Source organism: Ranitomeya imitator, chromosome 5, assembly GCF_032444005.1.
Source record: "Ranitomeya imitator isolate aRanImi1 chromosome 5, aRanImi1.pri, whole genome shotgun sequence".
NCBI lineage: Eukaryota > Metazoa > Chordata > Amphibia > Anura > Dendrobatidae > Ranitomeya > Ranitomeya imitator.
The window spans coordinates 40,030,008-40,174,186 of record NC_091286.1 but is presented as its reverse complement, the minus strand read 5'-3'; the positions used below and the strand labels follow the sequence as shown (position 1 = coordinate 40,174,186).

General features: G+C 44.5%; 2 protein-coding genes and 1 non-coding gene across 7 annotated transcripts; 1 reads left to right on the top strand and 2 right to left on the bottom strand.

Moving 5' to 3' along the window:
* Window positions 1-7,780: 7,780 nt before the first annotated feature.
* Window positions 7,781-7,874, bottom strand: TRNAI-UAU (transfer RNA isoleucine (anticodon UAU)). The gene is made up of 2 exons: window positions 7,837-7,874; window positions 7,781-7,816 (listed from the first exon to the last, which is right to left on the bottom strand). It is a non-coding gene; the product is annotated as a tRNA-Ile (tRNA).
* A 33,489-nt stretch (window positions 7,875-41,363) lies between these two features.
* On the top strand, window positions 41,364-115,029 carry HAAO (3-hydroxyanthranilate 3,4-dioxygenase). The gene is made up of 10 exons (XM_069768600.1): window positions 41,364-41,626; window positions 49,875-49,953; window positions 77,879-77,962; window positions 83,782-83,888; window positions 85,685-85,774; window positions 88,293-88,336; window positions 96,164-96,309; window positions 109,987-110,055; window positions 113,508-113,590; window positions 114,211-115,029. The coding sequence occupies exons 1-10, from the start codon at window positions 41,535-41,537 to the stop codon at window positions 114,287-114,289; spliced, it is 873 nt and encodes a 290-aa protein (XP_069624701.1). The 5' UTR covers window positions 41,364-41,534; the 3' UTR covers window positions 114,290-115,029.
* Window positions 115,030-133,268: 18,239 nt separating this feature from the next.
* Window positions 133,269-143,094, bottom strand: TMEM229B (transmembrane protein 229B). 5 transcript variants are annotated; one of them, XM_069768596.1, is made up of 4 exons: window positions 142,665-142,874; window positions 142,363-142,519; window positions 137,692-137,721; window positions 133,269-134,873 (listed from the first exon to the last, which is right to left on the bottom strand). In XM_069768596.1, the coding sequence occupies exon 4, from the start codon at window positions 134,870-134,872 to the stop codon at window positions 134,372-134,374; it is 501 nt and encodes a 166-aa protein (XP_069624697.1). In that variant the 5' UTR covers window position 134,873; window positions 137,692-137,721; window positions 142,363-142,519; window positions 142,665-142,874; the 3' UTR covers window positions 133,269-134,371. The 5 variants fall into 5 exon arrangements, with proteins under 5 accessions (XP_069624697.1, XP_069624700.1, XP_069624696.1 ...); XM_069768599.1 differs by lacking the exons at window positions 137,692-137,721; window positions 142,363-142,519; window positions 142,665-142,874 and adding an exon at window positions 143,066-143,094; XM_069768595.1 differs by lacking the exons at window positions 137,692-137,721; window positions 142,363-142,519.
* Window positions 143,095-144,179: the final 1,085 nt, after the last annotated feature.

Here is a 144,179-nt window from a genome sequence, read left to right as displayed (position 1 = left end):
CTTCACATCAGCTTTATTTGTGACTTATAGGAACAAATCCTGACATTTGGGCCCACATGACTAATCGATCATGTCATCAAATATTTCCTAGAATCTGTTTCTTCTAAATAACATTACTTTTATTAAGTTACACGCTGACATGTTGCTCGGTGACTTTCTATTTTATTTTAGCCATGTCAGGAACTCCATGAATTACACGTCCCAACATTTGTTTCCCATTATTCTGCCCCAGTCATTAATGTGCATCACACTGTGCGAAGAAATTACAGCCTGCGTCCCATAGAGAGGACAATGCTGCCACCTGCTGGGCACGAGGTAGAATACAGGCAGGCTAAATATATCCTACAAATGTCTGGTCATTTTCCACTTCTCAGATACTTTCAATTAACGCACCCCGTCCACTGACTCCCCAACTCCATCACCTTTCTTATTATTTATAAAAAATAGTCAAAAAGGTAAAAAAAAAAGTTGCGAATTTTTTGCTCAAAAGAGTGTCCGGCTTTTTTTTACTCCCTAAAGCCACATTCACATGATAGATATTTGTTTAGCTTTTTTTAACTTGGTATTTGTAAGCCAAAACCAGGAGAGGAACAATCAGAGAAAAAGTATAATAGAAACACGTCACCACTTCTTTGTTTATCACCCACTCCTGGTTTTGTCTTACAAATACTGATGTAAAATACTGACCAAATACTGAACGTGTGAACATGGCCTAAAAGTGCAGTACTGCCCCCCCTTCCCCCCAATAAATCAATTACTCCTTTTGTGCCTTTATTGTAATATCTAATCAGGTTTATATACAATACTTTAAAGGGTTAAATATCTTGTGACGTAACGTTAGGAGACATCAGACTGGTGGGGGTCTACAAGCAGGAGCCCCCAGTAATATTCAGGTTGAGACACACATTGCTCCATGCATTGTTCCAGAAGGGCCTAATACCGCCAATACGGCCATGGTGCCAGTCTAGTACTTTACTATAAACTGGACACAAACATATTATTGCTCCGTGTAACTTTGAGTAGCCTATGCCGCCATACTGTACCCCCAAATACCTCTGATATCATATGGCGACACACGGAGGGTTTTTCATGCTGTAATATAGAGTCACACTAGAGTATAATAGAACCGTAATACAGCAATTCTGCATGTAACATCAGGAGTAGGGATGGTCGCACCCGTGCAAGTTTGGGTTCTGGTACCAAGTTCGGTTTGGATACCAGTACTGTACCCAAGCTTGAACCTGAACCATTGGAATTAATGGTGATCAGAACATTGGAGCTGGAAAGTCTTTAAAGTTCGGGTTCGCTCATCTCTAATCAGGAGGTTATCTCAGCATCTTCCTTCAGAGGCGCACCGCTCCCCTGCCTGTCGGCTTTCTGCTTTGCTGGGGGGGGGGGGGCTGCGTTCCTGAAGTCTGACAATTTGCACTGTCCTGAACAAACTCCTCCCCGATGCTGCAAACAGAAGCAGCTTTGTCTCTGCAGCATGGAAGAGGTCCGACGGGGGATGAGGATCCATCTATCCGGCCAGCTTCAGAACGCCACGGGCCAGCTGTAAAGTATAGAGTCTGCGAGCAGTGATTGCTCTTTACTTAGGTAACTGGCCACTCTGAGACTGTAGGTTGTCCAGCATGGGCGTAACTGAACTGGGTGTAGGAGTCACAGTCGCATGAAGGCCCTGGAGTCTAGGGCCCCAAAAAGTCCTTGGCCCAAATAAGACGAGTAATACTATTAAAAACAAGGCAAAACTTGGGGGGCCCCACTGTAGGGATTGTATTGGAGCCCACAAGCTTCAAGTTACGCAACTGGTGCCCAGCAGCGAGGTGGACACTATGGAATTAAAAATCCCTCTAACTGGGAATTGGTTAAGAGGTAAATTGCAAAGTTGCTTATTTTGACAAGCACTATGCAATTTTATCCCTTTAAGAACTGGAGGCAACCCCTTTAATTCTATGTGGCATATCTTCAATGGCACTATACCCCGTCAGTGTTAAAGTACTCACAAGTTGGGGGAACCCAGTGTCGAACCAACCATGCCTTGGCGTCTGCTGACTTCTCGACATCAACCATACCAGCACGGTAGACGTCTGGCTGGATTAGTAAAAAAACGGGCTCACGAGCTGAGCCTGCTCCATCCCTGACAGATACCAGTCACTTTGCACAGCAGATATCCACCACTCACAGCTGTGATTGGGGCTCGAACTGATTGACGCAGTTCAATCCCTTAGATGCTTTCAGGAACAGTGACCATAGCATCTAATCGGTGGAATGCGGGAGAGGTGTTGTTGGCACACCTGCAGGATTTACGGCTGCTAGCCAGCCTGAGTACATGTGGGGGTTGCCTTGTGGCTAGGGAATTCCCACATGTAAATCAAGCTGTCTGTCAGCTGTAATTCATCCAGCTGAGGCAAGGAAAACTAAATCTCCGAGCACTAACAAATACTTGGAGACCACCTGAGCAACGAGTACACTCGCTCATCACTACTCAGCACCCAAAGAATAACCTTGGAGAGAACGTGAAACATCACAAAGAGGACGGAGCAGGAACTTGACCACCTGCCACACGCACCGTAAAGACCCTTCTATTCTTGTCAACCGCGGCCACTGCACAACTGCCAATCGGCAAAATACAAAACCGGCCGAAGAACATTCATGTGCGCAGAGCGATCACTGATGGTTCTGTGCTAATGGAATATCATCGTTATCGGCAGCACATCTCCCGCTCACATGTGCTGCCGATAATGATGATTTTAATGCGGACATGAATGATCCAATCACCCAAAGGACGTGTGTTTTACTCATTTGTTGAGTGATTTTCGGCATGTTTATACAATCTGATAATCGGGGATTGAGCGGTCTAAAGCCCATGTTGTCTTAATGGGTCCAAACATTCCTGATGCCGAGAGGAGGAAAGGTGATAAGAAAATGGGGAGAGAACATGACTATACTAAACCTTAGGGACAGGGGTATAACAATCGCGATCGCAGAGGGTCGGTGCAGGAGAGGGTCCCGCTGACGCCAGCGCCTATTTCAGCTGGATGAGCGTCCGAGGACGCACATCCAGTTGAAGTGTATTGTGACGCAGAGACCCGCCGTTCCCTGAACTGTAATTCATGCGGCCGGCCAGCTTATGTCAACATGTCTGTCATAGCGCAGAGCAGTGTCATCATACACCACCCATGGCTGGCACACCGAAGAGGACACTGTGCATCGTGGGAGCGGAGGACGGTAAGAAGGATTGGACAAAGTTATAGGATGGGGAGATATTATACCAGATAGCTGCCCATGATGGGGGACATTATACCAAGTTTGGGGACACTTGTACAGAAAAGGTCCAGGATGGGGGACATTATTACAGAAAGGGGCCAGGACAGGAGCCATCATTACAGAAGGATCTTCATAGGATCTAGAAAGCTACAAGGGCCCATATATCTAACCAACATGAAGGTGGAGGCCCAAGTTCACATTTCGCATCAGGGCCCATGGGTCTCTAGTTACACCACTGTCTAGAGAAGAGCTTGCCTCGATAACTAACTTTACGAAACACCCCCACCGGTCAGTCAGCACCATGCTCATCTGGTTCAGATGCATTTTATTTCCAGAATAAAATGGCATTATAGAACAATCGCACAGGGCGAATTGTTGCCATCGGACAACAGGACTGATAGACTTATCAGATCTACATAAGCCATCTGCAAGCTGCTTCCCCACGTTCACCTACAACTCCCATCACTGTTCTGCCACGCAGGAACATGGAATTTTCTATCTAAATGTAATGCATCTATCAAGAAAAAAAAAGAAGATAAAAGTAATAATAAAGAAATGATCTGTCTAGATCAGACCTGTTCCGGTACGGCTCACAGACCGAGCAGGCTGCACCATGCCCTCGCCTGTATGCCCTCGCCTGTATGCCCTCGCCTGTATGCCCTCGCCTGTATGCCCTCGCCTGTATGCCCTCGCCTGTATGCCCTCGCCTGTCCGCCGTCTCCACTTGTCTCACTGCTCTCTGCAGCCTCAATCACCAATCAGCATGTGAGACTGAGGCAGCAGAACTGATGACGTTATTACATCACGGCTACTGTGCAATCAGTGCATCGGACACCTGAGAAGAGCGTCGGGGAAAGAGAAGCGAGGCGTGCGTGTTTTTTTTTTCATATGGGCATGGAATGTGTGCATGTATATAGAGAGCTATGTGGTGGCTCACACTGTACATAGGAGCCTATGTGGAGGCTCACACAGAATATAGGGGGCTATGTGGAGGCTCACACTGTCTATAGGAGGCTATGTGGAGGCTCACACTGTATATAGGAGGCTATGTGGAGGCTCACACAGTATATAGGGGGCTATGTGGAGGCTCACACAGTATATAAGGGGCTATGTGGAGGCTCACACTGTATATAGGAGGCTATGTGGAGGCTCACACAGTATATAGGGGGCTATGTGGAGGCTCACACAGTAAATAAGGGGCTATGTGGAGGCTCACACAGAATATATGAGGCTTTGTGGGGGGCTCACACTGTATATAGGAGGCTATGTGGAGGTTCACTTTGTATATAGGATGCTATGTGTGGGCTCATACTGTATATGGGAGGCTATGTGTGGGCTCATACTGTATATACTGTAGAAGGCTATGTGGAGGCTCACACAGTATATAGGAGGCTATGTGGAGGTTCACATTGTATATTGAATGCTATGTGTGGGCTCATACTGTATATAGGAGGCTATGTGGAGGCTCACACTGTATATTGGGGGCTATATGGAGGTTCACACTGTATATAAGGGGCTATGTGGAGGCTCACACAGTATATAAGGGGCCATGTGGAGGCTCACACAGTATAAAGGAGCCTATGTGGAGGCTCACACAGAATATAGTGGGCTATGTGGAGGCTCACACTGTATATAGGAGGCTATGTGGAGGCTCACACAGTATATAGGAGGCTATGTGGAGGCTCACACAGTATATAGGGGGCTATGTGGAGGCTCACACAGTATATAGGAGCCTATGTGGAGGCTCACACTGTATATAGGAGGCTATGTGGAGGCTCACACTGTATATAGGGGGCTATGTGGAGGCTCACACTGTATATAGGAGGCTATGTGGAGGCTCACACAGTATATAGGGGGCTATGTGGAGGCTCACACAGTATATAGGGGCTATGTGGAGGCTCACACAGAATATATTATTATTATTATTATTATACATTTTTATAGCGCCATTTATTCCATGGCGCTTTACATGTGAATACGGGGCAAATATAGACAAATACATTAAACATGAGCAGATAACAAGGCACACAAGTACATAAGGAGGGAGGACCCTGCCATGAGGCTTTGTGGGGGGCTCACACTGTATATAGGAGGCTATGTATATAGGAGGCTATGTGGAGGTTCACATTGTATATAGGATGCTATGTGGGGGCTCATACTGTATATAGGAGGCTATGTATGGGCTCATACTGTATATAGGATGCTATATGGGGGTTCATACTGTATATAGGATGCTATGTGTGGGCTCATACTGTATATAGGAGGCTATGTGTGGGCTCATACTGTATATACTGTAGGAGGCTATGTGGAGGCTCACACAGTATATAGGAGGCTATGTGGAGGTTCACATTGTATATTGAATGCTATGTGTGGGCTCATACTGTATATAGGAGGCTATGTGGAGGCTCACACTGTATATTGGGGGCTATATGGAGGTTCACACTGTATATAAGGGGCTATGTGGAGGCTCACACAGTATATAAGGGGCCATGTGGAGGCTCACACAGTATAAAGGAGCCTATGTGGAGGCTCACACAGAATATAGTGGGCTATGTGGAGGCTCACACTGTAAATAGGAGGCTATGTGGAGGCTCACACAGTATATAGGAGGCTATGTGGAGGCTCACACAGTATATAGGGGGCTATGTGGAGGCTCACACAGTATATAGGAGCCTATGTGGAGGCTCACACTGTATATAGGAGGCTATGTGGAGGCTCACACTGTATATAGGGGGCTATGTGGAGGCTCACACTGTATATAGGAGGCTATGTGGAGGCTCACACAGTATATAGGGGGCTATGTGGAGGCTCACACAGTATATAGGGGCTATGTGGAGGCTCACACAGAATATATGAGGCTTTGTGGGGGGCTCACACTGTATATAGGAGGCTATGTATATAGGAGGCTATGTGGAGGTTCACATTGTATATAGGATGCTATGTGGGGGCTCATACTGTATATAGGAGGCTATGTATGGGCTCATACTGTATATAGGATGCTATATGGGGGTTCATACTGTATATAGGATGCTATGTGTGGGCTCATACTGTATATAGGAGGCTATGTGTGGGCTCATACTGTATATACTGTAGGAGGCTATGTGGAGGCTCACACAGTATATAGGAGGCTATGTGGAGGTTCACATTGTATATTGAATGCTATGTGTGGGCTCATACTGTATATAGGAGGCTATGTGGAGGTTCACACTGTATATTGGGGCTATATGGAGGTTCACACTGTATATAAGGGACTATGTGGATGCTCACATTGTATATAGGGGCTACGTGGAGGCTACCACTGTAAAATAGTGGGGTATGAGGAGGCTCACACAGTATATAGGAGGCTATGTGGAGGCTCACACAGTATATAGGAGGCTATGTGGAGGCTCACACTATATATAGTAGGCTATGTGTGCGCTCATACTATATATAGGAGTTTATGTGTGGGCTTACACCGTATAGTGGAGGCTATGTGTAGGCTCCCACTGTATACAGGGGGCTTTGTGGATGATTCCACTGTATATAGGGGCTACATGTAGGCTCACACTGTCTATAGGAGGCTATGTGGATGATTACACTGTATATAGGAGGCTACGTGGTGGCTAACACTGTATATAGGGGGCTATGGAGATGCTCACACTGTATATGGGAGCTCTGCGGCCTAACACTGTATATATGGGGGGCTGTGTGTGGGCTCTTACAGTAGATAGGGGGCTGTGTGGGGGCTCATATGGTATATAGGGGGATTTCAGCATAACTAATTCTGCTCAATATTAAGTGATACAATTAAAATTGTTTTATATTAATATTAATTGTATCACTTAATATTGAGCGGAATTAGTTATGCTGAAATCCCCCTATATACCATATGAGCCCCCACACAGCTCCCTATCTACTGTAAGAGCCCACAATATTAATATTAACATATTAATTAAAATTGCTTTATATTAACATTAATGTTAAGTAATATGTTAATATTAATAATGAGTAGGATTACTTTCAGCCTATTGGTTCGGCCTCCACAATACTCACGGTCTCTCATGTTTCCTCTCCTGAAAATTAATTGTCCAGCCTATGTCTAGATACATAGAAAAAAATGAAATTAAATAAATGCAAATTAAAAAGCAAAATTAATAATAATAAAAAAATAATCTAGATAGAAAAAAATGAAATAAAAAATAAAATATGAAATGGAGATAAAAATAATAATAAGAAAAATCCATCTATCTGTATAGATAAAAAAAACCTAAAGATAATTATAACTAAAAATTATCTATCAACCCATCTATTTATCTGTCTGTCCTTCTATTTATCTGTAAAGATAGAAAAAATAAAGTTATATATATTAAATTAAAAATAATGATAAATAAATCCCTCTACTAGATATATTATCCATACTATCTAATCGCCTATGGAATGATTCCTGCAGAATCTGCCGTGTAATAATCTCCCCTGGTGTCCGTGGATCACACACAGTAATTAGACACAATAATTTATAAATCAGAAAAAGTTCTGCTCCAGGTGAGGCTCGAACTCACAACCTCGGCATTGCTCTGCATTGTACTGCTGTATAAGTACCGCGCGCTAACCGATTGCGCCACTGGAGCTCTGGCTTGTCTGCCTGCAGAACGCTCCATCAGCCTTCTCAGAGGGCGGGCCGATGACGTCACAGGGCACGCCCGCTCTCTGTGCTCTCAGTCCCATGTCCGCCTGCAGCCCCGAGGTTCCCGCAGAAGTCAGTGAGTGCGCGCGGCCGGCCCCGCTCTGTGCGGCTCATACACTGCGGATTTGGCATTGCTGCACTGACCTCTAGCGGCGGGTCGGCATATTGCAATAATAAAATGTCAGCTTTTCGCCCACTGATGACAGCGGCTGTGTGCAGATACAGTGCCAGGCAGGATGCCCGGAACCAGCAAGCCACAAAATAGCCCACAACAGGACGCCAGCTACAAAACGCTACCTGACTAGTCACTCCTCCCCCCATAACACTGTCACAGGAGCCCCCATATCTGTCTCAGTTACAGGAGCCCCCATAACTCTGCCAGATACAGGAGCCCCCATAACACTGCCAGTCTGAGGAGCCCCCTAACACTCATAGTCACAGGAGCCCCCATAACTCTGCCAGATACAGGAGCCCCCATAACTCTGCCAGTCACAGGAGCCCCCATAACACTGTCAGTCACAGGAGCCCCCATAACAGTCTCAGTTACAGGAGCCCCCATAACACTGTCAGTCTGATGAGCCCCCTAACACTCATAGTCACAGGAGCCCCCATAGCAATGCCAGTCACAGGAGCCCCCATAACACTGTCAGTCACAGGAGCCCCCATAACACTGCCAGTCACAGGAGCCCCCATAACACTGTCAGTCACAGGAGCCCCCATAACACTGTCAGTCACAGGAGCCCCCATAACACTGCCAGTCAGAGGAGCCCCCTAACACTGCCAGTCACAGGAGCCCCCATAACACTGCCAGTCAGAGGAGCCCCCTAACACTGCCAGATACAGGAGCCCCCATAACACTGCCAGTCTGAGGAGCCCCCTAACACTCATAGTCACAGGAGCCCCCATAACTCTGCCAGATACAGGAGCCCCCATAACTCTGCCAGTCACAGGAGCCCCCATAACACTGTCAGTCACAGGAGCCCCCATAACAGTCTCAGTTACAGGAGCCCCCATAACACTGTCAGTCTGATGAGCCCCCTAACACTCATAGTCACAGGAGCCCCCATAGCAATGCCAGTCACAGGAGCCCCCATAACACTGTCAGTCACAGGAGCCCCCATAACACTGCCAGTCACAGGAGCCCCCATAACACTGTCAGTCACAGGAGCCCCCATAACACTGTCAGTCACAGGAGCCCCCATAACACTGCCAGTCAGAGGAGCCCCCTAACACTGCCAGTCACAGGAGCCCCCATAACACTGCCAGTCAGAGGAGCCCCCTAACACTCATAGTCACAGGAGCCCCCATAACTCTGCCAGTCACAGGAGCCCCCATAACACTGTCAGTCACAGGAGCCCCCATAACTCTGCCAGATACAGGAGCCCCCATAACACTGCCAGTCTGAGGAGCCCCCTAACACTCATAGTCACAGGAGCCCCCATAACTCTGCCAGATACAGGAGCCCCCATAACTCTGCCAGATACAGGAGCCCCCATAACTCTGCCAGATACAGGAGCCCCCATAACACTGCCAGTCTGAGGAGCCCCCTAACACTCATAGTCACAGGAGCCCCCATAACTCTGCCAGATACAGGAGCCCCCATAACTCTGCCAGATACAGGAGCCCCCATAACTCTGCCAGATACAGGAGCCCCATAACACTGTCAGTCAGAGGAGCCCCCATAACACTCATAGTCACAGGAGCCCCCATAACTCTGCCAGTCACAGGAGCCCCCATAACACTGTCAGTCACAGGAGCCCCCATAACAGTCTCAGTTACAGGAGGCCCCATAACACTGTCAGTCTGATGAGCCCCCTAACACTCATAGTCACAGGAGCCCCCATAGCAATGCCAGTCACAGGAGCCCCCATAACACTGTCAGTCACAGGAGCCCCCATAACACTGTCAGTCACAGGAGCCCCCATAACACTGCCAGTCACAGGAGCCCCCATAACACTGTCAGTCTGATGAGCCCCCTAACACTCATAGTCACAGGAGCCCCCATAGCAATGCCAGTCACAGGAGCCCCCATAACACTGTCAGTCACAGGAGCCCCCATAACACTGTCAGTCACAGGAGCCCCCATAACACTGCCAGTCTAATGAGCCCCCATAACACTGTCAGTCACAGGAGCCCCCATAACACTGCCAGTCTGATGAGCCCCCTAACACTCATAGTCACAGGAGCCCCCATAGCAATGCCAGTCACAGGAGCCCCCATAACACTCAGTCACAGGAGCCCCCATAACACTTAGTCACAGGAGCCCCCATTACACTGTCAGTCACAGGAGCCCCCATAACACTGCCAGTCACAGGAGCCCCCATAACACTGTCAGTCACAGGAGCCCCCATAACAGTCTCAGTTACAGGAGGCCCCATAACACTGTCAGTCTGATGAGCCCCCTAACACTCATAGTCACAGGAGCCCCCATAGCAATGCCAGTCACAGGAGCCCCCATAACACTGTCAGTCACAGGAGCCCCCATAACACTGTCAGTCACAGGAGCCCCCATAACACTGCCAGTCACAGGAGCCCCCATAACACTGTCAGTCTGATGAGCCCCCTAACACTCATAGTCACAGGAGCCCCCATAGCAATGCCAGTCACAGGAGCCCCCATAACACTGTCAGTCACAGGAGCCCCCATAACACTGTCAGTCACAGGAGCCCCCATTACACTGCCAGTCTAATGAGCCCCCATAACACTGTCAGTCACAGGAGCCCCCATAACACTGCCAGTCTGATGAGCCCCCTAACACTCATAGTCACAGGAGCCCCCATAGCAATGCCAGTCACAGGAGCCCCCATAACACTCAGTCACAGGAGCCCCCATAACACTTAGTCACAGGAGCCCCCATTACACTGTCAGTCACAGGAGCCCCCATAACACTGCCAGTAACAGGAGCCCCCATAACACTGTCAGTCACAGGAGCCCCCATAACAGTCTCAGTTACAGGAGCCCCCATAGCACTGCCAGTCACAGGAGCCCCCATAACACTGTCAGTCACAGGAGCCCCCATAACACTGCCAGTCACAGGAGCCCCCATAACACTGTCAGTCACAGGAGCCCGCATAACACTGTCAGTCACAGGAGCCCCCATAACACTGTCAGTTACAGGAGCCCCCATAACACTGCCAGTCACAGGAGCCCCCATAACAGTCTCAGTTACAGGAGCCCCCATAACTCTGCCAAATACCGGAGCCCCATAATACTGCCAGTCAGAGGAGCCCCCTAACAATCATAGTCACAGAAGCCCCCATAACACTGTCAGTCACAGGAGCCCCCATAACACTGTCAGTCACAGGAGCCCCCATAACAGTCTCAGTTACAGGAGCCCCCATAACACTGCCAGTCACAGGGAGCCCCCATAACACTGTCAATCACAGGAGCCCCCATAACTCTGCCAGTCACATGACCCCCTTAATACTGAAACAGGAGGAGTCTCCCCTAACGCTACATACCACACGTCATATGATCTGTCATATTACACGTCAGGTGACCCACAAAATCTAAAATGCCCAGGGCCTTCCTTCGCTACCCTTTATCTGCCCCCGGCCAGATGTGTCTGCCAACTGCTTGTTCCATGCTCCCATGAAAAACGCATGCGCATGCATGTCCAGCAGGGGGTGCTATATGCGCAGGTGGTATATGGATGCCTCCACTACTGAGCTGCAGTGGTTTACAGACTCCATCTGGACACAGCACAGGAAGCAGATAGGGCAGGGAAAGCACAACTTTCACTAGGCTGTGTCATCAGTTTATGATCTGTTCCACCTCCCATTAAGAGAATGTGGGCTGTTTTAGTGCTGCATCCATTTCTCTGCAGGGGCCATTATACAGTGTAAATACTAATGTGGGGGCCATTATACAGTTTGGGGGATACTGTGGAGGCCATGATTCAGTGGGCGGACTCCTCATACATTATACAGACATCTGTGGGGGGTCTTCATAAAGTATGGGAGCTGTTATACAGCATGGGAGCTAATGTGGGGGCCATGATACAGTTTGAGAGATAGTGTGGGAACTACTGTGGAGGTCAGTATATATTGTGAGGGCTTCTGTGGGGCACATAATACTATGTTTTAGGGAAGCAGTGGGATTTCATACTGTATATAGTGGAGTTGTGGGACCATCATACTGTTTATAAGGGAGCTGTGGGACCATCATACTGTATATAGTGGACCTATGGGTCCATCATACTTTATATAGTGGAGCTATGGGTCCATCATACTGTATAGTGGAGCTATGGGTCCATCATACTGTATAGTGGAGCTATGGGTCCATCATACTGTATAATGGAGCTATGGGTCCATCATACTGTATAGTGGAGCTATGGGTCCATCATACTGTATAGTGGAGCTATGGGTCCATCATACTGTATAGTGGAGCTATGGGTCCATCATACTGTATAGTGGAGCTATGGGTCCATCATACTGTATAGTGGAGCTATGGGTCCATCATACTGTATAGTGGAGCTATGGGTCCATCATACTGTATATAGTGGAGCTATGGGTCCATCATACTGTATGTAGTAGAGCTATGGGACCATCACACTGTATATAGTGGAGCTTTGGGACTATCATACTGTATATAGTGGAGCTGTGCGACCATCATACTGTATGTAGTAGAGCTATGGGTCCATCATACTGTATATAGGGGAGTTGTGGGACCATCATACTGTATATAGTGGAGCTATGGGACCATCATACTGAATATAGTGGAGCTATGGGTCCATCATACTGTATAGTGGAGCTATGGGTCCATCATACTGTATAGTGGAGCTATGGGTCCATCATACTGTATAGTGGAGCTATGGGTCCATCATACTGTATAGTGGAGCTATGGGTCCATCATACTGTATATAGTGGAGCTATGGGTCCATCATACTGTATGTAGTAGAGCTATGGGACCATCACACTGTATATAGTGGAGCTTTGGGACTATCATACTGTATATAGTGGAGCTGTGCGACCATCATACTGTATGTAGTAGAGCTATGGGTCCATCACACTGTATATAGGGGAGTTGTGGGACCATCATACTGTATATAGTGGAGCTGTGGGACCATCATACTGAATATAGTGGAACTGTGGGACTATCATACTGAATATAGTGGAGCTGTGGGACCATCACACTGTATATAGTGGAGCTGTGGGACCATCATACTGAATATAGTGGAGCTGTGGGACCATCATACTGAATATAGTGGAGCTATGGGTCCATCACACTGTGTATAGCGGAGCTATGGGTCCATCACACTGTATATAGTGGAGCTGTGGGACCATCATACTGAATATAGTGGAGCTATGGGTCCATCACACTGTGTATAGCGGAGCTATGGGTCCATCACACTGTATATAGTGGAGCTGTGGGACCATCATACTGAATATAGTGGAGCTGTGGGACTATCATACTGAATATAGTGGAGCTATGGGTCCATCACACTGTGTATAGTGGAGCTGTGGGACCATCATACTGAATATAGTGGAGCTGTGGGACCATCATACTGAATATAGTGGAACTGTGGGACTATCATACTGAATATAGTGGAGCTGTGGGACCATCACACTGTATATAGTGGAGCTGTGGGACTATCATACTGAATATAGTGGAGCTGTGGGACCATCATACTGAATATAGTGGAGCTATGGGTCCATCACACTGTGTATAGCGGAGCTATGGGTCCATCACACTGTATATAGTGGAGCTGTGGGACCATCATACTGAATATAGTGGAGCTGTGGGACTATCATACTGAATATAGTGGAGCTGTGGGACTATCATACTGAATATAATATAGAATAGTTTGCGTGTCTGCGGGCCTGGGCTTTGACTTGCAGAACCTTTTCATCAATTGTTTTACGTTGGGCCTGGCGTTCTTTGTCCTCCTCCTCCCATTTAAGGGCTATTTGCTGCTGGTATTCCCCCCAGATAAGGACTTCCACTTTCTCACCCTCTTTTTGTTCTTCCCCTGGGAACCCGATTAAGTCTGTTCCAGGGTTTACCCAGCGGTATACCATTCTCTCAGCATATGCTTTCCCCGGAGGAATGGTGGGTTGGAGCGGAGCCCCCAGGCGGCCCTCTATGCCCAAAGACTGGTCCCAGTCCTGAAGGGTACGAACCCGGCCGGGGCCCACTAGGAGTTCCTCGGCTACCAGGGCAGGGTCGGTGACAGTACCAGCTTGTGTCGGCCCGCCCGGTGTCGGCCGTCTGCTCTGCTGAGATCAGGGGCCGCTGGATAGAACACTGCTCCACCAGCTTCACCTTCAACGCCGCTTTCCATCTGGACACGGTAGTTAACTGCATCCGCAGGAGTTGGTTGGTGAGCTCCTCCACTTCAGCTCCCAGGAACTCTGGGACCTCTGATGACGGCTGGCTGTGGCTTCCATCCTATTTGCTGGGGGAGCCCTCGGCTTCCACCCCATGCTCCGGGTCATTGCCACTCGCCATCTTGTCATCCTGGTCCTTCCTTGTCCCCCAGTCCGGTTCCCGCTCTCTCCTTCGTGGGCAGAGCTTCTTTTTTTTCTTTGTCCCGCCATCCAGGATCATGAGACAGATCTCACTTGCTGACTGACATGTTCTTAGGGTACAGAAATACTTAGATTGGGCAGCCATGACTTTCGTGCCCTGCCCTGGTGCCGCCCATGATGACACACCCCCAGCGCACCGTGTGGCACAGCAATGGCGACAAATTAACAGTTCAACACAGTCTCTGGTGCACAGGAACCAGTTTGCTGGGTCGGTCCATCCTGTTCATGACGCCAAAATGGAGCGCCTGCCAGGGCCATGGGTTACTCGCTACCCGGTCGGCAAAGTTCTTAAAGGGGATGTGTCATGGCAGCGGTGAACTCGGTCCGTGGCCCTGGGCATCTAATAAATTTGAGGGAGATAAAGTGTAGTGGGGAAATTAAGTCTAATATTCGTGACGCCACCTGTGGTACTCGGCCAGGGATGGCAGACGCTGCTTAAAGGGAGCCGCTGGGGCTGACGGTAATGCAGCTTAGATGGTTTCGCTCCCCACAGGTGGAGCGGAGGCCCCAGGGCCACCAGGACAGTCTAAGAGGGGTTGTAGATGTTGAGATGCAGGAAAGAATTGGAGGACACAGGGTTGCAGTCTCTTTACTTTTTACTGGTGAAGTTCAGGTACACAGATTACAGGTGATCTTTGGAATCTGGGCAGCCTGGAAACGGTTCGGAATCCCCCTAGCCAGGTGGGGTTGGAAGCCTTCCTTTCTGTGTTGAATTCTAGGTTATTGATGCATTAGCTTTCCTCAAGTCCCTCTCTCAATCTGTCCTTTTAGGTGGACACTACCCGCATGGCAGGCAGCTTGAGCCTTTTTACAGGTGTCCCTCTCTCGTGGTGACTCCGGGCTTTAATCTGCTGCTGTGCCTTTGTGTGTAGTTTTGGCCAGGAGACCTGCAATCTCCTTCCCTCCGGTTTCTGCTGTGGGGCATACAGTTCCCACACAACCTCGGACCCCGGTGTCCGGTTTCTGGCACTTAATCCTGGGGGTGAGCTTAGTCGCAGCTCCACTCTCAGTTTCTCTCTTCTCATGTGATTCTTGTCCCTTCACTGTCTCACACAGACTGACATCTACCTCCTCCTCCAAGCCAGAACTTATAGGGAAGCTACCCTGAAAGCTCCCCCTTCTGGCCTGGAGTCAGGAAAGTGTTGTATGCAAGTGTTACCTGCTAAGGGGACTTCTTATCACTTCCAGGCATGGCATCACTCTCCCCTGAGAGGCATGCAATGCCACTGTAGCAACCGGATTCCTGGGGTGCCATATTTCTGCTAGAATTCTAAACTTTTTCACAGATAAATAGCAGCAAATGTAAACAAAAAGTGTTGTACTTTAGGGATATGGCCCAACAGGGGTGCAATCTCACAGTAAGATATAGCAATTACTCATTGTTTGAGAACCATTTACAGGATACCAGGCAATAAATATTCATCCCTGACATCTCATATTTTAAATGCCCGACCTAGTGAGAGTCATGGAAACAAATATAGCTTAACTATAATGGGGACATTTGGTTTATATTAAAGTGGCTAAGTGGTTACTACTGTAGCGTTATAGCCCCTGGTATCCAACCCCATCAAGGACAATATCTGCAAGGAGTTTGTATGTCCTCCCCATGTTTGCGTGGGTTTTCTCCCACACTTCAAAGACACACTGATAGGGAATTTAGATTGTGAGTCCCAATGGGGACAGTGATGATGATGTTTGTAAAGCGCTGTAGAATATGATGGCGCTATATAATTAAAGCATAATACATAATAATGTGTCCAGCATTTGTTGGATACCATAATGGAAACTAAATAGATCCCATTGTAGGTAAAGTGATACTTCTGATGGTATTTGCATCCATCATGAGACAAATACAGCTTGCCACAAAACTGTGGTTTTTGGGCAGTATTCCTGTACTAATGGTGGGTCTGACACATTCATGTAGCGATGGGTTGTTCCGGTGCTGTATTCATGTACTACTGATGGCTCTAGTGATGCATTAAAGCAGTGATAATGATATTAAAGTAATGATGTTCTTCAATACATGAATACAGAACCACAATCATCCTCAGTACCTAAATAGAACATCAGTTCCCTCAAAAGTACATGGAAATGGAACCACAACCACTATCATTACATGAATATAGCACCAGAATCATAACCAGTACATAAATAAAGCACCAGTACATCATCAGTACATGACTTCATCACTAGAACCGCCAACAGCAATTGACTACAAGAACCAAGCTTAGTACAGTAATCAATTGTAATGTTAGGTCAGCATCAAACGCATTTGTATGACATGAAACTACAACTTCCAGTATGACATAAAAGGGACTCTGTCAGCACAGAATGACTGTTCAAACCACGTAGAGACACTCAGTGCAACATGGCCAATCATCTAAATGCACCTTCCCATCTACTTGTTTTCCATCTATATCTTCCCTTCTCTGGCTCTATGAAACCAGAGCTGGGAGAGGAGTGGGGGAGGGTGGCGACAAAGGGACAACATGAAGGTGGGAACGTGTATTTAAATACCGTAATTGGCCCCGCCATGATGCACTGTATGTTGGGACTTAGTTTGAACAATCATTCTGTGCTGACAGAGTCCCTTTAACAATTGGGAGTTGTTAACAGTCATAATCAGACTGTGGACCATACATAAACCACAGAACTGATGACATGCAGGCAGTATGACATATAAACATTTACATCCAGGTACCCTATAGGTGACATCTTCTCCGATTAAGTTGTTCTTTCTTTTTGCCTCCATCTTGTCCATATGCCATGATGACTTTTCACAGCCATTCAGAGTTACCTCTTCTCCGATTTTCTGCAGCACATCCCGACACGGTTCCCTTAAAAATAAGAGTGTCATTATAATACCCTCTGCATAAAAATATCTGTCCATTCTGTAGCCTAAATAAGCCTCCTATGGTATATGGCCTCTGTCTGCCTTGAGCTATAACCACCACACTTGTCTGCCATAATCAGCTATATCCGCCACCAGTGGCGTAACTTGACATTCATGGGCCCCGATGCGAAAGCTCCAACGGGGCCCCCAAATATTTTAAATCTTTAATAGCAATAGTCTTTTTCTATAGGCCAAAGGGAATTTTAGAGCCCCCTAGGCTCCAGGGTCCGGGTGCGATTGCAACCTCTGCAGCTGTTGTAGTTATGCCCCTTCCCAACCTGTACTCCTAAACCTAGCCAACCCCTGTACTGTAGGTGATAGCTGGAAATGATGGCCCTGCTCACTCGCACTGCTCCTCCTGTCTCACACAGGCGTGCCTCTTCTGTCGCAGTCACCGCACGGCTCTTATCAGCAGAAGTCTGTCAGGCTGAGAGAGGACCGGGCCTAAGCTCTTGACAGGCATACTCGGACCTCAAGGCTTGACCAGCGCAGGAGGCAGATACTGGCTCTGACCATCATAAGCGGTAATTGGGGATATGTTCCCGGGGAATCCAGACCTTGCCATGCGGTGACCGGTGCCAGGGTGGTACAGACTTCCCACTGAGGCCTGCCATGTTAGTCTCATCGATGTCTTTGGAGCACATCTTCTCCGCTCTCTTTCCTAGCGCCAAATCTCATCCTAGTAGGACGTGCAGGGCTTTTATATCAGGAAAGTCCTTCCTGTATGTCACCTAATCCAGTCCCCCCTGCAAATCGTCCAGCACACTTTGGTTCCACTTGATTTCGGCTGGCCAGCAGATGGCCGTCTCTCCTCATTAATGGCACATCCTGCACGAGTTCACTAGAGGTCTCATGGCTTCTTGTTACAGTAGTATCCCCAATAGCCCCCCATAAAGTATGGTGTCCCGACAGCCCCCATTATAATGTTCTGCACAGTCCCCAGAATAATGTCCCCCACAGACCCCAGTATGATGTTCTTCACATCTCTATTCAGTATGAAGTCCCCACAGCCCAGATATAATGTCCTCCACAGCCTCTCATATAATATATGTAATCACAGACCCTATTCAGTGGCAAAACAATATACGAAAAATAAAAAAGCTTACACTCATCTAATCTAGGTTGCTGTCCAACGTGGCTGCCGTCATCTCTTCCATCTGGCATACCTGCAGCGAGTGCTGTGCGGTGCGATACAGTGATGTCATCGCACCGCACTGCCTGAGGTCTCCTGTGTTGCACCATACTCCAACAGGGCACAGGCCTGAAGTAGCCTGCGGCTTAATGGAATTGCCTGTAGAGCAGAGAGATGACTAGACCTCCTCTGCTCCGTTACGGGCTCTCACATCAAGTGTATTCATGTCTTAAAAACGCAAAGGAAATTGAATGCAGGAAGGAAACGACAGCTGGGGTGCAGGTAGTACTAGTTGTGAGCGGTGTCAGTGAGTCAGGCAGTACTAGTGGTGAGCGGTGTAAGTGAGTCAGGCAGTATTAGTGGTGAGCGGTGTCAGTGAGTCAGGCAGTACTAGTGGTGAGCGGTATCAGTGACTCAGGCAGTACTAGTGGTGAGCGGTGTCAGTGAGTCAGGCAGTACTAGTGGTGAGCCGTGTCAGTGAGTCAGGCAGTACTAATGGTGAGCGGTATCAGTGAGTCAGGCAGTACTAGTGGTGAGCGGTGTCAGTGAGTCACTGACACTGCTTTCTTGTGCCTTCAAGAGGCAAGAGGTAGCTCTCTAGGAGGTACCAAGCTTGCCTACATATCAATTGTATTCATGTCTTAAAAACACGAAGGAAATTGAATGCAGGAAGGGAACGACAGCTGGGGGGCAGGTAGTAAGGTAGTACTTGTGGTGAGCGGTGTCAGTGAGTCAGGCAGTACTAGTGGTGAGCAGTGTCAGTGAGTCAGGCAGTACTAGTGGTGAGCGGTGTCAGTGAGTCACTGACACTGCTTTCTTGTGCCTGCTCTACAACAGGCAAGAGGTAGCTCTCTAGGAGGTACCAAGCTTGCCTAAAAATCATTCTGGCCCTGTGCTGAGGCAAAGGAATAATAGTTAACATACATTTTCAACCTCTTCCTTCTTTCCTATTTTCTTGGATTAGCCGAAATCAAATCCCAAAAAGAATCCAAATTTTTGGGAAAATTTTACCAAAAATAATCCATTTAGAATCGATTTGCTCACTTCTAGTATTGTCATATCCTTGCGATACACCAGAATTTTATAACATGGAGACACCCCGCTGATATTAGGGCATTTTCCATTTCATTTAGAAAGTAATAATAATAACAAACAATCTAATTAATGTATTAGGTATTTATTAAAAAATACGATTGCTATTTTATTGGTATTCAGGTATTTTCCAGCTGGACCCTCATCTTGTCTTGTCACCAACTGGTTATGTAAGTGATCCCGTGGAGCTTGGCGGCCCATGATGCTCCTATCAGGCAATGCTTATTGTTTGCTATTGAAGTTGTGCCGCTGGAGAGAGTGACAGTTCAGTTTTCCAAGCCTCAGGCAGCTGCCGTCTTTGCTGAACTTTCTTCTCCATGAGAACCAAAGTCATTAAAACTTTCCAGTCTGTGGCTAATTGCCCCCTGCCAAGCACAAACATGTCCCCTCCATGTCATACAACTCAACGTATTGTTACAGTTGTTCCAAATACACTTCAAAAGCTGAAATGAAATGATACTGATGGGACAAAAAACACATAGAAGCGTCCCGCATCATAACGGAGGACAGAACTGCTCATGTTGGCGATCACACCGGCAGATTGTCATTCTGTTTCTTAAAACTTCTGCCTATTTAGGCAATGGTGGGTCACCATGTCCCATAAGGTTCCGTGTATATAGTCGATCTATGAGAACAAAACCTATATGACTTTCATAGTGCTCTGTGTGCTGCATTATGGTTCTATATGACTTTCATAGTGCTCTGTGTGCCGCATTATGGTTCTATATGACTTTCATAGTGCTCTGTGTGCTGCATTATGGTTCTATATGACTGTCATAGTGCTCTGTGTGCCGCATTATGGTTCTATATGACTTTCATAGTGCTTTGTGTGCTGCATTATGGTTCTATATGACTTTCATAGTGCTCTGTGTGCCGCATTATGGTTCTATATGACTTTCATAGTGCTCTGTGTGCCGCATTATGGTTCTATATGACTTTCATAGTGCTCTGTGTGCTGCATTATGGTTCTATATGACTTTCATAGTGCTTTGTGTGCTGCATTATGGTTCTATATGACTTTCATAGTGCTCTGTGTGCCGCATTATGGTTCTATATGACTTTCATAGTGCTCTGTGTGCCGCATTATGGTTCTATATGACTTTCATAGTGCTTTGTGTGCTGCATTATGGTTCTATATGACTTTCATAGTGCTCTGTGTGCCGCATTATGGTTCTATATGACTTTCATAGTGCTCTGTGTGCCGCATTATGGTTCTATATGACTTTCATAGTGCTTTGTGTGCTGCATTATGGTTCTATATGACTTTCATAGTGCTCTGTGTGCCGCATTATGGTTCTATATGACTTTCATAGTGCTCTGTGTGCCGCATTATAGTTCTATATGACTTTCATAGTGCTCTGTGTGCCACAATATGGTTCTATATGACTCTCATAGTGCAACGTGCGCCGCGGCAAATTTTATGCCATGCCTCTGACCACACCCATTCATAACTAGTCACACCCATATCCACGACCCAACCACAACCATTTAGCACTGCTGATCACACTGTTTCATAAAGAATAATTATAAAGAAAAAAATATGGCCACACAGTGCTCCATACTCTATAATGGCTGCACATGATGCTCCGTACTGTATAATGGCCACACATGATGCTCAATACTGTATAATGGCCGCACATGATGCTGCATACTGTATAATGACCCCACATGATGCTCCATACTGTATAATGACCGCACATGATGCTCAATACTGTATAATAGCCGCACATGATGCTCCATACTGTATAATGACCACACATGATGCTCCATACTGTATAATGACCGCACATGATGCTCCATACTGTATAATGACCGCACATGATGCTCCATACTGTATAATGACCGCACATGATGCTCCATACTGTATAATGGCCACACATGATGCTCCATACTGTATAATGACCACAAATGATGTTCCAAATTGTATAATGACCGCACATGATGCTCCATACTGTATAATGGCCACACATGATGCTCAATACTGTATAATAGCCGCACATGATGCTCCATACTGTATAATGACCACACATGATGCTCCATACTGTATAATGACCGCACATGATGCTCCATACTGTATAATGACCGCACATGATGCTCCATACTGTATAATGGCCACACATGATGTTCCATACTGTATAATGACCGCACATGATGCTCCATACTGTATAATGACCACACATGATGCTCCATACTGTATAATGGCCGCACATGATGCTCCATACTGTATAATGACCACACATGATGCTCCATACTGTATAATGACCGCACATGATGCTCCATACTGTATAATGACCGCACATGATGCTCCATACTGTATAATGGCCACACATGATGCTCCATACTGTATAATGACTACACATGATGTTCCATACTGTATAATGACCGCACATGATGCTCCATACTGTATAATGGCCACAGATGATGCTCCATACTGTATAATGACCACACATGATGCTCCATACTGTATAATGGCTGCACATGATGCTCCATACTGTATAATGACTGCACATGATGCTCCATACTGTATAATGACCACACATGATGCTCCATACTGTATAATGACCGCACATGATGCTCCATACTGTATAATGACCGCACATGATGCTCCATACTGTATAATGACCACACATGATGTTCCATACTGTATAATGACCGCACATGATGCTCCATACTGTATAATGGCCACAGATGATGCTCCATACTGTATAATGACCACACATGATGCTCCATACTGTATAATGGCTGCACATGATGCTCCATACTGTATGTGCTGCTCAGTTTATTATGATAGACTTTCAGCCATACATGGACATTATGTAGTGCTAATAAGCCTGGTTCTATCATTTGTTATACTTTGCTGCCATCTACTGGCCGTTTGCTATATCACTGTAATATTTGTTATGGAATTCTCCCACAACACCTTTCTGTCTTTAGCTCCTCCTATCTTTTTCCTTCTCTTCCTGTTTTTGTACTCCGTGCCATCTTGGATCCCACATGTGCTGCAGAGCTGGAGAAAGGATTCTCTTATCTCTAACCTGAAGCTTCTATTATCTCTATCTGGTGATTCTGTAACAGCTCTAACCTACAGTCCTCACTCTCACCAAGGTACTGTAAATAAACCTGTTGAACATATCACTGCATCATCCTTCCGGATCACCACGCGCGGCTGATAGAGACTGGTGGCACGGGTTGGCGAGTAACGCTACCTGCCATTGCTTATATAGCGATTTGTGATCACATCCCTCAGACACATCTCATCCACGTATATCGGTGGCAGAATAGTAACAAGAGACCTAAGTCTACAGTGTCTGTGTGCATATGCATTGTCTGCTAGCAAGTCTTAACCGTCCGCCATCTTAGCTAAAACATGTCCACAAAGGGCACCGTGGACCCATCTGCAAGTGAAGCACATCAGGTTCCCGACACCATAGATGCTGCAGGAGCAGGGTCCACACTTACTGCAGTGCAGGACGTACGACCCAAACGTGTAACCAAGCCGACACAAAAGGCCAGAGAGAACTTTGAGACTACTAGAGACGAGTTCCATGATAACCTAGAACATTTATGGGGCAGAGTTGATCACTATTTAGCAGCTCTTCCACGTTACCACAGTGACGCTGCAGGTTTAACCGCCACATTGAAGAGTTTATCTGCCGCCTATGATCGCTACCAGAGACTGTCTGCAAAGCACGTCACATTCCTGAGTAACTGTGACATGGAAGATGCCCCAGCAGAAGTAACTGAAAGGGAAACTCTTCTCCAAGAAAAGACCTCATTAGTACGAGATGCCCAGGATAAAGCAGAACTCCGCATCGCTCACCTCCAAGAGGTTAGGTCGCATCGCACAACATCGACCAAAATCACAGCTCGGTCTTCCAGATCATCTCACTCCAGGAAGTCAACATTGTCCGACAAGCTACTGGAGATCCGTGCAGCTGCAGAGGAAGCTAGAGTAAAAAGCTCCTTTGCTAAAAGGGAGGCTGAAGTGGAAGTGGAAGCTCAAAGAAATGAGATGGAAGCTCAAAGGAAATTAAAAATACTCCAAGCAGAAAGGGAAGAAGCAACAGCCCTTGCTAAACTGAAGGTCCTTGAACAAGCACTGGGACAAGATGATAATCCGGACTGTCTTATTCCAGAAGAAATGGAAGACGCAGCTGATCGAACTTCAGACTACGTGCTAAGACATGTAACATCTGCACCAGCACCACCTCCAGTTTCTAACACGGATGCGCCCGCAAGTCAAGAAATGTCGCCACCTACTGCCGACAAGGTAACTTCCAGCACTAACTCACAATTTAGGCCACAGCCAGCAGAACCTATAGAGACTAAACCGCAGTTTAACCCTTATGCCGCATCATTTCGTCCTGATTTGTCGCAGTCATATAAGCCAGAGAACTTACATTCCCTACGGATACCACAAGTTCATCCTGCAACAATGACCGGGAGATCGGATATGTCTGACTTCGCCAGATACATGATTCGCCGGGAGTTAATAAACATTAGTCTCTCAAAGTTTGATGATCGTGCTGAGAATTATAGAGCCTGGAAATCCACCTTTCAAGCAGTGATCCAAGACCTTAATCTCACCGGCAAGGAACAACTGGATTTGCTTGTTAACTGGTTAGGCCCTGAATCAGCAGAGCGCATAAAGACAATAAGGGCAGTTCATGTGGACTATTCAGATGCAGGTCTTATTGCAGCCTGGGAGAGACTAGAACAAACCTATGGCAGCTCAGAAGCTATAGAATGTGCCTTATTTAAAAGACTGCAAACCTTCCCAAAGATAACTAACAAGGACAATAGAAAACTTCAAGATCTGAGCGACCTGCTAAAGGAAATAGAATTGGCAAAATTAGACCCACGTCTCTCAGGACTGAGCTACCTAGATACTGCTCATGGCGTTAATCCAATAGTGTCCAAGTTGCCACACGGCATGCAGGATAAATGGGCAGACCACGGCTCACGGTATAAAAGGCAGCATGATGTGTCCTTTCCCCCCTTTTCATATTTTTCCAGGTTCATCAGTGACCAAGCTCGGAAGAAGAATGATCCCAGCTTCGACTTCACTGAGCCTACTCCACCAGCATCATCATCATCTACAAGGTATGATAACATTGCCAAACGTAGAGATTCAAGGAACACAGTATCTGTGAGAAAGACTGACGTTCCACTTACTACACCTGCCTTCACTAAGACAAATAATGTTGCTCCTAAAGTCATGGACAATAACCGTATGTGCCCTATCCACAAAAGGCCTCACCCACTTGAAGAATGCCGTGGATTCAGAGCAAGGACTTTGCAGGAGCGTAAAGATACCCTCAAGGAGCTTGGGATATGTTATAAGTGTTGCACCTCCTCAGACCACCTCGCTAAGGACTGTAAGGCCGCCATTAAGTGCACTGAATGCAGCAGTGATAAACACGTCACAGCCATGCATCCCACGCCAGCTCCATACAACTCACAACCTTCTGCAGCATCTAACCCTGCTCAAAAGCATGGCGGGGAGCCACAGGTCCCTGACCCAACTGCAACCGCTGTTTCCTCCTCATGTACTGAGGTATGTGGAGAAGGGACTGATCCTAAATGCTGTGCCAAGGTATGTCTGATTGAGGTCTATCCAGAAGGACAACCCGACAAGGCCTCCAAAATGTATGCCATAATAGATGAGCAAAGTAACCGATCTCTAGCAAGGCCCAAATTCTTTGAGATCTTCAACATAAAGGGACAAACGACTCCATACACCCTCAACACCTGCTCTGATCGTATTGAGACTTCTGGCAGGAGAGCCTCTGGGTACATAGTCTCTTCAATCAAGGGAAACATGCATATACCCTTGCCAACCCTAATTGAATGTGACCAGATACCTGATAACAGGGAGGAGATTCCCACTCCGGAAGCCGCACTTCATCATCGCCACTTGAGGCACCTGACTAATGAAATTCCTCCTCTGGACATGAATGCTGATATTCTAATCCTACTCGGAAGGGACATTCTGAAGGTCCACAAGGTACGCCAACAATGCAACGGCCCAGATGATGCTCCATACGCCCAAAGACTCGACCTAGGCTGGGTAATCGTGGGCGATGTATGTCTGGATAGGAGTCACAAGGCATCCGAAGTCAACGCCTGTAAAACGTATGTGCTCCAAAATGGTCGAGCAACTCACTTTAAGCCATGCCTTCATCACTACGAAGTGAAAGAGAGGTTCTCTGATTGCATCCAGGAGCCTGACATCATTCCCACTCCCTACGGTGATGACTTAGGGAGAACAGTGTTTCACACAACAAAAGATGACAACAAAGTCGCCTTATCCATAGAAGACAAGGAGTTTCTTAAAATCATGGACAGTGGATTCTTCAAAAATGAATCTGACCGCTGGGTTGCTCCCTTACCCTTCAAGGCTTCAAGGACCAGGCTTCCTAACAACAGAGAACAGGCCTTATCTAGATTCATCTCACTGCAGAGAACATTAAGGAACAAGCCTGAAATGAAAGAACATTTCATAGCTTTTATGGACAAGATATTTCGCAATGATCACGCAGAGCCAGCTCCACCATTGCAAGCTGATGAAGAATGCTGGTATCTACCTTCCTTTGGAGTGTATCATCCAAGAAAGCCGAAACAAATTAGGGTGGTGTTCGATTCAAGCGCCAAACATGATGGCGTATCTCTGAATGACGTTCTCCTCACTGGTCCGAACCTGACTAACAACCTGGTTGGAGTGCTCATGAGATTCAGAAAGGAACCGGTCGCCATTACCGCCGACATCGAACAAATGTTCCATTGTTTCATCGTGCAACAAGATCACAGAAATTATCTCCGTTTTCTATGGCACCGAGACAACGACACCAACAAGGAAATGATCGAATACCGCATGAAGGTGCACGTTTTCGGAAACAGTCCTTCTCCTGCAGTCGCTACCTACGGCCTACGTAGGACCGCCTCCGATGGTGCAGCAGAGTTCGGGAAGGATGCCCAACAGTTCGTTGAAAAGGACTTCTACGTGGACGACGGTCTTAAATCCCTGCCCACGGCGGAAGAAGCCACAGATCTGCTCAAATGAACACAAGGTATGCTTTCTAAAGCTCATTTAAGATTGCATAAAATTGCCTCCAATAGTGCTGTTGTCATGAAGGCCTTTCACCCTAATGATCATGCCGCAGAATTTAGGGACTTGAACCTAGGCTCAGACAATCCACCAGTACAGAGAAGTCTAGGCCTGAGGTGGAACTTGCTAAATGACTCCTTCAGCTTTCAGGTTAGTGGTGCAGAAAAACCATTTACTAAGCGTGGGGTTCTGTCAGTGGTGAACAGTCTATATGATCCACTTGGGTTTGTCGCACCCCTGACTATACAAGGCAAGCTCCTGCTGAGACAACTCTCAGAGTACATTAAGGACTGGGATATACCACTCCCTGCAGACAAACAACTAAAGTGGAAGTCATGGAGAGAATCTCTTTGCGCCTTGGATAAGATCCACATACCATGTTGTTACACTCCAGCATCCCTAACTACAAGTCAAAGGAAGGAGATTCATGTATTCGCTGATGCCTCCACTGAAGCTATTGCCGCTGTCACTTACTTGAAGGTTGTAGACTCTAACAATGAAGCCCATGTTGGATTTCTGTTTGGAAAGGCTAAACTGGCTCCTAAACCCGAGCACACCATACCCAGACTCGAGCTCTGTGGGGCTGTACTGGCCATAGAGATTGCAGACTTCATACAGAGTGAACTAGCTATTCATGTGGATGACACAAGATTCTACACAGACAGTAAGGTAGTTCTGGGCTACATATACAACCAGACAAAACGCTTCTACGTCTATGTCAGTAACCGAGTGGAAAGGATCAGGAAATCCTCCAAACCCCAGCAATGGCAGCACGTCCCATCCCATCTTAACCCTGCGGACCTTGCTACTAGACCATTGTCTATTGGTGCCTTCGCAAGCTCTTCTTGGTTGACCGGACCGGAGTTCCTTCACGAACAGTGCAAAGAGACTGCCGTTGAAGACAGCTTCAGCCTTGAGGATCCAGATGTCGACCCAGAGATCCGTCCTGATGTCAGCACCTTCATCACCAAATTCAAGGAGAAGGTTGGCTTGGACTGTCAGCGTTTTGATCGCTTCTCAAGATGGACGAGGCTGGTTCGTGCCATTGCAAGGTTAGTACACATTATACAATGCTATCGCAATAAGGACAGTAACACTGATTGTCATGGTTGGCATATCTGCCATAAGCCTCTCTCTGCAGAAGACATTGCTCTGAGTGAACTCATTGTGATACGCAATGTGCAGCAGAATGTTTTTCACAAGGAACTGGAATCTATGCTGATGGACTCAAATCTTTCAAGACTCACTCACGAGACCTTGACCACTTTCTTAGCAGAAGTCTCTGCTATAGTAAACTCAAGACCTCTTGTACCCATATCTACGGATCCAGAATCTCCTACAATTCTCACTCCGGCAACTCTCCTCACCCAGGAACTTGGAACTGTTCCTAACCCGCCTGAAGACTGTCCGGTAACAAATATCAGAGACGGTGGAAATATGTGCAACATCTGGCTAATTGTTTCTGGAATAGATGGACGAGGGAGTACCTGACACTTCTCCAAAAACGAAGAAAATGGCAACAAGGAAAGCCAAATTTACAAGTAGGAGATATTATCCTCATGAAAGACCAGAAGGAGGAAAGAAACAAATGGCCTATGGGACTTATATCTAAAACCTTTCCAAGTGACGATGGCAAGGTACGCAAGGTAGAAGTGACAGTTACTAAGCAAGGTGACCCCAAAACTTTCATTAGGCCTATATCAGAGATTATTTTACTCATACCGGTTGAGGATTGATTATCCATCCAATCAGTAGGAACTCTTTCAAGGAACTTCAACCTTTGGATTACAAATGGGTTGGAGACAGTTTGGCCTAGCGCGGCTTCTCCAATCCGAAGATGGGTTATCCTTTGGATTACTTCAAGAAATCGTTCTAGACTTTTTATTCAATATGTTATTGTTGCATTGCATGCGTTGTTTTTATCTTACAGGTTGAGGTATCCCTCCATGCACTTCTGGTGAACACTCCCAATTCGAGACTTATGGTATAGTGAAATCCAAGGATTTCAGACGGGGAGTGTGCTGCTCAGTTTATTATGATAGACTTTCAGCCATACATGGACATTATGTAGTGCTAATAAGCCTGGTTCTATCATTTGTTATACTTTGCTGCCATCTACTGGCCGTTTGCTATATCACTGTAATATTTGTTATGGAATTCTCCCACAACACCTTTCTGTCTTTAGCTCCTCCTATCTTTTTCCTTCTCTTCCTGTTTTTGTACTCCGTGCCATCTTGGATCCCACATGTGCTGCAGAGCTGGAGAAAGGATTCTCTTGTTACCTCTAACCTGAAGCTTCTATTATCTCTATCTGGTGATTCTGTAACAGCTCTAACCTACAGTCCTCACACTCACAAAGGTACTGTAAATAAACCTGTTGAACATATCACTGCATCATCCTTCCGGATCACCACGCGCGGCTGATAGAGACTGGTGGCACGGGTTGGCGAGTAACGCTACCTGCCATTGCTTATATAGCGATTTGTGATCACATCCCTCAGACACATCTCATCCACATATATCGGTGGCAGAATACTGTATAATGACTGCACATGATGCTCCATACTGTATAATGACCACACATGATGCTCCATACTGTATAATGACCGCACATGATGCTCCATACTGTATAATGACTGCACATGATGCTCCATACTGTATTATAGCCCCACATGATGCTCCATACTGTATAATGGCCACACATGATGCTCCATACTGTATAATGAACAACTAGAGGACATGGAGTATAACGAACAACACCAATCAATTGAAGAGATATAAAACAGTCATTTTATTAATACATTTAAAATCTATAACACAAGCTCAATCACAGGGCGAAATACAAAGAGGAAAAGATCCAAGGAACCTGCTAGCACAGCAGGCTATCGGGACCGATAATATAACATATGTACAGATAAGTATGGCAAGTCCTAAACCAGAGAGGGGGGGGGGGAAGGAATGATCCGAGTAAATCTAACATCTGGGTTCTATACAAAGACTCCTACAGACGCTGCCATAAACAATAGAATCCCCAAACCCCCTAAAGGTCCCAATGGAGTGCCATCACTCACCCATAATCAGTGATATTCAAGGTCCTCCTGCTGACCCCTTACTGTATAATGACTGCACATGATGTTCCATACTGTATAATGGCCACACATGATGCTCCATACTGTATAATGACTGCACATGATGCTCCATACTGTATAATGGCCACACATGATGCTCCATACTGTATAATGACCGCACATGATGCTCCATACTGTATAATGACCACACATGATGCTCCATACTGTATAATGGCCACACATGATGCTCCATACTGTATAATGACCACACATGATGCTCCATACTGTATAATGACTGCACATGATGCTCCATACTGTATAATGGCCACACATGATGCTCCATACTGTATAATGACCACACATTATGCTCCATACTGTATAATGGCCACACATGATGCTCCATACTGTATAATGACCACACATGATGCTCCATACTGTATAATGACTGCACATGATGCTCCATACTGTATAATGACCGCACATGATGCTCCATACTGTATAATGGCCACACATGATGCTCCATACTGTATAATGACTGCACATGATGCTCCATACTGTATAATGACCACACATGATGCTCCATACTGTATAATGGCCACACATGATGCTCCATACTGTATAATGATCACACATGATGCTCCATACTGTATAATGACTGCACATGATGCTCCATACTGTATAATGACTGCACATGATGCTCCATACTGTATAATGGCCACACATGATGCTTCATACTGTATAATGGCCACACATGATGCTCCATACTGTATAATGGCCACACATGATGCTCCATGCTGTATAATGACTGCACATGATGCTCCATACTGTATAATGGCCACACATGATGCTCCATACTGTATAATGGCCACACAATATGCTCCATACTGTATAATGGCCACACATGATGCTCCATACTATATAATGACCGCACATGATGCTCCATACTGTATAATGACCGCACATGATGCTCCATACTCTGAGGACATATGCATATGCAGTATTACACATATATTAAGTGATACAAAGTATTTATTATGGAGTAGCCGTGGTTTACCCATCCCGTGTTTCTCTCTTGTTGTATATATGCACTGTGGTTTCATCCACTGTTTCACTTGTGGTTTTAAAGAAAAAAGAGAAAGAAATTTTCTAATAAAGGTTGTTTATTTTTATATCTATTTCTGGCCCCTGTATCATCCTCTGTTCTTTCGTCACTTGCATGATGCTCCATACTGTATATTGGCCGCACATGATACTTCGTACCGTATAATGGCCACACATAGCTACTCCTACACACGCGGCTGCGCTCCGTACACTTTGCACACACGGCTCCGCTCAGCACACACGCGCTCCGCTCCATACACCTCGCACACACGTGGCTCCGCTCCGTACACCTCGTACACATTCAGCTCTGCTCCATACACCTCATACACACGGCTCCGCTCCATACACCTGACCTCGTACACACATGGCTCTGCTACATCCACTGTAAACACCTCCTGACCCCACAAAAGGCAGCTTACTTACCTCATCCAGCAGCACCAATGCATGGCAAGTTGGGTATGCAGTATTCAGTGTCAGAACACACACTCCATGGCGGGACATGCAGACGCACCACGCATAGAACTTTTATGCTCAGTAAGCACCTCCATGAGAAGGTATGCAATGTAACACTTGCCTTACGAAGGAAACTCCACCGACTCTTCTTCCCGCTCCATCCTTCCTATCTGCCACTCAGCCCTTCTCCTCTAATTTGTCCACAGAGCTCGGCAAGCAGCTGATTGGTGGATGGGTCTGTCAGTCAAAGAAGTCTCCAGCAATTAATCTCCGGCGGTGCTTTCCCTAACAGAATTCTAAACACAAGAGCGCGCACTGTAATACACAGGTTTGTCTCCAGATGTTCTAGTGACATCACTGAGGGCGGCCATTTTTCCGAAGATAAATACCTACTTAGTTTTTATTAGGCGGCGTTTATAAAATGACATCGGTAATGGAGTCATAAATTCTCCACACCTCCCAACCAGTGCAAGACATACTTGTCCCGGCCGTGACAGCGGGGGAGACTGTCAAAATCGTGACTGTCCCGCTGGATCCTGGACGGTTGGGAGGTATGATTATGGTTCTATTTGACTTTCATAGTGCTCTGTGGGCCGCATTATGGTTCTATATGACTTTCATAATGCTATTCAGCTAAAATGTACAGCGGCTCAGGTGAGCCTCCAGCTCCCTGTGCTGCAATACACACTTCTGGCCGATCAGAGGCCGGCAGCGTGCCTATGACTGAGGATGCATGGCAGTTACAACATACACCATGGCAGCAGACATGCCGAAGTCAGCTGCTAGCTTTGGCGGATGTAGAAGAGGACGCCGTGTAATGTGTGAGCATGGGGGAAGCTTAAAAGTATCATTTTGTCTGTTTTTAATGTATTGGAGAACAGAACAGAGAACATTATATAGGAAATGGAAAGGGATGGGGCACATTTTCAAAGGTAGGGGACCAGGATAGAGCCATTATACCAGAAAAGTGACCAGGATGGGAAACATTATATCAAGAAGGAGGCCAGATTGGAAAACATTATTATTAAAGTGCATTCAAAAATATTTCTGGATTGAACTTATGATCTATAGAGTACTATGTGCTTTGTTTTACACTTCGATGATATATAACTCTCCAAAAAAATTACAAACACTTTCTGAGTTGAATTTGTTATCCATAGAGTAGGGTTGAGCGAAACGGATCGGTCATTTTCAGAAGTGGCCGACTTTTGGCAAAGTCGGGTTTCATGAAACCCGACCCGATCCCTGTGTGGGGTCGCCCATGAGGTCGGCGATCTTCTTATCGGGTATCGGAATTCCGATACCGAGTTCCGATATTTTTGTGATATCGGGAATCGGTATCGGGATCCATATTTATGTGTAAAATAAAGAATAAAAATAAAAAATATTGATATACTCACCCTTGGACGCGCCCTGGTTCTAACCGGCAGTCTCCCCTCCTAAGAATGAGCGAGTGAAGGACCTGCGGTGATGTCGCGGCTTGTGATTGGTCGCGTGAGAGGTCACATGAGCGGTTACGCGACCAATCACAAGCCGCGACGTCATCGAAGGTCCTTCACTTGCTAATTCTTAGGAAGGAAGGCTGCCGGTTAGAACCAGGGCGCGTCCGAGGGTGAGTATATCCCTATTTTAAAGAATAAAAAAAAAAAAATATTGATATACTCACCCTCGGACACGCCCTGGTTCTAATCGGCAGTCTCCCCTCCTAAGAATGAGCGAGTGAAGGACCTGCGGTGACGTCGCGGCTTGTGATTGGTCGCGTGAACGATCACATGAGCGGACACGTGACCAATCACAAGATGCGACGTCATCGAAGGTCCTTCACTTGCTCATTCTTAGGAAGGAAGACTGCCGGCTAGAACCAGGGGGCGTCCGAGGGTGAGTATAGCAATATTTTTTATTTTTATTCTTTATTTTACACATTAATATGGATCCCAGGGCCTGAAGGAGAGTTTCCTCTCCTTCAGACCCTGGGAACCATTAGTATCCGATTGCACTGCATTGGGTTTCGTGTTTCGGCCGACCCCAACCCCGACTTTTCTATATGATCGGCCGATTTCACTTGACCCGACTTTTGAGAGTATTACATGCGTTACGGTGGTATTAGGCTACTTTCACACATCAAGTTTTTTGCATCAGACACAATCCGGCGAATGTTGGAAAAAATGGATCCGGCGCAGACTGTGAAAAACTGATGCGACAGATCCGTTTTTTTCGACGGATCCGACTAGCATATTCAGATAATTGGATAAAAAAAATTTTGGAGCATGCTCAGTTTAAAAAAACAGAATCCGGCGCCGGAATCCGTCATTTTCCGGATCCGGCACCTTCCGGCTCCCATAGGCTTCCATTCTAGCAAACAGCCAGAAGCGCCGGATGCGGCGCTTCCGGCTTTTTCACTGGAGACAAAAAACGTTGCTATGGACGTTTTTTCCAGAAACCGGAAACGGCAGATTTGCCGGATCCGGCGAAAACCAGACGAAACGCAATGTCATTCGGCGCAATCCAGCAATAATATAAGTCTATGGGGAAAAAACGGATCTGGCGGCAACATTCGCCGGATTCGTTTTATTTTTAAATTTAGCCGGATTGAGCCTGACAGCGAAAACCTGATGTGTGAATGTAGCCTTACACTTCAAAAAAATCTTTGCCTGCTGCAGGTGACCAATTATTATTTTTTCATTAAAAATAAAACTTGGTCTCCAGAGACCTAACAATTAGAAAATGCCTAAGGCGTGCGGTAAGAGACAGAGAAGTGAAAGTGATGATGATGGCGCACGCTTATACCGAGGACGTGGGGCTGGTGCGACTACGCCTGTTGCTAGAGCAAAAGGAACACGCCCATCCATGACACATAGCTTCCTGTCCCACTTTCCAGGGAAGCATGGTACACGACTTATGAAGCCACACCAGGGCGAAATGGTGGTCGGTTGGATATCAGATAATGTTTCCAGCATGATTGCCAGCACCACCCAGTCTTCTACACAGTCCAGTCACTCCAGCCAACAGTCTGGATCACTTAAAGGGAACCAGTCAGCAGGATTGTGCACAGTAACCTATAGACAGTATCAGATTGGCCCTGGAATACTGATTAAAATAAAACCTTAGTTGATTAAATCCGTCTTGTGGTTGTTGTTCAATCTATATTTTCAGTTTTGAGTTAATGATATGCTCGAGCTTCATGGCGGCCTGTGGGGGCGGGGGTCTTCATGTGGTGCTTTGCTTAAGTATTCACCAGTGTGACTTTTGACAGGTCACTGATCCTTCACTGACCTGCCCCCTAGTTTACATAATGAATATTATATACTGTATATACAGTGTACATAAAGTCATGGTGCACTTTTGACCAGTACATTTTGGCGCCCTTTCTCTGGCCCTGTTCATGAGGAGAGATAACAAGAACCAATCAAACACAAACTCATTTAAGCTGTTGCTGAGCCCCCAGTCAGAATAACCCCCGATAAACTGAACTCTAATTAATACACTGTAATACACTGATTAATACACTTTTCTATCGTTTGGATGTGTGTAAGGCAACAAATGGAGCCCACATTGAACTGCACTGAATAGGTATGAAACTAGGAGAGTTTTTCTTTTATTTGGAGCAGATTTCACATTTCTATCATTTTTTGCTGCTTTCCAGTGACTGGTCAAAAGTGCACCATGACTTTACTGACACACTGTATATATACATACAGCTCTGGCAAAAATTAAGAGACCACTGCAAAATGTTCAGTTTGTCTGATTTTTCTCTTTATAGGTATATTGTTGAGAAAAAATGTAAATTGTTCATTTATTCTATAAACTTCTGACAACATGTCTCCGAATTTCCAAGCAATAAATTTTGTATTTTTTTTTCTGAAAAGGAGAAATGGTCAAAATTAAAAAAAAAACAGTGCTTTCAGACCTCAAATAATGCAAAGAAAACAAGTTCATAATCATTTAGAAACAACAATACTAATGTGTTAGCTCAGGAAGAGTTCAGAAATCAATATTTTGCGGAATAACCATGATTTTTAATCACAGCTTTCATGCGTCTTGGCATGCTTTCCACCAGTCTTTCACACGGCTTCTGGCGCACAAATGTAAGCAGTTCTTCTCTGTTTGATGGCTTGTGACTATCCATCATCCTCTTCATTACATTCCAGAGGTTTTCATCGGGGTTCAGGTCTGGAGATTGACTGCCCATGCCATATATATATCCTGGAGAAAATAATCCCCTTCTGCAGGCAGGTGCCGGTGGTGTTGCATATATAATGTGTATGTACACTGGGGGACATAAGTATTTGATCCATGACGATAGCTGCTACTACGCAGGCGCCTCTGGCGCCATCTTGGAGGGGGAATTTTTTTTTCAACAAGATGGTGCCACGAGCGCCTGCACAGTAGCAGGTATCGGATCACCTATATCTGCTACTACGCAGGCTCAGCCGGCGACACTTTCAAATGATTATTTTTTTTTTTTATGAATTTCAGGATAACCTCAAACAAATGAATTATATACACAATATATATGCGATCATGCTGCGGCGCAGGCGCCACCGCCGGTGCCTGCCTGCAGCAGGGGATTTTTGTTTTTTTCAAGATATATATACTGAACAGCACAAAAATGTAATGACAAATCTAGTGTTTCTGGTCATTGATTCCGGAAGGAAAAAGTGGTCTATAAAGTCAATAACTAATAGACTAACTAACAAAAGGCTTTCTTGCGGCCTTGTCTTTTGGCGCCAAAATATATTGTGATGCGTGTACATTTACTTAATGCATTGCTGCGGCGTCGCAGTGGGTTTTTAATGTTTCTTACTGCCGGGTCTGCTCCGAACGACACAATCAGGACATGCAGGTGGATGCAGAGCTCTTCCAGCTGGTGCGCAATACCAAGGAAGCTTGTGCTATAACGCTTCCACAGGATGCAGCACCTTTCACTTCACAGGACCCGGGCTCCTTCTGTTCTTTAACAGCTTTTACAGCAAGAATTCTCTATATCCGGACAGGTTCGGATACAGTTTCAGTTCAGTTTCAATCTGCCGCTGCTCTTTGCTCAGTCGGGTGCTGTCACGAGGGGATGCCACCATATTCCTCTCCAACACAGCCTCATACACTACTCATTCCTGCAGGCTCTGCCCAAGATGGCTTCCTCTTCCTGTCTTTCACTTTATAAAACCATCCCTTTCACATCTTAGGCCTCTTTCACATTTTCGTCGGTACGGGCCCGTCGCAATGCATCGGGCCGACGTACCGACGGACGGTGTGAAATTACTGCACGATGTGGGCAGCGGATGCAGTTTTTCAACGCATCCGCTGCCCATTCTGCTGTCCGGGGAGGAGGGGGCGTACGCGACGCACAAAAAAACGTTACATTGAACTTTTTTTGCGCATCGAATCTGCCAAAACATGACGGATCCATCGCGACGTGTGCCCATCTGTCGCGATCCGTCACTAATACAAGTCTATGGGCAAAAAACGCATCCTGCAAGCATATTTGCAGGATCCGTTTTTTGCCCATAACGACGGATTGCGACGGAACTAAAAAAGACGGAAATGTGAAAGAGTCCTTACAGACATATCACAGTCTCTTAACCATGTTCAAACAACAGCGACATCTTGTGGCCAGTTAACAACATTAACTCTAAAGAAACAAATCTATTGACAACAAGTACAATGATTATTCAGGAGTGAGTACAATAACATTTATCTTCAATTATACCACCCTGGTGAGCCGACACACCTCACACATTTGCTGCATCTTTCATCATTGGGCTTCTGTTATCTTTTAGACTGATGTATAAAACGCATGTCTTGGGGCCACACAAATGATGTTCAAATGAGAATTCTGTCTCATCGACTGAACCTTGACCCATCAAAGTCAATAGCAAAATTTACATGAGCAATTTTCCGCAAGGGCTGGTGGTCCTTGGAGAATGTGCTACTTTGGTGCAATTATTGGATGAGTCCTCACTGTTCAAAGTCAATAAATTCATGAAAAAATGGAAAGCACAAAGACACAAAACTGATTTTTTTTGTCCTATGAATATTCATATATACATAATTCAGTGTATGTGCCGAAATACATTACATGGGTACACACGAAGAGGCACTTCCCCCTATTACAGTGCTATTTAAAGTGCCCCCATTAAATGTTACCCGGCCACTAGAGGGAGCTACACAAATTCCAAAGAAACAATGCAAGCATTAGTAAGCCAGTGGCTCTGGGGTCCTTGATTTTTCAAGGATCCCTGGCTGACAAATCTGCACATAAGCTATGTATGGAGGTGGCTTCATCATAGGTAAAGGGAAAAATAATCATTACAAAATTATTCAGGATGATGTGCAATTCTACATGACAGGCACAAGAGGGAGACAAAGAGCAGTTATCATTCATAGTAACGCTTCCATTTCACTGCACTTTTTTTTCATTTCCTGAGATGGAGTTTGGATATTCATCATAGTAATAGAAATATATTCAGTACTGACTCTCCGGGGCCAAGCATGATTGTGCATCATAAAGGAATCCATAGCTGAATTCCTGCAGAAGTGTATAATCAGATCCAAGGTTGCAATATACAGCTCTTATACCATACAAGCAGGGGCAGACTTTTCATTTGTGCAACCTATGCAGCCGCACAGGGGCCCCAAGAGGACCAGGGGCCACGTCTACCCCCAAAGCAGGTGAAATTGTGCTGTAAAATGAGCTATTGGACTCCAAAGGGCCCATATATTGTTCCGGCACAGGAAACCTACATACAGGCATGTGTTCTTTAACCCCTTCATGACCTTGGGATTTTCCGTTTTTCCGTGTTCGTTTTTTGGTCCCCTCCTTCCCAGAGCCATAACATTTTTATTTTTCAGTCAATATGGCCATGTGAGGGCTTATTTTTTTGCAAAACAAGTTGCACTTTTGAACAACATCATTGGTTTTAGCATGTCGTGTACTAGAAAACGGGAAAAAAATTCCAAGTGCGGTAAAATTGCAAAAAAAAGTGCAATCCCACGCTAGCTTCACTAAATGTTAAAACTGACCTGCCGTTATGATTCTCCAGGTGATTACGAGTTCATAGACGCCAAACATGTCTAGGTACTCTTTTATCTAAGTGGTGAAAAAAAATCCCTAAACTTTGCTAAAAAAAAAAAAAACAAATTGCGCCATATTCTGATACCCGAAGCGTCTCCATTTTTCATGATCTGGGGTCGGTTGAAGGCTTATTTTTTGCGTGCCGAGCTGGCATTTTTATTGATACCATTTTGGTGCAGATACGTTCTTTTGATCGCCCGTTATTGCATTTTAATGCAATGTTGCGGCGACCAAAAAACGTAATTCTGGGGTTTCAAATTTTTTTTTCGCTACGCCGTTTAGCAATCAGGTTAATCCTTTTTTTTATTGATAGATCGGGCGATTCTGAGCGCAGCGATACCAAATATGTGTAGGTTTGATTTTTTTTTATTGATTTATTTTGGATGGGGCGAAAGGGGGGTGATTTAAACTTTTATATTTTTTTGTTTTTTTTCACATTTTTGTAACTTTTTTTTTTACTTAGAAGCTGCCACAACGCGATCACCTCTGCTACATAGCAGCGATCATCAGATTGCTGCTATGTAGCTGAATTGCAGGCTTGCTATGAGCGCCGACCACAGGGTGGTGCTCACAGCAGGCCGGGATCAGTAACCATAGAGGTCTCAAGGACCTCTATGGTTACCATTCTGATGCATCGCTGACCCCCGATCATGTGACGGGGTCAGCAATGCGCTCATTTCCGGCCGCCCGGCCGGAAGCGCCGGTTAAATGCCGCTGTCAGAGTTTGATAGCGGCATTTAACTAGTTAATAGCGGCGGGTGAATCGCGATTTCACCCGCCGCTATTGCGGGTACATGTCAGCTGTTCAAAACAGCTGACTTGTCCCGGCTTTGATGCGGGCTCACCGCCGGAGCCCTGCATCAAAGAGGGGGATCTGACCTCGGACGTACTATCCCGTCCGAGGTCAGAAAGGGGTTAAAGGGGACCTGTCACGTTGTACATGCAGTCTGGGAGAAGCTGAGCCGAATCATATACGGGTTTGTTGGAAAAAAAATTCAGCATAAGGCCTCTTTCACACGTCAGTGGCTCCGGTACGTGTAGTGACAGTTTTCTCATGTACCGGAGACACTGACACACGTAGACCTATTCAAATGAATGGGTCTTTGCACATGCCTGCGTGTTTTCACGGACCGTGTCTCCGTGTGCAAAACACGGAGACATGGCCATTTTTCTCCGGCAGCACGGTCCGCAAAGCATCCCGCACACGTGCACACGGAGAACAGTGTGCACTCTTCTCCGTGTGCAGGTACCACCGCAGGAGAAACAGCGCTACAGTTAAGCGCTGTCCCCTGCGTGTGGTGCTGAAGCCGGCATTCATCCCTTCTGTCCTGCTCAGCTGAAAACAGCGCTTGCAGGAGAGAAGGGATGAAAAATCAAGTTTTTTTTGGTTAAAAATAAAGTTTGGGATCACCTCCCGCCTCCCACCACTCCCCATCCCTCGTGCGCCCGCACGCTAGCAGAGAAATACTCACCCAGCTCCCGCGATGCCTCCTCTCAGCGTCGGCAGCTTGTCCTGCGTGAGCGGTCACGTGGTACCGCTCACTACAGTGATGATTATGTGGCTCCATCTCCCATAGGGGACAGCGTGCAGGGGACAGCACTGTCTCTCCTGCACGGTCCGTGTGGTCATCAGGCGGCACACGGCTGCCGCACATGTGCCACACTGATGTGCCACGTGAGCACACGGACATGGATAACTCCGGTACCGATTTCTCCGGTACCAGAATTTTCTGGACGTTTGAGACTGGCCTGAGGTGTGCTTTATTCATTGAAATGTGTAGAGTAGTCCAATGGGCGGTCCAAATAGTGATTGACAGCTATCTCTGCACAGTCAATCCCCCTGACAAAGGATTATCCGAAACGCGCGTCAGGGTGCGCTGTACTTGGAAAGTCGGGCATTAAAGGTATACATCCTCTTTGAATTTATGTACAGTCTTGGTGTGCACGTTGTGTATAGATATAGGAAATATATGTATATATATCATATTACCCTCACTTTGGTTATTTGCACCTTTTTGACTATACTGTCATTATCTGTTTGATTCTTTGTATCATTCATATATTTTTATATTGCACATGCACTTTCGCTTTTTTACACTACACTTAGTGAATATTGATTAATGTCCATTAGGCTGCCGTCACACTATCAGTATTTGGTCAGTATTTTACATCAGTATTTGTAAGCCAAAACCAGGAGTGGAAGAATCAGAGGAAAAGTATAATAGAAACATATGCACCACTTCTGTATTTATCACCCACTCCTGGTTTTGGCTGAGAAATACAGATGTAAAATACTGACCACATACTGCTAGTGTGACGGCAGCCTAACACATATATTGTTGCATTTTTATACATATATCTTTTGTGGGACTGATTATATGTATACACCATTGTCCCATTTTCAGATTGATTTTTGTCTACTACACACATATTAATTATTTTTTTTATATACAGTATATATATATATATATATATATATATATATTTATTTTTATTTTTATGTTTTTGTGAAACTGATTGTATGCACACACCATTGTCCTATTTTTCTGATGGTTGAAGAATATGTTATTAAATTTATATTTTATCTCCCTCTTTTTTGTCCGCTTTTGTGTTATTATTTCCATTTATATTTTGTAATACATATGTATTCTTACATTTTTGTGGTATTCATTACTTCCAAGTACGTGCACATTGTTTGTGCCATTGTCTGCCAATAATATATAATAAAGGCATATTTTATTGTACTTATTTCGTATATATTGTCTTATTATATATCTATATATACATTTTTTTGAACTCCTATATTGTGTTTTTTTTGTTTGTTTTTTTACAGTCAATCACTGAGTAGGACCGCCTACTTGATTTATACATACAAACAACAGGGGTTTCAATGAGTAAAATGCAAATTTTGCTGAAACTTTTCCCACAAAAATGTATATGTACTCTGATCAGCTCCTCCTGCCTGCAGATCAGATCCCATTCTCAGTATGACAGGTTCCCTTTAAATTTTCACCCGCTCTGCACAGCTTTACCTTTGCACTTTTCAACCTTTGCTTGGTAAACATTCAGTAGGTTTAGAATGCACAGTCTGCGTTTCTGCATCAAGGCTTTTATATTCGCCCATCAGCCATTTTCCTACATATGGCGAACCTCTGATGTCAGATAAGGAGATGCCACCGATTAATGTAAAGAGATGGATACAAGAGAACAAGGCGAATTTCTTACCTCCCGTGTGCAACAAACTTATGTAAGTGCAAAGTGTTTATCCCGGTTATTGCTTTCATATGGTGATTGTAAGTGCTGGTTTACCAGACTGACCACAGACAAATGGTTCTCATTTCAAAGATAATATCATAAATAGACAATCTGCAATTCACGTGCTTAAAGAGATAGGCTGCGTTCACACGTTGCTTTTTTTGCTGCGATTTTTTTTCCGCAGGCAAAACCTGCTCTCATGGCTGTAAAGAAGCTGATAACAAAATGCAGGTTTTTTGCCAAGTTTTTTACTGCGTTTTTGCTGTCTCTAATGCATGTCGATAAAGTTTAGTGCCCCACCCAAAAAAAGTACGATTTAACTTCCTTAGATATCTGCACCAAAAACGCAGCAAAAAAATGATTTTTGCTACGGTTTTGCATTTACCCATTGTTTCCTATGGGGAAAAAAAGTTGCAAATATGCAGAAAAAACGCTGAAAGAAAAGACATGTTGCAGTTTCACAAATCAGTCAGAAAAAAAACCAAACAATGTATGTGCAGGAGATTTCTGAAATCTCATAGAACTTTTCTGGTACTTTAAAGCGAAGCTTAAAATTTGAATAAAAAAGCGCAGCAAAAACGCAACATGTGATCATTTGATTTTTTATTTCATACATCAATAGTGCACATGAAAATAAGCAACTTTGTAATATATCTTATCAGAGAAATCTGCTTCTGTCTCTGACAAAATTGATCGGTCATTATGAAAATTCTCAATTGTTAGGTAACATCTGTATTCAGTTAAAGGTACCATCACATTTAGCGACGCGGCAGCGATCTAGACAACGATGCCGATCGCTGCAGCGTCGCTGTGTGGTCGCTGGAGAGCTGTCACACAGACAGCTCTCCAGCGACCGACGATGCAAAGTCCCCGGGTAACCAGGGTAAACATCGGGTTACTAAGCGCAGGGCCGCGCTTAGTAACCCGATGTTTACCCTGGTTACCATTGCTAATGTAAAAAAAACAAACACTACATACTTACATTCGGCTGGCCGTAAAGCACAGCGGTGACGTCACCGCTGTAATCTGCTTTACGGCTGGCCGGCGCTGACAGTGCAGGGAAGCAGAATGCCGAGGGACGCGACAGACACCGGAATGTAAGTATGTAGTGTTTGTTTTTTTACATTTACACTGGTAACCAGGGTAAACATCGGGTTACTAAGCGCGGCCCTGCGCTTAGTAACCCGATGTTTACCCTGGTTACCAGTGAAGACATCACTGAACCGGCGTCACACATGCCGATTCAGCGATGTCTGCGGGAGATCCAGCGACAAAATAAAGTTCTGGCCTTTCTGCTCCGACCAACGATGTCACAGCAGGATCCAGATCGCTGCTGTGTGTCAAACACAATGATATCGCTATCCAGGATGCTGCAACGTCACGGATGGCTAGCGATATCGTTGTGAAGTTGGTCAGTGTGAAGGTACCTTTAGACTTTCCCATCACTGAGATAGCAGATAAGAGCTGATACTTATGAGATTCTATCTAGCTAGGATGAAGAGGTGGATGAAAGAGATCTGACTCTAGGTCCTCCATCCTTCCGTCTACATAGAATTCTATCCATAGCAACAGTCATTTCCTTTCCTAGTAATGGGAAAGTCTTCACTGAATACAGATTTTACCCCCGAATTGAGAATTTTGATAATGGCTGATCAATTTTGGCAGAGAAAGAATCAGATTTCTCTAATACGATATATCACAAATTTGTTTATTTTCATGTGTACCGTTGATTTATGAAATAAAAATTAAAACAATGGTTACTCTTTAAGCATGAAATACCACTCCAAAGTGTCGGCTAATAGGTGTCTCCCTTCTGTGTAACTTGGTGTCTACTGCCTGTTGTCAAGTATAATCAGTCACTGGCAGCTGGGTCATCAAGACAGATGACAGGAAGAGGCAGCAGGTCTTTCTCTCTACAGGAAGTGGAACTTTGTTTCCAAAGGAAGTGATGGCAGGTAGAGATGAGCGAGGACTAAATTACTCGTTACTTGAACCGAGAAATTCCTAATGCGCTGATGCTCGTTTCGAGTATAATGGGAGTCAACAAGAAATCAGACTCTACACGGAGGTCTGCGGGGCAGTGAAAATATTGAAGTAGATTTCCTTTTATAATTCTTGATGCTGTCACACGGCCATCCAATCACAGTAGTGCCACTACCAAGCATGGCTATGGCATTACAGGCAATCCCTCCATGCTTATTGGCTGTATAACAGGCACCAAACAAGTGAGGATTCGCGTTTGAAATCATGTACCAGCTAATGCTCGCAGAGTGCCAAGCACTCATATACTCGAGTGACAGACGTCTGAGTATCACCGAGGATGTTTGCTCATCCCTGGACATAGCTCTTTGTCTCGATAAGAAGTGGGGATGGGTCTTTGTCTCTACAGGAAGTGAGGGAGGATCTTTGTCTCTACAGGAAGTGGAGGGGTCATTGTCTCTACAGGAAGTGGAGGGGTCTTTGTATATAAAGGAAATTGGGGTGGTTCTATGTCTCTGCAGGAAGGGGGGTGAATCTTTTTCTCTACAGAAAGTGCAGGAGGGTCTTTGCCTATACAGGAAGTAGAGGTGGATCTTTGTCACTGCAGAAAGTGAGGGTGGATCTTTGTTTCTCTGCATGGAGTGTAAATAGGTCTTTCTTTGTCTCTACCTGAAGTGGGGATGAGTCTTTGTCTCTAGAGGAAGTGGGGGCATGTCTTTATCTCTACAGGAAGTGTGTATTAATGGACCTTAAATAGGCCTAGGCCCATGATGCCATTGATCCAGGCCATACAACTTGCAAATCCTAACATGCAGCATAACAGGGAAATGGACCCAGGGAAATGAAGTGGAGTCCAAAATACCCGAGATAGGTACATCACTTTAAAAGGTCTCAAAATATTGGCTGACGTCTGTGTCTTCATCACCTTACCTAGTGGAGCCAATCACAATACACCCCTACTTTAAACTGATGAACAATAGTAAATGTAAGGGAAAGTAGCTGACCCACAATTCCATACACAACCCCAAAATAAGAGTGATTTTGTTTAGGGAAAAAGCTGAACTTTTCCTAGTATCACACAACCCCAATTAAAATGTACACTGCTCAAAAAAATAAAGGGAACACTTAAACAACAGAATCTAACTCCAAGTAAATCAAACTTCTGTGAAATCAAACTGTCCACTTAGGAAGCAGCACTGATTGATGATCAATTTCACAAGCTGTTGTGCAAATGGAATAGACAACAGATGGAAATTATTGGCAATTATCATGACACACTCAGTAAAGGAGTGGTTCTGCAGGTGGAGACCACAGACCACATCTCAGTGCCAATGCTTTCTGGCTGATGTTTTGGTCACTTTTGAATATTGGTTGTGCTTTCACACTCGTGGTAGCATGAGACGGACTCTACAACCCACACAAGTGGCTCAGGTAGTGCAGCTCATCCAGGATGGCACATCAATACAAACTGTGGCAAGAAGGTTTGCTGTGTCTGCCAGCGTAGTGTCCAGAGGCTGGAGGCGCTACCAGGAGACAGGCCAGTACATCAAGAGATGTGGAGGGGGCCGTAGGAGGGCAACAACCCAGCAGCAGGACCGCTACCTCAGCCCTTGTGCAAGGAGGAACAGGAGGAGCACTGCCAGAGCACTGTAAAATGACCTCCAGCAGGCCACAGATGTGCATGTGTCTGCACAAATGGTTAAAAACCGACTCCATGAGGATGGTCTGAGTGCCCAACATCCACAGATGTGGGTTGTGCTCACAGCTCAACACTGTGCAGGATGCTTGGCATTTGCTACAGAACACCAGGATTGGCAAATTCACCACTGGTGCCCTGTGATCGTCACAGATGAAAGCAGGTTCACACTGAGCACATGTGACAGACGTGAGTCTGGAGATGCCGTGGAGAGCGATCTGATGCCTGCAACATCATTCAGCATGACCGGTTTGGCAGCGGGTCAGTAATGGTGTGTGGTGGCATGTCTTTAGAGGGCTGCACAACCCTCGATGTGCTCGCCAGAGGTAGCCTGACTGCCATTAGGTGCCAAGAGGAGATCCTCAGACCCCTTGTGAGACCATATGCTGGTGCGGTTGGCCCTGGGTTTCTCCTAATGCAGGACAATGCCAGACCTCATGTGGCTGGAGTGTGTCAGCAGTTCCTGCAAGATGAAGGCATTGAAACTATGGACTGGCCTGCCCGTTCCCCGGACCTGAATCCGATTGAACACATCTGTAACATCATTTTGCACCATCCACAGTCACGTTGCACCACAGACTGTCCAGGAGTTGGCGGATGCTTTAGTCCAGGTCTGGGAGGAGAACCCTCAGGAGACCATCCGCCGCCTTATCGGGAGCATGTAGGGAGGTCATACAGGCACGTGGAGGCCACAAACACTACTGAGCATAATTTCCTTGTTCTGTGGCATTTCTGCTGAAGTTGGATCAGCCTGTAACTTCATTTTCCGCTTTGATTTTGAGCATCATTCCATCTCCAGACCTCCGTGGGATATGAGTTGTGATGTACGTTGATCATTTTTAGGCTTTATTGCTCTCAACACATTCCACTATGTAATGAATAAATATTTACAACTGGAATATTTCATTCAGTGATATCTAGGATGTGGGATTTTAGTGTTCCCTTTATTTTTTTTTGAGCAGTGTATATTTAAGGGGCAGCCAAGGCTTATGATACTGATGAAATTTCATTGGTCATCAAAACAATTGGTGGGGGATCCAACATCCTGGCAAGAGACTTGTATTGAAGTCTATGGCGAGTGAGCCGCGTGTGTGTTGCGACCATTGACAGAAAATCAAACACATACAGAAACATTTACATCACTGTGTTACCATTTCAGGTCGCATGTTGCAATGAGACACCATAGGAAATATTTAGATGCGCTGTGTCAATGCGACACTGCGATCTCAATGTCACCTTATGGCTCGATATTTGCAAATCTGAGTGGAAATATCAAGCTTCCCCTTCCATACACACTCTCATTAGACACTTCAATATAAACGATAGGGTCGAGGTCTGACCTTTATGGATAAAGTACATGTGTTGTTCTCTGAAAAAAAAAACAGGTTGGCTTTAGTCTAAAAAAAAAACAAAACCCAGTGGCCAGTGTGAAAATTGCAAGACTTGTCATTTTTATTTTTTAATATAGTTTGTGATATGAGAAAAAAAATTGCCAAATATTAAAAAGAAAACAAATTTCACATAAAAATCTAATTTAAACAATCTGATGGCACAATCCTGTTAGGATTAACTCAAATAATTCAGCTACATTATTACCACCTGATATATTCTTAATTTATTTTTTCAGTTTCAAACCACTGGGCGAAAACAAAACTTTATGCAATACTAGATGGTGGCCCGATTCTAACACATCGGGTATTCTAGAATATGCATGTCCACGTAGTATATTGCCCAGTCACGTAGGATATTGCCCAGCCACATAGTATATTGCCCAGCTACGTAGTATATTGCCCAGTCATGTAGTATATTGGCCAGCCACGTAGTATATTGCCCAGTCACATAGTATATTGCCCAGCCATGTAGTATATTGCCCAGCCACGTAGTATATTGTATATTGCCCAGCCACGTAGTATATTGCCCAGCCACGTAGTATATTGCCCAGCCATGTAGTATATTGTATATTGCCCAGCCACGTAGTATATTGCACAGCCACATAGTATATTGTATATTGCCCAGCCACGTAGTATATTGCCCAGTGATGTAGTATATTGACCAGCCACGTAGTATATTTCCCAGTTACATAGTATATTGCCAAGTGACGTAGTATACAGCACAGAGCCACGTAGTATATTGCACAGCGACGTAGTATACAGCACAGAGCCACGTAGTATATTGCCCAGCCACGTAGTATATTGCCCAGCTACGTAGTATATTGCCCAGTCATGTAGTATATTGCCCAGCCATGTAGTATATTGCCCAGTGACGTAGTATACAGCACAGAGCCACGTAGTATATTGCCCAGCCACGTAGTATATTGCCCAGTCACGTAGTATATTGCCCAGCCACGTAGTATATTGCCCAGTCATATAGTATATTGGCCAGCCATGTAGTATATTGCCCAGCCACGTAGTATATTGTATATTGCCCAGCCACGTAGTATATTGCCCAGCCACGTAGTATATTGCCCAGCCATGTAGTATATTGTATATTGCCCAGCCACGTAGTATATTGCCCAGCCACATAGTATATTGTATATTGCCCAGCCACGTAGTATATTGCCCAGTGATGTAGTATATTGCCCAGCCACGTAGTATATTTCCCCGTTACATAGTATATTGCCAAGTGATGTAGTATACAGCACAGAGCCACGTAGTATATTGCACAGCGACGTAGTATACAGCACAGAGCCACGTAGTATATTGCCCAGCCACGTAGTATATTGCCCAGCTACGTAGTATATTGCCCAGTCATGTAGTATATTGGCCAGCCATGTAGTATATTGCCCAGTGACGTAGTATACAGCACAGAGCCACGTAGTATATTGCCCAGCCACGTAGTATATTGCCCAGTCACGTAGTATATTGCCCAGCCACGTAGTATATTGCCCAGTCATATAGTATATTGGCCAGCCATGTAGTATATTGCCCAGTCACGTAGAATATTGCCCAGCCACGTAGTATATTGCCCAGTCACATAGTATATTGCCCAGCCATGTAGTATATTGCCCAGCCACATAGTATATTGCCCAGCCACGTAGTATATTGTATATTGCCCAACCACGTAGTATATTGCCCAGCCATGTAGTATATTGCCCAGCCACGTAGTATATTGTATATTGCCCAGCCACGTAGTATATTGCCCAGCCACGTAGTATATTGTATATTGCCCAGCCACGTAGTATATTGCCCAGTGATGTAGTATATTGCCCAGCCACGTAGTATATTTCCCAGTTACATAGTATATTGCCAAGTGACGTAGTATACAGCACAGAGCCACGTAGTATATTGCACAGCGACGTAGTATACAGCACAGAGCCATGTAGTATATTGCCCAGCCACGTAGTATATTGCCCAGTCACGTAGTATATTGCCCAGCCACGTAGTATATTGCCCAGCCACGTAGTATATTGCCCAGTGACGTAGTATATTGCCCAGCCACGTAGTATATTTCCCAGTTACATAGTATATTGCCCAGTGACGTAGTATACAACACAGAGCCACGTAGTATATTGCCCAGCCATGTAGTATATTGCCCAGCTACGTAGTATATTGCCCAGCCACGTATGTCACAGGTTAAAAAATAAAAAATAAACATACTCAGCTTCCGATGGCCCCTTGTAGTTCGGTCACATGACCGTGACTTCATGGCAGGTCCTTCTTGCGCAGGCATGCAGGACATGTGGTGACGTCACGGTCACATGACCGTGACATCATGGCAGGTCCTTCTTGCGCAGGCACGCAGGACCTGTGATGACGTCATGGTCACATGACCGTGACATCATGGCAGGTCCTTCTCCAATACCATCCTTGCCACCGGAACCTGCCGCTTGCATGGAGCGGTCACCGGAGCGTTGCGAAAGGTAAGTATATAATGATTTTTTATTTTTGTTATTATTTTTAACATTAGATGTTTTTACTATTGACGCTGCATAGGCAGCATCAATAGTGAAAACTTGGTCACACAGGGTTAATAGCGGCGGTAACGGAGTGAGTTACCCACGGCATAACGCGGTCCGTTACCGCTGGCATTAACCCTGTGTGAGCGGTGACTGCGGGGAGTATGGAGCGGGCACCGGGCACTGACTGCAGCGGAGTAGGGAGGGACTAATTGGACTGTGGCCATCGCTGATTGGTCGCGGCAGCCATGACAGGCAGCTGGCGAGACCAATCAGCGACTTGGATTCCATGACAGACAGAGGCCGCGACCAATGAATATCCGTGACAGACAGAAGGACAGACAGAAGGACAGACAGAAAGATGGAAGTGACCCTTAGACAATTATATAGTAGATATCTAAGTGTTGACTGGATACTTATTACTGTGCAAGGGAGACCGGACTGTTCTCCTCTCCATTACCTTGTGTGTACTTTATACCTAATGCGCCAATATATCCCATAATGTAATTACGGCATGAACACGATAGAAAGAAATACAACAGCAAAGGAAGTTATCTCTGTGGCCGAACTAACAATTAGCTTGCAGGAAAGCCAAGAGAATTACAAATTAGGATTTGCTTTCGGGGGTCATCGTTTTCAAATTGTAATATTTTATAATTGTTTTTACAGGCACAATAATCAGCTGACAGTAATGTTTGTAGGAGGTCCGAACCAGAGGAAAGATTATCACATCGAAGAGGGGGAAGAGGTAATGCAGTTCCATAGTGACCGGGACAAATATTTCAAATCTCACTTTATGCATCAATAATTCTGGAATGTTTTAACATATCCCAGTGATTCTGAGAATAGTTAATAAATAATATTTACCTCATGTCTACCTCCCATTGATGCCATTTGACAAATGTCCTTTTGTTTTGTTAGAAAGTTTAAAAATGTAGCAACAATTTTTCTTTTATTTTTCAAGTAAATACAAAAATTATTTTTTAAATTATTTTTAGGGACCTATTCAGTTTTGAAAGTACTTTGATGGACCCAAGGATTGGAAAACCCCCCCATAGGGATACCATTTTAAAAACAGCACCCCTCAACATATTCAAAACTGCTGTCTCGCAGTTTGTTAATTCTTCAAGTGCTTTTCAGGAATTAACGCAAAGTGTAATTACAGGAATGAAAAATTATATTTTTTACCACTAAAGTGTTGCTAACTGTACAGGTCACTATAGCTGACTGACTCTATCGTCATTACTTGACCCTGAATTGTCTTAGCAAACATTAGGACCACAGAATGCTGATCAGGTTAAAGAGGGAACCCCCATGCTCTGTTAACTATCTAGATGCAACTGTCACTATTGACAGCAGCATCTAGGGGGTTAAACAGCCATGGTCGAAACCAACACCATTCATGGCTGGTGCAACAGGGTGTCAGCTATTGTATACAGCTGAGAATCAGGGCCGGCACCAGGGTCCTTTCTGTCTGTTGCGACATGTACCGTACTGTACATCTGATGGATGTGCACACTACATATGCAGAGTTGGTGATGGGTGTGTTACACAGCTGGCAAACAAGTTTAATTAAGGTTGAGGCTACATGGCGACTTTGGCTGTGACACCTGTTGAGTTATAAAAGTTCACTAGGTGTCGGCGCAACATTGTAGTGTAATACAAGTGAACAGGAGAAGATGTACCAGATGGACAAAAACATGGTTAAATCCAAGAAAAAACTTTATTAGAAAATATTAAACTACATGATATTAGAATAACCAGGCACACCGACCAACGCGTTTCAGCCTAGAAAGCCTTATTCATGGTATTCAAACCATAAATAATTCTTTCTAAGCTGAAACGTGTTGGTCAGTATGCCGCTGGTTATTCTACCTTCATGTTTTTTAACCCCTTCAAGACCCAGCCTATTTTGACCTTAAAGACCTTGCCGTTTTTTGCAATTCTGACCAGTGTCCCTTTATGAGGTAATAACTCAGGAACGCTTCAACGGATCCTAGCGGTTCTGAGATTGTTTTTTCGTGACATATTGGGCTTCATGTTAGTGGTAAATTTAGGTCAATAAATTCTGCATTTATTTGTGATAAACACGGAAATTTGGCGAAAATTTTGAAAATTTCGCAATTTTCACATTTTGAATTTTTATTCTGTTAAACCAGAGAGATATGTGACACAAAATAGTTAATAAATAACATTTCCCACATGTTTACTTTACATCAGCACAATTTTGGAAACAAAATTTTTTTTTGTTAGGAAGTTATAAGGGTTAAAATTTGACCAGCGATTTGTCATTTTTACAACGAAATTTACAAAACCATTTTTTTTAGGGACCACCTCACATTTGAAGTCAGTTTGAGGGGTCTATATGGCTGAAAATACCCAAAAGTGACACCATTCTAAAAACTGCACCCCTCAAGGTACTCAAAACCACATTCAAGAAGTTTATTAACCCTTCAGGTGCTTCACAGCAGCAGAAGCAACATGGAAGGAAAAAATGAACATTTAACTTTTTAGTCACAAAAATTATCTTTTAGCAACAATTTTTTTATTTTCCCAATGGTAAAAGGAGAAACTGAACCACGAAAGTTGTTGTCCAATTTGTCCTGAGTACGCTGATACCTCATATGTGGGGGTAAACCACTGTTTGGGCGCACGGCAGGGCTTGGAAGGGAAGGAGCGCCATTTGACTTTTTGAATCAAAAATTGGCTCCACTCTTTAGCGGACACCATGTCACGTTTGGAGAGCCCCCGTGTGCCTAAAAATTGGAGCTCCCCCACAAGTGACCCCATTTTGGAAACTAGACGCCCCAAGGAACTTATCTAGATGCATAGTGAGCACTTTGAACCCCCAGGTGCTTCACAAATTGATCCGTAAAAATGAAAAAGTACTTTTTTTTCACAAAAAAATTCTTTTAGCCTCAATTTTTTCATTTTCACATGGGCAACAGGATAAAATGGATCCTAAAATGTGTTGGGCAATTTCTCCTGAGTACACCAATACCTCACATGTGGGGGTAAACCACTGTTTGGGCACATGGTAAGGCTCGGAAGGGAAGGAGCGCCATTTGACTTTTTGAATGAAAAATTATTTCCATCGTTAGCGGACACCATGTCGCGTTTGGATAGCTCCTGTGTGCCTAAACATTGGCGCTCCCCCACAAGTGACCCCATTTTGGAAACTAGACCCCCCAAGGAACTTATTTAGATGCCTAGTGAGCACTTTAAACCCTCAGGTGCTTCACAAATTGATCTGTAAAAATGAAAAAGTACTTTTTTTTCACAAAAAAATTATTTTCGCCTCAATTTTTTCATTTTCACATGGGCAGTAGGATAAAATGGATCATAAAATTTGTTGGGCAATTTCTCCCGAGTACGCCGATACCTCATATGTGGGGGTAAACCACTGTTTGGGCACACGGCAGGGCTCGGAAGGGAAGGCGCGCCATTTGACTTTTTGAATGGAAAATTAGCTCCAATTGTTAGCGGACACCATGTCGCGTTTGGAGAGCCCCCTGTGTGCCTAAACATTGGAGCTCCCCCACAAGTGACCCCATTTTGGAAACTAGACCCCCCAAGGAACTTATCTAGATGCATATTGAGCACTTTAAACCCCCAGGTGCTTCACAGAAGTTTATAACGCAGAGCCATGAAAATAAAAAATAATTTTTCTTTCCTCAAAAATGATTTTTTAGCCTGGAATTTCCTATTTTGCCAAGGATAATGGGAGAAATTGGACCCCAAATATTGTTGTCCAGTTTGTCCTGAGTACGCTGATACCCCATATGTGGGGGTAAACCACTGTTTGGGCGCACGGCAGGGCTCGGAAGGGATGGCACGCCATTTGGCTTTTTAAATGGAAAATTAGCTCCAATCATTAGCGGACACCATGTCACGTTTGGAGAGCCCCTGTGTGCTTAAACATTGGAGATCCCCCAGAAATGACACCATTTTGGAAACTAGACCCCCAAAGGAACTAATCTAGATGTGTGGTGAGGACTTTGAACCCCCAAGTGCTTCACAGAAGTTTATAACGCAGAGCCATGAAAATAAAAAAAAAAATTATTTTCTCAAAAATGATCTTTTAGCCTGCAATTTTTTATTTTCCCAAGGGTAACAGGAGAAATTTGACCCCAAAAGTTGTTGTCCAGTTTCTCCTGAGTACGCTGATACCCCATATGTGGGGGTAAATCACTGTTTGGGCACATGCCGGGGCTCGGAAGTGAAGTAGTGACGTTTTGAAATGCAGACTTTGATGGAATGCTCTGCGGGCGTCACGTTGCGTTTGCAGAGCCCCTGATGTGGCTTAACAGTAGAAACCCCCCACAAGTGACCCCATTTTGGAAACTAGACCCCCAAAGGAACTTATCTAGATGTGTGGTGAGCACTTTGAACCCCCAAGTGCTTCATAGAAGTTTATAATGCAGAGCCGTGAAAATAATAAATACGTTTTCTTTCCTCAAAAATAATTATTTAGCCCAGAATTTTTTAATTTTCCCAAGGGTAACAGGAGAAATTTGACCCCAAAAGTTGTTGTCCAGTTTCTCCTGAGTACGGTGATACCCCATATGTGGGGGTAAACTACTGTTTGGGCACATGCCGGGGCTTGGAATTGAAGTAGTGACGTTTTGAAATGCAGACTTTGATGGAATGCTCTGCGGGCGTCACGTTGCGTTTGCAGAGCCCCTGATGTGCCTAAACAGTAGAAACCCCCCACAAGTGACCCCATTTTGGAAACTAGACCCTGAAAGGAACTTATCTAGATGTGTGTTGAGCACTTTGAACCCCCAAGTGCTTCATAGAAGTTTATAATGCAGAGCCGTGAAAATAATAAATACGTTTTCTTTCCTCAAAAATAATTATTTAGCCCAGAATTTTTTATTTTCCCAAGGGTTACAGGAGAAATTGGACCCCAAAAGTTGTTGTCCAGTTTCTCCTGAGTACGCTGATACCCCATATGTGGGGGTAAACCACTGTTTGGGCACACGTCGGGGCTCAGAAGGGAAGTAGTGACTTTTGAAATGCAGACTTTGATGGAATGGTCTGCGGGTGTCACGTTGCGTTTGCAGAGCCCCTGGTGTGCCTAAACAGTAGAGACCCCCCACAAGTGACCCCATTTTAGAAACTAGACCCCCCAAGGAACTTATCTAGATATGTGGTGAGCACTTTGAACCCCCAAGTGCTTCACAGACGTTTACAACGCAGAGCCGTGAAAATAAAAAATCATTTTTCTTTCCTCAAAAATTATGTTTTAGCAAGCATTTTTTTAGATTCACAAGGGTAACAGGAGAAATTGGACCCCAGTAATTGTTGCGCAGTTTGTCCTGAGTATGCTGGTACCCCATATGTGGGGGTAAACCACTGTTTGGGCACACGTCAGGGCTCGGAAGTGAGGGAGCACCATTTGACTTTTTGAATATGAGATTGGCTGGAATCAATGGTGGCGCCATGTTGCGTTTGGAGACCCCTGATGTGCCTAAACAGTGGTAACCCCTCAATTCTAACTCCAACACTAACCCCAACACACCCCTAACCCTAATCCCAACTGTAGCCATAATCCTAATCACAACCCTAACCCCAACACACCCCTAACCACAACACTAACCCCAACACACCCCTAACCCTAACCACAACCCTAATTCCAACCCTAACCCTAAGGCTATGTGCCCACGTTGCGGATTCGTGTGAGATATTTCCGCACCATTTTTGAAAAATCTGCGGGTAAAAGGCACTGTGTTTTACCTGCGGATTTTCCGCGGATTTCCAGTGTTTTTTGTGCGGATTTCACCTGCGGATTCCTATTGAGGAACAGGTGTAAAACGCTGCGGAATCCGCACAAAGAATTGACATGCTGCGGAAAATACAACGCAGCGTTCCCGCGCGGTATTTTCCGCACCATGGGCACAGCGGATTTGGTTTTTCATATGTTTACATGGTACTGTAAACCTGATGGAACACTGCTGCGAATCCGCAGCCAAATCCGCACCGTGTGCACATAGCCTAATTCTAAAGGTATGTGCACACGCTGCGGATCCGCAGCAGTTTCCCATGAGTGTACAGTTCAATGTAAACCTATGGGAAACAAAAATCGCTGTACACATGCTGCGGAAAAACTGCACGGAAACGCAGCGGTTTACATTCCGCAGCATGTCACTTCTTTGTGCGGATTCCGCAGCGGTTTTACAACTGCTCCAATAGAAAATCGCAATTGTAAAACCGCAGTGAAATGCGCAGAAAAAAACGCGGTAAATCCGCCATAAATCCGCAGCGGTTTAGCACTGCGGATTTATCAAATCCGCAGCGGAAAAATCCGCAGAGGACCAGAATACGTGTGCACATTCCTAACCCTAACCCTAGCCCTAACCCTACCCCTAACCCTAACCCTACCCCTAACCCTACCCCTAACCCTACCCCTAACCCTAACCCTACCCCTACCCCTAGCCCTAACCTTAACCCTAACCCTACCCCTAACCCTAACCCTAACCCTATTCTAACATTAGTGGAAAAAAAAAATTCTTTATTTTTTTATTGTCCCTACCTATGGGGGTGACAAAGGGGGGGGGGGGTCATTTATTATTTTTTTTATTTTGATCACTGAGATAGATTATATCTCAGTGATCAAAATGCACTTTGGAACGAATCTGCCGGCCGGCAGATTCGGCGGGCGCACTGCGCATGCGCCCGCCATTTTGGAAGATGGCGGCGCCCGGGAGAAGACGGACGGGACCACGGCTGGATCGGTAAGTATGATAGGGTGGGGGGGGACCATGGGGGGGGGATCGGAGCACGGGGGGGGGAATCGGAGCGCGGGAGGGGTGGAACGGAGCGCGGGGGGCGTGGAACGGAGCACGGGGGGGCTGGAATGGAGCACGGGGGGGTGGAACGGAGCACGGGGGGGGGTGGATCGGAGTGCAGGGGGGGTGATTGGAGCACGGGGGGGTGATTGGAGCACGGGGGGAGCGGACACGAGCACGGGGGGGAGCGGAGCACTGGACGGAGGGGAGCCGGAGCAGTGTACCGTCCAGATCGGGGGGGTGGGGGGGCGATCGGAGGGGTGGGGTGGGGGCACACTAGTATTTCCAGCCATGGCCGATGATATTTCAGCATCGGCCATGGCTGGATTGTAATATTTCACCCGTTATAATGGGTGAAATATTACAAATCGCTCTGATTGGCAGTTTCACTTTCAACAGCCAATCAGAGCGATCGTAGCCACGCGGGGGTGAAGCCACCCCCCCTGGGCTAAACTACCACTCCCCCTGTCCCTGCAGATCGGGTGAAATGGGAGTTAACCCTTTCACCCGATCTGCAGGGACGCGATCTTTCCATGACGCCGCATAGGCGTCATGGGTCGGAATGGCACCGACTTTCATGACGCCTACGTGGCGTCAAAGGTCGGGAAGGGGTTAATATCTTCTAATAAAGTTTTTTCTAGGATTTTACCACGATTTTATCTCGCTGGAACATCTCCTCCTATTCACTTGTACTCCCACAGATATGAGTGCAGAGTAAGTACAGTGGCTTTTTGGCACAGTACTCCCACAAGCGGGACTGCAGAGCACACACAGAGGCTTTCTGGCACAGCACTCCCACAGGCGTGGGTGCAGAGTACACACAGCGGTATTTTGACATAGTACTCCCACTTATATGGGTGCAGAGTACAACAAGCGGCTTTCTTGCAGAGTGGGCAGTCTAATTCTGTCCCTCACTCCAGCTGCATTCTATCCCTACACTAATCAAAGCAGAGAGCCGGTGGCACTCATGATCCGGCATTTATACAGAGCGGGTCACATGGTGTGCCGGTCAATCACAGCCATGCTAATATGCTGCAGTCTTTCAACAAACTTTATGGCATCTGAACCTGAACAGCAAACCAAACATCCTGTTAAAAATCAATGTTTGGGGTTCGGTACCGGACACTGTACGGACCCCGAACTCTGCAGTTCAGGTTCGCTCATCCCTATGCAGCACGTATCGCAAAAAAAAGGTACCACCCTTGGAAGGCGAAGAGGAAAAATTGAAAGTGAAAAGGGGCAAACTGGAACTCTGTCACCCAAGGGCCCACAGACACCTGGAGCCAGCTTTGAGTACAGTAAGTGGAGGCCATATTTGAAGCTCCTGAGTCCCAATGCAAAATATGCAATTGATCCCCCTTATCTACCATGTATGACACTTGTTTATCATACATGTCGCTGTGACGGTGGCCAGGGCATGGCTCCGCTCCATTGGGGCGATAGGGACTTCTTTCTTAAGGGTTGATGCTGTGTGGCGGTCATTGTTGCTGTGGTTTTGTGCTGGTGGGGCGGCACGGTCTGAAGACACCAGGCCCAGGCCATCTGCCCTGCCTGTGCATTGCCGCTGTGACCGTGGTCGGCACGTTAGGGCGATAGGGACGCACTAAGAGGTTCATCGTGAAGTCGCAGTGGGCTTCATACAGTCTGATCAGTATGTTAAACTAAGAACCTCATGTTCAATTATATATAAATTTTTGCCTGGCGGCTCTAGATCAACGTATGATTTTTGGAGGTTCAGTTCATGCTCTTTTTTTGGTACATAATATATCTGTGACACTACACTTCACTCTTCACCCTGCTCCTTCTGGGCCAGGCTAGGACAGTTCTCCTTCTCTGGGGCGGTCCTCGAGAACCCTTCCCTTCTTCTTCTTTTGTACAGCTACAGTAACAACACAAACCCACAGTCTCACTCACCAGTGGCTCCATTTTTCCAGAAGCCTATTGTACCATCCTACTGGATCATTTTGAAACACGGTCATCTGTAAGCAACTGAAATAAACAGTGAACATAACATACAGTATGCAAAAATAATATGCATGGCATGTACATAAAAGTAATATCAGGGCAGTCCATTTGCTAAAAACAATTTTTCATTTCACCTTACTGATTCAGATGGCTATTGGCTAATAAACAGACTCTCTTCCTAATGGCCAGCCGTTCCCGTACCAATTATTGGCCATTCAAGTCTTATGACATTTATGGCCAGCCTCTTTGATGACTACACCTATGCGCTATGATCCCATGAGACATCGCATGATAGAGAAATGGGGCCCAATTTGAACTTTTGTATGGGACCGACATGTACTCCACTGGCTATGCTACACCAATGTTGGTAGCCACCAGAAGCAATTGTTCTCAACAAAACACCTTCTCATCCAACATTGGCCACTTCTTCCATATGCTCTGTCTACACCTTTACCAGCAGAGGACACATAGGGAACGCTATAGACCTTTCTTGTTTCAGTGGATTAGATTAAAGTTGAATGTTCTACAAGAGTTTATTGGTTTACCTGGAATGAAACTCCAGGCTATGCATTAGGTTAAAAGTTTTAATAGCTATCTGACTGTGAGAGGGTTAATATTAAAAATCTTGGTTCAGTTAAAATCGAGCTAAAATTGCAAAAGTGCACGGTCACCAAAAAACAATTTGTCTCAAAACAGAACGCGCTGAAGCAGAGATGATGAACATTGTCGCTGGCTGTTTATAATGAGCTAATTTAATGACACATTACTTGTATTTAGGTGAACGCCGCTTCCGAGAAAATTCATTAATTACCGAAATGCATCAAACTATCAAGTAATAAATATGAAATGGAAACCTTTGACTTATTTTGTCTGCTCTAGATAATTATTCATTCACATAGCAGCAGACACTATATTACATATTTCACAGACCAATATCCCAGCATGGGACATAATGAAAATGTACGGTGTTCCCCAAAGTCCCCAACATGGGGTTGACTATGACTATTGACTTATAGAACGTCTTCTGCATAAAAAAGAGACGGTAGTAGTTTTACAAAGGTGAATGTCTCCAACATCGTTTCAACTCTCGCCAAAAACACTTACGGTTTTTGTGTGTGCCCACAGTTATATCACAAGCTATTACTACCCATCAGTGCATCACTAAATACCAACCACAACGCCACATCATAGTCAGCTACAATTCCATCAAATCAGTGACCACACAAAAAAAAATTCTCCACCTTCTCCTTTCTGATAGTCCGTGAAAATCGGACCACGGATCAAATCTGGAAATGTCTCTGCGGATTTTCTGCCGACCATATAGACTATCACAGGTATGAGCCCTATTCGTGAAAACCACAGATAGCACTCATGCGTGAAAATCAGACTTCTGAATTATACTTTAGGCTAAGTTCACATGTCCAGTGATCAAAGGTGGGAAAAGGATCCAGTGAGCAAAAAAATGGATCCCTTTCAAATTGAATAAATACAGATGGCTATTTAATGAATCCGTTTATCCTTGACTTCAATGAAAAAAAAAAAACACCCCGATACAATCCATTTTTTTAGCGAGGCAAAAAATGCTGTCTCTCCACAAATTTTTTTATATTCCTAAGATAACTGATCGCGGCTGAATCCGTTTCAAAACGATGATTACTGGACATGTGAACTCGGCCTTAGGCTACGTTCACATTTGCGTTGTTGTGTGTTGCGTCGGCGATGCAACGCACAACGCATGCAAAACGCATGCAAAAACGCATGTTTTTGTGACGCATGCGTCCATTTTTGGCATGCTTTTGGACGCAAAAAAATGCAACTTGCTGCGTCCTCTGCGCCCTGACGCTTGTGCCAAAAATGACGAATGCGTCACAAAACGCCTGACAACGCATGTCCATGCGCCCCCATGTTAAATATAGGGGCGCATGACGCATGCGTCGCCGCGGCTGCGCACGACGCACCGATAACGTGAACGTAGCCGATGCAACAGGTTAACTTGGGCAGACTCAGATCACCAGTTTAAGCGCCAGTGGGCTTGCACTTTCTACATATATTTAGGCTTCAAAAATAAAAAACAACGAAGCATAGGGGAGATAATCAAAAGATGCCGTGTCCGACTTACGACTATTATACCAGGCTAATGCTAACACCTTCTTGTCAGATACAAGCTATACAAAATCAACCCCCAATAAGGTGGTAATCATAGCAAAACAATCAGAAATGAGTCACAGTAGGTCGGTGTGTTGGTGGAAAACCCAGACGCAAGTTTCTCCTCGCTTGATTATGGGAAAAAGTGGCTGAACCTGTATCCTGCTGATTCTTCTAATATCAGTGTTCCCCCACAGCCAGTGAGTGATGGTATTAATTTATATTAGTTTCTCCTATCAACTTAGTTACCTGCTTTATATGGTCTGGAATATCCAGAAAAAAATTCATAATTCCATGATCATCTGATCACCTATGTCAGATATGAGTCGCCCACCAGGGCAGCGGGGTACGCGGTACTAGGTCCAGTACTTAAAGGGGATGTCACGGTGGCTGCGACCCGGTGCGTAGCCCTGGGCGCCCAATTTAAGGGGAATGTCATTTAGGTCTTTTATGAATAAAGTTTATTGTTTGTGACGCCACCTGTGGTGTTCTGTGGTGTTCTGTCAGTGGGGACTAACTCTGCTTAAAGGGGTCCTCTGTGGTGATGGTATGCAGCAAGATGGTGACGCTTCCCACAGGTGAAGCAGGGTCCCCAGGGCTTCCCAGGTGTAGGGCACCGATGGCATGGTGGATGGTATGGCAAAGAACGAGGACACAGGTTTGCAGTCTTTACCTGGTTTACTGATGATAGCAGTCCTCAGTCCAGGGTACCAAGTGCAGGATAGCTGTGATTCGGCCGGCTTGGAGGCAATAGAGCAGGGGTCGGGAACCTATGGCTCGCGAGCCAGATATGGCTCTTTTGATGGCCGTATCTGGCTCGCAGACAGGGGGCCCGGGGCCGGCAAGTCAGACGCCCCTGGTCACCGCACTATGTCCGCCTCCTGCTCCCGCACACTTCCGTCACTTACTTCTATCTATAGATAAGCAGCAGTGCGCAGGCTCAGTGACGCTGCAGAGCGGCTCCTCCCATCCATAGCAGGGGGTGGCTCTCTGTATCCGCCGCCACGCCCCTGACATGCCCACTACACAAGCATCGCGTGCGGATGCTTTCTTCAGTTCCCATGTTTCCGGCGGTGCCCGGAAGCGGCAGCACCTGTTTCCATAGTGACCCGCGGCCGTCCTAGCCATGTCCTGTCATGCACTGCGGCTCCGACTCTGCCGCCTGTCCCCGGCCCTCAGGGGCCCCCGCAGGAGCCTTCATTATGTCCAGGGCCAGAACCCCGACCCCTAAACCAAGGAGTACTTCTACTACATCGACCACCAGGGACAGGTACGGGGGCACAGTGCAGCAGGAGCTCGGGCCCCTGGGGCCCATAGCTGTGATCGGCTGCAGCGTGATTTCTCCTCTTTATTTTACAGCCCGCACAGTGGTATGTATATACCGCACAGCCCGCACAGTGGTCTATCCATCCGGCTGTGCTGTATAGACCACTGTGCGGGCTGTGCTGGATAGACCACTGTGCGGGCTGTGCTGTATAGACCACTGTGCGGGCTGTGCTGGATATACCGCTGTGCGGCCTGTGCTGTATAGACCACTGTGCGGGCTGTGCTGTATAGACCACTGTGCACCCGACTAACCCGTGACGAAAAGAAGACAGCTCTTCTAGAGGTCTACTAAAGTTCTATAGCACAAGGACCAAAAGAAACCTGGAGTTGGCCCTGCTTGCAGACAAATCCACAAATTAAAGAAATAATGACTCAGAGCCTTCTTTTCACCCCACAGTACTGCCCTTTATTGAAGAAGATGGCTAAAAGAAAGAAGGATGAGGAGTATCGTACTTTTCAGCAGGAGTGGACAGACGAATTTGCCTTTGTGGAGAGAGCAGGTTCACCAGTTTGTCTTATATGCAATGATAAAATTGCATCCATGAAGCGGTCAAATATAAAGCGCCACTTTGACACACGCCATGCTTCATTTGCATCGAAATATCCTGCAGGGGACAGCAGGAAGAAAGCCTGTCAAGAGCTGCTGTGCAAAGTGCAAGCTAGTCAGCAGCAACTTCGAGTTTGGACCCAACAAGGTGACTTAAATTCGGCTAGCTTTGTTGGTGCTTTGGCAATTGTCAGAAACGGAAAACCATTCACAGATGGGGAGTATGCCAAAACATTTATGCTTGATGTTGCCAATGAACTTTTTGATGATTTTCCGGATAAAGCCAAGATTATCAAACGGATAAAAGACATGCCTCTGTCAGCAAGAACAGTTCATGACCGTGCCATCATGATGGCAAATCAGATTGAGGCATCCCAAGTGAAGGACATAAATACAGCTCTTTTCTTTTCTCTTGCTTTGGATGAATCAACTGACGTAAGCCATATATCTCAGTTCAGCATCATTGCAAGGTATGCTGTCGGTGACACGTTACATGAGGAAAGTCTTGCTGTTTTGCCTCTGAAAGGGACAACAAGAGGGGATGATTTGTTCAAGTCATTCACTGAGTTCACTAAAGAAAAAAATCTACCAATGCATAAACTTATTTCAGTGTGTACTGATGGTGCTCCAAGCATGGTAGGAAAAAACAAAGGATTTGTAGCGCTTCTTCGTGAACATGAAAAAAGACCTATCCTTAGTTTTCACTGCATCCTACATCAGGAGGCACTTTGTGCTCAGATGTTTGGTGAGCAGCTTGGTGAGGTGATGTCACTTGTCATTCAGGTGGTCAACTTTATTGTTGCCCGTGCTTTAAATGATCGCCAGTTTAAAACACTCCTGGATGAAGTTGGGAATAATTATCCTGGTCTGCTTCTGCACAGCAACGTGCGCTGGCTGTCAAGAGGGAAGGTGCTCAGCCGTTTCGCAGCTTGTCTGAGTGAAATACGAACTTTTCTTGAAATGAAAAACGTTGACCATCCTGAGTTGTCCAACACTGAGTGGCTCCTGAAGTTCTTCTATCTTGTAGATATGACTGAACATCTGAACCAGCTCAATGTGAAAATGCAAGGCGTTGGTAATACAGTTTTATCGCTTCAACAAGCTGTGTTTGCATTTGAAAATAAGCTGGAACTGTTTATCGCAGACATTGAAACAGGTCGTTTAATACACTTTGAAAAACTGGGAGAGTTTAAAGATGCATGCACAGCAAATGACCCTGCACAACATCTTGATATTCAGCAGCTAGCAGGCTTTACATCCAATCTCCTGCAATCATTCAAAGCGCGCTTTGGAGAATTTCGTGAGCACACTCGTCTTTTTAAGTTCATCACTCATCCACATGAGTGTGCACTGGACAGCACTGACCTGAGTTATATCCCTGGTGTCTCCATCAGAGATTTTGAGCTACAAGCTGCTGACCTGAAGGCTTCAGACATGTGGGTGAATAAGTTTAAATCACTTAATGAAGATTTGGAAAAACTTGCACGACAGCAAGCAGAGTTGGCAAGCAAACACAAGTGGAGAGAAATGAAACAACTCCAACATGCAGACCAGCTGATTGTCAAAACTTGGAATGCACTTCCTGTCACATACCAAACACTGCAGCGTGTGGGTATTGCTGTACTGACAATGTTTGGCTCTACCTATGCATGCGAGCAGTCTTTCTCACATCTAAAGCACATCAAGACTAACATACGTTCACGTTTAACGGATGGAAGTCTCAACGCCTGCATGAAGCTAAACCTCACCACGTATGAACCAGATTACAAAGCCATCAGCAAATCCATGCAGCACCAGAAGTCACATTAATGGTAGGAAGTATTCTATTCATCGTTGGTTAGCAACAGCATTAAAACGTTATTATGTTATAAAAAAAAAAAGAGTTCGGAGATTTGTTGTTCTTTAAAATTAAATACAAGTCAATGTGTGCACTTTATGTACAGTGAGACTATTTAATAAAGTTCAATTATTTATTACGCTGGGTGTGCCTGCTTGTATGTACCACTTTAAGTAGTAAATGCTTTAGTTCCCTATGGGTCTGAGCCTCTCTTTTTTGTTCATTTTCTGTAAGACCAACACTTTTAAAAGGGCCACTGACAGATACAATTGCTCCAGCGGTCACTTAGTACACAAAGGAGTGTTCCTCACTGCTGCACTAAGCCACCGCTGGACCTAAACAATAATTCGCTGTAAAATAATAAAATAGACAATTGACATAACTGACAATGCGTTGTGTGACATGTCCAACATTCCAGCTTCTTTCTTCTGTGAATGCCTCAAAGCTGGCATTCTCTCAACATCAGGTGGGAAGAATGCCAGCTTCCAGTCATGCGCAGGAAAAAGAAGAAGCCAGACTGCTGGACTGATGTCATGCATCGCAAGCTCACAATGTAAGTTATTTATTTAATTTTTTACTGCTAATTACCATTGTTTCAGTCCAGTTGTGGCTTTATACAGCAGGGAGGAGCATTCCTTGCTGTACTAAGTGAACATTGGAGCGATTGATCTGTCAATGGCCCTTTAAACATATTGTACGGCTCTCGCGGAATTATATTTCAAAATATGTGGCGTTTACGGCTCTCTTAGCCAAAAAGGTTCCTGACCCCTGCAATAGAGGATCCCTCTCTCAGATGAGGTCCGTAAGCCTTTCCAACTTGCACTACTTTGGTGAGCGAGGTCCCTGCCCCTTGAAGCTTGGTTGCAATGTCCCCTCTCTCCTGTTCTAAGACAGATGTCTGTATGATAGGCAGTGCGAGACGGTTTATAGGGTCTCTATCATGACACAGGCTCTCAGGTTACTGCTTCACCTCAGACTTTATGCCGGCAATTGACATACAAATAAAAAAGAAGTCTAGCACTCATCTTCAGCAAACGTGGAATAGATTTATTTGTAGCACTTGAAACGTTTCAGTCCAAAGGGACTTTCATCAGTCACGTGCTAATGATAGCCAGTAGGGCTGTGTTCATGGGAAAAGAAACAGTACCCAATCAATGTACAAAGACGCCGCCACTCTATAGGGCACAAAGGATAGGAGTAATATAACTTAGGCAGAGTGCTAATATGGTGGGGCGATGACCACCTATAAAGTAAAACACAGCCCTACTGGCTATCATTAGCACGTGACTGAAACGTTTCAAGTGCTACAAATAAATCTATTCCACGTTTGCTGAAGATGAGTGCTAGACTTCTTTTTTATTTGTATTGATGGTCTGGGAACCTAGTCTATGTACCATATAGTGACTGTGCACACGGTGTTTTCACTTAGGCAATTGACATACAGTCCTATGACCTCCGGTTCTGTCGCGCGTCCTGGAGAACTATACGACCTTGGGCTCCCGGTACCCGATTTCTGCGCTCTGGCTCTGAGGGTGTCCTTCTGCTGTTCTCCTGCTGAGCATCTTCCTCCTCTGTGCTCCTTTCCTCTAAGCTCCTCCACTATTCAACTCCATCAAATTTTCACTCTTTCTAGGGGTCGCAGCTCCCACGTGGCTGCTCGACCCCTCTGTCTGTTCCAGACGTCCTTCTCCTCTCACTCTCTCCTCTAGACTCCCCTAACTCCTCCTCCAGACCAGGTAGCCTATAGCTCAGGGAAGCTGCCCTGAATCCGGGTCCTGAGCTCCTCCTTCTGGCCTGGATTCAGATTGTGTTGAATGTGAGTGCCTTACCTGGTAAACAGAATCCTCCTTGCCTCAAAGCGTGATATCACCCTCCCCGAAAGGAAGGCAACATCACTGTAACAACCGGTTACCTGGGGTGTTACCCTCCCCCCCCCGTTAACCGTTAACTTCAGTACTCCCGGACTGGGAAAAGGAAACAGAAACAACAAGTTACAATAAGACATGCAAAAACATTTTTGGAATGCGTAAGAACAGGTATAACAAATTAATATTAACTTTGACCTCCCTTTATGGGTGGAATTAATATTCAAACGTTGCAAACATATTTAGATCAATACATTAGCTTTCAAAAATATATAACAGTACTATCACAGACTATGCAGTGAAATTACCCTCTAAGGGTATACTATCTTCACAATTAGAGTGCTCAACTTTTCTCATAACCATCGACTACCTTTACAGATATACTACATCAAATTTACTTAGTTCAAAAGTGCAATACTTTAACTGGTTAAAAGTGCAAAGTTTAATCTACAAAACTCTCTAGCATATCAAAATTAATTCTAACTTTCTAACTTTACTCACTACTGGGGTAGTGCAATTGTTTCATCCAAATTAATATTCAAGTTTACCAATAACATTCTTGAACAGCAGCAACGACGCGAGGGACCCGATATCAACCCCCAAAGTAGGCATTGGGGGGCTACAAGGCGTGAATCCAGACCTGGTGTTCTGCCAAGCCAACAGGTTTTTCTTCAGGTCTCTATGTAAACAGATCAAAAAATAAGGCAACTTTGGAACAGTCCCTTTAAGAGTTCCACGTAAAACCAGTAGGAAGCACCTAAGGAGGTGCCAACTATTTACAACACAGTTTGTGAATCATTCACTGTCCATGATTCTATTGTCTTTTAATGATCAACTAAACTTTCAAAACAGAAATCTGATCGGGTTTAATGAAACGTTCCAAATAGAACAGCAAGGGTAGAACCCAACAGGGCTAATTTAACTTTTTGCAGTCATATTAAAATTTTGAAAAATGTCTATTTCCTTTGCCATGGTAACTGGGAAGGATTACTGCTCCCTGACCGGGAATATTCTGGATCGTATCTTTCCATGGGTACTGCACACCAGAGCCTGCTGGCTGGTTCCACCACTGGTGTCTGAGTGGATTGATCACATTTAGAAGTTGGCCTGGCCTGCTGCATTTGCAGGGACTGAGAGTGGCACACGTCTTTTGCAATCAAATGCATACCACCCCTTTTCACCAATGTGGCGGGTGTAGGTTACACGGTCACCAGCGTTTAAATCCCTGTCAGGGTGTCCTTCTATTAGATGAGACTCCACATCCCTCCAGTTGATGAAGATCTCGTTGATCATGCCAGCTTCTTTAATAAAGCCTCTCTGCTTATTGAAGACAACTATCTCTCCCTGCCGCAGTGGTCCTCTTTCTGCCCGTGGGATCTTACGCATGTGGGCCTTCCCTGCCAGATTTCTGTCTTCAAACGCTGCTTCACTGGCCAGGGATTTCTGTCTCTCCCTCTCCTCCCAATGCCTGTAGTGCTCCCACCAGGTAATCATGGTGATCTCCCCCTGGAGTGCGATCAGGTCCTCCTCTGCGGGTCCCCCTGTAAATACCATGGGCTCTGGAGAGCTAGCCTGGGGTCCACTGACTGGGATTAGAGGAGCTGTCATCTGCCTCAGGCTGCTGGCGTCCCGCGGTAGCCATTGACATGTCTGTCCAGGAGGTGGTGCTGGCGGGATCGGGAAGGGGCCTAGCAAGGTGTCGTCAGGCACAGGGGTTGGTGTAGAGCTGGAGGCCGGGATACCCTCGCGGTGCGGTGGCGTGTCATCGAGGGCCTTGTAACCCTAGTTGGGTGTGTACAGCGGTGGAGGTGAGTTGGGGATGTCTGTCGGGCCTTCCGCCTTCGGGGTTGTCAGGGTCATGCCCCTTACCTCTGCTTCCAGAGCGCCGGAACTCCTCTTTGGCTCCGGACTGGTCAGAGTAGTTAGCGGTCGTCCTGCAAGACTTCCGATTAAGGCCTCACTCCGATTAAGGCCTCACTCGGGTCAGTTCCTCCACTTCTCTCCGCAGGAAGTCCGGGTTCATCGTCGGTAATGGGTGCAGTTCTTGCAGGTCCCGGCCGGGAGAGTCCTCTTGCTCCATCCCATGCTCCGGTGTCCGCTCACCTCCCTCCGCTATGTTGATCTCCGGTTCTGCCTCCTCGGTGTTATTTCCCATGGTTTTGCTGTACCATGCCCGTCTTCGTGGTTGGTTCCTTTTCTTCTCTCCACCATCCCAGATCAGGAGGCGGACCTCTAGTTGGTGGGCATATTTCTCTCACATAGTAATACTGATGAGGGGCGGCCATGGTTTTCGCGCCGTTCCTCCATGTGCCACCTGTTATGAACAGGTAATTCAGAACCACAATGGACCTTGAAGTTCAGAGCATACCAAGTGACCTGACATTTACCAAAAACATATGACGAGCTCTGAGACGTGGAAACTCTGCTGACCGCAATCCCTAATCCTATCACACCACACTAGAGGTAGCCGTGGATTGCGCCTAAGGCTCCCTATGCAACTCGGCACAGCCTGAGAAACTAACTAGCCCTGAAGATAGAAAAATAAGCCTACCTTGCCTCAGAGAAATTCCCCAAAGGAAAAGGCAGCCCCCCACATATAATGACTGTGAGTAAAGATGAAATACAAACACAGAGATGAAATAGATTTAGCAAAGTGAGGCCCGACTTACTGAATAGACCGAGGATAGGAAAGATAGCTTTGCGGTCAACACAAAAACCTACAAACAACCACGTAGAGGGGCAAAAAGACCCTCCGCACCGACTAATGGTACGGATGTGCTCCCTCTGCGTCTCAGAGCTTCCAGCAAGCAAGAAAAACCAATATAGCAAGCTGGACAGAAAATATAGCAAACAAAAATAACATAAGCAGAACTTAGCTTATGCAGGATAGACAGGCCACAGGAACGATCCAGGAGGAAGCAAGACCAATACTAGAACAGTGACTGGAGGCCAGGATCAAAGCACCAGGTGGAGTTAAATAGAGCAGCACCTAACGACTTAACCTCATCACCTGAGGAAGGAAACTCAGAAGCCGCAGTACCACTCTCATCCACCAAAGGAAGCTTATAGACAGAACCAGCCGTAGTACCACTCACGACCACAGGAGGGAGCTTGGCCACAGAATTCACAACAGTACCCCCCCCCCTTGAGGAGGGGTCACCGAACCCTCACCAGAGCCCCCAGGCTGACCAGGATGAGCCACATGAAAGGCACGAACCAGATCGGCAGCATGGACATCAGAGGCAAAGACCCAGGAATTATCTTCCTGACCATAACCCTTCCACTTAACCAAATACTGGAGTTTCCGTCTCGAAACACGAGAATCCAAAATCTTCTCCACAATATACTCCAATTCCCCTTCAACCAAAACCGGAGCAGGAGGATCAATAGATGGAACCACAGGTGCCACGTATCTCCGCAACAATGACCTATGGAACACGTTATGGATGGAAAAAGAAGCTGGAAGAGTCAAACGAAAAGACACAGGATTAAGAACCTCAGAAATCCTATATGGACCAATGAAACGAGGCTTAAATTTAGGAGAGGAAACCTTCATAGGAATATAACGAGATGACAACCAAACCAAATCCCCAACACGAAGTCGGGGACCCACACAGCGCCTGCGGTTAGCGAAACGTTGAGCCTTCTCCTGGGACAAAGTCAGATTGTCCACTACATGAGTCCAAATCTGCTGCAACCTATCCACCACAGTATCCACACCAGGACAGTCCGAAGACTCAACCTGCCCTGAAGAGAAACGAGGGTGGAACCCAGAATTGCAGAAAAACGGCGAAACCAAAGTAGCCGAGCTGGCCCAATTATTAAGGGCGAACTCAGCCAAAGGCAAAAAGGACACCCAATCATCCTGATCAGCAGAAACAAAACATCTCAGATATGTCTCCAAGCTCTGATTGGTTCGTTCAGTCTGGCCATTTGTCTGAGGATGGAAAGCCGAGGAAAAAGACAAATCAATGCCCATCCTAGCACAAAAGGCTCGCCAAAACCTCGAAACAAACTGGGAACCTCTGTCAGAAACGATGTTCTCTGGAATGCCATGTAAACGAACCACATGCTGGAAAAACAGCGGTACCAAATCAGAGGAGGAAGGCAATTTAGACAAGGGCACCAAATGGACCATCTTAGAGAAGCGATCACAAACCACCCAAATGACCGACATTCTTTGAGAGACGGGGAGATCCGAAACAAAATCCATAGAGATATGTGTCCAAGGCCTCTTCGGGACCGGCAAGGGCAAAAGCAACCCACTGGCACGAGAACAGCAGGGCTTAGCCCGAGCACAAATCCCACAGGACTGCACAAAAGAACGCACATCCCGCGACAGAGATGGCCACCAAAAAGATCTAGCCACCAAATCTCTAGTACCAAAGATTCCAGGATGACCAGCCAACACCGAACAATGAACCTCAGAGATAACTTTATTCGTCCACCTATCAGGGACAAACAGTTTCTCCGCTGGGCAACGGTCAGGTCTATTAGCCTGAAATTTTTGCAGCACCCGCCGCAAATCAGGGGAGATGGCAGACAAAATTACCCCCTCTTTGAGAACACCCGCCGGCTCAGACAAACCCGGAGAATCGGGCACAAAACTCCTAGACAGGGCATCCGCCTTCACATTTTTAGAGCCCGGAAGGTACGAAACCACAAAGTCAAAACGGGAGAAAAACAGCGACCAACGAGCCTGTCTAGGATTCAACCGTTTGGCAGACTCGAGATAAGTCAAGTTTTTGTGATCAGTCAAGACCACCACGCGATGCTTAGCTCCTTCAAGCCAATGACGCCACTCCTCGAATGCTCACTTCATGGCTAGCAACTCTCGATTGCCAACATCATAATTTCGCTCAGCAGGCGAAAATTTCCTGGAAAAAAAGGCGCATGGTTTCATCACCGAGCAATCAGAACTTCTCTGCGACAAAACAGCCCCTGCTCCAATCTCGGAAGCATCAACCTCGACCTGGAACAGAAGCGAAACATCTGGTTGGCACAACACAGGGGCAGAAGAAAAACGACGCTTCAACTCCTGAAAAGCTTCCACAGCAGCAGAAGACCAATTGACCACATCAGCACCTTTCTTGGTTAAATCAGTCAACGGTTTAGCAATGCTAGAAAAATTAGCGATGAAGCGACGATAAAAATTAGCAAAGCCCAGGAACTTCTGCAGACTCTTCAGAGATGTAGGCTGAGTCCAATCATAAATGGCCTGAACTTTAACAGGGTCCATCTCGATGGTAGAAGGAGAAAAAATGAACCCCAAAAATGAAATCTTCTGAACACCAAAGAGACACTTTGACCCCTTCACAAACAAAGAATTAGCATGCTGGACCTGGAACACCATTCTGACCTGCTTCACATGAGACTCCCAATCATCCGAGAAGACCAAAATATCATCCAAGTATACAATCAGGAATTTATCCAGGTACTCTCGGAAGATATCATGCATAAAGGACTGAAACACTGATGGAGCATTAGAAAGTCCGAATGGCATAACCAGGTACTCAAAATGGCCTTCGGGGCGTATTAAATGCTGTTTTCCATTCATCGCCCCGTTTAATACGCACAAGATTATAAGCACCACGAAGATCTATCTTGGTGAACCCACTAGCCCCCTTAATCCGAGAAAACAAATCAGACAACAGCGGCAAGGGGTACAGAAATTTGACCATAATTTTATTTAGAAGGCGGTAATCAATACAAGGTCTCAGTGAACCATCCTTCTTGGCCACAAAAAAGAACCCTGCTCCCAATGGCGACGATGACGGGCGAATATGACCCTTCTCCAAAGACTCCTTCACGTAACTCCGCATAGCAGCGTGCTCAGGTACAGATAAATTAAACAGTCGACCCTTAGGAAACTTACTACCAGGAATCAAATCGATAGCACAATCACAATCCCTATGCGGAGGTAGGGCATTGGACTTGGGCTCATCGAATACATCCCGGTAATCAGACAAGAACTCTGGGACCTCAGAAGGGGTGGCTGATGAGATAGACAGAGATGGAACATCACCATGTACCCCCTGACAACCCCAGCTGGACATAGACATTGATTTCCAATCTAATACTGGGTTATGGACTTGTAGCCATGGCAACCCCAACACGACCACATCATGCAGATTATGCAACACCAGAAAGCGAATATCCTCCTGGTGCGCAGGAGCCATGCACATGGTCAGCTGGGTCCAATACTGAGGCTTATTCTTGTCCAAAGGCGTAGCATCAATTCCTCTCAATGGAATAGGACACTGCAAGGGCTCCAAGACAAACCCACAGCGCCTAGCAAACTCCAAGTCCATCAAACTCAGGGCAGCGCCTGAATCCACAAATGCCATGACAGAATAGGAAGACAAAGAGCAGATCAAAGTAACGGACAAAAGAAATTTCAACTGTACCGTACCAATGGTGGCAGACCTAGCGAACCGCTTAGTGCGCTTAGGACAATCGGAGATAGCATGAGTGGAATCACCACAGTAGAAACACAGCCCATTCTGACGTCTGTGTTCTTGCCTTTCAGCTCTGGTTAAAGTCCTATCGCACTGCATAGGTTTATGCTCAGATAATACCGCCAAATGGTGCACAGATTTACGCTCGCGCAAGCGTCGACCGATCTGAATGGCCAAAGACATAGACTCATTCAGACCAGCAGGCATAGGAAATCCCACCATGACATCCTTAAGGGCTTCAGAGAGACCCTTTCTGAAAATAGTTGCCAGCGCACATTCATTCCATTGAGTGAGCACGGACCACTTTCTAAACTTCTGACAATAAATCTCTATCTCATCCTGACCCTGACACAGAGCCAGCAAATTTTTCTCTGCCTGATCCACTGAATTAGGTTCGTCGTATAGCAATCCGAGCGCCAGAAAAAATGCATCAATATTACATAATGCAGGATCTCCTGGCGCAAGGGAAAATGCCCAGTCTTGAGGGTCGCCACGTAATAAAGAAATAATAATTTTAACTTGTTGAACTGGGTCACCAGAGGAGCGAGGTTTCAAAGCCAGAAATAGTTTACAATTATTTTTAAAATTCAAAAACTTAGCTCTATCTCCAAAAAATAACTCAGGAATAGGAATTTTAGGTTCTAACATAGGATTCTGAACCACTAAATCTTGAATGTTCTGTACTCTTATAGTGAGATTATCCATCAAAGAGGACAGACCCTGAATGTCCATGTCCACACCTGTGTTCTGAACCACCCTGATGTATAGGGGAAAAGAAAGACAGAACACAGTGCAAAGAAAAAAAAATGGTCTCAGAACTTCTCTTTTCCCTCTATTGAGAAGCATTAGTACTTTTGACCTCCAGTACTGTTATGAACATGTAATTCAGAACCACAATGGACCTTGAAGTTCAGAGCATACCAAGTGACCTGACATTTACCAAAAACATATGACGAGCTCTGAGACGTGGAAACTCTGCTGACCGCAATCCCTAATCCTATCACACCACACTAGAGGTAGCCGTGGATTGCGCCTAACGCTCCCTATGCAACTCGGCACAGCCTGAGAAACTAACTAGCCCTGAAGATAGAAAAATAAGCCTACCTTGCCTCAGAGAAATTCCCCAAAGGAAAAGGCAGCCCCCCACATATAATGACTGTGAGTAAAGATGAAATACAAACACAGAGATGAAATAGATTTAGCAAAGTGAGGCCCGACTTACTGAATAGACCGAGGATAGGAAAGATAGCTTTGCGGTCAACACAAAAACCTACAAACAACCACGTAGAGGGGCAAAAAGACCCTCCGCACCGACTAACGGTACGGAGGTGCTCCCTCTGCGTCTCAGAGCTTCCAGCAAGCAAGAAAAACCAATATAGCAAGCTGGACAGAAAATATAGCAAACAAAAATAACATAAGCAGAACTTAGCTTATGCAGGATAGACAGGCCACAGGAACGATCCAGGAGGAAGCAAGACCAATACTAGAACATTGACTGGAGGCCAGGATCAAAGCACCAGGTGGAGTTAAATAGAGCAGCACCTAACGACTTAACCTCATCACCTGAGGAAGGAAACTCAGAAGCCGCAGTACCACTCTCATCCACCAAAGGAAGCTTATAGACAGAGCCAGCCGCAGTACCACTCACGACCACAGGAGGGAGCTTGGCCACAGAATTCACAACAGCCACCCATGACAACGCGCCCATTTCCTCCTGCACACCACTTGGTTCTAGAATGGCGACGGTTTTGGCGCAATTTACAGTTCAATAGTCACACAGTTAAGCACAGTCTCCAAGGCGCACATGTCCCACTTCCATTGATTGGTCCATCCTGTTCGTCATGCCAACTTGAGTCGCCCACCAGGGCATCGGGGTACTCGGTACCGGGTCCAGTACTTAAAGGGGATCTCACGGTGGCTGCAACCCGGTCCGTGGCCCTGGGTGCCCAATTAAAGGGGAATGTCTTTTAGGGGTTTTATGAATAAAGTTTATTGTTCGTGACGCCACCTGCGGTGTTCGGTCAGTGGGGACGACACTGCTTAAAGTGGTTCTCTGGGGTGATGGTATGCAGCAAGATGGTGACGCTTCCCACAGGTGAAGCGGGGTCCCCAGGGCTTCCCAGGTGTAGGGCACTGATGGTGTGGTGGATAGTATGGCAAAGAACAAGGACACAGGTTTGCAGTCTTTACCTGGTTTACTGATGATAGCAGTCCTCAGTCCAGGGCACCAAGTACAGGGTAGCTGTGGTCCGGCCGGCTTGGAGGCAATAGGGGATCCCTCTCCCAGGTGAGGACCGTAAGCCTTTCCTACTTGCGCTACTTTAGTTGGCGAGGTCCCTGCCGCTTGAAGCTTGGTTGCAAAGTCCCCTCTCTCCTGTCCTAAGACAGATATCTGTATGATAGGCAGTGCGATCCGGTTTTTAGGGTCTCTATCATGACCCAGGCTCTCAGGTTACTGCTTCATCTCAGACTTGATGCGGGCAATTGACATACAGTCCTATGCCCTCCGGTTCTGTAGCTCTTCCTGGAGAACAAGATGACCTCGGGCTCCCAGTACCCGGTTTCTGCACTCTGGCTCTGAGGGTGTCCTTCCGCTGTTCCCCTGCTGAGCCTCTTCCTTCTCTGTGCTCCTTTCTTCTAATCTCCTCCACTATTCAACTCCTCCAAATTCTCACTCTTTCCAGGAGTTGCAGCTCCCACGTGGCTGCTCGACCCCTCTGTCTGTTCCAGACATCCTTCTCCTCTTAGGCTACTTTCACACTATCGTCGGTACGGGTCCGTCGCTATGCGTCAGGCCGACGTACCGACGCACGTTGTTAAATTTATGCACGACGTGGGCAGCGGATGCAGTTTTTCAACGCACCCGCTTCCCATTCTGAAGTCCGGGGAGGAGGGGGCGGAGTTTCGGCCTCGCATGCGCAGTAGAAAATGGCGGATGCGACAGACAAAAAAACATTCAATTGAATGTTTTTTCATGCTGACGGTCCGCCAAAACACGACGGATCTGTTGCACGATGGACGCGACGTGTGGCCATCCATCGAGATCCGTCGCTAATACAAGCCTATGGGCAAAAAAATGCATCCTGCGGGCACATTTGCAGGATCCGTTTTTTGCCCAAAACGACGGATTGCGATGGATTAAAAAAAAACGCTAGTGTGAAAGTAGCCTTACTCTCTCCTCTAGACTCCCCTAACGCCTCCTCCAGACCAGCAAGCCTATAGCTCAGGGAAGCTGCCCTGAATCCGGGTTCTGAGCTCCCCTTTCTGGCCTGGATTCAGATTGTGTTGAATTTCAGTGCCTTACCTGGTAAAGAGAATCCTCCTTGCCTCCAACCCTCCCCGAAAGGAAGGCAACATCACTGTAACAACCGGTTACCTGGGGTGTTACAGATACTTTTCACAGGTCCCTCACCTCTGCAGGGATATTAATGTATGTACTTGTGATGTCCTTCCAGTCAGAAGACCTAATTATACAATCAAATAAGGCAGGCTCTGCATCAGTAAAGAAAAACAGATCCAGTTGCAATCCTTTTTCTTGGGCGTGCTCGTAGATTATGTTTATATTGCCCCAGCTGCATGATTTGCGGCTGTTAGACAACCTGAACACATTCAGGGATTGCCTGTTTGCAAGGGAATCCCCACATGTATTCAGGCTGTCAAACAGTTGCAAATCATGCAGCTGCGGGGACACAAACATAATATAGGAGCACGCCAAAAATACTAGAACACCCGAGCACCGGAAATCTCGAGTAATGAGCACACTCGTTCATCACTAGTCCAAATGCCGTTCTGAGCTGGATTCATGTACTGGTTCATATGGTTCTGTAGATTGGTAGCTATGATGCATGATAGGCGTTCCCATGTTGTCGTAAGGCAGGTTATTGGGTGGTAGTCGGATGGAACTGTTCTTTCGTGAGGAACTTTCATGATCAGCATGTTCTTCCTTGTGTTAGCCAAGCTGGGTGGTGGCCTGCTTCTAGCAGTTGGTTCATCTGCTTTGCCATGCGTTCATGTACCGCTGTTAATTTCTTTAGCCAGTAGATGTGAATCATATCTGAGCCAGGTGTTGTCCAGCTCTTCATGTTCTTGACCCGCTGTTGGATGTCTACTTCTGTAATGATGACTGGTTCTTGCTCTAGGTGGTTGCTGTGTTTCATTTTCAGATCTTGCAGCCACATTGCACTGGTGTTGTGCATTTTTTCCTTCTCCAATATGTTCCTCCAGACCCTCGTCTGATTGGAGCTGAGGCTGAGCATGCACACCTTTTCTCCATTCATTCTCTATGAGACTACAGAGATAGCTGGGCACCGTTTTCAGACATCTTTTGCAGACCCATAGATAATGTATAGATTAATGGTATGCCTGCCAGGCCTCTATTTCAATCAGATGCAGCTCTGCAGGGTGCCTTCATCAGGATCACAATTGGACCTCTAGCAATAAGTAATATTATCTACTATTCTATTGATAGGAAATAGGCCAGATTTAAATGAAATTTATCTGATCCTTCTTTTCATTGATGTTATAGACATGACATTATTGAGTGATATCATAAGAATTAGCAGAAGAAACTGACGATTATTTAACCCTCCGTCACATACAATATTCGGACTAACGAGTTCACATACAATGTGCCTGTCAGGCGCCTGCTGGAAAAATACCTATAATATCTAATGTTTGCAATTTCAGTGCTCTAAAAGTGATCAGTGACCTTCATAGGGATGTAATAAAAGAGACTACACATAATCAGTTGCAAAAAAAACATTTACTTAACATAAAACTAATAACTATGAAATACAAACTTTTCACAACTCCCGCCAAATAGTCCCCAGTTCGACTCTCTCAAAAAAATGTACAAAGAAAATTTTTGAACACAAACTTAATTTTAAAGTACCTTAAGTACTATTAAAAACATATTCAATCAGAAGTAGATGCTGAGGTTTCCCCAGAAAAGTCACACTTGCAGAGCAAATAGCAAGAATTACACACCATTTTTGCATGTGTCAGGCAAATTGCTTTATGACATTTGAGACATTCATAATTTGAAAACCTAATATGATCCAACTTCTTCATCCTCACCACTGTCACCATCTTCCTCTGTTTCAGAATCCAGGACACATTCTTCCACCTCATCATGAGAATCAATCTCACTTTCCTCTCCTAAATCCTCATTCAGTGTGAGGTCTCTATCATCTAACAGCATGTTTGTTACTTCCTCAACATCAAGTTGTTTGGATAAATTGTACATTTTCCTCTCCATTTCAGCAGATAATCTGAAGCAAGAGAAGGAATATGTTAGGGAACTACTGTATATGCCTGAGCAGCACACTTTCTTTTATAAAATCTCCCTTATTTCTATGAAATATCCTCACATTTTGTGCTACACATTCATAAAACAAGCTAAATAAACTATTGTGATGAATAAAAACATAAAATACCAACCTCACTGAATGTGACGTATTCACATACAATGAGCCTGAGAGATCTGTGCAGCTATATCCTCTCCCCTGAAGCTCTGAAATCCAACTGTGATATCAGGTTTCACAGACCTTCAAGAGACAGGAGACTACCTGGAGGGAGGGGGTTTCCTCACAATCTGGTGAGGAAGGAGAAATGAAAGTAAAAGAGAAGCGCCTGTCAGATCAGTTGTATGTGACGGAGGGTTAATCTCTATGGAAAGGTGAAGAAGTTCGCCAATGGCTCATGATAATGACACAACTTGCTAATTTTGTTGTTTTACAGTTATTTTACCAGTTGGAAGGTGATATGTGTCTGAAGATAATCGAAAATGGAAAACATAAGGATATTTACATTAAAGAAGGGGAGGTAAGGATATCCATTAGTGCTAGATTGTAGCCCTGAATGTATCACCTTTGGAGTCTCTTACGGTTGTTAAAGGGGTCGTCGGACACTAATTTTGATCTTCATCCTAGCAATAACAATACAATTTGTTAATGTAGATCTTCATCCTAAATAGCTATCTGTTTATTGAAATAATGTGATAGCTTTTCTAGCATGAATAAGTTAAAAAGTCCTTATCTTTTGATGACATTCTATTTGAGAATCCTCAGTACATGCTAAAATGTGACGTCATCTGGGGGCATAGGCTGCGGTCCCTGCCACAGCCTCTGGTCCCACCCTGAACCAAAGTATCATCAGTGACATCTGTTTCAGGGTCTGGGCTAGTCCCTGCTCTACTGAGTATGCCATCAGTTGTCAGTTTTGACGTTTGCTCGGTAGAAGCATCCTTCTTTTCATGTGATAGTCCTCTCAGTACACAATGACGGTGCGCTCCCTAGCGGGCTTTAATGGGAAGTGATGAGCTAGCAACAAAGTGCACTGTTAGTGCAATTTGTAAGAAAAGAACGCCGAAATCAGAGAGAGCTGGGACCAGCACTGACCTCGAAACTGACTTCACTTTCAGGGGTGGGGCTCGTACCTGCTTGTCGCATAATTTCCTTACAATGAAAGCTAGCGAAAGTCACTTGTCATGAGAGCCGGTGAGGAAGTGCACTGTCACTGTGCATTATGAAGAATAGTGCACAGTAAGAAGGACGCTTGTACTGAATATATGTCGGAATTGACAATCAATGCATGCTCAGTACAGCAGGGACTAGCCCAGAAGCCGGAAAGGAACATCACTGATGACATTTCATTTCAGTATGGGAACGAGGCTGTTGCAGCGACCAAAGCCTCTGACCCTGGAGATGGACCGTTTAAGTATCCCAGCATACACTACCGATTCTTAAACAGAATGTAATCAAAACAGAAGTCAGCAAAAAAAATACAAAGAACAGCAGGGACTTTTTAATTAAAGCATATTAGGAAGGCTACTAAATTATTACAATAAGCAGCGCCCCAGAGACCTGGTTATTGCAGTAATGTCGCTCTGCCACTAAGGGGAGTGATGGTACGTCTGATGGCACTAAAGGAGTTCACCTGACCAGGTATCACAAGCACACATTACACTTCACACTCCGGCCACCAGGGGGAGCAAAAGGTTCTATTTATTAGGCCACTCTTCACACTTTGGGAAAACTGGGGGTTGGATAGGAAGTTAGTCAGAAGCTGGCTGGGTTTTGTCCGTGGCAGGGGGTGTTGCGAGGAAGATTCAGAGGGGTCCCTGTCAGGCGTGGGAACCTGGCAGTGACTTAGCGACAAGGATAGATTGTTACAGATCCACGCATGCACTACCTTGCGGCGGCATCTAAAGAAAGGACACGAAGCGAAGTATATTGTGGAAAAGTGAGAAACGAGATCAAAGCACAAAGGAGAACCAGTAGGAGTCGTGCCCCGAGATCGGCAACATCCTACTGAGGCGCGTAGCCGGTGGCCAGAACGCCGAGGAAATAACTGACTCCAAGCATTACTTCAAACAGAGGCAGGACAGTTGATTATAGGTTGGCTGTCTACCTTACATCACCTAAGGAGACATAGGGGGCAAGCGTGGAGAGGGGCATCTCTAGGGTGCCAGAATAGCTCCGAGCCTTCCCGTCAAACGGGTGCGTCCTAGCCATAACAAACTGGGGGACGAAGCAGAACATCAGAATAGAAACAACAGTTGTGAGGACTATCAGTGTTATGAAAGGTAATTCAGTACCACAATGGACATAGAGGTCAGCGCACATACAGTGACCTGGCAATAACCCAAAAAACAAGAACGAGCTCTGAGACGTGGGAACTCTGTTGACCGCAATCCCTCATCCTCTCCAACCACACTAAAGGCAGCCGTGGATTGCGCCTAACGCTCCCTATGCAACTGGGCACGGCCTGAGAAACTAGCTAGCCTGAAGATAGAAAATAAGCCTACCTTGCCTCAGAGAAATACCCCAAAGGAAAAGGCAGCCCCCACATATAATGACTGTGAGTTAAGATGAAAAGACAAACGTAGAGATGAAATAGATTTAGCAAAGTGAGGCCCAACTTTCTGAACAGAGCGAGGATAGGAAAGGTAACTTTGCGGTCAACACAAAACCCTACAAAAACCACGCAAAGGGGGCAAAAAGACCCTCCGCACCGAACTAACGGCACAGAGGTACACCCTCTGCGTCCCAGAGCTTCCAGCAAGCAGTAAAAAACAAATTGACAAGCTGGACAGAAAAAAACAGCAAACAAATAGCAAAGAGGAACTTAGCTATGCAGAGCAGCAGGCCACAGGAACGATCCAGGAAGAAACAGGTCCAATACTAGAACATTGACTGGAGGCCAGGATCAAAGCACTAAGTGGAGTTAAATAGAGCAGCACCTAACGACTTCACCACATTACCTGAGGAAGGAAACTCAGAAGCCGCAGTACCACTCTCCTCCACCAACGGAAGCTCACAGAGAGAACCAGCCGAAGTACCACTTGTGACCACAGGAGGGAGCTCTGCCACAGAATTCACAACATATCAGGAATGCTCAGCAGGGAAGGACTACAACACACAGGCGCTAGTTGGTAGGCACTGATTTCCACCTGCAAAGGGAACTCTGGATGTGCCTTCGGACCGGCCTGTCTCAGCCAGCCCTGTTAGCAGTGCTCTGGATTGAGGATCCTGAAGTCACCAGTAAAGAGGTAAAGAGAAGCAGCGTCGGTCGCCCTGACCGAACACCACAGGTGGCGTCACGAACCCTTGACAAACTTACATCACCCTTTTATTGGACGCCCCTTAGCAGGGTCACGGACCAGGTCCCGCCACCGTGACAACCCCAGAACTGAGACAGAGATGACCGGTACCGAGTAACCTGTGGCCCTGTGTCTGGGGGCGCTCCACAAACAATAATTAAGCAGGTATTATGTTTCTTTTAGTGAGAGCAGCAACATTTTGCTTCTTTGCATTTTATGTCACAACGTGGTTTATACAATGGAAATTCCTTCCCTTTCATCAAGAGTAAAGGCAATTAAGATTAAATAGCTCTTTAATTCTGCCTGGTTACAATAGATTTCCCCAGGTAAAATGTTGCTGTTTATGCACTCTGCAGTGACTTTGAAGCTACTTTTAGACTGACTTGTCGCTTAGAATTGCAATTTTTTTTTAAAGTGAACTTGGCTTCCATGAAGGAGATATTTAACAATGGGTTGAATATATTTATTTCAGACAGTGTCCTCTATAGTGATTTCTTCTTCGGTCTAAGGGTACCGTCACACTATACGATTTACCTACGATCACGACCAGCGATATGACCTGGCCGTGATCGTAGGTAAATCGTAGTGTGGTCGCTGGGGAGCTGTCACACAGACAGCTCTCCAGCGACCAACGATGCCGAGGTCCCTGGGTAACCAGGGTAAACATCGGGTAACTAAGCGCAGGACCGCGCTTAGTTACCCGATGTTTACCCTGGTTACAAGCGTTAAACTAAAAAAAAACAAACAGCACATACTTACATTCTGGTGTCCGTCAGGTCCCTTGCAGTCTGCTTCCCGCACTCAGTGACTGCCGGCCGTAAAGTGAAAGTGAAAGCACAGCCGCTGTGCTCTGCTTTCACTTTACGGCCGGCAGTCACAGTGCGGGAAGCAGACGGCAAGGGACCTGACGGACACCAGAATGTAAGTATGTACTGTTTTTTTTTTTTTAGTTTAACGCTTGTAACCAGGGTAAACATCGGGTAACTAAGCACGGTCCTGCGCTTAGTTACCCGATGTTTACCCTGGTTACAAGCGAACGCATCGCTGGATCGCATCGCTAGATCGCTAGATCGGTGTCACACACACTGATCTAGCGATGACAGCGGGAGATCCAGCGATGAAAGAAAGTTCTAAACGATCTGCTACGACGTACGATTCTCAGCAGGATCCCTGATCACTGCTGCGTGTCAGACACAGCGATATCGTAACGATATCGCTGGAACGTCACGAATCGTACCGTCGTAGCGATCGAAATGTTATAGTGTGACGGTACCCTAAGTCATCTTGCTATCTAGCTAGTCTTTGGGTCTTTCCTGATTAGTAATTCTTTTTCAGCCCACTATGTACAAGTGCCAGCCAAAAGTTATTCCAAATCATATTTATCTCCACCTGTGACTGTCAGCTATTGTGAATGGTTATTCCAAATCATATTTATCTCCACCTGTGACTGTCAGCTATTGTGAATGGTAAATCCTGTCTCAGGCTTTAACTGTAATCGTGCCTGTGATGATAATGAAGTGACAGCTGAGAAGTGATCTTTACAGAAGAGGAAGTGTCAGTCTAACGCTAGACCAGAGTAAAAACTGCAAGTTTTCATGATTTTTAAAGCGTACCTGTCAGCAGACTTTTGATAAGTAAACTACAAGCATTGTCATGTTGATGTTGCTACACTGATTAAAATTATACCTGAGATGAAGAAATCTGTCTTGTGGTTCTTGTGTAATTAGTGTTAGAAGTTTTCAGTTAATAATATGCCCGTGATCTGGGACGGGACTGTAGGCAGACCTTGCATTAGAGAATGGTCAACAGCACAACAGATACAGAGATGCACGTCCTAGTCCCACTGGACCCAATGGAGAGATACATACCACAAAAAAGAAGTGAAGGACAGCATCCAATCCAGGTGAAATATCAAAAATTCTTTATTGTGCCAGATGCGTCTGGCACAATAAAGAATTTTTGATATTTCACCTGGATTGGATGCTGTCCTTCACTTCTTTTTTGGGGACTGTAGGCAGAGTCTTATCTTCCTGCTCTAAGCCAGAGAAACCAAGGAAAGACCCGACTCCACGCCGCCTCCAAAGTACAAACATGTTCCTCATCATAGAGACAGACTGCCTGTTGCAGGTCTTTCATTGGTTTCTTTGGCTTAGAGCAGGAAGATAAGACTCTGCCTACAGTCCCACCCCGGAGCACGGGTATCTCATAAACTGAAAACTTGTAGCGCTGATTACACAAGAACCACAAGACGGATTTCTTGACCCCAGGTATCACTTTAATCAGTATAACAGCGCCAACATGACAATGCCTGTAGTTTACTTAGCAAAATCCTGCTGACAGGTTCACTTTAAATGTAAATAGTAATATGGACATTAGTATTAGAAAATTGACAACAATATAAAAAACGTTTGAAAAAAACCCTCCTGATTTAAATAATAGATTATTTTCTGATGTCACTTTTGCTTTTGGACACATTCAAATCTTAGGGAATCCCCATATGGTTTTTCTTGCAGATTAAACAGAACACAGAACTTCTCTCATTGTTTGGTTAAAGATCCTGACATGGGATGCTCTCTGCAGGGTTAATTGTAAATGGAGCGAATGAATGATTAAAGGGGTTTACATTTTTTCATTTACTTATTTTTTTCTAAATGCATGTATTTGGGGCATAACATAATTTTTGTGTTTGATTTTCATTAAAAATGTTGGACCATTTTCTTTCTATAGCCTGTGTGTTGCTTCCTGCAGAATGAGTTATGTGGAAATTTGTCAGTAAGCTCGTTCTGATGATGTGATGGGAGAGTTCGTAACTCTTTTATCTGTGTTTTCTGAGCACATCTGAGCTGATTCACAGTGACCATAATCAAAGTTGAATGTGCAGAGAAAACAAAGAACCTCTAAAAACTAAATGGTGCAACATTTTTAACGTTACCAAATTGTACAAAATGATTTTCAGCTCCAAATACTTGAATTTATTCTGCCTAAATCCGTCTATATTTGTGTGAATCATCTCCAATAATAAGAGTTACTATGTGGACAGATGTTTCTGCTTCCTGCTCGGATTCCGCATTCTCCGCAAAGATTCGCGAACACGGTGGGGCTTGTCTTTGAGAGGAAGAGATCACATCAAGAGAAAGATGGTTTAAGGTATATTTTATTCTTGCCACCATATTAATAAATCCATGAATAGCACATTCACAGGGTGGGAACAGAATATATACATCATTGCTTACTGATGGGAAGCACATAAACAACATACATGCTCTGTCCAGAGAATTGGTGATGTACGGTTGCTGGGGAGTCATCTTCTGGGATGCCCAGAAATCCCAAAAATGCATTTCGTTAGGTCCATTTTGTGAACGGATCATTATTGCGCATGTGCTCCATTGATTATTACTGGACTAGTAGTCGCTCTTTAACATCTCATTCAGGGGACGTTGGGAACGGGGCTCTCAGAGATCAGTCACGTAGGTCCAGATTTCTCATTTTCATTTTTATATGTTATTTTCTTTTCTTTCTCTTTTGTTATTCCTTGCTGAGGGTTTTTTTTTGCACCAACTTCTTCAAAATGGCGGTTCATGAATTTTTCGCAAAGTCGAAAATTGTCTTTTTTTCGGACTTGAACTGATTTTGTAACTGTTAACGCAGAGTCACACATTTTGCAAAATTGCACAAAAATCTGCTGGAAAAATAGCAAGCTCAAAAGCTCATCAAGGGACAGGGAATGGGTACAAAAAGATTCAAAGGCAATGATGAATCGGGGCTCAGGTGTTCAACTTAGCTTGTGTTTTTGCAGAATAAGAACAGAAATTCATAGAACACAAAGTGGGAATGAGAAGTACCATTTTTTGTCAGTGTTGCATGATGTTGGATAAATTTGACAAATATAGTTTGTCTCTATTAATGCCCCTTTCCCGGAGTGAGAACTGCAATTTTTTGTGCCTATTGAAAAATGTTACAACTCATAACATTATGGCCGAATAATTAACCATGGCCACTTTTCCGACCACTTTTTTTTAAAAGTGAGGAGAGCAACATAAACACAGCAAAAGACAGAAATGTCTGCCAAAAAAAGTCAAATTTGCTAAATTCTTTAATAAATTTCCCCAAAGTCTCTGACGGAGACATAGTATGACGTTGAGTCACTTCTTACGGACAAGCCATGAGGCAGTGAGGTCAAGGAGTCCGAAATCAAAACCAAGAGAGTGTGTCAGAGACAAAGGGATAAGACAAACAAATAGTCAGGAGCAAGTTCATGGTCAGGAACCGAGGGTCAGAGAACGTCAAGGCAAAGGGGCAATCCAAGCAAATGATCAAAGAGGCTAAATCTGAGATCTAGCAACAAAGGACATACACCACTGTGCAAAAACTCTGACTGGCAATAGTCCAAGCATAGCCAGCCAGCAAAATAGCCAGGCAAACACCCTGAAAGGTCGACGCCTAAAGGATTTCCTGCAGGCCCGACCTAATTGGCTGCAGGGAAATCCCGTACATAACACTGATAGCCCAGCATGCCTCTTCATGCTATAGGATGGCCAAGCTGTCACTCACAATGCGGACAGTCCAGCACGCCCCTACAATCCAGAGGACTGCAGAGCTGTCACTCACTGCAGTGAGTAGTGGGATCATGACACATAGCACTTCATTGGTTCCTTAGTGGGAACTCGAATAAAGTAAAATAGGAACAGCCGCCAGGTGGTCTCTCTCTCACTTTCACTTGATATAAATGCTACTCTACAGAGGGGGTGGAAAGGAAATCATCCCTTTTCCCTCAATAGTCAGCCAAAGATACACCTGAGTCATCATCCAGCACAAGGACCGTTCTTGGGAATTGGCGTTGTCCACCGGCTTTGCAGCGTTCTCTCCACATTAGGTTCTCTAATTATGTTTTTCCTGTTTGGCAGTTTCTCACATCCACTAATAATCCCATTTTCTTTCGAAAGGTATTACGTGGAGAACTCTACTGAAGTTCTATTCGAAAAGTGGTTTCACTGTAAAGATCTTGGAGTAGAAATTGCACCAATAATTAAGGAGTAAGTCTGTCATCCACTTTATATACTTTGTGTTATGTGGCCGGCATGTTGTTTCCTTATATGTTTAGGTGACAGTAATTTTAAGTATGTGAAAGTTGGTAGAAATAGAGTTTATCAATGCAACAGAGCAGACTATTTTTCAGTTGCGGACATGTCATTGGTGACACGGGGGTCCAATAGGTAAGGAGGCCACATCCAAAGCAGCAATCAGCTTCTGTTATAGACAAAACTATTGGACTGCAGGGGGCCCATACACTGTTTCTGTCTTATACCATAATTTCAAGAAAAAGGCTGTGTTTATATATCCAGTATTTCTGGTTTTGGGTACACAAAAACTAGAAAAAAATACAGTAATGCAGTAAGCGATCCATTCATTTGATTTGAAATGTCCTAAAATGTCTCCAGTTTAATTGCAATTCATGTACGTTCGGATTTTAGCTGGATTAAATACACAGGGGCTGATTCACCAGAAAAAATGCTACTAAGCTGCAGATATGGGGTTAATCTACAGGTTAATAGCGTTATTAACCTGTTTGGCCCCCACACTTAGCCGAACGCTGCGGGAGAAAATAAACTTTATTCTCCCCAGCAGCGTTTCAGTTTCAGTCACGGGGGCATCACCGACCATGGTTCGGTCACCGCTCGGAGAATACACAGCGACGGCTGTAACCTCGACTGATACTGTCCCTGCTGTCAGTCACTCCTGGGGGCCTTTTAAACCGCTTGTGCTATACCAGTCTCGCTGGAGTAGAAGGAGAAGCCCTGCTATGTGCAGCACAAGCGATCGGAAGATCGCAGCTTCAAGTCTCCTAAGTAGCCTACTGAAGCAAGCATAAAGATAGAAAAAAAAGTGTTTTTAAAAATATTAAAAAATGCTAAAACTCTAAAAGTTCAAATCACCCTGCATCGCCGAGTTCAGAAACGCCCAATCTATCAAACTATTAAAAAATTAATCCGATCGGTAAATGACGTAACGAGAACAAAAAGCAAAACGCCAAAATTATATTTTGTTTTGGTTGCTGTGACATTGCAATTAAAATGCAATAACGGGCGATCAAAAGATTATATCTACCCCAAAATAGTATCCGCGAAAAGACCAGCTCAGTGCACAAAAAATATTCCATAATTAAACCCAGATCATGAAAAATGGAGGTGCTACAAGTGTGGGAATATGGCGCCATTTTTTTTTTTACAAAGGTTGGATTTTTTTTTTCACTACTTAAATAAAAAAAGAACCTATACATGTTTGAAATCTGCAAACTCATAATGACCCGGAGAATCATATTGGCAGGTCAGTTTTAGCATTTAGTGAACAGAGTAAAAAAAAAACAAACAATTGTGGAATTGCACTTTTTTGGGGGGAATTTTACCACACTTGGAATTTTTTTTCCTGTTTTCCAATACATTATAGGTTAAAATAAATGGTGTTCTTCAAAAGTACAACTCATCCCACAAAAAAACAAGCCATATTGATGGAAAAAGTTATGGCTCTTGGAAGAAGGGGAGCAAAAATCGGAAGTGAAAAAAACAGAAAATCCCGAGGTCACGAAGGGGTTAAAGCTCAATTGCAAAAAATATTTTTAGCTGAAAATATATGAATTTAGTGTAAAAAAATGACCTCAAAGGCATCCATATACTTTAAAGATTTATTTAACGATGGTAATAATCATAACTGATTCCTTTTATATGACGCTAACTTTGCTCAGCAGATATAGGATTTGGCCCCTTGACATCATTATATTATTTTTTGTGGTTTTCCTATTTTTTAGTTTGTATTTCAGCCATATTAAAGGATCCAGCTTTCACACACCCGAAATACGCAATCTACGGAGCCAAACATTAGTTTTAAAAGGACTTTTTTTTATGTCATGTCGTTCTGACTTACAAATCTATTTAATAGTGGTCTGGTGCGCAGTGATCAAGAGTACGGACCACAGCCAGTTAGACCCCACTAATGATGACAATTTTGGTACCTACCCCTTAAATCATTTATTTTTACATAAATATTATCTCTGTGGCTTTTATTGTAATATTTCCCTTTTAGGCTAGGTTCCCATTGCGTTAATGGGAATGCCCTAATGGACAGCGTTGCACGGCGAAATTAACGCCGTGCAACGCGTCCGTTAGCGTGCCCATTCACGGCAATGGGAACGCGCAGCACTAGCGCGTGCCATGTTCGGCACGCGCTAGCGACGCGCCGGTGTTTTGTGGCGCGCCGCGGGCGCTGCTTGCAGCGTCCGAGGCGCGCCCGCAGTCCGTTCCCCGCTCTCGCAGATCGGGGATCTGCGAGAGCGGGGACGTTACCGCGACCCCGGAACGCGGCCCTGGTAAAAACATTGCGTTAGCGCAATCTGCTAGCGCTAGCGCTAAACGGTCACACATTTTACAACTTTCTTTAAAGAAACTATTGTCAAGACAATTGTGTTTTACAGTATATAAAAGTCTGCTCCCGATATGACTAAAGAAATAATGTAATTGTTATACACATAATAATCTCCTTCATTGTTCCACATTTCAGATTTTTCAACTCAAAACAATATAAAACAGGAAAACCTGACCCAGGTAATGGAGATTATTAAACCTCTAAAAGTTATAGTACATGTTATGAGAGCTGGATATTTATCTTGTTCATGCCAATTTGCTTTGCATTTCACCGTTTTATTAAGAATGAAAACTCACCAAGAAAATGCGCAGCATGCCATGATGATGGATTCCATGGGTACATATTTTGCACAGCACTTAGCTGATACTAAAATGTGCTGTAGATTTGCCACTTGTTAAATCTGGAAGTGGAAATTCCACAGTATATCTGCCTGTGTGAACAGAGGGAAGATCGAGCAATAAAAAGAAAACCCTGGTGCTTAAACTCAGATCCCTAACTTATCATCTCAGAGATCTGTAGTTACTCAATCTAATCCCAAAGAGGCAGTTCCCCCACCCCTGAATTATCTAAGATCCACCCATGAAGTTCTTAAAAAGTTACTTATTTCTCCTTCCTTTCTCCTTCCTTCCTTATTTCCTTTCTTTCTTCTTTCCTTCCATTCCTTCCTTCTTCCTCTCTCATATTTCCTCCCCTCTCTCTCTACCTCTCTCCCGCTATTTATTTTGTTTTCTCTTTCTCTCTCGCTTTCTTTTTTTCCTCTCTTTCTTTCCTTACTTCCATCCTTCTTTCCTTCCTTCCTTCCTTTCTTCCTTCTTCCGTTCCTTCCTCCCATCCTTTCTTCCCATCCTTCCTTCCCTACTTTCCTTCTTTTCCTCCCTTCCTTCCTTTCTTTCCTTCCTTCCTTTCTTTCCTTCCTTCCTTTTTCCCTTCCTTCCCATTGTTCCCTTCCTTATTTTCCTTCCTTCCTTTTTTCCCTTCCTTCCTCCCATCCTCTCTTCCTCCCATCCTTCCTTCTTGTCCACTAATCGGACAACATCTTCTCAATTACTATATTCCTCAACTGAATATAAAAACAGCCTGTAGCCCCCTCCGGTGCCGGTGACATTCCAGCCTCATTGGCACTTGCTCTCCCGAGGCTCATGTTACCTTGTTACGTCACGTGAGCCCTGGAGCCAATCAGTGGTTGCTAATTAGCAGCTTCACCCTCACTTCTTTTGGATGTAACTTCTATCTAGAGGTAGTCGGAGAGCAGCAGCAGTTCTTCATATGCACTTTTTAAATTCCATCCTAGAGAAATCAGCAAAATAGCAAAAAGCAGAAAGCGTAGAATGTCAGCAAAAGGTTAAAAAAAGAAAAATAACACCTCACTGCTCACCTGTCCTGCTGCTCCCGCACCCTACCGTCCTTTCCTTCACATCTCTTCTTTTCACCTTTACTTGTGGGCATTTTAACTCACTTTTCAAAGGAAACCTATCAAATTGTTTACATCTTTCAAAGTCAAGTTCAGCAACTACTTGGCCAGTCCATGCCTTCATTAGTGAGAAATCAGCATTTTAATTGATAGGCAAATGCAGCTATAGGACTATGGTAGATCTGAAGCCTCTGTCACTCCAGTTCTATTCTTGGCCCAACAATGTCTGCTTCTGCTTGGCTGTCTCCCCTTTTGCGTGAAGTCACATAACATAGAAGCTGGCAGGCAACCTGAAGAAGGCGGCGCCGGATGTGGAATAGAGCTGGAGTGACAGAGGCTACAAATCGTTTTTCAGCCTTACTTGCGTATCAATGCAAACTTTTTTTCACAGTGACAGAGGAATGGACCTGTCAAGTATAGATATTGCTGGACTTGTCTTTGAAAGAGCTACATGTGCATATAAATAGTTTGGGGGTGAAATCTTGCTGACAAATTCCCTTTAAGGGCGAAAACAGTAGACCAGTTTCGTATGTTAGTGTAAGGTGCTCAGAGCGATAGTCATGGTTGAGGGGCTGCTTCTTCCAGTTCATCTGTGCTTTGTTTGTAGTTTGTAGTACAGAACACTCACGTTTCGGCCGCAGGCATCTGCTGTCTCCATGGTTTCGGATCCAGCAACAGCCGCACACAAATCAGTCAAAGTTCCATAGATGACATCATGCAGTATTGGGCACAATCTTCCTTTCCGTTTAAGTCCATAGTATACTTCTTCACTTGTTCATCCTGGACTATCCCTCTGCTTACTTCCTCCTTCAACCCCTGGGATTTCCCATCCGGCCCCGCAGTACTCATGAGATTCATTATGTTCCTCTCACAAGATTCCACTTCCATCTTCCACACTACGGACGGTTTGTCGGCCCTCTTCATAGCCAATGACTCAAACCCGAGGCTCTGGACGGTAATAGAATGTCCGTAAGGAACTTCCAATGATCCCATACCACCAGAACAATTGGATCTTCTCATGCCATTGCCCACTACCATTGAACTTCACCTTTCTTCTCTGTCTAATACTGAACACAATCTCTTTCTGATCGAATCAGGAAATGTTTCCCCTTTTTATCTAATCTTTTCCCCTTCCATGATGGGCTGGTTCCAAACATATTAACTGTATCATAACTCACACACTATATCCTGCTACCAATATGCCAACCTCTACATATCTCCTTTCCTAATCTACCCAATACAATACTTCATGTCCTCAATCTAGCTCTATTCTTCCTCTATGCCCTACACATTCTCACATTGTACATTATTTACATTACATCACAATAAAATTGTACTTGTTTTTATTAAGTATACCCCTTCTCACATGTAAAGCGCCATGGAATAAATGGCACTATAAAAATAATAAATAATAATAATAAAAATAACTGCATACAGTAGTGCCTATCAGATTCTATGCATTTTACATTTTATATGTCAAAATAAAAATATAATAAAACCACAGGTCAGAACACACGTTACCATTGTTGTCTTGAGTCCCAGTCACACTCTAACATTAGATCCCCTTAAGTGAACAGTAATTGAGAATATCAAGAATATCATACTATAATGAACAAGCTACTTCTAAACTGAAGACAGGCGGTATATCTTAGATTTAACACATGGACATGGGGTTTTCTTGGCTTAATAATTAAGGCATAAAATTATATTATGTCAGTAAATCAATGCAACATTAACAGGGAAGAATATAATGACTTCACTGTATTCAAACAAGCCACACTCGCTTTTAAATCTGCTCTCACCTCTGCTAAACAGGCCTACTTCACAACCCTCGTATCTTCCCTATCCTACAACCCCAAACAGTTATTCAAAACCTTTAACTCCCTCCTCCGCCCCCACTGCCACCTCCAACCTCCCTCATCTCTGCTGAGGACTTTGCCACACACTTTAAAAATAAGATCAACCAGACAAGGCAAGTCTTCATTGTTCAACCACCACAACCCCTTTGTATACCAGACCAATGCCCAAACCCCATAACCTCTCTATCCAACATCACTGAAGGGGGGCTTAATTGTCTCCTCTCCAAATCGCACCTCACCACCTGTGCGCTCGACCCCATCCCATCCCACCTTCTCCCCAACCTCACCACCACACTTATCCCATCCCTAACCCACCTCTTAAACCTATCACTAACTGTCACTAACTTCTGGCACCTTTCCTTCTGCTTTCAAACATGCCACAATCACGCCTATCCTTAAAAAGCCAACCCTCGATCGAACTGCTAGTCCAGCTATCGCACAATATCGCTGCTCCCATTTGCTTCCAAACTCCTGGAGCAGCACGTTCACACTGAACTTTCCTCCCACCTCTCATCTGACTTGCTCTTTGACAATCTACAGTCTGGTTTCCGCCCCCATCACTCAACTGAGACAGCCCTGACCAAAATCACTAACGACCTACTTACCGCCAAAGCTACTGGACAATACTCTGTACTCCTCCTTCTAGACCTGTCCTCTGCTTTCGACACAGTTGAACACTGCCTCCTACTACAGATCCTCTCCTCCTTTGGCATCAAAGACCTCGCCCTATCCTGGATCGCCTCGTACCTTTCCAACCGCACATTCGGCGTCTCCCACTCCCACACTACCTCCTGATCCCACCCTCTCTCTGTTGGAGTCCCCCAAGGCTCTTTTCTAGGACCCCTACTCTTCTCAATCTATACACTTGGCTTGGGACAACTCATAAAGTCTCATGGATTCCAGTACCACCGCTATGCTGATGACACTCAGATCTACCTTTCTGGTCCAGACGTCACCGCTCTGCTGTCCAGAATCCCAGAGTGTCTACCAGCCATATCCTCCTTCTTCTCTTCTCGCTTCCTCAAACTCAATGTGGACAAATCTGAACTTATCATCTTTCCTCCATCTCATAGATCTTCCTTACCTGACCTATCTATCGCAATCAATGACATCATGGTTTTCCCCGTAACGGAAGTCCACTGCCTCGGAGTAGCCTTCGTTTCTGCCCTGTCCTTCAAACCGCACATCCAAGCTCTTTCCACCTCCTGTCGCCTCCAGCTCAAAAATATCTCCAGAATCTGTCCTTTCCTCAACCGTCAGTCTACTAAAATGCTTGTGCATGCCCTCATCATCTCCCGCCTTGACTACTGCAACATCCTTTTCTGCGGCCTCCCTGCTAACACCCTTGCACCTCTCCAGTCCATCCTTAACTCTGCTGCTCGACTAATTCATCTCTCTCTTCGCAACTCCTCCACTTACCCCCTCTGCAAATCTCTTCACTGGCTCCCATTCCCTCAGTGTATCCAGTTCAAATTACTAATACTGACCTACAAAGCCATCCATAACCTGTCTCCTCCATATATCTCTGAACTAATCTCCCGATATCTTCCCTCACATAATCTCCGATCCTCCCAAGACCTCTTTCTCTCCTCCACACTTATTCGCTCCTCATGCAATCGCCTCCAAGACTTCTCATGAATATCCCCCATCCTCTGGAATTCTTTGCCCCAACACGTCCGACTATCAACCACATTCGGATCCTTCAGAAAACCCATCTCTTCAGGAAAGCCTACAGCCTGCACTGACCCCACTGCCTCCTCATCACTACCGGAGCTACCGCCTCACCAACACCGGAGCTCCTGCAACCCTCAACCTACTGTCTCCTTCCCCACCATCCTGTAGAATGTAAGCCCGCAAGGGCAGGGTCCTCGCCCCTCTGTATCAGTCCGTCATTGTTAGTTTGTTTACTGTAAGTGATATCTGCAACTTGTATGTAACCCATTGTCATGTACAACACCATGGAATCAATGGTGCTATATAAATAATAATAATAATAAATAAATAATAATAATGATATAAGAAATTTTTGTGATCAGAGAATGCATTATTAATCTCACTTCTGCGGATTAATGACTACTATAAAGCAATGGCCTACCTGCCGCAGGACTTTCTATCATGTCATGCTCCATGGAAGCTTGTACATTCATACATGCCGAATGTGCCTTTAGATTTATAAAAAGAAATCTTAGTCCCATGTTTCTTATGCTTTTTTGCTTAGGTAGTGTGGATTTGTTAATAAAAAAAAGTTTTTCTATTTGTATTTAGTGCAGTAAAGTTCCCTGTAATATGAATTATTGTGTTATGATGCAGGGTAGCAGTTACAGACAATGACAACATTAAATATTATTCTCGAAACCCAAAATAATGGAATACGGTAGGATATTCCATCACGTTGTAGTTTGTGGGATCTGACTGCAGGGATCCCACACTGACTTAGAGATTGATCTGGTTTAGAATAAGCTATTCATTGGTATGAATGAGCAATAATAAGAAATATAAGGAAGGGGCAGATATTTTTACATAGTATTCTAGTTGCATAAGAAACTAGATTTCATGTTTACTGAAGTCCATCTGGAAAATGTTGGTTTAAATATACATTTTTACATGAGTATAGACTAATGAGCGAGCATTAAAATATTTGAGTGATCGTTACTTGAATCGAGCAGGTCAGACACTAGGATGGGCTCTACTCAAGTAACAAGTGTAATGGAAGTCAATGGGAAACTCAAGCATATTTCCCGAATACACTAACAGGAAGGCTATAGTGGGGGCAGAAAAATCGCTGAAATGGATGGAAACAGTGCACAAATTCAATGGAAACATCATGGGGAAGATGCCTGGTAGCATCTCGGACTCCCAGGACACTGATGGGAACTAAATAAATACATAATTTTAGAAAAGACAAGAGGTCTCCCCATTTTTGATAAGCAGCCAAGGTAAAGCAGACAGCTGGAGGCTGATATTATCAGACTGTAAAGGTCCATGGATGTTGGCCCCTTCCCAACCTAAGCATACCCACCCGCAGCCTCCCCAGAATTGGTGCATCATCATAGATGCGCCAATGCTAGCACCTTGCTCGGCTTTTACTCAATTGCCCTGATGCACTGGGAATCGGGGTAATACTTTTCGGGGTTTATGTCAGCTGTGAATTGTCAGCTGACATTAAGCCCAGGGTTAGTAATGTAGAGGCATCTATCAGACTCCCCCATTACCAACCCGGTAATAGAAAAATAAAAACATACACACAGAAAAGATAGTTTTATTTAAAAAAAGACTTCCCCACATAATCCCTCATTTACCAATCAATTTAAAAAAAATGTTCCCATGAAGCTCCTCCATCATAGTCCACGTTCCTCGTTGTCTCCGGCATTTGTGATTAGCAGAAAGTACAGGCGTCGATTAGTGAGGACAACTCTCATTAGAGCCGCTGGCTCTCACTGAGTGCTGCATTGAGTTAGCTGCTCTGAAGGTCGTTGTCATCACTACCTGCCGCCTGTTAATAGCAGTACTTTACTGCTATTCACAGATGCTTGAGCCGAATGCGAGGATCGTGGACTACATCGATGAAGCTTTGTGGGAAGAATCTTAATAATGAATTGGTGAATGAGGGATAGTGTGAAAAAACTATTTTTTCCCTTATGTGTGTGGGGTTTTTTTTGTTAATGGGCTTGATGCAAGCTGATATTACACATCTAACTTTAACCCCCCCTCCCCCCCCCAAATTACCCTGATTGCCACCATACAAGGGCAATCGGGAAGAGCCCAGCAAAGCGCCAATTCTGGGGAGACTGCGGGCTGGTATTTTTAAGCTAGGAAGGGGCCAATATCCATGGACCTTCCCAGCATGATAATATCAGCCCCCAGCTGTCAGCTTTACCTTGACTCGTTATGAAAAAATAGGGGGGACCCCACATAATTTTTTTTTAAAATTAATTATTTAATAGGTCAAAAAAAGGTGAAAAACACCCTTTAGTGCCACATGAAAGGCACTAAATGGTGCAACTTTATAATATTTAGGAGGGGGTGCGGACATTAATCTAAGTTCTCCCTCCTATAACAAATTTCCCTGAACTGCTTCCAGAGGACAGTGTGCCGAGCGTTGCGTCACCTGGTCTTCTAATTGACCTGATGACTGGGTGCGGCCAGCCAATCACAATAATGCGAGTAGCCAACATGGCTAGCAATCCCTGCATGTTTATTGGTTGTCTAACAGCTGCAAAACATGCTGGCCAGGGACTGGAGCATGGTGCTCGAGCACCCACAATTCTCAATCGAGTAACGAGCGTGCCCAAGCATCCCAATGTTCTTTCGAGCATCGAGCAGTGGTAAGCATGTTCGGTCTTCACTATTACAGACCTCTTTGGGGGCATTTTTTTTTAGACTTTATGTATATTTGGCTTAGAATTGCTAATAGGGTTAAATTATAGTATTAAGACATTTGTCTTCTACAGCCTCTATGATTCATGGTACAAAGCAGATTGCAGAAAAAATTAAAGGTGGTGTTCCACTGGAGAGGTGATAACTTTCTGGGGGTCTCTGCACTGCTATTTTTGGCAATCCCAAAGGCTTTGCAATTGTTTATTAGCCACAATTACTTGCATTTAAAAAAAATGCCCCGAAAGGTGATTATATCTTGTAGTTTTTGAAGAACGCTGAGTCAATTTTTAATGACCATCAAATTGGTATAATTTAATTTTTTTCTAGCACTAACGTCTCGTTGTTTTGTTTCCTTGCAGACCAAGTACCAGAAAAAATTCCATTCGAGCTGAATACTGAAAAAGTGATGGAACCATTTTCCTTTCAGAGCTGGTTGTATACACACTGTTTGGGAACAGAGAAGAAAAAATATGCACAATTGTTTGAAGATCGTTATGAGACTAAGGTATGAGATCAAGTATTGGTGGAAAAAATGAAAGCTCAACTCATTATAATACAGATGACCGCACATATTTATTATATGAGTTAACTGTTTGGGGAAGCCAGACAACCTTTCTGTCCCCATAGAGCACCATGTTTTTGGCAGCTCATGCAAGGCTTACATAGGGTGATGTTAAATTAACATTGCTCAATTTTACACCATCATAAATGATCTGATCATCTAAGGAGCCAGTGTTTCGATTGTCAGGAGCTTGGCAGTATGCTGACACAGCCCTATAGTTGAGAATGAGCATTCTCATAAACGCTTGTTTGCTGACTTGTGGACCATGCGAAGGCGCCTTAATTAGAGATGAGCAACCGGTGAATGTTCTGATTCGCCTGGTTCAACGAGCATACAGTAAAAACTTCATTTCGTTTCTGAACTTGACCTTGATCTTGTCCGCAGACTCAAATCCAATAGAAGTCAATGGGGACCCGAACTTTGGTGCTTCAAAATGGCTGTAAAATGATCATGGTCAGGGATATGGGGCTGCAAAAAGAAGCAAAATGGGGCTAAGAGAAGGACAATTGCCCTGCAAACAAATGTGGATAGGGAAATGACTTAAAATAACATAGAATGAAAAAAAAGAAAAAATAATAATCTTCAACCAGGAGGCAGAGGTCCAAGTAAAGGAGGTGGACGTGGCCGTGTAGGTCGAAGAGGCAGGGGAGGAGCTATCCAACACTTTTTAGTGGGTTTTTTTTTGTTTGTGTCAGGGAACAGACTTGAAGGAATATAGAATTAAAATAAATAAAATATAACAAAGTAGAACCATGAGGCAGAGATCATAGTGGTGTAGGAGGTTTAGGTGTAGGTGTAGGTGGAAGAGGCGTAGGAAGAGGAAGTAGCCAATATTAGTTTTGTGGAGTTTTATTAGTTTTGTGGGGGGTACTCTGAAAACAGGCAGTATAATAATCTGCTGGCCATTGTCTCTCTGTGTACAGGCCGTGTAATACTATGCACTTTTTTTAGTTGAAATCAATGAGGATTGCATCAAATAGGGGATGTGGCCATGTTGCTGCCTGTGGTGGTGTAGCCACTGCAGGGAGATAGAGGATGTGATCGATCTGTACCTTCTACCTGGGCTGTGGAGTCGGAGTTGGTGTTCATTTTGGTGGAGTCGGTATAATATGGATCGACTCCGACTCCTAAAATATATAATAAATTGGCTACAGTAGTTCAGTGCAGGATTAGTTCTGTTCCTGATCTAAGAATCTCAGCTTTTAGTTGAGATGAATCTGTGCTGCACTTTATGTACATGCTCAGTAGTGACTGACCGGGGCTGTGGAGTCAGGAGTCAGGGAAATTGAGAAGTCGGAGGTTTGGCTTATTGACTCCACAGCCCTGCCTGCTACACACCCAAAAGAAACACCTTCCTCTGGTGCACGTAGGCGTCAGGACAGCTGCCGAGTACATTCATTTTTTACACACACTACCTGCAAAAAAAGCTGCAGAGTAACATAGTAACATAGTAACATAGTTAGTAAGGCCGAAAAAAGACATTTGTCCATCCAGTTCAGCCTATATTCCATCATAATAAATACCCAGATCTACGTCCTTCTACAGAACCTAATAATTGTATGATACAATATTGTTCTGCTCCAGGAAGACATCCAGGCCTCTCTTGAACCCCTCGACTGAGTTCGCCATCACCACCTCCTCAGGCAAGCAATTCCAGATTCTCACTGCCCTAACAGTAAAGAATCCTCTTCTATGTTGGTGGAAAAACCTTCTCTCCTCCAGACGCAAAGAATGCCCCCTTGTGCACCTTCTTTGGTATAAACAGATCCTCAGCGAGATATTTGTATTGTCCCCTTATATACTTATACATGGTTATTAGATCGCCCCTCAGTCGTCTTTTTTCTAGACTAAATAATCCTAATTTCGCTAATCTATCTGGGTATTGTAGTTCTCCCATCCCCTTTATTAATTTTGTTGCCCTCCTTTGTACTCTCTCTAGTTCCATTATATCCTTCCTGAGCACCGGTGCCCAAAACTGGACACAGTACTCCATGTGCGGTCTAACTAGGGATTTGTACAGAGGCAGTATAATGCTCTCATCATGTGTATCCAGACCTCTTTTAATGCACCCCATGATCCTGTTTGCCTTGGCAGCTGCTGCCTGGCACTGGCTGCTCCAGGTAAGTTTATCATTAACTAGGATCCCCAAGTCCTTCTCCCTGTCAGATTTACCCAGTGGTTTCCCGTTCAGTGTGTAATGGTGATATTGATTCCCTCTTCCCATGTGTATAACCTTACATTTATCATTGTTAAACCTCATCTGCCACCTTTCAGCCCAAGTTTCCAACTTATCCAGATCCATCTGTAGCAGAATACTATCTTCTCTTGTATTAACTGCTTTACATAGTTTTGTATCATCTGCAAATATCGATATTTTACTGTGTAAACCTTCTACCAGATCATTAATGAATATGTTGAAGAGAACAGGTCCCAATACTGACCCCTGCGGTACCCCACTGGTCACAGCGACCCAGTTAGAGACTATACCATTTATAACCACCCTCTGCTTTCTATCACTAAGCCAGTTACTAACCCATTTACACACATTTTCCCCCAGACCAAGCATTCTCATTTTGTGTACCAACCTCTTGTGCGGCACGGTATCAAACGCTTTGGAAAAATCGAGATATACCACGTCCAATGACTCACCGTGGTCCAGTCTATAGCTTACCTCTTCATAAAAACGGATTAGATTGGTTTGACAGGAGCGATTTCTCATAAACCCATGCTGATATGGAGTTAAACAGTTATTCTCATTGAGATAATCCAGAATAACATCCCTCAGAAACCCTTCAAATATTTTACCAACAATAGAGGTTAGACTTACTGGCCTATAATTTCCAGGTTCACTTTTAGAGCCCTTTTTGAGTACACTTATTTTTTTATACATACTACTAATATAGACACAGCAGTACAGAAAAATTGTTGGTTTTGTCTATATATGGCAACGAGATGGCTGATTACAATAGTAACAGTACTCCCACAGGTGAGGGGGTGCAGAGTACAGATATTATTATTATTATTATACATTTTTATAGCGCCATTTATTCCATGGCGCTTTACATGTGAATACGGGGCAGATATAGACAAATACATTAAACATGAGCAGATAACAAGGCACACGAGTACATAAGGAGGGAGGACCCTGCCCGCGAGGGCTCACAGTCTGCAGGGGGTGGGTGAGGATACACTAGGAGAGGGTAGGGCAGGTTGCGCGGCTGTTCAGTAGGTTGAGGATCACTGCAGGCTGTAGGCTAGTCGGAAGAGGTGGGTCTTCAGGTTCTTTTTGAAGGTTTCTATGTTAGGCGAGAGTCTGATGTGTTGGGGTAGAGAGTTCCAGAGTATGGGGGAAGCACGGGAGAAGTCTTGGATGCGGTTATGGGAAGAAGAGATGAGAGGGGAGTAGAGAAGGAGGTCTTGGGAGGATCGGAGGTCGCGTGTAGGTAGGTACCGGGAGACCATGTCACAGATGTATGGAGGAGACAGGTTGTGGCTTTAAGGACAGTACTCCCACAGGTGAAGGGTGCAGAGTATGCACAGCAGCTTTAAAGGGAACCTGTCACCTGAATTTGGCGGGACCAGTTTTGGGTCATATGGGCGGGGTTTTCGGGTGTTTGATTCACCCTTTCCTTACCCGCTGGCTGCATGCTGGCTGCAATATTGGATTGAAGTTCATTCTCTGTCCTCCATAGTACACGCCTGCACAAGGCAAGATTGCTTTGTGCAGGCGTGTACTATGGAGGACAGAGAATGAGCTTCAATCCAATATTGCAGCCAGCATGCAGCTAGCGGGTAAGGAAAGGGTGAATCAAACACCTGAAAACTCCGCCCATATGATCCAAAACCGGTCCCGCCAAATTCAGGTGACAGAGTCTCTTTAAGGACAGTACTCCCACAGGTGAGGGGGTGCAGAGTACAGATAGCAGCTTTAAGGACAGTACTCCCACAGGTGAGGGGGTGCAGAGTATACACAGCGGCTTTAAGGACAGTACTCCCACAGATAAGAGGGTGCAGAGTACAGACAGCGGCTTTAAGGACAGTACTCCCACAGGTGAGGGGTGCAGAGTATACACAGCGGCTTTAAGGACAGTACTCCCACAGGTGAGGGGGTGCAGAGTATACACAGCGGCTTTAAGGACAGTACTCCCACAGGTGAGGGGTGCAGAGTATACACAGCGGCTTTAAGGACAGTACTCCCACAGGTGAGGGGGTGCAGAGTATACACAGCGGCTTTAAGGACAGTACTCCCACAGATAAGAGGGTGCAGAGTACAGACAGCGGCTTTAAGGACAGTACTCCCACAGGTGAGGGGTGCAGAGTATACACAGCGGCTTTAAGGACAGTACTCCCACAGGTGAGGGGGTGCAGAGTATACACAGCGGCTTTAAGGACAGTACTCCCACAGGTGAGGGAGTGCAGAGTACACACAGCAGCTTAAAGGACAGTACTCCCATAGATATGGGTGCAGAGTGCATGTAGTGGCTTAAAGGACAGTACTCCCACAGATATGGGTGCAGAGTACACACACAGTGGCTTAAAGGACAGTAGTCCCACAGACAGAGGGGTGCATAGTACACACAGCAGCTTAAAGGACAGTAGTCCCAAAGGCAGGGAGATCCAGAGTACACACAGTGGCTTAAAAGACAGACTCCCAAAAGCAAGGGTGTAATAGAGTGCAGGGTAGCCTATGTCACCACGGAACAGACAGACCAACTGTTGAGGGGGGTTTATTAACAGGGACGATAGTCTCCTCACAGGGAGAAAACAGTAGAATACAAACTGCAGAAATAATGGTGCAAAATATATGGAAAGCAGTATAACAGAAGTAAACGGAAGTTCTTGGGAAAAACACTTATCAGTCTGATGAGGACTTGCTTGTAGGGTCGTCTTCTCCAACATAGGCGCCGGGAAACAGCGGCACTTGTCGTCCCTCTGTTATCCGTGAGCTGTGTAGTCTCTGGGAACCCGCAACCTGGGGTTTGAGGGGCTACTGTGGTGAGTAGAGGGGATGCTAGGCAAATGGGGTCCCCTGTGCTCTGAGTATTCTGCCTCAACAGTGTAGCCTATCTCAGGAGAACAATGCTCAGTCTATTATTGGGTCTCCCAACAGGAATCAGGGGCTCTGCACTAATGCCGTGGGTGCTAGGGGCCACTGTCTCTGCACAGGTCACTGTCTTTGCACGGGTCAATGTCTTTGCGCGAGCGTCCCCTGCCGAAGCCACCGTTGTGTGGCGATACGTGTTGGGCATCCTCTTTCTTAGTGCCTGGTCTTGCTAGTATTGGGTTATTATACCTAACGTTCTGGGGTTATGGTGAATGCTGTTGTATTGAGTGCATGAACCTGGTCTAAGTACACAGGTATATGTTAACATCATGACTCTGTCTTTTGTTTATTTGTATATTTAAAGTGCTCGGGGACCATTGGTTGTTATGTTCTGTGCACATTATATGGTTAAAACAAATGTGGGTGCACAGTCTAACATCTTTCTCTTGTGCATTTAAGCACTTTATTGGTATGACTTGACACACCTGTCCCACACTCTATATCATTTGATTGTTTTGTCAGGAACCTAGTTGCTGTACTAGAGACTACAAGGTCTTTTGCCCACAGAGTCTGTTGTGTATATATCTAGCATATAACTGTTTTCTATTCCAGTATTTACATCTACATGCACTTGCGGCCATATTTGCAAGGCTTATTTATATTTGGGACTTAGCCATTCTTTGCTATTTTTTGCACATTATGATTATGCTGTCCATAGAGAAGCCTAGTATATTTCAATTACCTTCCCCATTTGTCTAGCACAGGTGCTTGGCTTATTATAGGCTTAGTGTATTCAAATTGTTTTAAATGTTTTTATATGTTTATGTCCTGTGTTATACTGTAATAAAGCTGTGTTTCTTGGTCCAATCATTGCTGTTTGGTGATCCCCAGTTTGTATGGCCTATTCTGTGTCTTGTTTCTCTTTGCACGACCGTCAGGGTGCACCTCTCCAGTCACAGCAGAGTCCGCACGGACTCACGGACTCACAAGATGCAGTCTTTCTGGACAATCTTCCTGTCTCAGTCCTCCGACCGGGAGCTCCCTCTCTCCTCCCCGGAGCGCATCTGCGTGCTGTTCTGTCCGCTGTATCCGCTGCTCTCTCTGCTGCACACGCTGCTCTCTGCTGTGCACGCTGCTCTAGCCGTGGAAAGCACGCCTCTTTTCTCTCTCAGCCCAGCTTCCTTCCTGTCCCGGCCTCTAAGTCTGCCCCCAGGGAAACCTGCTGCACAGCTAAGTGGATCCAGGCATGGAGCAGAGAAGGTAACCCCCTTACAAGGGGGTGCAGAATACACGCAGTGGCTTAAAAGAGAGTGCTCCCACAGACAGGGCGGTGCAGAATACACAGTGGCTTAAAGGATAGCACTCCCACAGGCAGGCGGTGCAGAATACACACACTGGCTTATAGCACAGTACTCCCACAGGCAGGGGGTGCAGAATACACACACTGGCTTACAGGATGGTACTCCCACAGGCAGGGGTGCAGAATACACACAGTGTCTTAGAGGACAGTACTCCCACAGGTAGAGGGTACAGAATGCACACAGCTGCTTACAGGACTGTATGCCCACGGGGGCGTACAGAGTACACATACAGTAGCTGCTTACAGGAGAGTACTCCCACAGGCAGGGGGTGTAGAATACACACAGTGGATTAAAAGACAGTGCTTCCACAGACAGGTGTGTGCAGAATACACACATTGGCTTACAGTACAGTACTCCCACAGGCAGGGGGTGCAGAATACACACAGTGGCTTACAGGACAGTACTCCCACAGGCGGAGGGTGCAAAGTACACACAGCTGCATGCAGGACAGTACTCCCACAGATATGGGTGCAGAATACATGCAGTGGCTTAATGAACAGTACTCCCACAGGCAGGGGGGTGCAGAGTACACACAGCGGCTTAAAGGACAGTGGTCCCCCAAGCAGGGGGGTCCAGAGTACACACAGTGACTTAAAATACAGTACTCCCACAGGCAGGGGGTGCAGAATAGACACACTGACTTACAGGACAGTACTCCCACAGGCAGGGGATGCAGAATACACACAGTGGCTTACAGGACAGTACTCCCACAGGCAGGAGGTGCAGAACACACACAGTGGCTTACAGGACAGTACTTCCACAGGCAGGGGGTGCAGAATACACACAGTGGCTTACAGAACAGTGCTCCCACAGGCAGAGGGTGCAGAACACACACAGTGGCTTACAGGACAGTACTTCCACAGGCAGGGGGTGCAGAATACACACAGTGGCTTACAGAACAGTGCTCCCACAGGCAGAGGGTGCAGAATACACACAGCTGCTTACAGGACAATATGCCAACAGGGAGGTGCAGAGTACACACAGTGGTTTAAAGAACAGTATTCTCACAGATGGGTTTTCAGAGTACACAAAGAGGCTTTTAGCACAGTATCAGCACAGTACTACCACAGATATGGAGTGCAGAGTAGACACATTTTTATTTTTGAAGAGTACGCAGTCACTATCTGCCTTTCACTCCAGCTGCGTCCTATCCCTACACCAATGACAGCATAACGGCGGCGGCATTCGTGATCCGGTCTTTTGTACAGGTCAGCTCACGTGCTGTGCCGGCCAATCACAGCCATGCCAATACATCGCATAGCTTTGATAGCACCGGAAGTGCCCGGAGTCTAAAAGCTTGTTGATTGGCTGCGCTGCAGTCTTTCAACAAGCTTTATTAGACTGGCAAACCCTGAGTTCGGGGTTCGGTACCAGAAACTAGGTGTCCAATATGAAACTTGAACTTTCCGGGTTCGCTCATGCTAAGACTCAATACATTAATCCCTTCTCGACCTGTGGCGCCACGTAGGCGTCATGAAAGTCCGTGCCAATCCGACCTGTGACGCCTATGTGGCGTCATGGAGGGATCGCGTCCCTGCAGATCGGGTGAAAGGGTTAACTCCAATTTCAACCGACCTGCAGGGACAGGAGGAGTGGCACTTGAGCCCAGGGAGGGTGGCTTTGGCTTTGCCCCCACATAGCTACGATCGCTCTGATTGGCTGTTGAAAGTGAAACAGCAAATCAGAGCGATTTGTAATATTTCACCTATGAAACTTGGTGAAATATTACAATCCAGCCATAGCTGATGCTGTAATATCATCGACCATGGCTGGAGACCGTGATCTGCCCCCTCCACTGACTGACAGTGGTGATCTGCCGCTGCGGTCAGTCTTTCCTCCCCTCTGTTCTGTGCTCCGCTGCCCTCCTCTCCCCTCCTCTCCCCTCCGACTGCCCTCGGCCTCCCCTCTGCGCCCCCCGCTGTCCGATCCCACCCATACTTAACAAGTCCTGGTGTCCCTACCGGTGTCCGTCCGTCTTCAGTGATGGGCACCGCCATTTTCCAAAATGGTGGGCACATGCGCAGTGCGCCCGCCGAATCTGCCGGCTGGCAGATTCAGTCCAGGTACATTATGATCACTGTGATAGGTTATATCACAGTGATCAAAATAAAAAAAAATAGTTAGTAAAGCCCCCCGTATCACCCCCATAGGTAGGGAAAATAATGAAATAAATAAAATATATTTATCTTTATTTTTCCACTAGGTTTAGGGTTAGAACTAGGGTTAGGGTTAGGGTTAGGGCTTTGGTTAGGGTTAGGGATAGGGTTAGGGCTGGGGTTAGGGCTAGGGTTAGGGCTAGGGTTAGGGCTGGGGTTAGGGTTGCAATTAGGGTCGGAATAAGGGTTAGGGTTGCCGTTAAGGTTAGAATTAAGCTATGTGCACACGGTGCGGATTTGGCTGCGGGTCCGAAGCGTATTGGCCGCTGCAGATTCGTAGCAGTTTTCCATCACGTTTTCAGTACCATGTAAACCTATGGAAAACCAAATCCGCTGTGCCCATGGTGTGGAAAATACCGCGTTGAAATGCTGCGTTGTATTTTCCGCAGCATGTCAATTCTTTGTGTGGAATCCGCAGCGTTTTACACCTGTTCCTCAATAGGAATCCGCAGGTGAAATCCGCACAAAAAACACTGGAAATCCGCGGTAAATCTGTTAGTAAAATGCAGTGCATTTTACCTGGGGATTGTTCAAAAACGGTGCGGAAAAATCCACACATGAATCCGCAACGTGGGCACATATCCTTAGGGTTAGGTCTGGAACTAGAGTTAGGGTTGGAATTAGGGTTAGGGTTGGAATTAGGGTTAAGATTAGTGTTAGGGGTGTTTTGAGGTTAGGGTTAGGCTTGTGGTTAGGGTTATGGTTAAGGTTGGGATTAGGGTTGGTTGTGTGTTGGGGTTAGGGTTGTGGTTAAGGTTGGGATTAAGGTTAGGGGTGTGTTGGGGGTTAGGGTTGTGGTTAGGGGTGTGTTGGAGTTAGGGTTGTGATTACGGTTATGGTTAGAGTTGGGATTAGGGTAGGGGTGTGTTGGGGTTATAGTCGGAGTTAGAATTGAGGGATTTCCACTGTTTAGGCACATCAGGGGGTCTCCAATCACGACATGGCGCCACCATTGATTCCAGCCAATCTTGCATTCAAAAAGTCAAATGGTGCTCCCTCCCTTCCGAGCCCCGACGTGCGCCCAAACAGTGGTTTACCCAAACATATGGGGCATAAGCATACTGAGGAAAAATTGTACAACAACGTTGGGGTCTAATTTCTCCTGTTACCCTTGGAAAAATAAAAAAATGGGGGCTAAAAAATTATTTCTGTGGGAAAAAAAAGATTTTTTATTTTCACGGCTCTGCGTTATAAAATTCAGTGAAGCACTTGGGGGTTCAAAGTGCTCACCACACATCTAGATAAGTTCCTTGGGGGGTCTAGTTTCCAAAATGGAGTCACTTGTGGTGGGTTTCTACTGTTTAGGTACATCAGGGACTCTGAAAACGCAACATGATGCCAGCAGACCATTCCATCAAGGTCTGCATTTTAAAACGTCACTACTTCCTTTCCGAGCCCCAACGTGTGCCCAAACAGAGGTTTACCCCCACATATGGGGTATCAGCATACTCAGGACAAACTGGACAACAACTATTGTGGTTTAGTTTCTCCTGTTACCCTTGCGAAAATAAAAAATTGCGAGCTAAAATATCATTTTTGAGGAAAAAAAATGATTTTTTATTTTCACGGCTCTGCGTTATAAACTTCTGTAAAGCACTTGGGGGTTCAAAGTGCTCACCACACATCTAGATAAGTTCCTTGGGGGCTCTAGTTTCCAAAATGGGGTCCATTGTGGGGGGTGTCTACTGTTTAGGCACATCAGGTGCTCTGCAAATGCAACGTGACGCCCGCAGACCATTCCATCAAAGTCTGCATTCCACAACATCACTACTTCCCTTCCGAGCTCTGCCATGTGCCCAAATAATTGTTTACCCCCACATATGGGGTATCAGCGTACTCAGGACAAATTGGACAACAACTTTTGAGACCAATTTCTCCTGTTACCTTTGTGAAAATAACAAAATTGCGGGTTAAAAAATAATTTTTGAGGAAAGAAAAATTAATTAATTTTTATTTTCACGGCTCTGCATTCTGTGAACTTCTGTGAAGCACCTGGGGGTTGAAAGTGCTCATCACTTCCAAAATGGTGTCACTTGTGGGGGAGTTCAAATGTTTAGGCGCACAGGGGCTCTCCAAATGCGACATGGTGATCGCTAACGATTGGAGCTAGTTTTTCATTCAAAAAGTCAAATGGCGCTCCTTTCCTTCAGAGCCCTGCCGTGTGCCCAAACAGTGGTTTACCCCTATATGTGAGGTAACGATGTACTAAGGAGAAATTACGCAACACATTTTAAGATCAATTTTTGCCTGTAGCACATGAGAAAATGAAACAATTGAGGCTAAAATAATTTTTTTGTGAAAACAGTACTTTTTCATTTTTACAGATCAATTTGTGAAGCACCTGGGGGTTGAAAGTGCTCACTATTCATCTAGATAAGTTCCTTGAGGGGTCTAGTTTCCAAAATGGGGTCACTTGTGGGGGAACTCCAATGTTTAGGCACACAGGGGCTCACCAAACACGACATGGTATCCGCTAACGATTGGAGCTAATTTTTCATTCAAAAAGTCAAATGACGGTCCTTCCCTTTCGAGCCTTGCCGTGTGCCCAAACAGTGGTTTACCCCCACATATGAGGTATCGGTGTACTCAGGAGATATCGCCCAAAAATTTTATGGTGTCGGCTGAAGATTGGAGCCAATTTTTCATTAAAAAAGTCAAATGGCACTCCTTCCCTTCCGAGCCCTGTCGTGCGCCCAAACAGTGATTTCCCCCCCCCCACATATGGGGTATTGGCATACTCAGGACAAATTGTTCAACAACTTTCGGGGTCCAGTTTCTCCTTTTACCCTTGGGAAAATAAAAAAAATTGTTGCTAAAAGTTTATTTTTGTGACTAAAAAGTTAAATGTTCATTTTTTCCTTTCTTGTTGCTTCTGCTGCTGTGAAACACCTGAAGGGTTAATAAACTTCTTGAATGTGGTTTTGAGAATCTTGAGGGGTGCAGTTTTTATATTGGTGTTACTTTTGGGTATTTTCAGCCACATAGACCCCTCAAACTGACTTCAAATGTGAGGTGGTCCCCAAAAAAAAGGTTTTGTAAATTTTGTTGTAAAAATGAGAAATCGCTGGTCAAATTTTAACCCTCATAACTTCCTAGCAAAAAAAAATTTTGTTTCCAAAATTATGCTGATGTAAAGTAGACATGTGGGAAATGTTATTTATTAACTATTTTGTGTCACATAACTCTCTGGTTTAAAAGAATAAAAATTCAAAATATGAAAATTGCGAAATTTTCAAAATTTTTGGCCAAATTTCCGTTTTTTTCACAAATAAACGCAAAAATGATCGACCTAAATTTACCATTAACGTGAGGCTCAATATGTCTCGAAAAAACAGTCTCAGAATTGCTAGGATCCGTTGAAGCGTTCTTGAGTTATTACCTCATAAAGGGACACTGGTCAGAATTGCAAAAAATGGCCAGGTCAAAATAGGCAGGGTCATGAAGGGGTTAAATACAGCATGACTGTTCTTAGTCATTGCACTGGAGCATGGATGTCTGGTAACAGGGTATTCATTTTTATGATAAGAATATAAAAATGTATTCCTTCCTTATTTAAGAGGATTATTTAAAGGCAGACAAGCTTCAGCTGGTGCTACCGTGCTGTGTTTGCCACTAGGGATTGGAGAGCCACTGCCTAAGGCGGGCAGCACAAGGCAATAGGAAAAATTATGTTTTTCCAATTTTATCAACTTTCTACACTGCCTTCAACTTGTCTTGCAGCTAATTTAGGTGACTGAGCTGTGCTCACAACATCGGCATTGAGAGAGCAATGGAGGGACCCTAAAATCTGCAGTAAATAAGCAGATTGATTGAGCATCAGTCCGCAGCAGGGTTGGACTGGACCACCAGAGAACCGGAGAATCCTCCAGTGGGCCCTGGCTTCACCTTCAGGAGAGTTCATAGTGAAAACCTTGCACCTGCTAAGGTGCTCTTCAGCGGGGGAGAAAGATGGACCCTTAGAATCAAATCCTCCGGTGGAGCCAATGTTCATCAGTCTGACAATGGTCTGCAGGGGCTTTGACGCAGACTGGAAGGCTGCACTGCTGAGGAATTTCATTGTTCCACTGACCAGTGATTTATCCTGTAAGGGTGAGGTCACGGGAACAGAGACCACCACCACACTGGGACACATTCACAATTTGTACTGTAAATTACAAATTCAACTCAAGGCAATGTTATCTTCTGTGGGACTAAAACATTCATCATGACCCATCTGGCTAAAAGTAATAGTTTTAAAAGAGGTGGTAGCCAAATAGTTAAACAGACTGTGAGATTTAAAGGTACAAGCTATTCTTTGGGTTGCACTCTGGTACAGAGGTTTCCTATTGGCCTTGCTTTTTGGACCCCTCACTTCACTTTCCTCCTACCAGTAGCTTAAGCTGACCGAACACATTAAATAACTGTTGGATGAACGTTCAGTCATACGCGGCTATGACTTCCAACTTCCTCATACAAACCAACATTTGGCTGAGCTTACTTGGCTTTTCAACAGGGAGAGAAGAGAAAACATAAGGATCGAACATTGAAATTCAAATGGCCTAATCGTTCTCTTCCCTGACATCGTCAGCGAGGGGAGATTGGAGAAGGCCCCAAATACATTAGACTATGAGCCGATCCGGCCAATATCGGGAAGTTCAGATGACTTTGTCTAGTGTGTATGTGCATATGGGGACCTTTTGGGTCACTGCAGTTTTTGTGTACTTTGTAGCTGCAGCATGTCCACGCAACCTTAGTCTTAATATCTAGGGCCAATCTAGGGCTTCTAGATTGTAAGTTTGCGAGCATGGTCCTCACTCCTGTAATTGCTGGACTATATGTTACTTTGGGATGTCTTTATTGTTTGTACATGGCCCCGCTTTATTGTAAAGGGCAGTGGAATATATTGGCACTATATAAGTAAAATTATCATTATATATTAAGAGGTCAACTGTAGTAACAGTTTTGACCCCACCTTAGATAAATAAGGAGTCTTGGGTGGAAAGGAGACCTTTATTGCCTACACCCAGACCATCCTCAGTCATCCCTCTCATAAAAAGTAAGTTTTTCCTTTTCATTTCAGGCTTCAGTGTACGGCGCAGGAGAAACCGCAGAGAACACGTTACATACAAATACCTGGATATGGCAACTGGTGTGTCCAAAAATATATTTATTGTATTACTTGGAAGAGGTTTACTATGAAGCATTTTTATGACATATAATCTAATTATTATCTACTGTCGACAGTCCAAGGCAAAAAATGGATGGAAAAATGTCGGAAAGCTAATTTTAAAAAAATTGACTTTTTTTTTCAATTTTTTCCCCCATTTTTCTTAAAAGGGCTGTTTTGGCACAAACATTGATAACATACTTCTAGGATATGCCATCAGTGACTGGTAGGTGGAGGTCTGATCAATACTATCTTTATAGTGAATGGTTTTCTATTCACTATGATGGTCTGACCTTAGAGTTCCTCAAAAAAAAACAACTGAGCGGCATGGAGCCAAGTAATGCTTCCATTTTGGGGCAGCAATCGTCAAAAGTTAAAGCAGAGCTGCTCCCATTGATTGAACATTAATGGCATTTCCTGGCAGTATGCCATCACAGTATACGGCCAGACAGCCCTTTAAGATTGCGGTAGTGCAAGTATTTTTATGTCACTTTATTTTATTTATTTTTAAATTTCAAGATATGTTTATCAGGTGAACTTACAAAAACGTTCATCAGTCTTATGAATAATGCTTTACTGTAAATGATGGCCAGTAGGGTCCTGCCCTATGTTTTTTAAGAAACAACATGTTTTTAATTGAGTGCAATTTAAAAAATGGTGATTCAAATTCAAAGGATAAGATGGCAATAAGTAAATAATTTTGCACTCTCTTACTATCATGCAGTGGGGCATATCCAAAATGGATAAATTTTGCAGCAAAGTCCTCTGTACGTTAAAGAGTAACTATTTTTTTTTTTCTTACATTTATGTTACCCTTCATACATTGCAAAGTTATAAATGTTTGAAATATACTTCATTACTTTTTTGTTTCCTTCTGCTCTCCCAATCTTCAACAGTGCTGTTTCAATGTCCAGTTTATGCTCCTTTAGAAGCTGCTTTCAACTGCTGATCTGTGCGCTCTATTAACCCCTTACAGACATATGACGTATCGGTACATCATAAGCTGGCTCCTTGATATTGATGCAGGCTTGCAAGCTGTGCCCGCATCTTTTCCTTCACACGAAAGCTTATTTAATCAGCCATCATCTGTCTCTAACAGATACAGGTAAATCGGAGCTTCACCTGGTCCTGTTAACTTGTGAAATCCCATTGTCAATCTCTGGCAGCAGAATTTAACACTAGCTGACAGGGGTGCGCATCCTTCCACACTCCCATTGGCTGGCCTGTGCTGTGATCGTGGGCACCAATGGGTTATCATTATCATGAGGGTCTGCTGAAGACCTCCGTGCCTGTCATTATGATCCTCCTGTGAAAGTCAGCTTGTGGCCGGCGTTCATAGGAAATCGTGATTTTTGCTATACATAGCAGCACTGATACCCTACTATGTATAGCACAAACGAAAAAAACAAAAAAAAAACACAAAAGTTTAAATTACCCCCCTTTTGCCCAATTAAAACTAAAACAATTTTTTTTAAAAAGTTCTCCTGTGTCTGATCTCTCACAATATAAAATAAATGAAAGCGATCGGAAAATGGCATAATGAAAAAAATGGCTGCAACATGGGAATAAAATTGTCACGCTGAGTGAAGGATAAGTAAGTGCACAACAACGGGAAGAGGGACGAGGGAGTCCAAACATTAGGGAAGAAGGGAGTGGAGACCCCTAGACAGATCTAAAATCACCCTGTCTGCCCTAAATGTCCCTACATAGGTTCTGCACCTATCGCCGAGCAGGAACCTAATCCTTGCCTGACCCTAGCAATAGACCCTACATAGGGAGGGGATGGGGTGTGCACTAGTCAGTCCCCACTAAAACTAATGACAGAGAGGGAAGACGGATTGGGCGAAAACACTTAGCTTGAGAAGACAACCAAGATGTCGTGCCAGTAATTCTCCAAGGGTCCTCAGGGAAAGACACTAACCAACTGCTAGAACTTCCACCAAGACTGAGGCAAGTATGAGCTATCACCCGCACCATGCTGCAGCAATTGAATGTATTTAAATCTTCAGCACAGTTGTGTGATTAGCAGCAGAAGGTGGAGGTAACTATTGGGTCCTAGAGGGAGAAGGCTATCCCTCCGTAACAGAGATGCAAGAATAAAGAAGCTAAACGCAAAGACCTTCTATAGCCGGATCCAGGATAACAGTCTGTTACACCTGACACACCCGTGACAAAAATGCAATAAGAGGCAATCAAAACATTGTATCTACCCCCAAATGGTATCAGTAAAAATGTCAGCTCAGGGCACCGAAATAAGTCATCACACAGCCTCAGATGCCGAAAAATAGAGACATTCTGGGTCTTGGGAAATGGCAACAAAAGCAACATTTTTTTTTCTGTTGCAAATTTTAGAATTTATTTTTTGTCACTTAAATGAAAAAAAAAACATATATATATTTGGTATCTGCGCACTCATACTGACCTGGAGAACCATATTGCCTGATCAGTTTGAGCATATAGTGAACATGGTAAATAAACAATCCCAAAAACGAATATGAAATTGCACATTTTTGGCAATTTGAACGCAATTCGAATTTGTGTCCTATTTTCCAGTGCACTGATTGTTTAATTATAGTTTATGATGAATCTCTGCTGAGCAGCAGCTCAAAGCAGCCTCTAAAGGAGCATGAACTGGGCATTGAGGCAGCACTGCTGCATACTGCTTGGAAGAGAAAGAAACAAAATAAGATAAGGAAGTATAATAACCTGGAGGTTAAATTAAAAAAAAAAGTTAATGTTGTGGTTGTTTGCCTGGTTCCTTAGTATCGTATTATGTTATGGAACTCGAACTCCATAATATGTAAATGCTATATTGAAAAAAATCCTATAATTTTTGGTAGAATCCATATTTTATATCTCAAAGTAGCTATATGGAGCTAAGGAAATAAATCTATAAGGGCTCATTTAGCTGTATGATTTTCACGGATAGTACTTGCACCTGTGATAGTCTATGCGGTCAATCACCTTACTTAGAGAGGCGTGTCGAAAAATTACAGAGGCGTGTGGTTTTTGATCAAAATCAGCAGTACAAGTCAATGGGTTCGTGAAAAAAAATCTCACCGATTTTTACAGACTGTCAGAATGAAGAAGGTGGGGAATTTTTTTTTTTTTAATTTCTCCACGTACGAGAAAATCGGATGACACTCGGAACACACTCTGATCGATTCTCTCATACGTGGAAAAATCTGAGTGAGGCTTTATATTGAGTTTTTGATAAGGACTTTCCGATCCGTCAGCTCCTCTATGGGGGGAATATACTGGAACAGCACAACTTATTTCTCCCACATACACCCCCAGTCGTGTTGTATTAGGACCGGGCGGCGGCACAATGACTTGGAACCAGTCCGTCAAAGCAAAACTGTGTATTCTAAACAGCGTAATAATAAACCGTAATATAGTTTATAGTGACATTTTCTTATGGCAACACATTGCAGGAAGGCTCCTCTGCGGTAGCGGCTGGTGACAACGTTCTGACGTTAGAGACTGGAGACAGCCTGCTCGTGCCGGAACAGTCTGCGTAAGTTAAGAGATAAAACCTTCATGCCGTACAATATGCAGAGCTGTACGGTTTAACCCATGGTATTCAGACCCTTTTGGAATGACAAATTTTAATACTGAATGTAATTTTTTTTTTTTTTTAATTTAGACTTCGATTAAATATTGATTTTTTTTTTGCATGATTTTTTTGGCCACAGGTTGGGGATTTGTGTAAAAAAAAAAAATCAGAAGAATCTTCATTTTAATTTTTATTTAATACATTTAAAATAAACAATAATAATATATCTTATTAGAAAAATTTGCTTCTTTCTCTTTCTGCATTTATCTTTCACTCTCAAGAGATGGGTAAAATGTGTATTCGTCGCTGAGATAGGAGATGACGGTTGGTGCGTTTACCATGCTACGGAGGGGGATATGCTAGAGAAAGACACTGACATTCTGCTGAAAGTTCTCCTGAATGTCCATGGAAGTTTATGAGCACCAATTGTCAGGCAAAAATCTATCCGGTGGATTGTTGATGAGTGATTTAGACTGAAATAAATAGTGACTACAATACGTACTGGAATATCCTGGACTTATTGAATACGTGTGTGTTGTTTTCTGGGCTGTAACAGTTTCTTACTATTTTACTTGGAACAGGTTTTCCTGGAGGAGACATGACGGCTGTGTCGCCTTCTGCATTCGCATGGAACCGGCTCAAAGGAAAGCAAATAATTAATCACTTGATCAGAGCATTTTCCGAAGCGAGCAGCTGCGTTTTTTATCATGACACAATTGCCACTAAAACACGTTCATGAATAAATTTGATATCGGATACGTTGTCCTTTAGAGGAGTGTCGAAATGAAAGGAACACGATCCAGCTTTATGCAAAATCCTTTATGTCAGAGGCCGGTAATTAGACTAATAATTTATATATATGTAATAAACTGAAATACTAATATAAAGGGAAATGTCAGTGTATTCATCTGTCTGAAAACTATTTGATGTGGTTTCCCATTTTGCGCAATTCTTTTTTGTTGGAGCGCTTTGGGTGATAGGACAGGATTTTTTAGCACTGTGATTTTAACTTAATATGACTTTGTTGCTTTTTTATTTGAGGAATTTTTTTTTTAATTAATTGTTCATCTGCATATGTAATCACCTCTATAGAAGCGGGTTTTCTCAGTTTTGGCGCAATGGTTGGCACGGTGGCGCAGTGATTAGCACTGCAGCCTTGCAGCGCTGGAGTCCTGGGTTCAAATCCCACTAAGGACAACATCTGCAAAGAGTTTGTATGTTCTCTCCGTGTTTGCGTGGGTTTCCTCCGGGTTCTTCGGTTTCCTCCCACATTCAAAAAGACATGCTGATAGGGAATTTAGATTGTGAGCCCCATCGGGGACAGAGATGATAAGGTTTGCAAACTGTAAAGCGCTGCGGAATATGTTAGCGCTATATAAAAATAAAGATTATTATTATTAGTTTTGCTGGTTAACGCATGGCCAAGGAGCAATGATCTTAGAGAAGCAATTGCGGCTACCCATCAATATGGAAAAGAAGTTTTAAGGCCATTTCCAAAAAATCGGAGTCCAACTTTCTAAAGTGATAAAGAATATCTATAAGTGCCACACATTTAAGACAGGAGGGGATGTCCACTCCCAGCTAATTAACCCTAAAGTCAGACCATGCAATGCTTAGAGAAATTGCAAGAAAACCAAGAACTACAGCTCAGACTCTAAAGGCCTCAGTTACATTTTCAAGGTCGTGATAATACAAACTGAACAAGAATGACTTGGTTGGAAGGGTTTTGTCATGTCCCACGATTTGAGAATCACACAGTATTGAATTGCCTTTGCATTGTTGCTGTTGCACTGCTATGCAATCAGGTTTGCCTTTTAGAAGTTTGCCCTGTCTCTCATTCTGTAGCCCAGCTCTGATTTCAGTCACCCCTCCCTTCTTCCTCCTGTGTCACTGTTTGACAACCAGATTCGTTTGAGGTTGATCCCTATACATTTCTACTTTATCTTTTTACCTACTGCTACTGTAACGACTACAGCTGCTGCTGTTACTATTGGGCATAATACAAGAATTCAGACTGAAAATAAAGAATTCAGATTGAAAATAAATTTCTTCTGGAATCTTCATACACGCCTCTGCAGTAGAGTTAAAACTATCTGATGAAATCTCTTTGTGTGAGTACAGGTACATAGAGATATCCATAGATTTGGTGTACCGAGAGCCTCACATTCACAGCCTAGTTATGGAGTCAGAATACGCTTGATTGGGGAAAGCCTCTTTTTTTAAGTTGCAGAGTTGTGAAGTTTGCAAAGTTGCATATGACCACTACTGGAGCAATGTCTCTTGGACAGACAGGACCAAAGTAGAGATGTTTGGTCATAATGTCGTGCGTCATGTTTGGCAAAAAAAACAAACACAACAGACACCTCATTCGAACTGTCAAGCAAGGTGGTGAAGGGGTGATGATTGGGGTGGTTTTGTGCACATGACTTGGGCACCTTACAGTCATTGAGTCGAACATGAACTCTTCTGTATAATAAAAGCAATATAGAGACAAATGTGAGGCCATCTATCGAAAAGCTAGAACTTGACCGGAACTGGGTCACGTAACAGGACAATGATCCCAAGAACATCAGTAAATCTTCACTAGAACAGCTGAAAAACGAAAGAATCAAATTATTGCAATGGCCAAGTCTCAGTCCAGACCTCCACCCAATTGAAATGTTTTGGCATAAGAGAGCTGTTAATAAATTATGCCCACAAACATTAATGAACTAAAGTAACTTTATAAAAAAGAGCTGGCCAAAATTCCACCAGAATAATGTGAGAGACTGATACAATTATACAGACAACCACTAGTCCAATTTATTGCTCATAAAGGTGGTTCTACAAGCTGTTGATTTATGGGGTGTACTCAATTTTTCAAACACTACGTACTTATGCATTTTGGCCTAGTTGCTGTTTTAATTCCCTAATGCAAAAGACCAGATGATTTTTATTACTGTATTTCTTGATACAGGTGCATTCAGTTCTTCAATACAAAAAGTGAAACTCGTATATTATATAGTCATTGCAGAGGGATCAATTTCAAGTGTTTATTTCTATTAATGTTGATGATTATGGCTTGCAGCCAATGAAAACCCAAAAGTCATTATCTCAGTAAATTAGAATACTTTATAACATCAGCTTAAAAAAATGATTTTAACATCCAAAATGTTGACCTAGTGAAATGTATGTTCAGTAAATGCACTCAATACTTGGTTGGGGCTCCTTTTGCATCAATTACTGCATCACTGCAGCGTGACACGGAGGCGATCAGTCTGTGGCACTGCTGAGGGGTTATGGAAGCCCAGGTTGCTTTGATAGCAGCCTTCAGCTTGTCTGCATTGCTGGGTCTTGTGTCTCTCATCTTCCTCTTGACAATACTCCATAGATTCTCTATGGGGTTAAGGTCAGGCGAGTTTGCTACCAATCAAGCACAGTGATACTGTTGTTTGTAAACCAGGTATTGGTACTTTTGACAGTGTGGACAGGTGCCAAGTCCTGCTGGAGAATGAAATTTCCATCTCCAAAAAGCTTGTCGGCAGAGGGAAACGTGAAGTGCTCTAAAATTTCCCGGTAGACGGCTGCGCTGACTTTGTTCTTGATAAAACACAGTGGACCTACACCAACATCGGGACATACATTAATTTTAAGAAGGGGTTGTCATAGTAATAGTGGACAACCCCTTTAACCCTTTCATAACATTCACCGTATTAGTACAGCGCATGTCGTGTCTCCCCCTTTGATGTGGGCTCCGGCGCTAAGCCTACATCTTTCCTGGCGCATGTCAGCTGTTTTGAACAGCTAACATGTGCCTTTAACAGCCGCGGGTGGAATCGTGATCCACCCATGGTTGTCAATCTGCTAAATTCCGCTGTCAATATCTGACAGCGGCACTTCATGCGCGCTTCCGGCAAGCGTGCCGGAAATCCCGACCATCGGTGACCCCATCAGGTGATCGCGGGTCACCGATGGGTTGGCATGACAACAGAGATCTACAGCAGACCTCTATAGTAAGTCAACAATTCTGCTACATAGGACCAATCTAATCACACCTCTATGCAGCTGAGCCGATCAGGTTATGGCAGCTTCTAGTCTCCCATGGAGGCTACTGAAGCATACAAAAAGTAAAAAAAAAAAAAAAAATAAGTTTTTATTAAAAATTAAAAAAAAATAACAAAAATCTAAAAGTTCAAAATGAAATAATAATAAAAAAATCAAACATACACATATTTGGTATCACCGCATTCAGAATTGTCCGATCTATGAAGCTATAGTGAACAAAAAAGTCAAGACGCCAGAATTACTTCCTTTGGTCGCCGCAACATTGCATTAAAATGTAATAATGGGCGATCAAAAGATCGTATCTACACCAAAATGGTATCATTAAAAACGTCAGCTGGGCACGCAAAAAGTATGCCCTCGCACAACCCAAGATCACAAAAAATAGAGATGCTACAGGTATAGGAAAATGGAACAATTTTTTTTTTACTTATTATTAGGTGAGGGGTAGACTACGGTTAAGACTAAGGAGCGCTCTATTTCGACTACGGGGGCAATCACATAAATAGTGTGTCTGTGTTATGTACAATCAGTACTCGAGCCTTTTTTTTAAATCTTAAGCCATATGGTATTATTTAGTAAGTGAAGAGAAAATGAGATGTTTATAGCTAAAGAAAATAACTTTTTGTTGAGGTTTAAGGATTTTCTAAGAATTCTCCACCTGCTCATACAGATGTACCACAGAAATGTGCATGAAAACAATCAGATGGCAGCGCTCAATTTAGTCAGGATGTTCAGATGTTTTTTTGAAGAGCTTATAATTAGTGTAATGTCTACACACAGATACAGAACTACTATTTTTACTGATAATGTTTAAAGGTATCTGTATAAAAATTACCAATTTACCAGAAACTATACAGTCTGGGTCTGTGGTGGCCTCTCATTCCAATCCCCCTCCGCTTGGTAGGTAACCAGTAGATCGCACTGGTAGATGCCCTTACAACGCTCTGAGGTCTCCGAGGACTGTATTCAACTCTTTTCTGGCTGTTTTACAATCACAGACTTGGGGTTCATTCATACGTCAGTTTTTCCAGGTATGAGTGCTATCCGTTTTTTTCAAGAGAAGCTGCAGTATTTTACGTATGATAATCTGGATCGCCCCCACGTAAGGGCAATGGGGTACTCGGTACCGGGTCCTTCAGTTCCCTCAGCTGGGAAGTCATGGTGGCCCGACCCGGACCGTGGCCCTATGAGGTGCCCCCAATAAAAAGGGTAGAGTTTGTAGATAACGGTAGTGTTCGTGACGCCACCTGTGGTATTCGGTCAGGGTGACCGACGCTGCTTAGGGGTCCGCTGGGGTGATGGAATGGCAGCTAGATGGTATACCTTCCCACAGGTGAAGTATTTCCCCAGGGCTTCCCAGAAGTGTAGATGTTGATGGTAGATGGTGCAAGGTGCGGTGAATAACGAGGACACAATGGGTGCAGTCTCTTTACCTTTACTGAAGGCTTCAGCATCCACAGTCCAGAGTGCCGGATAACAGGGTAGGCAGGGTCCGGCCGGTCTGATGGCAATTCCAGAGTCCCCTGATCCAGGTGGAAATCAGTAGCCTTCCCCTTGCGCACAGTAACGTAGTAGGTCCCTACTTGCATTAGCTACCATAGGGTCCTCACTCTTGTTACTTCTCTCTCTGTCTCACAGATGGATAGGACATAACCCGTATGACGGTGGTGGCCTGAGGCTATTTTATAGGGACCCTAGAGACGCCCCTCCTCCGCGTTGCCACCTTGTCTGCTTAGGTTCTTAGGTCGGACAGCCAACTTGGAATCGACTGCCCTGCCGGTCTCTGAAGTAAAGCGTAGAGTCTATTACTCCCTCGGTGTTCCGGCCACCGGATCTGCGCTCAGAGGGAGGCAGCCTGCTTCTAGCTGGTCTCCCTCTGTTGTTTCACTCCTGTTGCTACGACTTCTGTGCTCACTCACTATGGCACACTTCCTTTCTTGTCCTTTCTTAGGAGACTGCCGCATGGGTTGCAGGCGCAGCTCCGTGTCTTTCTGTCCTTTTCCTGGGCCAAGCACAGTCTGCTCCTCTCCTCTCCTCCTCCTGGCTCCAACTCCTTCTGCCTCTGCCTCTGCCAAGTGTGAGGAGTGGCTTAATAGATAGAACCTTTTGCTCCCCCTGGTGGCCGGCGTGTGAAGTGTGTGTGTGGCTGTGATACCTGGCAGGGTGAACTCCTTTGGTGCCATCAAACGTAACATCACTCCCCCTGGTGGAAGAACGACATTACTGCAACGACCAGGACTCTAGGGCGCTGCACTCCCCATAACCCCCACCCACACCCCAGTTAATTCCAGCACTCCCGGGCTGGGAAAAGAACACAACAATTACAGGTAGCAAAAGACATTTTTGGACTGCTTTAAAAAAATAAATTAACAGTGCTTCCCTTTAGGGAAGGTGAGAACACTTGAACGTTGCAAACATGAACATATTTACATTGTGCGTATTACCCTTTAAGGCAAAAGTAGAAAAATAACAATTACTAACTTACTATGGCATACAATTACCCATACAGGTATTCTATCTACTAAGTGCAAGTACCCTCTAAGGGTATACTATCATTAACCCTTACTGTCAATTTAACATTTTCTTTATTCTTCTTCTTCATATGCAGGACTATCTGTCTACCCCTACGGGCCTACTGCATCTGTCTTCCAACTTTCTAGTACGTCATTAAACATTCTATCACTATCTAGCTACATACTACCAGCTATGTAAACATTATTAAGGTGCAACAACCGAACATTCCCTTTAAGAGAGAAACTAGTCTTTTCTGAGGTAGTGCAAACAATCAACAAGTTAGTAATAAACTTTAAGACCATAGAAACTTTCACGTCGTCATCAGGAACAGTTTCTTCGCAAAGTCTTCTTGCTTGTAAAACCAGAAGAGAGCACCTTTAAGAAGGTGCAAACTATTTACACGGGACAGTTCGGGAACCATTCACCATCCATGATTCCAATGTTCCTTTAAAACCATAAAACTGGAAACAACAGGGATCCCGGGTAAACGAAAGGATCCCTTTAAAAGTTAACCCTGGCCGGGTTTGGAAGCAAAAAAAGAATGTTTTTTAAACTATGTACAGTTTTTCAGTGCTCCGAGGTTTATTGGAGTTCTGGAGGTAGTACCGGTGGGGGTAGCCCTGTTAGATACTGGCGGCTACCACCGGGTACTACATAGAGTGCGTCTTCACTCCGGATTGGGGTCTGTGTGCTCACTGTTCTCCTGGCCACGGAGGTCTGCGTACACTTTGAGCACATGGTGACCGGGGCAGGGGTCACCTGTTCGGGTGTGGAGTAGTAGGGTGATGAGACGATGATTTCGGGTTTGTATTTGCGGACATGCAGGGCATACCACCCCTTCTCACCCCAATGCCGCGTGTACCTGACACGATCACCGAGGTACAGATCCCGGCCTGGGTGCCCTTCAATGAGGTGGGACTCCACATCGTGCCGATTCACAAAGATTTCAAGGGCGAGGCCACGCTCTTTTATGAAGCCCCAACCCCCCTGCATAAGGAAGGTCACCACGATCCCATAGTACTGGGGGCCCCAATCCTCCTCGGACATCTGCCAGGCCTTTGCTTTGGCCTGCAGGTCCTTCTCACGGTCAGCCTGATGTTGGAGCTCCTTCTTTCTAGCCCACTCTTCCTCCTGCTGACGCAGCCGCTGTCGGTATTCCTCATGAGCGATCTCTGCCAGACTCTTCTCCTCTGACTGGTCCCCCCCCAGGGAACCCGATTAGGTTGGTGGTGGCGCGGGTCCACTTAAAGGTCATCACCTCTCCCTGAATGTCCACTTGCTGCCTGAAGGGCTGCAGCGGAACGTCCGAGGTCTTCATAGTCTCCCATGGCCTCTCCCACTCTAAGCGACTACACACCCGGCCGGGTGGTGGTGGTGAGGGTGAATCTATGTCCACTAGAAGGGATCCCTCGGCTACCGGGGCAGGGTTGGTGTCGTTACCTGCCTCCGTGGCGTCTCCGGTGCCGATCTCCTGTGCCGCAGGCTGGGGCTCGGACGGTTGTCTGCATGGTTGCTTCTCAGGGCCGGTGGTTGCACGCTGGTACAGGTTCCGGAGCTGTCGACACAGCTCGTCGACTTCCGCTCCCAGAACCTCCTGGTTTGTGTGTCCTGGCAGGGTTCCACTCGGCTCCCATTGGCTGGAGCAGCGACGGGTGTTCTCCCCCTCTTCCAGACTGCCTCCGCTCGCCATGATGCCAGCCTGGTTCTGCCGAATCGCATCCAGCGGTTCTTGTTCCTCCTCCTCCGGAGGGCAGATCTTTCCTCGTCCTCCACCATCCCAGACTAGGAGGTGGATCTTCTTCGTTGACGGGCATATTTCCGGACATAGTAATATCTGTGAGGGGCTGGCTTGACTTTTGCGCTGTTCTTCCAGGCTACGCCCACGATGACACGCGCCACTCCTCCAGCACGCCACATGGTGCTGCAATGGCGGCGTTTTGGCGGGAAACAGCGCTACACAGTCTTTAAACAATTCACAGTTCCAATACGATTCTGACACAGTTCTTAGGCGCACATGACCCAATTTTTCAGGCTTGAGTAGATCCTGTTTGTGACGCCAAGAATTTGGATCGCCCCCATGTAAGGGCAATGGGGTACTCGGTACCGGGTCCTTCAGTTCCCTCAGCTGGGATGTCACGGTGGCCCGACCCGGACCGTGGCCCTATGAGGGGCGCCCAATAAAAAGGGTAGAGTTTGTAGATAACGGTAGTGTTCGTGACACCACCTGTGGTATTCAGTCAGGGTGACCGACGCTGCTTAGGGGTCCGCTGGGGTGATGGAATGGCAGCTAGATGGTATACCTTCCCACAGGTGAAGTATTTCCCCAGGGCTTACCAGAAGTGTAGATGTTGATGGTAGATGGTGCAAGGTGCGGTGAATAACGAGGACACAATGGGTTCAGTCTCTTTACCTTTACTGAAGGCTTCAGCATTCACAGTCCAGAGTGCCGGATAACAGGGTAGGCAGGGTCCAGCCAGTCTGATGGCAATTCCAGAGTCCCCTGATCCAGGTGGAAATCAGTAGCCTACCCCTTGCACACAGTAACGTAGTAGGTCCCCACTTGCATTAGCTACCATAGGGTCCTCACTCTTGTTACTTCTCTCTCTGTCCCCCCAGATGGATAGGACATAACCTGTATGACGGTGGTGGCCTGAGGCTAATTTTTAGGGACCCTAGAGACGCCCCTCCTCCGCGTTGCCACCTTGTCTGCTTAGGTTCTTAGGTCGGACAGCCAACTTGGAATCGACTGCCCTGCCGGTCTCTGAAGTAAAGCGTAGAGTCTATTACTCCCTCGGTGTTCCGGCCACCGGATCTACGATCAGGGGAGGCAGCCTGCATCTAGCTGGTCTCCCTCTGTTGTTTCACTCCTGTTGCTACGACTTCTGTGCTCACTCACTACGGCACACTTCCTTTCTTGTCCTTTCTTAGGAGACTGCCGCATGGGTTGCAGGCGCAGCTCCGTGTCTTTCTGTCCTTTTCCTGGGCCGAGCCCAGTCTGCTCCTCTCCTCTCCTCCTCCTGGCTCCAACTCCTTCTGCCTCTGCCTCTCAACTCCCTCACTTCCTAACCAACCCCCAGTTTTACTCAAGTGTGAGGAGTGGCCTAATAGATAGAACCTTTTGCTCCCCCTGGTGGCCGGCGTGTGAAGTGTGTGTGTGGCTGTGATACCTGGCAGGGTGAACTCCTTTGGTGCCATCAGATGTAACATCGCTCCCCCTGGTGGAAGAACAACATTACTGCAACGACCAGGACTCTGAGGCGCTGCAAATCTATGGGGCTAAAATATAAAAAAATATAAAAAATGTTATACACTGGCGCTTATTCACCTGAAAGGACAAAACGGGGGCCACAAAAGCCGCAGGTGGGAAAAACAGGTTCTGTGCAGGATTAACGGTAAATAATATTTTGAAACCACGGCGCTAGACCGATCATAAATTATTGTGGTTAATATCAGCACTTGGTGATATTGTGCAGTACTTATATTGTAGCTGTTTTTGTAGAGTATGCCCAGGGGCCCTCTGTGAGTAAAGAATTACCTCTGGCTGCAGCTGCTTGCTGAAAAGTAGAATGTACAAGGTGTAAAATAGATATACTAATTTGGCCTGCAGAATGAATTGCCAGGGGTATTGGTAAAAATACACTTACTCTTTTTGAAACTGTGTAAACTGCACATGAAGCGATCCTATGTGGGATTAGTGTTTAATTTCCATGGTGTGGTGAACCAATGCTAATAGACAAATATAATAAAGTAAAAATCCTAGCGGTTAATTAAAGCATTCGGTTAATCTTAACCACAACTATCCCAAAAAAAGGCATAAATAGATGTCAATTGACACTCATCACATCCCACTCAGGTGAGCAAATGCAGGGAAAACAGCAGATTAATCCAATAAGTGCGGTATTGATTGTATCGCTAGATGAGCCCAGCGGTTTGTGATCAGAATTGGTACTAGAGACCGAGGTTCCTGGGCGATAGCATCCCAGTGAGTAGCGGAAAGGCACCAGCGCCTCGCATGCCCCGGCCGGAAGCAACGCTGAGGACGCGGCGTGAAGATGGGGGCGGAGCTAGTATGACATCACAAATATCAGGGACGGGTGCGCGAGAGAGACAAGCTGCCAACGCGTTTCGAGGGGTGGCTCCCCTCTTCGTCAGGGCTATGTCTCTAATGGGAACACCCACCCTTTAATAGCCTCATGTTCACTCACTGTTCAATCAAACACAGGAACCACTAATTAGTAATTCGCGATCTGCAAGTAGGGCTGAGGCTGCCAAGTCTTGATTGTTTATAGTTGATGTAAATTGAAGTGCGGACCACAATATAACGCCACTGGCTCGGGATGGTGTATATACTTAACAAATTAATTGATAGTAATGATTAAGCTTTAAATCTCAATATGCTGCTCTTGATGTCTTGGGAAAGTTGTAGATTCATGATATGAACTCACTTGATTAAACCAATTTACTTTCCTCTGCATTTGTTAAATGATTGAATTAAAAGCCTTACAAGGATCGATTGTTGGATGTATTTGGATTAAAATTAGAAAATTTATTGAAACATAAAAACATCTTTTATCAGTACATAAATTAAAACACGTTTCACCTTGATGATGGATTAAAAATGCATATTACATAAATATCCCTATAGCCCCATAATGTGAAAGTAGAAAGATGGGGGTATGCGGGAGACAAAAGTGTGAATTTAAAAAAAAAAATCTTAAAAAATATATTTTATATTAAAAAAGATATTTTATATAAAAAAATAGATAAATGAAAAGCCCTCTTGGGGGAAATGTGTAAGAAATTTTATGCGTTTCTCCAATTTTTTTCAAAAAATAAGAAATCCCATTTATTTATGGGAAAATTAAATTAAAAACATATACTATATATGCTCTTTTGCGCGTTTTCTTTCTCTTTACACCCAATGACCGTTTTAGATATGGGAATTTATGTGTTCATAGTCACTGCTTTCCACTAGTGCCCTAATACCCATGCTTTCCCTTGTAGATTAATTTAGGCAATGAAACTAGCGAGGGAAGGGACGGCTAAAAAGCGTACAATTCTATCTCTTGATTTAGGCCACTCGGGGCTAGACTGTCCAAGGTAAATATCCACCTGGACTCCTCCCTGTATATTGCCTTTAAAAAATCACCTCCTCGGGTATTATGCTGAACCACCTGGATGCCCCAAAAAGAGACTCCACGACAAGAACAGTTTTGTGTGTCCAAGAAATCATGGGACAGTGGGTGTCCCTTAAATCCCTTACTTATAGTATCAAGGTGCTCCTTGATCCAGTCCATTAGTAACATAGTAACATAGTAACATAGTTAGTAAGGCCGAAAAAAGACATTTGTCCATCCAGTTCAGCCTATATTCCATCATAATAAATACCCAGATCTACGTCCTTCTACAGAACCTAATTGTATGATACAATATTGTTCTGCTCCAGGAAGACATCCAGGCCTCTCTTGAACCCCTCGACTGAGTTCGCCATCACCACCTCCTCAGGCAAGCAATTCCAGATTCTCCCTGCCCTAACAGTAAAGAATCCTCTTCTATGTTGGTGGAAAAACCTTCTCTCCTCCAGACGCAAAGAATGCCCCCTTGTGCCCGTCACCTTCCTTGGTATAAACAGATCCTCAGCGAGATATTTGTATTGTCCCCTTATATACTTATACATGGTTATTAGATCGCCCCTCAGTCGTCTTTTTTCTAGACTAAATAATCCTAATTTCGCTAATCTATCTGGGTATTGTAGTTCTCCCATCCCCTTTATTAATTTTGTTGCCCTCCTTTGTACTCTCTCTAGTTCCATTATATCCTTCCTGAGCACCGGTGCCCAAAACTGGACACAGTACTCCATGTGCGGTCTAACTAGGGATTTGTACAGAGGCAGTATAATGCTCTCATCATGTGTATCCAGACCTCTTTTAATGCACCCCATGATCCTGTTTGCCTTGGCAGCTGCTGCCTGGCACTGGCTGCTCCAGGTAAGTTTATCATTAACTAGGATCCCCAAGTCCTTCTCCCTGTCAGATTTACCCAGTGGTTTCCCATTCAGTGTGTAATGGTGATATTGATTCCTTCTTCCCATGTGTATAACCTTACATTTATCATTGTTAAACCTCATCTGCCACCTTTCAGCCCAAGTTTCCAACTTATCCAGATCCATCTGTAGCAGAATACTATCTTCTCTTGTATTAACTGCTTTACATAGTTTTGTATCATCTGCAAATATCGATATTTTACTGTGTAAACCTTCTACCAGATCATTAATGAATATGTTGAAGAGAACAGGTCCCAATACCGACCCCTGCGGTACCCCACTGGTCACAGCGACCCAGTTAGAGACTATACCATTTATAACCACCCTCTGCTTTATATCACTAAGCCAGTTACTAACCCATTTACACACATTTTCCCCCAGACCAAGCATTCTCATTTTGTGTACCAACCTCTTGTGCGGCACGGTATCAAACGCTTTGGAAAAATCGAGATATACCACGTCCAATGACTCACCGTGGTCCAGCCTATAGCTTACCTCTTCATAAAAACTGATTAGATTGGTTTGACAGGAGCGATTTCTCATAAACCCATGCTGATATGGAGTTAAACAGTTATTCTCATTGAGATAATCCAGAATAACATCCCTCAGAAACCCTTCAAATATTTTACCAACAATAGAGGTTAGACTTACTGGCCTATAATTTCCAGGTTCACTTTTTAGAGCCCTTTTTGAATATTGGCACCACATTTGCTATGCGCCAATCCTGCGGAACAGACCCTGTCGCTATAGAGTCCCTAAAAATAAGAAATAATGGTTTATCTATTACATTACTTAGTTCTCTTAGTACTCGTGGGTGTATGCCATCTGGACCCGGAGATTTATCTATTTTAATCTTATTTAGCCGATTTCGCACCTCTTCTTGGGTTAGATTGGTGACCCTTAATATAGGGTTTTCATTGTTTCTTGGGATTTCACCTAGCATTTCATTTTCCACCGTGAATACCGTGGAGAAGAAGGTGTTTAATATGTTAGCTTTTTCCTCGTCATCTACAACCATTCTTTCCTCACTATTTTTTAAGGGGCCTACATTTTCAGTTTTTATTCTTTTACTATTGATATAGTTGAAGAACAGTTTGGGATTAGTTTTACTCTCCTTAGCAATGTGCTTCTCTGTTTCCTTTTTGGCAGCTGTAATTAGTTTTTTAGATAAAGTATTTTTCTCCCTATAGTTTTTTAGAGCTTCAATGGTGCCATCCTGCTTTAGTAGTGCAAATGCTTTCTTTGTACTGTTAATTGCCTGTCTTACTTCTTTGTTTAGCCACATTGGGTTTTTCCTATTTCTAGTCCTTTTATTCCCACAAGGTATAAACCGCTTACACTGCCTATTTAAGATGTTCTTAAACATTTCCCATTTATTATCTGTATTCTTATTTCTGAGGATATTGTCCCAGTCTACCAGATTAAGGGCATCTCTAAGCTGGTCAAACTTTGCCTTCCTAAAGTTCAGTGTTTTTGTGACTCCCTGACAAGTCCCCCTAGTGAAAGACAGGTGAAACTGTACTATATTGTGGTCGTTATTTCCTAGATGCCCAACCACCTGCAGATTTGTTATTCTGTCAGGTCTATTAGATAGTATTAGGTCTAAAAGTGCTGCTCCTCTGGTTGGATTCTGCACCAATTGTGAAAGATAATTTTTCTTGGTTATTAGCAGAAACCTGTTGCCTTTATGGGTTTCACAGGTTTCTGTTTCCCAGTTAATATCCGGGTAGTTAAAGTCCCCCATAACCAGGACCTCATTATGGGTTGCAGCTTCATCTATCTGCTTTAGAAGTAGACTTTCCATGGTTTCTGTTATATTTGGGGGTTTGTAACAGACCCCAATGAGAATTTTGTTACCATTTTTCCCTCCATGAATTTCGACCCATATGGACTCGACATCCTCATTTCCTTCGCTAATATCCTCCCTTAAAGTGGACTTTAGACAAGACTTTACATAGAGACAAACCCCTCCTCCTCTCCGATTTTTAGGATCCTTTCTAAACAGACTGTAACCCTGTAAGTTAACTGCCCAGTCATAACTTTCATCTAACCATGTCTCGGTTATTCCCACTATGTCAAAGTTACCTGTAGATATTTCTGCTTCTAGTTCTTCCATCTTGTTTGTCAGGCTTCTGGCGTTTGCGAGCATGCAGTTTAGAGGATTTTGTTTTGTTCCAATCTCCTCGCTGTGGATTGTTTTAGAAATGTTCTTACCTCCCTTCTGAGTATGTTTTCCTGGATCTTCTTTGTTCAAGTCTAATGTTTTTCTTCCCATCCCCTCTTCTTCTAGTTTAACGCCCTCCTGATTAGTGTAGCGAGTCTTCTGGCGAATGTGTGTTTCCCAGGTTTGTTGAGGTGTAGTCTGTCTCTGGCGAGGAGTCCATCGTACAAGTAATTCACACCGTGGTCCAGGAATCCGAATCCTTGTTGTCTGCACCATCGTCTTAGCCAGTTGTTTGCATCAAGGATCCTGTTCCATCTCCTGGTGCCATGCCCGTCTACTGGAAGGATAGAAGAAAAAACTACCTGTGCATCCAGTTCCTTTACTTTCTTCCCCAACTCTTCAAAGTCTTTGCAGATTGTCGGTAGGTCCTTCCTTGCCGTGTCATTGGTGCCAACATGTATCAGAAGAAATGGGTGGACGTCCTTGGAGCTGAAGAGCTTTGGTATCCTATCGGTCACATCCTTGATCATCGCACCTGGAAGGCAGCATACTTCTCTTGCAGTTTTGTCCGGTCTGCAGATGGCTGCTTCTGTGCCTCTCAGTAGTGAGTCTCACACCACCACCACTCTTCGTTGCTTCTTGGCTGTACTTTTTGCTGTCACTTTTTGCTGTGTGCCCTTTTCTTTTTTGCTTGCTGGTATTGCTTCATCCTTAGGTGTGCCATCTTCATCCTCTACAAAGATTTGATATCGGTTCTTCAGTTGTGTGGTTGGTGATTTCTCCATGGTCTGCTTGCTTCTTTTGGTCACATGCTTCCACTCATCTGCTTTTGGAGGTTCTCTGACACTTTTTTCACCTTCTGTGACCAGTAGAGATGCTTCTGTTCTGTCTAGAAAGTCTTCATTCTCTTTGATGAGTTTCAAAGTTGCTATTCTTTCTTCCAGACCCCGCACCTTTTCTTCTAAAAGGGCCACTAGTCTACACTTCTGACAGGTGAAATTTGATTCTTCTTCTGGTCGATCTGTGAACATGTAGCACATGCTGCAGCTCACCATGTAGGTTGTCACATCTGCCATGTTGCTCCTAGATCCTGCTGACTTGCTGTGTGTTTTCCTTCTTGTGTAATCTACTCAGCCAAGCTCTCTTGCAATAATGTCCTACAGGCGGTTTGGTGATGCTTTCCAAGCAGCGTCTTTTCATGCGACCAACGTAGATCTTGTCGCAAGGACATTCTAGTACATAAATGACTTCTGTAGTTTCACAGGTGATATAGTCCTTAGTATAGTACTAATTTGTTTTGTTAGCGTCCTTGAAGCTGGTGCGGATCTCTTTTGTAGCTGAAGTTCGTATACAGCATGAACATTTCCCACATGGCATGAAGCCTGATATTTGTGCTTTAGGACCAGTTAAATATGTTTCTTTTTTGTCTACCTTATTCTTAGGAATTACTGGTTTAGTGGTAGGTGCCAGTAAAAGACCTAAATTTTGGGCTTTTGTGTAAACGAACTTTGGATGTGTAGGTAACAAATCTCCAATACACTTGTCTCCCTGTAGTATGGGCCAGTGTTTATGGATAATTTTAAAAAAAAAATGTATAATCTGAATGGAATTGGGTTACTATTGGTAATTGCTTATTTGTTCCTGAATAGTGGGGGGATTATAGGTACTTTTGGTTTTATGAATCAAGAGTTCTCTCGGCATAGTTTCCACCTCTTGTATTGTTAGGTTAACGGTGGATGAATTATAGCCTTTCTCTTTAAATTGTGCCAACAAACAATCGCTTTCCTTGCAATAGTCCTCAATATCTGTACAATTTCTCCTAATTCTCAAGAATTGGCTTTTCGGAATGTTTGATAACCAGACTGGCAGATGACAGCTATTGATGTGGATATAGCTGTTAGAATCCACTTGTTTATGGAAGCCTTTTGTTATTAATTTATTCTGTTCCACGCAAATTGTTAAATCCAAAAAATTTACACTGGTGTAGCTATGAGTTGGCGTGAACTCCAGGCCATAATTATTGGAGTTAAGTAATGAACGATTGTAGGTCTATTAATGGACCGTCCCAAATAAAAAGGATATCATCTATGAAACGGTGCCATATTTTAAGGCTCTTCTGAAGATGATTATCTTTATAGATATAGTCTAGTTCCCACCTCCCTACATATAAATTTGCAAAACTTGGCGCAAAGCGAGTACCCATTCCGGTTCCGCGCGTTTGCAAGTAGTATTGTTTCTCGTACATAAAGTAGTTGTGTTTTAAAATAAAATCAATACTTTCAACGATGAATTGGATCTGTATGTTATTATAGGTTCCCAGGCTGTTAAGGAAAAATTCTGCTGATTGACACCCTTTCTGCGGGTCAATAACAGTATAGAGAGACTTAATGTCCAAGGTTCCTAGAAAAAAGTTATTATTCCATTCTATTGATTCTAGGATCTATAAAGTGTGGGTAGTGTCTTTCAAATATGTACGTAGGTAGTAATGGCATGCATTTCTGTAAATGGGTGTCCACATATCGGGATAGGTTAGCCGTTAGGCAATTTATCCCTGATATGATGGGCCTGCCTGGGGGATTCTCGATATTCTTATGGATTTTTGGAATATGATAAAAAATGGCTGTGGAAGGGCAGTCAAAAGATCATATCTACACCAAAATAGAATCATTAAAAACGTCAGCTCGGCACGCAAAAATTATGCCCTCGCGCAACCCAAGATCACAAAAAATGGAGACGCTACAGGTATAGGAAAATGGAACAATTTTTTTTTACTTATTATTAGTTGAGGGGTAGACTACGGTGAAGACTAAGGAGCGCTCTATTTCGACTACGGGGGCAATCACATTAATAGTGTGTCTGTGTTATGTACAATCAGTACTCGAGCCTTTTTTTTAATCTTAAGCCATATGGTATTATTTAGTAAGTGAAGAGAAAATGAGATGTTTAGAGCTGAAGAAAATAACTTTTTGTTGAGGTTTAAGGATTTTCTAAGAATTCTCCACCTGCTCATACAGATGTACCACAGAAATGTGCATGAAAACAATCAGATGGCAGCGCTCAATTTAGTCAGGATGTTCAGATGTTTTTTTTTGAAGAGCTTATAATTAGTGTAATGTCTACACACAGATACAGAACTACTATTTTTACTGCTAATGGTTAAAGGTATCTGTATAAAAATTACCAATTTACCAGAAACTATACAGTCTGGGTCTGTGGTGGCCTCTCATTCCAATCCCCCTCCGCTTGGTAGGTAACCAGTAGATCGCACTGGTAGATGCCCTTACAATGCTCTGAGGTCTCCGAGGACTGTATTCAACTCGTTTCTGGTTGTTTTACAATCACAGACTTGGGGTTCATTCACACGTCAGTTTTTCCACGTATGAGTGCTCTCCGTTTTTTTCAAGAGAAGCTGCAGTATTTTACGTATGATAATCTATGGGGCTGTTCACATGTCTGTGATTTTTTGCAGATTGAATGGTCTGTGAAAAATTGCAGAGACATGCCAGATATTGATCCCAGTGTCTGATCAAACTTGGCAATGCATATTTATGCGTCAGCGAAAAAATCAGCCAGCACTCGGACGCCATGTGCGTTCACTAACTGATAGATAAGAGAAGGTGAAGAACCAGTGAAAAAAATGATGAAAGTTTGACCAAACACCGATGCCTCTCTAATGAAAATCACTGATGAAACTCAGTCATAGGCCACGTTCACCCCTTCAGTATTTGTTCAGTATTTTACCTCAGTATTTGTTAGCCAAAACCAGGAGTGGAACCATCAGAGGAAAAGTATAATAGAAACATATGCACCACTTCTGTATTTATCACCCACTCCTGGTTTTGGCTTACAATTACTGAGGTAAAAAACTCACCAAATACTGAATGTGTGAACGTGGCCTTATCATCACTTCCAGCTCTCCTTGTTTTTCTTTGCGCTTAAAGGGAACATGTCATTTTTAGCATCTAAACTGAGCACCAGTGCAAGGTGCATCACTAGCACTTTTTTTTCATTAAAAACGGTGCTGTAATCATGTGCAAAACGCACTTTATACAGTCAGATCATTCCTGCTCATTTTTCATGCAATATGATTGATGTTCAGGGTTGCGCCGACGTCTCTCGAATCCACTGTAAAATCCCGCTTTTGCACAGAGTGTAGTGTGGATCGCGCTTCCATAGTGTGGAGTGGACAGCCATGCTTGTACAGTGTGTATCGTGGAACCGTGCTTGTGCAGTGTTGAGCGGGGGACCTGCATTTCCTAGACACTGCACGAGTGTGCCTGCCTGCTCGACATTGCGCAAGCGTGGCTCCACACTGCGCAAGTGCAAGATTTTACAGTGCAATCGAGTGATGTCGGCGCAATGGTATTGCATCATGGATAAGTATCTTCTTATATTTCTAAGCATTGAGGACATCAAAAACTGAGTAAGAATTGGGGGCTGTAGAATTAGTGGTTGGCGAAGGAAACTTAGTGCAGCAGATGAAAGACACATCATGCTTATTTCCTTTCAAAATCGAAAGATATCGGAGGCATGCGCCGAAGGGGCTATATAGACTATAATGGTGATTGCAGAGCGAGTGTGCTCTCTCCCGCTCATCATTTTTGGTTGTCACTAAATAATGCCAGATTTGCACATTGATTGCATTTAGCTGATAAACTCCATCACATGATACTACAAAATGGAGAAAAAGGAGTAATAATTCAAAGCAACTTAAGGCCAGGTGCCCACGATCCGGAAGTAGCAGCGCTTTTTTACGCTGAGCATGTTCGCTGTGTTCAAAGCGCTCGCTGTCATCTATTAAACACAGGTGACTCCTCATATGATCACTGAACCATGCGGAATCACCGTGTCCATTACATTCTATGGGAGAAATTTGTTTCGCGTCTCTGCAACAGAAATTGACATGCTGTGGTCTGGAAAGACGCGCCGCATGTCCATCTCTGCAGATGATCTGCAGGCATCCGTAAACGCATAGTGGACATGGAATTTCTTGAAATCCCATCCACTATGCTGTAAGATCTGGATGATGCTGGTTTGACGCTGCGTAAGTACGCAAAGTCCAACCCACAGCAAAACTGGATCATGGGCACGCACCCTAACAAACTTTTATTTAATTGAATTAAAACACAATTATTGATGTTCTCAGACTTATCACTTGTGAAACAGTGAGGACGGGCTGAACTATGCTACGTCTCAGTACAATACATGTTTCAGTCATACAGAGAATCACATAATATTAAGTGGCTGCACCTAGTAACATCTACAACCACGCAACAGGTGCAGGCCTGTGTATATACATATAGAGTTATACTGTGTAATAGTACCTACAGATGCACATCTGACTCATTTTTCTCCTTTTTGTGGCATCATTTTTGGGAGTATACGCCTACATGTAGGCGGACACTCAGATGCAGACCACTATGTCTGAGTGTCCACTTCCTGTAGGCGTACACTCCCGAAAATGTAGAAAGACAGAACTCTTGTTGCGCACCATGCACACACTGTTTTTTTTTGTTCTAAACATTTCTTTAAGAAACATATACCATGTTCAGTAAATATAAAACTATATCACAATAATCTCAAAGAAAAAAATTATTGACTATTGTTAAGGCACTACATTCATTTTTTAAAGATTTGCAACATAAGACATAATGCCGGACTCGTAGCTTCGTAGTTTACATAGGGTACAACAAGGCAATTCTTCACGAGATGTTAATAGAAAATTGTACACAATTCTTTGCAACAGTTCTGAAAATAGCTGGACAAGCGTGAGCTACATTTTCCAGAACTTTTATGGAAGTGAAGAGATTGTCACCTATGTACAGCACCCCTTCTCCTTTCACGGGCCCTCGTACTGAAGATAGGTTCTGGACTCATAAGTCGCATCTTTCAGGCATAGTGTGTGGACATGCCATCAATATTGGAGAAGAGTATCTCATTCTAAGGCTTTTACATGTTATTTTATGTAAACAAAAAGTTATTGGTCTTTGCATTTTTTCTGGCAATTCTTGAGGAATTTTAGTCTAAGTGTATTTTTGATCACCACTTGTTCGGCTATTATGCAGCCAAAATACCAAGGTATTGCATACTCCATAGTAATGAGCCCCATAAAGTTTCCACTGAAATGAGAGTAATCCCAAGGACAGGAATTAAATAACTTTAGTAGAAAACCAGTGGAGAACTCCCAGGCATATGTCCAGAGAGTGTATAGGAGACATCTAATAAGAAGATGACATTTTCCATCCAGATAGAGTGACATTTTCTCTATGACGAATATTGCAGTTCCATATATAAAAATCGCCCAAATACTGCTGACACCGATCAGTTTCCAGCTGGAGGTGGCAGCCAAATCCCAGGTTGCTGTAAACAATATTTCACATAAAAGTCCATGGATTGCATATATGTACCAACGCCAGAGTCCACTGAGATGTGCGGATTTCTGCTTCTGGACTGTCATTGTTTTGGTGGAAAATGACATCCTGAGAAACCAAAAAAATAATCAAAATATTAAAGATCATGACATAAAATACGCAAGGTGTCCTACTCGCGCTTTCAGTTGTAGAATCTAAAACAAGGGTTAAGGGTTATTACAATCTATAAACATTATCGCCTATCCATGGGGCCCAAGACCGAGGTTCTGAAATGTCCCTTCTGAATGAAGTAGCTGCCAGGCATGAGCAACATCACTCCATTCATTCTTTATGGGACTGATAAAGATAGACAAAGGCTGAACTTGGCCATATCTCACAGTCGTATAGAGATAGAATGGAGCAATAGGATAAACAAGTAATCACCTATTCTAAGAATAAGTAATGTTACTCACTTGTCCCGTCCCGGATTTGTGCTTTGCTTCCCTTACAGTGGTCCGCTGAACTCTGTCATACTCTACGTCAGGTTTTGCTGATGGCCCAGTGTGATCCCATATGATCATCTGCCTGGACCTATAAAAGGCCTACCAAGACACACAACTGTGGCTTGGTATTAAGACTTTTAGTATTCTGGAATTCTGTATGTTTGCAACCTTCAGGACTGCTGTTACCTGTTCCCGGTTTCCTGTCTGCCTGCGGTCTCCAGTACATCTGCTACCTGCCAACCGATCTTTTGTTTTCCAGCAACCTCTAGGACCACTGCTAACTGTACTGGTCTCCTGTCCGCCTGCGGTCTCCAGTACATCTGTTACCTGCTAACCAATCTTTTTTTTTCCGGCGGTGTCCAGGACCACTGCTAACTGTACTTGGCTTCCTGTCCACCTGTGATCTCCAGAAGATCTGCTACCTGCTAACCGATCTCTTGTTTTCTGGCGGTCTCCAGCAGGACCACTGCTAACTGTTCTTGGTCTCCTGTCCACGTGCGGTCTCCAGAACATCTGCTACCTGTTCCTGGTCTCCTGTCCAATTTGCGTTGTCCAGTACCTCTACTACCTGTTTCCCACGTGCCTCACCTGTCTGCTGCACTGATGCCTGTGTGTCATGTGCCCACCCAGACCTTGGGCTTGGAGGATCCACCTCATTAGGTGAGCCTAGCAAACAATTTCTAGTTAGTAAGGAGTGAACATGCTGGGATAAGGTATTATCCGAATATGCTCGGGTGCTAACCGAGTGTCTTCAGCGTGCTCAAATACTATTCTTGAGCCCTGGTTGCTGAATGTCTTGCGGCTATTCAACAGCCACAACACATGCTGGGATTGCCTAACAAACATTCAATCCCTGCGTGTGTTGCGGCTGTCAAACAGCCGCAGGACATGCAGCTGCAGATAGTCAAACATACTTTTCGAGCACTCTGAAGACACTCGGTTAGCACATGAGCAAGCTCGGAGAACACCTTACCCCAGCACGCTCGCTCATCACTATTGGTGGTATATTGCTAGGATATGCAGTGAATGTTTATTTGACAGAGGCCTGATTGCTGCACCTCTTCTTTCCAGTGATTGCTAGGAAGCAGTAGCAACAGAGCTTGAAGGCATTGCTCCATTTAGACTCCCGTCTCTGCTGCCACAAAGATAACCATCTATATATATAATTGTCTAAGGGTTTTTCCGTCTGTCTGTCTGTCTGTCTGTCTGTCTGTCCTGGAAATCCCGGCTCTCTGATTGGTCGAGGCCGCCAGGCCTCGACCAATCAGTGACGGGCACAGCATCGACGTAGAAATCCCGCGTCTCTGATTGGTCGAGGCCGCTAGGCCTCGACCAATCAGCGACGAGCACAGCGACGATGATGTCATAAAGGACGTAGACATCCCGCGTCTCTGATTGGTCGAGGCCACCAGGCCTCGACCAATCAGCAACGGGCACAGCGACGATGATGTCATAATGGTTGCCATGGCGACGATGATGTCATAAAGGTTGCCTCGACCAATCAGCGACGGGCACAGTCTGCCGCGAATTCTGGAATCATCATTGTCCATATACTACGGGGACATGCATATTCTAGAATACCCGATGCGTTCGGGCCACAATCTAGTTTATTATAATGTCCTTCCCACGTGTCCTCCGTAGAAAGCCAAGCAGGGCCAACAGAAGATAAGTGACATGGCTGTTTGCCACCTCATTTTAGCAATAGTTGGGTGTCCTATTCTTATTCCACCAATGTCCACCTTGTGTGAACCCCAATCAGGAGTTAAAGGAGTCCTCTCCTCCAACATATTGACCTTCTATTACCATTTTTCAAAGTGCAATTTCTTACTGCACAATTTAAACACATCTCGAAATGCTAGGAAAACTCTTGACAGTATGCAATACACATCTCCTGACAGAGTATCACAAAATCACTATTTTATTTTCAAAATTGGTTACACTGCATAAGTCATCTTAGGATATGTCGAGCCAATGGGAAAAGTTAGGAATGACACATCTATCATGAAGTACATACAGTCGTATCTGTGGTCAGCAGAGTATAGAGCAAAAAACAACTGAGAAGATTGATACAGTTTTGCGGGAGAAAATTCAGGAAATTTTGTAGCTTCTTCATTGACATCTCTACTGTTTCAATGCTTAGGAGTCCAGTAGGAGGTCTTATTTATTGATTTACAGCCAACCCTGATATGATATCGTTAGCTAATTTTCAGTTACTGAGTAGGACGGCCCACTGGACTCCTAGGAATGGAAAGAGCTGGGATTTGCATAAATAAAATTAATTCTTCTCTATTTAGCTCCTCCTCTATAAAATATTGTCCATATGAAATGCATGTACCGTGGGACAGGTTCCCTATAAATGAAGAAAGGCTGCAATACCAGACACAGTCCGTAGGCAGAGGTAGCGCCGTTTCTGCTTTTTTCTTACAGTTCCATTTTTCACATACCTGACCTCACAGTATTCTGCATATTTTAATCTGCAACACAGAAATTGGCAGCACATGATGTTACTCAATTATTGATTTGTAGACATTGATCTGTAGACATTGAACGAGATAAGATAGGATGGGAAGTGTCACGACCAAGCACAATGTTAAATGATAGCGTCAAGGGCCAAAAGTCAAATTAATATTTTACTAGAGCTCAAATACTGGGGTTACTGTACATGACTGTCCCATCACACCAACTGAAAAAAGGGACCGAGATAATGGAAACCGCAGCAGACTGGCAGCACGGCAGGTTTTAATTTATTGATGTAAAGTGTAATTAAATCTATAAACTTTATTCACCAAAGATAAAGAACGAGAATGGCTCATTGATGTGAAAAGTATTTGCCCCCTTTACCTATAGTGTATTTGTGACGCTAAACAGATTTTGATGTTTCTGACAGCTACATAAGGTCACCAGGGGATGTGGAGCTGTACAAAGCTATTCTAATAATCTAATGTCATCAGTAAGTACACCCTTGGAAAAGTCCACAATTATGTGCCAATTAATTATATCTAAGATGGAACAAAATTTACAAATCTTGTCTTTAGTAAAAGGAATATTGCAAACATTTAGTAATGATGACCTATCCTTAGAATAGATCATCAATATCAGATGGGTGAGCTTCTGCCTCATGTCACCCCCCAGCGATCAGCTGATTGAAGGGACCGCAGAACGAATGGGAACAGCTCCGTACATTGAGTAGTGGCCATGAATGGTACTGCTGGTTTCTCACACGCAAGTATAAAAATATAAAACTTTACTATTTTTTTAACATTACATCTTAATTGTTCATAAATTTGGTAAGGATACTGTACATTACGCAGATAGTAAATATATATGATAACAAGAGATGAGCTAATCTAATGAAATTCGAATTCGCCAACTGTGCTGAATTATCCATAAGATTTAGGTTTGCTGCAAGAGAGAGAGAGGACCCCGCTGATCATAAAACCTTACACTCTACTGTAGAGAGAGAGGACCCCGCTGATCATAAAACCTTACACTCTACTGTAGAGAGAGAGGACCCCGCTGATCATAAAACCTTACACTCTATTGTAGAGAGAGAGGACCCCGCTGATCATAAAACCTTACACTCTACTGTAGAGAGAGAGGACCCCGCTGATCATAAAACCTTACACTCTATTGTAGAGAGAGAGGACCCCGCTGATCATAAAACCTTACACTCTACTGTAGAGAGAGAGGACCCCACTGATCACAAAACCTTACACTCTACTGTAGAGAGCGAGGACCTCGCTGATCATAAAACCTTACACTCTACTGTAGAGAGAGAGGACCCCGCTGATCATAAAACCTTACACTCTACTGTAGAGAGAGAGGACCCCGCTGATCATAAAACCTTACACTCTACTGTTGAGAGAGAGGACCCCGCTGATCATAAAACCTTACACTCTACTGTAGAGAGAGAGGACCCCACTGATCATAAAACCTTACACTCTACTTTAGAGAGAGAGGACCCCGCTGATCATAAAACCTTACACTGTACAGTAGAGAGAGAGGACCCCGCTGATCATAAAACGTTACACTGTACAGGAGACAGAGAGGACCCCGTTGATCATAAAACCTTACACTCTACAGTAGAGAGAGAGGACCCCGCTGATCATAAAACCTTACACTCTACAGTAGAGAGAGGACCCTGCTGATCATAAAACCTTACACTCTACTGTAGAGAGAGAGGACCCCACTGATCACAAAACCTTACACTCTACTGTAGAGAGCGAGGACCTCGCTGATCATAAAACCTTACAATCTACTGTAGAGAGAGGACCCCGCTGATCATAAAACCTTACACTCTACTCTAGAGAGAGAGGACCCCGCTGATCATAAAATCATACACTCTACAGTAGAAAAAGAGAACCCCGCTGATCATAAAACCTTACACTGTACAGGAGACAGAGAGGACCCCGCTGATCATAAAACCTTACACTGTATAGGAGACAGAGAGGACCCCACTGATCATAAAACCTTACACTCTACAGTAGAGAGAGAGGACCCCACTGATCATAAAACGTTACACTGTACAGGAGACAGAGAGGACCCCGTTGATCATAAAACCTTACACTCTACAGTAGAGAGAGAGGACCCCGCTGATCATAAAACCTTACACTCTACAGTAGAGAGAGGACCCAGCTGATCATAAAACCTTACACTCTACTGTAGAGAGAGAGGACCCCGCTGATCACAAAACCTTACACTCTACTGTAGAGAGCGAGGACCTCGCTGATCATAAAACCTTACAATCTACTGTAGAGAGAGGACCCCGCTGATCATAAAACCTTACACTCTACTCTAGAGAGAGAGGACCCCGCTGATCATAAAATCATACACTCTACAGTAGAAAAAGAGAACCCCGCTGATCATAAAACCTTACACTGTACAGGAGACAGAGAGGACCCCGCTGATCATAAAACCTTACACTGTATAGGAGACAGAGAGGACCCCACTGATCATAAAACCTTACACTGTACAGGAGACAGAGAGGACCCCGCTAACCATAAGGGTCTACACTCTACAACAGTGTTCCCCAACTCCGGTCCTCAAGAGCCACCAACAGCTCATGTTTTCAGGATTTCCTTAATATTGCCCAGGTGATAATTGCATTACCTGGAAAGGCAAGAATTCCATCACCTTTGCAATAAACATTGGCTCTTGAGGACTGGAGTTGGGGAACACTGCTCTACAAGATAGAGAGAAAGAGAGAGCCACACTGACCATAAGAGCTTACACTCTACAGGAGAGAGAGAGAGAGAGAGAACCCCGCTGACCATAAGGGTCTACCCTCTGCAAGACAGAAAGAAAGAGAGGACCACACTGACCATAAGAGCTTACACTGTACAGTAGAGAGATGAACTCACTGATCACAAGGGTTTACACCCTGCAGGAGAGAAAGAGAGGACCACACTGACCATAAGAGCTTAAAATATACAGGAGATAGAGAGGACCTTGATGATCATAAGAGCTTACACCTTACAAGTGAGAGACAAGGGACCCTACTGATTACAGGAGCTAACACTCTACAGGAAAGAGAGAGAAAGGACTCCCCTGACCATTAGAGGTTATACTCTACAGAAGAGAGAGGATTTCCCTTACCAAAAGATCCTACACTGTATAGGAGAGAGAGGACCCCACTGACTATAAGGGTTTACACTCTACAGGAGAGAGAGGACCCCACTGACCATAAGGGGTTACACTCTACAGGAGAGAGATGACCCCACTGACCATAAGGGTGTACACTTTACAGGAGAGAGAGAGGACCCCACTGACCATAAGGGGTTACACTCTACAGGAGAGAGACAGAGGACCATGAGCTTACACTCTTCAGGAGAGAGAGAGGACCCTGCTGACCATAAGATCTTACACTCCACCGGAGTCAGAGAGAGGACCCCACTGACCATAAGGGTTTACAGGAGATAGAGAGGACCCTGCTGACCATGAGCTTACACTCTACACATGATAGAGGATCCCACTAACCATAAGGGTTTATACCCTACAGGAGAGAAAGAGACAGAGAGACAGAGAGAAGGAGGACCCCACTGGCCATAAGAGCTTACAATTTACAGGAGATAGAGACTTACCCACTGATGTGTGAAAGGGGCCTTATTGTAAAGTTCAACATTCACTACAGAAACATCCAATGTGAGTCTAAAGGACAAACTGAGTCCTCAAACCTCTACTGATCCCCAAAATTAAGAGGTAGAAGAGCTCAGCTTACTTTTGAGGTGTATGGAACCATGGACTTTTTAATGAGTCTGAACACTGCTGTGCTTGGGCTCAAGGATAAGCTGAGCACTTCTTTTTGGTTTCAATTATCGATGGGGGGTCTTTGGACCTGGACCCCCAGCAAGCAACACCATAGAAAAAAATTCAATAAAAGTAATTTTTCATTTAAGCCATAAGTTGCTTTATGTGTTATACCAAGTGAGTGCGGTCATCAGGTCTTCTATGTTTTAGAACCACACCCACTTGGCTATCAAGTCTAGAGTTACATACAGTAAATAAAGGGACATATCTCAGGAATGGAGAGTTGCGGGAACAAAAACAAAAACATCACTGGATTAAGGGGAACGGTGGCATTCCACCAAGGAACAAAAACACAAATTACTAGCAAATAACAGGTTCTGTGCAAATTAAGCCCCATTGTATAATTGTGGTGCATAATATCTTAATTTCATTAATGTTACATGGAAAGTGCTATCCATTTTAGGTGGCAACTTAAGGAGGGTTTTTACAAATTTTTTTAACGTTGGGCTGGACACACTGTGCAATAGGGGCTGCAGAGAGGAGTAAAATGTTTTTTTGTTATTTTTTCATCTCGCAGAGATATTAATAATTGAAGTATTTGGCACCTGAAGAGTTAACTTTAGTGGGTGTTATCAGATACTTTTCAGTGAGGGGCGTGTACTCCTTTTCTTTTTATGAGTCGCTATTAGATAACGCCCACTTGGGCTTTAACTAAAGTTAACTCATTAGGTGACAAATACTTTGGACATTAATATCTCCACAACGAAGAAGCAAAATTACATTAAAAAAAAGTTTTATTTCTGACATTGAGCGTCCAGTCCATCTTGAAAAAAATAGCAGAAAGATTCTCTTTAAAGAAATACTCCCACCTCTGTAAATGATGTCACTTCAGTAGGTTATTCTATCACTTTATGACCACTGGAGGTCTGAGCTCCAGACTGCCACCAGTTCTGGGAAACAAAAGGGCTGATGTAACTGAATGGGGCTGGCTGCAGGTCCCTGTGGGGCAAATTTCCAGAAGCACCTCTGTTAAAGAAAAAAAGTGACATTGATCTTTCTCCGGATTGGTGGTTGGACCCCTTTTCATTATAAAGTGATGAAATATCCTTGTAATACGCCATCACCTACTTAGATGGGAAAACCACCCTTAAGGATTTGTTCTTGTACTTACAGAAGAAAGACGTTGTCACGGTTCTCACCTCTTCTTGACACGTTCTCGACGAGGCTCTGTTCAGTACTCGATCACCCGAGGTTGATGACACTTAATCTAGTTAATATTTTCTTAGGCTGAATACTTCACTAAAATTGATCAATATCCTGGACTGTGGAAGCTACTTGAAGATGGAGGACAGAAACATATGCGTGATGTTCGCTGCTCTTTTACAAAGGTCACTAATAACTGCATGCAATAAAAAACATAGAAGAGCCGAGCAGGTGTTTAATGAACTGATAGATGATCATTGCTTATCAATAGGCAATGATAAGACTTCAGGTTCACTTTATAATGGTTGGAGCAGATGCGCCTTAGTGCATGACATATGTCACCTATGAACAGTTTGACAGCCTACTTACAGAATTAAAGTAGTTTTATACAATGGTCCATCAACAGTTGATTGGCAGGTGTCCTTCACTTGGTAACTCAGCTGATTGAAGGGGTTCTGGTGCTGTGATTGTGACTGTGCCTGGTTCTATAGTTCACAGTCACAGTACCAGGCGCAGTCACAGCCATAAATACAGCACTGTGTCTAGGTGACATGGGAGTTGACGTGGTACTTTGTTACAGTTGCTCAGAATCATAAAATCATTACAATGTTAGAGTTGGAAGGGACCTCCAGGGTCATCGTGTCCAACCCCCTGATCAACGCAGGATTCACTAAACCATCTCTGACAGATGTCTGCCCAGCCTCTGTTTGAAGACGTCCATTGAAGGAGAACTCACCACCTCTCGTAGCAGCCTGTTCCACTCATTGGTCACCCTCACTGTCTAATATCTAATCTGTATCTTCTCCCTTTCGGTTTCATTCCATTGCTTCTCGTGTTTCCACGTGCAAATGAGAATAAGGATGATCCCTCTACACTGTGACATCTCCTCAGATATTTGCTTCAGCCCCCATTTTATCAAAATATTGATGGACTATATACTATAGAAATCTCAGTATTAAAAATCCAGAAAACTCTGTAATTGGCTTATATAGTGGATTACCTTTATGAATCAATGACATTATTCCGTACCGATTCTGCAACTTCATATCTGAACTGTCTGAGCATTACTTGCTCCATTTTGTCACAAAGTTTATGCCAAAACTTGGTCATATAAACCCAGCGGTAGAGATGAGCGGATCAGGCAAAATTCAAATCTCAGGATTCTCAAACAGAAGCTAAATATATTGTCTACCAAAAAGAAACCCGACTGTAGCAGAAGTGGACTGTTAAAATGTAACTTTTAATGAAGAATTTAAAAGTAATGATCCTTTTGGCTGCCAAAAAAGACAGACACGCAATATTAATAAAACACATAAAACCCCTAAACTTATCATACACTGCTCAAAAAAAAAAGGAACACTAAAACAACAGAATATAAATCCAAGTAAATCAAACTTCTGTGAAATCAAACTGTTCACTTAGGAAGCAACACTGATAGACAATCAATTTCACATGCTGTTGTGCAAATGGAATAGACAACAGA

What these genes read in the sequence shown, in the direction of transcription:
- HAAO (XM_069768600.1), top strand. Translation starts at nt 41,535, where the DNA reads ATGTCAGATAAGGAGATGCCACCGATTAATGTAAAGAGATGGATACAA. An exon ending in ATTGCACCAATAATTAAGGA is followed by an intron (nt 85,775 to 88,292) that starts GTAAGTCTGTCA and finishes TCCACATTTCAG; the next exon opens with ATTTTTCAACTCAAAACAAT. An exon ending in AACAGGAAAACCTGACCCAG is followed by an intron (nt 88,337 to 96,163) that starts GTAATGGAGATT and finishes GTTTCCTTGCAG; the next exon opens with ACCAAGTACCAGAAAAAATT.
- TMEM229B (XM_069768599.1), bottom strand. Translation starts at nt 134,872, where the DNA reads ATGTCATTTTCCACCAAAACAATGACAGTCCAGAAGCAGAAATCCGCA.